The following is a 144,179-nucleotide window of genomic DNA, read 5'->3' as shown; positions in this document are numbered from 1 at the left end:
TGACTTGTTTACCTGTTACTGAAGTAGATATTGAATGCGATTTGGGTACAGTAACCACCAAAGCAGCTGTTATAGGAGACCACTTAGACCAAGGACGATATATATTAGGAAACCAGACAGCGGCTGTTCTCAGAGGAACTGAGAAAAATTATTCCTGGTATGTCGGTAATGTTAATGCGGTCGTTACTCGATCTCAAGCACGACAATGTAAGGAAGCGGAAAATTTATGTGAGACGAATCAAAATTCTGAGCAGAATGAGTTAGAATTGGAAGAGGAGGACGATGCTCATGAGAGGTCTGAAAACAGAGAGATATTACCTCCTGTCAACCTTTGTGTCCCCACAAGTCCTGCGATTCAAATAGACTCAAGTACTTTTATTGAACAACAACAAAAAAGTAAAGAACTTGCGCCTTTATTAGAACTAGTAAAAAGCGGAAGTAAAACAAGTTATGGGATTAAAAATGGGGTTTTAGTAAAAAAGAAGGTAAATAAGTTAGGAGGAGAAGAACATTTAATTGTTGTTCCAGAAAACCTCAGAGAGCAAATTAAAGCAATTTGTCATGAAGGAACTTCAGGTCACTTAGGAGTTCTGAAAACAAAAGACCGGTTACTAAGACATTTTTTCTGGCCAAATTGTTATAAACACATTGAGGAATTCGTTAAAACATGTGACTCCTGTCAACGTGTAGGAAAAGCAAGTGACAAAAAGAAAGCACCGTTGGTAATAGTACCTGTGATTTCTGAAGTCTTTAGTAAGGTTAATGTAGATGCTTGCGGGCCTATGCCTACATCTACTGAAGGTAATAAATATCTTATTACAGTTATGTGCTTAGCATCTAAATATCCTGACGCGGTCCCGGTACCGGATATAACGTCGAAATCTGTTGTAAGTGCACTCTTGCAGGTATTTAGTCGGATGGGCTTTCCAAGGGAGGTTCAAACTGATCAAGGAAAATCTTTCATGAGTCGCTTAACCGTTGAATTTTTGAAGAGGTTTGGTATAGAAATTTCCAGAAGTTCGGTTTACCACCCCCACAGCAATCCTGGAGAACGGTTCCATAGGTCAATAAACAGGGTCTTAAAGGTATTATGTATTGAAGCTGCCCCAAACTGGGAAGTACAATTACCTGCCGCTCTCTTTGCCCTGCGGACAGTAACGCATGATAGTACAGGATTTAGTCCAGCTGAGTTAGTGTACGGGACCAACCTCAGAACACCTGTCGCATTATTGTATGAGAAATGGTTAGATCCTCAGGAAAAAGAAGATACCGTGATAGAATATGTTTTCGAATTAATCAATAGGTTAAAGAAAAGTAGAGAATTAGCTAAAGAGAAAATGGAAGAGGTGAGAGATAAAAGGAAGAAATGGTATGACAAAAATGCCGTGAAAAGGGAATTCCAGCAAGGAGATTCTGTATTAGTATCAGCAGTGAACCAACCCCATAAACTCGCTCCTCAATGGAAAGGGCCGGGAAAAATAGAGAAAAGATTATCAGAAACAAACTATGTAGTTAGTTTTGAAGGGAATCAGGAAGGGAATAAAGTGTATCACATCAATATGTTAAAACCTTATCATAAGAGACCTGAACTTTTGAATATGGTGCTCTTTGACAACGAGGAGTTAGTTGAATCCTCGGAATTAGAGGATTTTCCTTATATGTTAACCGACCCCAATGTGTTTGATTTTAATGAAATAATAGCAAAAGATAATCTTAAAGAAAGACTTAGTGATGAACAAATCCTGCAGTTGGGAAAGTTGTTGATAAAGTTTTCTGCTATATTTTCGAATATTCCAGGGAAAACAAATTTAGTCGAACATGATATCGAACTAATCAGTGACAAACGCGTACAGCATAAGCCTTATAGAATGACAAATCGACAGAACGAAATTCTTAAAGTCGAGATTGAAAAAATGTTAAAATACAAGATTATTGAACCAGGACCCTCTGAGTATACTTCACCCATGATCCTTGTTGAAGCACCAGGTAGGGATCCTAGGCCGTGTATTGATTACAGAAAGTTAAACGAAATAACGCGTACTGAGTTCTATCCGATCCCCAATATAGAGCAACGTGTTGAAACTGTTGCAGCAGCCAAATTTATCACCTTGATAGACTTAACTACAGGTTATTGGCAAATTCCGCTGACCCCTAGGGCTCAGAAAATTGCTGCATTTGCTACAAATTTTGGCGTATATAGGCCTTTGCGAATGCCATTTGGGCTTAAAAATGCTCCTTATTATTTTAGTAAAATGATGAGCGAAATATTGTGCGGATGTGAGAAATATGCGACCCCTTATTTAGATGATATTGCTATTTTTTCTGAAACGTGGGAGGAACATTTACAACATTTACATGAAATTTTAGAAAGAATAAGAAAAGCCAATTTAACTATTAAACCCTCTAAGTGCAAGTTTGCATAAGAAGAAGTGCAATATCTCGGTCACATAGTAGGTCAAGGAAAACGTTCTCCAGCAGAACTAAAAATCGAGGCGGTTCAAAATTTTCCTGTTCCCACAACTAAAACTGAGATTAGAGCTTTCTTAGGGTTAGCTGGATACTACAGACAATATATACCTATGTTTTCAGCTATAGCCGCACCTTTGACAGATTTGTTAAAAGGGAATAACAAAAAGGGTAAAATTGTTTGGAATGATGAATGTAATGAATCCTTTAAATCGTTAAAAGAAAAGCTGTCTAGTAGGCCTGTGCTACATGCACCCGATTTTTCTAAACCATTTATACTACAGACAGACGCATCAGATGAAGGATATGGTGTTGTTTTAGCCCAAAAAGATGATAAAGGAGAAGAACATCCCATATTGTATATCTCAGTAAAAAATTTACTGATAGTGAGCGGAAGTATTCCACCACTGAAAAAGAGTGTGCTGCAATTCTGTATGGAATAAAAAAAATTGAAAGGGTATATAGATGGGCAGACTAAATTTTCCATTCAAACGGACCATAATCCCCTAGTATGGCTAAAAAATAATGCAGGTAGAAATGGTCGATTATTACGCTGGGCCTTAGCCTTGCAATCTTATAATTTTACGATACATCATAAAAAGGGAAGTGACAACTTAAATGTAAACTGCTTAAGTAGAAACTCTGTACATGCCAGTTAAATAGACTAGTTATCATTTCTTTTAAGTTGTCTTGTTATTTGATTATGTATATTGTATTTTTTTTTAATTTCATACTACATAGTAAATTGTTAACTTTATTCATAAAGACAAAATTTCTGTGTTGGTTTTTCATATATTGTATATGTTTTGTTATATGTATTTTTTATGATGGCCTGGTTATGAGAGTGGAGAACCTATGTAACAGTGTGGTTTAAAATTAACTGGTAAAATGTTGAACGATCTGTATTGAAACCATAAACTGTGAAGGTTTACTTCTCCTGTGTCCGGAGAAACAAAAACTGGAGGCGGAAGGTGTTTGTGTGTAGCGAACGCCAGCCTGAACTTGTATTTTATCCTGTAGTAACCTTAAAAAAACGTTTTGTTTCCTCTGTGTCCGAGGAAAACAAAATCTGGAGGCGGAAGGAGTTAGTCTGTAAAGAACGCTCCTGAACTCTACTAGAAAGACCTATGATGCTCTTGACTAGAGAGAACGTCGTTAGCAAACTCCTCACACTACGAGTACTATAATTCATTTTAACACCTTATTTAAAGAACTGTGAATGGCAACGACTTAACTGAGAATTACGCATGCGTATAGAGATGAGAGTTCTGTTGAGACGCCTGTGAGAGAAGAGTTTGAGAAGTTCCGCCAGCGAGCTGAGGTGTGGAGACTAAATTTGTCCAGTGATGACGAGTGCTATCTTCTTTAACGTCTCTGATCGTGTCACCAACTCGGATATGTACTCAAGTTTTCTAAATGTATTAATTAAATGTTGTATCTGTGGTATTTTCTGTAATTAAAGTGATGCATCACCAATACCAGTGTTGATTCCGTTTTCCCTGAAGCATCCACGACGTCCCAGCGTCTATCTAAAAGCAAAAATGAAAAAAAAAAAAATCTGATGCGTACACCACATGATTTCTGTAGTAACTAATTTCGGTTACTATCAGACAGCATTAATTCCAGAGGTAAGCGATCATTCCTTTTCGTTATTAACACACACACTTTTTTTACAATATAATACAATGGTTACAAACATTATTATTAGGCACACGCCTTCATCATTATTCGGCTTAACACCTTCATTCTTCCATCAAACTAAAGTTACAGAATATCAACAGACACAAGACGTTCAGAGCGCCACCCAACGGCGCAAACTATCAATTTATAACAACTTCCTTGCATGAAATATAAAACTATACGCCTTTTTTTCCTCCATTTCATTTAAACTTGTTGAATTGAATTAAATCTACTTTGTCGATAGCGCGTAAACCACAATAGAATAAATGCACTCTTTAAAACTCACTATTTTTATTTATCATAGCGACACTCTGGGTTTAGATTCACTTCACAGGGTTTTATCCCACTGATTTTATAACTCAGAATGCACAACAAATATATCATTTGAAGAATTATCTAATCGTTGCCACATGTTTTATTCAAATACTATAGTAAATCTAAAACGATGTATAAAAGAAATTAAACAAATAATAATAATAAAAAAGTTTTCCATAGACGATTCAGCAGCGCTTACCTAATGCGCATGCGCTACTCGAAAACATTCTCTGTCCGAGACAGACTGGTGACATTATTTGCTGCTAGTACGAAAAACTTATTTCCTCGAATTTCATTAGAGATATATTTCTCATTCAATTAATTCTGTTCTCAGTTCACGACAAGGAGAAATACATAAAACCTCAAAATATCTTCATTAAGAATTGAAAAATATAGAAAAAAAATAAAACCCCAAATACTGTTAAAACATTTTAGAAAAATACAATTAAAATTAGAGTTTCTGCGCAAAAACAAGAAATTCGGCCAGGAGGCAACAAGGCTGATTTTTTGGCGCACAAAAATGAAAGTTTAATTTTGGTCCCACTCAGCGAAAAGACACTGAATTCACTATTCTGCAAGTGTGAATTCACTATTCTGCAAGTTTCCAAATGTAAGCAAATATGGCTCTTTGCCAGATAAAAAAAAATATGATGTCTACACGACATGACTTCCTTGTACGAAATATTAAATTATACACAATTTTTTGGGGGGAGGGGGGACGTTTAAACTTATTTCCTCGAATTTCATTAGAAATGTGTAATTTGCAAATAAAACGCTGTTTGTTGTTTGACTTCTAAATTAATATAACTCTTATTCAATTAATTCAGTTCTTACTTCGCAACTACACAAGAATACATGAAGCCTCAAAATATCTTTATTAAAAATTAATAAATATAGAAAAATGTAAAACATAAATACAGTTAAAACAATTTAAGGAACAATTTTACAATTAAAATTAGAGTTTCTACGCAAAAACAAGCAATTCGGCCAGCGTACAAGAAGGCTGATATTTCGGTGCACAAAAATGAAAGTTTACTTTTGGTCTCACTCAGCAAAAAGACACCGAAGGCTTAGAAACTGACTTAATTTGTTGCGGACGCTATGGAGTCAATATAAGGGATAATTTAATAACTTGAATGATAATTCCAGAATGGATTAAGCATGATTTAATTAGCAATAATATAAGAAGACGTTATCTTTGTTGATACGAAGCTTGGTTTCTCTAGATTGGCAACCAATCCACTATTCTACTAAGTTTCCAGTATAAACAAATACGGCTGCTATGGTAAAAAAATTAGGCCTAGCCGCACTGAAACAACTTTTAAAGTGTTGATAACTCTAGTACAACTATTGCATGAAAGTTGACTAACAATAGATTAGGTTAGGTTATTTAATTACGGCAAAGCCTGGAGGACTTTTTAAGGGAAACTGGCTCGTTACACATGGGGAAAACCACGAAAACATCCATGCAGCCAGCCCGTTTGCGGAATTCAAACCTCGGACGAACTACCAGTGTTCAGCGACATTACCGCTCGGCCGCTGGTGAGCCTAACTAACAACATAAAAATCTTATCCGGAAGATGAAAACAACATAACTCAATAATTTTTAAAGCAAAAAATGCACAATGTACCACCATATAAGGATAAAAATCTGAGCTCAATGAGCCGAGTAACATAGTGAATATATATAATATATATATATATATATATATATACTTTTGGTGCGGCCGATTGCCACCAAAAAGGGAGGTGCACAACTAGATGTTATAGTAGTCCTATATACAAAATTTCAACTTTCTGAGTCTTCTCGTGTTTGAATTATGCCAGATACATACATACGTACGCACAGACGCCACGAAAAAAATCTCTTCTGAATCCACTTTAAATTTGTTTTATAATTCGTTTTAGAAAAATGAATCCTTTATTCTGTCCTTACCTACAGATGTCACGCAAAAACATCGTGCATTGGATAGCAGTCAAAATGGCTATTTTCGTTGAAATAGGGTGCCCGGAATTTTTCGTGAGTACAATACTTCCTTTATTTCGTATGAGAAAGTGAAAATGGCCGAACACCCACATTTTATGAACATTCGAACACGAGTAAATATCAAGAAAGTGAAATCTCTTATCCTGAGAGAAAATCCATCGACTCATAGATCTGTTATATCGGAAGTGGGAGTGTTTTCTGTCCCATAATTGATAAATTCATAAATATTCATAAAAATTTGAAATAAAAAACGATATTTAACCTATAAATACATTTGCTTTTTCAAAAGGAGATTGTGGAAAGAAAAACAAATTATGGGAAATTATATGTACAACGTCCAATCTGCCGATAAATGAAAATTCGCGGTAGAGGGTATATTTAATTGAGTGTAACAAAAAAGATAAATTTTCTATTGTTCAGCTGACGAAAACGGCGGCACGAAATGGCTTCTTCGATGTACAGAAAAGTTCCCAACTGGATTCATCATAGTTGATGTTTTTTTAATTGCAACGGTAAATAAAAACTCAGAAAAAAAAATCTCAAGTAAGCCTCACATTGATTCATTGTACTTTCAACAAAATATTTTTGAACTAATATTTGAAGAAGAAATTCAATTCTTATAAGGAAAGGACATCAATAAATTTAAGCTTCAGCTGGGCAAAACATCTAGTCTCCCGTCTAAGTCAACTAGCGCTTATTTAGCAAAGAAAGAATCAGAAACATGGATAAAATATACCCCATTTGATGAAATACCTATAAAATCGCCTGACGTTTTTTCTGTGGAATTTTGCACTTTGTAAAAACGAGCCTTAGGAAATCGACATCCAAGAACTTGATTGCTTTGGTTTACTTAATTATGGCAAAGCGCACGAAGACTGTCTAAGGGGAGGAGGGATGCATTCGTGGAGGACCTTTCTAAGGAAACTGGCTCGTATGCACGTTACACATGTGAAAAACTACGAAAACGCCAAACAACACAGCCCATTCACGAGATTCAATCCCCGGACTGAACTATCAATGTTCAGCGAATTTACATGGGATAAAATTAACATGATGGTGCTAATAAAATTTTTACTTTCATGGAAAATTCGAGCTAGAGCTGTAGCCAAGAATCGAAGCTGTCAGACAGAAGAAAATCTCACCAAGGAATATATATTTTTTTGCGCAAAAATTAATTATCAGTTTAATTCCTTAAAGTGCGAAGGACTTTCTGCATTTAACGGTGCTTTGATATCTCTTTATAACAACAGAGCGGTAACGGTTCTGTCATAAAAGTTCTCAAGAATGGTGATTTTCCTAATGTAACAGCAACTATTTGCCTATATAATAAACGCATAATTTTAAAAAATGTTGGGTGATTTTTTTAAAACTCGTCTTCTCGTAAATAAGATCTAAATCAACCAGAATTCCCATCGGTTTTGTAGGGATTCTTTTAAGAATCCACAGCGATGCACAACTACATTTGAAATGTTCAACTCAGCATGGAATTCGTGTGAGTCTTTGAGAAGATGACAGAAAAATTAAGCATTATTTTCAAGAAATAGAAAATCACTAACATATGTACACTCTTGCTTCCCTCTCCAATCCCTGACTCTTGACATACCACCGGGAATCATTCTTGATGTTAAATCGAGATTCTTCCATAAAGAGTGACTCCACTGCTCTGGTGTCCAACTGCGATGTTCACGGGCCCAGTTCAACCGCTTTCTGACATGTGACGGGAACAAAGGAGCACAAACCACGGGTCGTTGGACATAGACTCAACCTTCATGAAGTCAACGCGGCACAGTTTAGCGGAATCTGGACGGTTCTGCAGCAGCAGAGAAATGCGACGCCAGCTGTTGTGTTGTTAGTGATCTACGGCGTCTTGCACATAGCGACGGAAAGCGATCATCTGCCGTTATGGCAATCCTTCGGCGTCCAGACCCATACCTTCTACAGGGGTTTTGATCTCTTCAGTAACAATTACACAGCCTACTGATGCACATTCAGCTCTCTTGCAATAGCGAATTTTCTTGTACCAGCTTGCAACATCCCGACAGCCTTTCAGCGCATTTCATCGTAGAGAAAGTGCCTTAGGCTCAAGCTTTCCTCTTTCGCTATCTCAAATTACGTGAAACTATCGCTGCTTGCGAACTGATGCATAGGTCGACATGTCCCTTTTGACAATGATGACAGAAGCTACAAACATTTCACGGCATATATGTTATTATTAAGCTGATGCATAGGTCGACATGTCCCTTTTGACAATGATGACAGAAGCTACAAACATTTCACGGCATATATGTTATTATTAAGCAAAACGCTGATTGAATAGTGTTGTTGCTTTCCGTACACATGATTTCCATACGCAATTCCATTGGTTGTTACCAAATAAATCTTCCGCAACATTGTATCCCGTTATGTTCAGTGATCAAGACTCCTGGCGCAGGCGCTACAGACATGCACCTGACGGGTCGGCGATAAATTTTTCTGCGTAGACAGACTGGTTCAGACGTGGCATATGTTGAGAAATATCTGTACGGAAGATACGTCTTCCATCTACAAGAGATGTGTCTCTTATAGACCGGCTTTAAGGGAGAAGAGTTTTGCCAGTCAAATTCTTAACCAGTCTTCAAAGCCTATCAATACAATGATATTAAATTTGATTTAACAATGAATAATATTAAATTAATATAATTTCATCAACATGACCTAAATATATTCATTTTATAGAATTCATATTCTTCTTAATGCACATAGTTGTAATAACTTTTAATTCTATCGCTTATCAATTGAATGAGGACTTTTTCCTAGGATGGCAAGAAAGAATGAATTCTCTGGTATTGTAAGGATCTTAAGTTTTACTAACGTTTATTTTATTTTAAATCTTTACTATCACTTCTTATTTTCTACTTCCGGCCAGAATTAAAAGCGTTAACTTATTTATGCAAAATTTGTCTGGCGAACGCCAAGTACTTAAGTTATGGCTTTTTGCCAAGCGACAGAGAGGAAGGAGTTAGTCGAAGCAGGCCGCTTACCTTAGAAGTTTTACTCAGTTGCTGGTTGCCTTCCAGGCCAGAGGTTTAATCCTCGTGATAATTTTTAAACGTATTGTAGTGTTAACAGTTCTCTGTACTACATACGGCTTCCTGTTAATATACGGCCAATCTTCCACGTTTATTATTCCAAAGTTAAGTTAGAGTTTAGTTCAATATTTTTATATTCTTACGTTCAAACCACAAGTAGTTGGTCTCTGTATTCCGAAGTACGGAAATTATTGTAAAGAGTGAAAAATAAAGGGTTTCGTATACCCTTCCTGTGTATCTTGTCTACTTCCCACATTTATTGAACATAGCTTTAGTAAGCTTCCTGTTCCGAGTCAGGTCTGTGCATGTTCCCAAAGAAAGTAAGACGGAACATTGAACCTGATAGTATCACCTTCCCCTTTTTAACATTGTGTCTGCAAAAACATGACTTACGTCATCTCGACTAACGGCCACAGTCTTAAAACGAATTACTATTTAAGCTCTGGGTATTTCTTTTCATACGCGACCCTGATTGGTATAGTGATTAACAGTACTGGCTGCTGTATGACTGGGTCCGTGTTCGAATGTCGTAAATGTGTGGAAGTTTATGACGGTCTGTATGGCATGAAGTACTCAAAATGTTGCAGAGCCGCAAGTCCTTTTAAGAGGTTTAGTGTTAAAAGAAGAAGACTGGAAGAGCCTCGGGTCCATACTTCGGGATATTCTCAAGCAAAAGTGGGACAGAACTTCCTCTTTATTACGGGTGTAATTTTGTCATCCCCTGACAGCACCCTGAACATGGCCATTCTCGACCGAATCTATAAGTTTCAAATGTCCGGCCATCTGGAGCAGCAACAACAACTTTTTTTTATATTTTTATAGCAATAAAGTTTCAACCTTTTAGTACTCTACTTTAACAATCTTAGCTTTTTTTAACACCTTTATAAAAGCTTACATAGTTTTTTACTGTGTTTTAGCTTTTTTATACTTAGGTAATTAAACTAGTAAACTACACTTCGGTATTTGTTTACTGCTCAGAACTGTTTTTCAAAGTGTAGAAATAAAAATTGTTAAACTTTTTTGTTAAAAACTTTAGACCTTTTTCCCAATAACTAAAACTAACTCACAATTAAAAAGTTCCTACAACACCACTTCCAGAGTTTTTTTAATTACTAATTAGCAGTACAGAAATGTTGGTAGCTATCTGTGAGCCCATAAAAATTTAAAAATACAAAAATGAACAAAATACATAAAAGGTGCAAACAAAAACCTAAATGAAAGTAAAAGAACAAAAATTATGTCTCTTACAACGGCTAAAAACAACTCGACCTGATAGAGCGCGGCTGGATTTATTTAAAGATGATTGGCATTTGTAGTCATGGAGCTCATGCAAAGAAAATACAGGAAAATGTTTAACATAACACTGCTGTTCAAATGCAATGCTATCATGTCTTGTTAACTGTTCTATTTTTTAAAAAAAGCAATATATTTTGTCTTGTGCTGTAAGGAAATCAAATGATCGTTCATTTTCAATGCATTAGCGGGTTTCTCTGAATTTGGGAAGAACTAAGCGTTTTCCAAGGCTTTAGACATTACATTCCAAGGCATCCAATTCTTGGAAGGAACTAAGAACTTTCTACAAAGCCGGCCTGCAAAGCCTTAGGTTTTAGTAGCTTTCCATAACTTAAAAGAAACTAGGAGCTAGTTAGGTCTTCTTTTTCCTTTCTTTTTCTTTTCTGTTGTTTAATACATTAAAAGCATTTAATATTCTTTAATAATAAATGACGCTGATTTATTTAAGGTCTCACAACAAAAAACTGATTTTTTTATTTTAGTTCTCTTAGCAAACAACTGTAGAGTCATTAGGTATTTCGATGTAAAAGACATAAAAACTGCGCAATTCGCGCCTGGATTCGAGCACCGGATATCTGGTTTGCTAGAAAGACATGCTATTCAGTTACACCTCGAAGGTACATGGAAAAAAGGGAGGAAAACACCTTATATATGTCTATGTCCTCGTGATTTGGGATATAATGTAAAAGAATTCATTCAAAGAGTTAGGCTATTTTAGGTTATCTAAATGTGGCAAAAACACGAAGCCTATATGCGTGAGAGGAAGGATGATTCCGTATTAAATAGGCTGGATATTGAGCAGAAAGTCAGTCTGGCAAGGAATGTTATAAACTTATAAATTCTTAAGAATTCATATCTGAAATTGGAGTTTTTAAGTGCAAAATTGCTCAGATCATTATGAGTACAAATGTAATTCGATAATGTTTAGAACGTGTAAAATGAGCGCAATTTTATTCCTAATGGAGGAAAAGACAGAAAGAGTCGCAATCGCACATTGTAAGTTGAACATTTCTTAACCTCTTGATCAATAATGGCTTCAATTTTTTTAACTCATTTCTTTGCTTCAATGTGTCTGCTTAATCTAAGAAGATCTCACATATCTACTTCATCAGATTAAGAACTGTATTAAAGTTTTAAGCTGAAAAGTAGCTAATTGACTTATTAACAATTAATAAGCAGACTTTCGAAGACCTTGTGCTCTGCACTAACAAATTAAATAAGAACAGTTGTTGATATCATGGCAAGAAATTCATGCTTCAGAACACCTGCTAGAATGTAAATGAAGTAGGGTGAACAAGGAGTGTATTTAAACAGAAGTAGCGAAGAGGTTAGACTGAGCGGGTTTTCGCTATTGAGTGCGCACGCTGCTATTGCTACCAAGCTGTTTAAATTCTAACGCTCAGTTTCGCATTCTTGCCGCCGAAATTAGTATCTTACCGGTGTAGGTTTCCGAGTCAATCTGCTAGGTTAAATTAAATTGTGTATTCTTGTACTATCAGTTACCTTTAAATTTAGGTTGTTACATTAAGTTCCTCACCACAGGTGGTCGGTGACAGTGTAAGCACGTAAGTCCGTGCCATCGGTAAATAAATCTGTTCAATGAAAGGGTCTTTTACATCTTCCCCTGTTGTATTCATCTTCTAGTCTTTGCGAGAAGTCGCAACACAGACTTTCAAGTAGCTCTCGATACAATGTATAATAGCAAAGAAGACTAAATCTTACAAGTCTTTTTCCCCCTCTTGCAAAAATTAAATATGTGAACCACCCCTGAAACAAGAGCTTGCCTTTGTTTCTATGGGGACCATTGCTAAAAACGACGCAGGAAGACAAACGCTTTTGAATTTTCCGCTGATAATAAGAATCTTCACCATCTACTTTTCCGAAAGAAAAAATGGGAAATAAAAATAAAAGTTTCGAAAAAAAACTTACGCCGGAAAATGTCAACACTTAACACTTCCGATCACTCAGAAAAGAGAAAACTATTATATTATTCTGTTCTCGCAGAAAAGAGAAGCCGGTTTTCAAAAAGAAAAGACAAAATTTAATGTATGCAAAGGATCGCCTGGAACATTCATCTTTTTTATCCAAAGCTTCATTTCTGTAATCTTTTCTTATCTCTGACGTTCAAAATTTAATTCTGTATTGTAAATTTTCTTGCTAACAGCGGATTTATCAAACACAAAAATGAATCTGGACGTATTTAAGATGCAATCAAGTTTTCTGGTTTAATGTTGATTTTTAGTCCAAAGGGGCTTTGTCCCTGAAGGACTATGGTTTTCGTTTTGTGATTTTGCGTTAGTTCACTATAAATGCCTGTTTCACTTTTCAAACTGTTGCCACCAAATGTTAGAGTCCTGCATTATATTTGAAGAAATTAAATAATGAAAAATCTGCACAAATGTATGTATATTTCTCGCATTGTGATAAAACAACGGTACATAGAGCTATCGAATGTTGAATGACGTAACCTACTGCGAATATAGGAATGTGGAAGCCCAAATTTGAAATTTGGAATTTGTTTTATTATCGACTTCATATTTTGTAAAATTTTAACGAATTTTGGATTAAAGGATTTCAAAGCGAGTGTTGGCAACACTGTACGGGAAAAAAAAAAACATTTTTATCTCCAGCGCGGGAGACTCTGAATCGGAAATTCTAAAGATATGCTCAATTTAAAACTATTTTGAGATATTGCTCTTGAACTGAATTTTATCGTTTAAGTGTGAAGAACGTGATATTTAATAGATAAAGGTGTAAGGATCTTAAGTTTTACTAACGTTTATTTTATTTTAAATCTTTACTATCACTTCTTATTTTCTACTTCCGGCCAGAATTATAAGCGTGAAGGAGTTTATGCAAAGTTGTCTGGCGAACGCCAAGTATTTAAGTGTGGCCTTTTTGCCAAGCAGAAGAGAGGAAGCCGTGAGTTCGAAGCAGGCCGCTTACCTTAGAAGTTACGCAGTTGCTACTTTGCCTTCCAGGCCAGAGGTTTTAATCCTCTTGATAAATTAAACGTATTGTAGTGTTCACAGTCTCTGTGCTACATACGCTTCCTGTTATTATAAGGCCAATCTTATTCTAAAGTTAAATTAGAGTTTAGTTTTATTTTGATATCTTTTAAGTTAGACCCCAAGTGGAGGGTCATTGTATTCCGAAGTACGGAAGTCACTGTATATAAAGAAAAAATAAAGGGTTTTGTATACCCTTCGTCTGTATCCTGTCTACTTACTACAATTAGTAAACATAGCTTTAGTAAGCTCTCTGTTCTAGTCAGGTCATTGTATGTTTCCGAAGAAGGTTAGAAGAAACATTGAACTTGATAGTGGCGCCCGACGAAGAATAACCATGGCCGAGTTTCAAGAAGAACCTGTGCTGCCTGCAGAAACGGCTCAGAATCCAGAAATGCCAGCTGCCGCCCTGGAAGGATTTGGGTACATTGTCCAGACCATGCGCGCTTCGATGAAACCAGAAGCAACGTTTAATGGAAACTCACAGGTAACCAGTTTTTTGGAAAAATTGGATGACCACTTCATGCTCTACCCCGTGCACGAGTTTCAAAAAGTTACCTTAGCTACCAGCGCTTTGAGGGGCCAAGCGCTTAACTGGTTCAAATGTATCGGCAGAAGTCTCTTGGGTCAAGCAGGAAGTCCCACCTATACTTACGAAAATTTCAAGACTGCCCTACTAAAAGCCTTCCCTGTTGTAAGGGATCGTGCGAAATTAGAAACAGAACTTTTCAGTATATATCAACAAAGAATGGAAAACCTCTCGAGTTTTATTTTAAGAAAAATTCACGTTTTCAAGCTCTTGTATGGAAACCGTCCGGATCCTGAAATAATTCAAGTGATTTTGCCGAGGTTACTACCCCAAGTGCAAGACTTTATTGAATTACGAAATCCGACTACACTGGAAAAGTTATTTGAGCAAGCAATCCAGTTTGAAAGTAGAAGAACGGCGGACGTCGAAAGAAGACGCCAATATCAACAGCGAAACCAATTTGGTACGCCAAGACTACAGCAAACTCAAGCACATGGCTACGGAGAAAAAGCGAATCAGTGGGCAAGGAAACCCGAGCATTCAAAAACAGCCGGCGAACGTCGACAGTTCAATAGCAACCCAGGAAAAAAGTCTCAAGGCCAGTGGAGAAAGAAGGAAAGCACCGAAAGGAAAAATAATTTAAACTAAAACGGATTTCTGCTGACGAGAGGGTGCGGAAATCCGAAGCCACGAAAACCCCTCTTCCTACAAGTTAAATACAGTAATGGTGAAAAATTTAACTCTTCCGAAGATTGAAGTCTTGGTAAATAATATCCCGGCCACCGCACTCCTGGATACCGGCGCGCAGTGTTCCTGTGTGGCAGAAGTCTTTTTTAGAAAGTATTTTCGCAAATACCGCATATATAATGCGGATAATACAACAGTATTAGCGGCGCAAGGAGAACAATGTAAGTGCGTAGGTAAAGTACCTTTGTACATCCGTATCAAGGACGAACAAGTAAAGGTGATGTTTTTTATAGTAAAGAATTTGCAAGCACACTTAATACTAGGAATAGACTTTCTTTCAGACGCACAAGCTACACTGGATTTTAATGAAGCGTCTCTTAAGCTGACGATGAAACCAGTGCGTGTAGAAAAGGTTGAACCGCCAAGTTTAAATCTTGACCACCTGCCTAATGACGAGCAAGATAGAATCCGACAAGTGGTAAGTGAATTTGCTTCCTTATTTAGTGATATTCCAGGATTTACCCAGGTTACTAACCATAGTATTGACACCGGAGATGCATTGCCGGTTCGTCAAAAACCATACCGGTATGATAAGAATAAGAAAAAAATTATAGAATGGCATATTACCGATATGCTACGTAAAAAGATCGTAACGCCTATCTCAAGTAGTTATGCTAGCCCGGTGGTTTTATGTAAGAAAAATAATGATTATCCTTTGGAGCATCCAAAAAGGCGGAGATTCGCTATTGATTACCGTAAATTAAATTCCATAACGAAATATCCGGTATATCCGTTACCGATTATAGAAGAAATTTTAAGGAACATAAAATCAACCAAATTTATGACGACTTTAGACTTAACGACTGGTTATTTTCAAATAGGGGTTAGGCCTGAGGACGTGCCTAAGACTGCTTTTATAACCAAGTCTGGCACTTATGCATTTTTGCGTATGCCGTTTGGCCTTCAGAGGCCCCGGCAACATTTCAGCGATGCATGGACATTGTGTTAAGACCTGTTCTTGGAAAGTCCACATTTATCTATTTAGACGATATCATTATTACTAGTGATAATCTCGACCAACATGTACAGGATTTAAGACAGGTGTTTTCTTTATTAAATGAGGCCGGTCTAAAAGTTAATGTCGAAAAGTGCAAATTTGCAGCCCCTGAATTAAAATATTTAGGTTACAAGATATCTCAGAAAGGAATAGAGACAGACGAATCAAAAATAATCGCTGTACATAAGTATCCGACTCCAAACACGGCAAAGAAGCTCTCTTCTTTTCTAGGACTTTGTTCATATTATAGGTCCTTTATAAAAGGTTTTGCAGCTATCGCTGAGCCATTGTTAAAATTAAAAAGGAAAAAGGCAAGATTCTCGTGGACTGCCGAAGCCAATAGTGCTTTCGAAAAATTAAAACAAGCATTAACGCAAGCCCCTGTGTTGAAATTTCCTGAAAAGGATGAAAATTTAGAAATTTCAGCGGATGCTTCGGATTATGCGGTAGGAGCGGTACTTTCGCAAAATCAGCAGCCAGTGGCATTTTTTAGCCGAACTTTAAATCAAACACAAAGAAACTATTCCGCGACCGAGAGAGAGGCACTTGCAGTTCTGTTAGCAGTGCAAAAGTTCCGAGTCTATTTTGGAAAGGCGCCGATAACAGTATATTCTGATCATGCGGCGGTAACTAGATTGTACTCTGGGAAAAATTTATCCCCAAGGTTAATAAGATGGGCACTCAAGCTGCAAGAATATAATCTGGTAATCAAGCATACCCCCGGAAAGGAAAATATCGTAGCAGATGCCCTATCACGAATTAAATTAGACGAACAGGGTAATACCGTAAAAGTTGCAATGCTGACAGCGTGTACAATAAATTCCCGAGAAACTGTAATAACCGAACTGGGTAAGGATCCTGAGTTTGGAAGTATTTATGAGTATCTGAAGGATCCTGAAAATTTTAGCCACCAAGATATTGTGGCGATAAGAAATAGGGCGACCCATTACGAACTAATAGATGGTCTATTATTCTACACAAAAACTACGAATTCCAACAACGAATTTCGACCTGTTATCCCAGATAGTCTTAGATTAAATATCCTGCAAGAGCTCCATGACAGCCCTTTAGCTTCTCATGCTGGTATTCGAAAAACTATCCAACGCGTACGCGAGGCAGTCTACTTTCCTGAACTGCAAAAGTTAACAAGGGCGTATGTCCAGTCCTGCCCAACATGTCAAGCCGTTAATTATATTAATTTCCGCCCGGCCGGGTTTCTAAATAGTATTAAATCCGAATTTCCAAATGAAATAATCGGCATCGATTTATTGGGCCCTTTCCCCAAAAGTCAGTTAAACAAAAGTCGCTATCTCCTTGTTATAGTTGATCATTTTAGTAAATGGACCGAAATTGTTCCTTTAAAACGAGCCTCCGCGAAATTAGTTACCGATTCTATTTTAAATAAATATATTTTAAAATACGGGGCGCCCCTAAAAGTTATATCGGATAATGGTCCTCAATTTGTAAGTAATATATTTGAAGACATGTGCCAAAAACTGGGCATACGTCATTTAAAAATGGTCCCGTATCGGCCGCAATCAAATATAGCGGAACGGGTCAACAGAAATATAGTGAAAATTATCCGTAGTTATGTTAAAAATTTTCATAAAAGCTGGGATAACTATGTCAATGAATTTGCTTTCGCCCTTAGGACCGCAAAACATGATACAACGGGCAAAACTCCTGCTGAGTTATTTCTAGGCAGAAAGGTTATAACACCGTTAGATAAACTATTTTATGTGCAACAAAGAGCCCCAGAATTTAAAATGGGTGATATAGAAAAACTAATAAAAGAAGCAAAAAAGAATACGGAAGTAGCACAAAGAAAACAAAAATTGTATTATGACTTGAAACGACGGGGAGTAACTTATAAAGTAGGGGATGAAGTACTAAAAATTAAGCATTCACTTTCTTCAGCACCAGAAGATAAAACTGCCAAATTTTTTCCACGCTTTGAAGGACCATATGTTATAGAAAAAATAACTCACGCTGTTGTAGTGTTAAAGGCAAGAAATGGTGAAACCTGTTCCGCAAACATTGATCAAATCAAGCCCTACTTCGATCGTAATAAAATGCAAATCTTTTCAGATCTTTTGCAGGATCCGGTACGGCAGACACCGCAGGTACAAGTTCCAGAGGTGGGAAAACGACAGGTACAAGGGCAAGCCAATGAGAGACAGAAGCAAGTGAAAAGAAAATTGCCCCGCGGAAAAACTGAAGGTAAAAAGAAAAAGAAGCCGTTCCACCGTCCAAAAAACAGAGTTCACGAACACCCCCAGAATGAAGAAGGGAGAAGGACGACGTATGTGGAAAAGACCGGGAGAAAGGACGGCAACTATAACCCGGCTGTGAAACGGAAGATTGACTCATCCGACAGAACTCTCCGCAGCAAAAGTCGCCGAACTGCGGAAGGGCCATCAGCGGCGGAGGAAAAAGTACAAGAAAAATTTGAACGGCCAACAACGAGGTCCAAGCAGGATCACGACAGAAGTTTCCCGGTTCCACCAAGACCAGCTGCCTTCAAACGGCCAAGACCACAAGCAGAGCACAAAAGGAAGATGTTCAAGGGTGGCCGTAGTGGTGAAAAACGGAAGCTTCCAGAGGAAAGCACTGAAGGGCGAGCCCGTACAAGAAGGAGGATCAACCAAGCTACGGTCTGCAGCACCTTTAAAGACTGGGCCCAGAAAAGGATGTCTGAATATTACAAAGATAAGTAAAATTTTATGTTACTTTACAAACTTAAGTTAATCTTTCATTCTTACTGCAAGTGGCAGATTTCAAGAAGTTTTACCTCATGCGAGGTCTACCTTTATCGCCAAAAGGGCGAGAAATGAGTTGTGACCGATTTTCTTATTATGTTTTTCAATTACTCGCGCGTAAAACTAAAGTTGATGTATAATAGCGTTGTATAAAGACTTAAATATTGTAAAAAGTTATTGTATAAATTTTATTTAAAACATTCTAACAAGAAAGAAGTTTTAGTCTGAAAGACTTTTTGAAATGTAGTATTATTTCAATGTAGAAAGAATTGGCACTTGCTTTGAAAAGAATAGAAGTTAACAATGTACTACTAATGTATGTTTTCAAATGTGTAAAATTAACGGCATCTTGATATGTTCTTGTATACATGTGAACTGTTATTTTGAATGTTTAGAAATACCGTGATATGGTAAAAGTGAAAGTAATGTTAAAAATTTGTTATTCGTGTGACTGTAAAGATTAAATCATGGTGAATATGTGTTAAAGGTTGAATGATGTAGTTAGGCTCTCTGACGCTACACTTCAGAGTTAGACACTTTCAGAATAGTACCTCAGGGTCTAGAGTTGAAATTAGGGTGTGTTAAGAGGTCTCGTATGTTGAATTTTAACACGTTAGTGTTTTGATTGTAGGAGGAAGTGTTGAACACATAGACAGAAACACATTCGTGTTTGGTGTTTTTACAACACATGTCAGAGAGCACGGGGAGAGATAATTAAAATAGTCATGAATGAAATAAGAATGTTAAGAAAAGTATATTCTATATGTTATTTGCAATGTCATTCTGTAACATTTCATTAAACTAGTTTTCCTTCCAGATCTCTGGAAGGAACCAGAATTGAATAAAGCTCCTGTTTAGATGCAGTACAGATGAAAAAGAAAAAGATTGTTGTATATTCCGGGAGCTGCTATTGTAACAAATTTCTTTCTTTTAAAATTTTCTAGTTTCTAGCTAAGTTATGATTGTAAAAGGTTGGCCTCGCGTTAGTTTCTAGAGCTAAAAGTTTTCAACAAGGTCGTTTTAGACCTCAGTTTCAAACTAATTAACTCTGGCGGGAAGTATGTAAGGATCTTAAGTTTTACTAACGTTTATTTTATTTTAAATCTTTACTATCACTTCTTATTTTCTACTTCCGGCCAGAATTATAAGCGTGAAGGAGTTTATGCAAAGTTGTCTGGCGAACGCCAAGTATTTAAGTGTGGCCTTTTTGCCAAGCAGAAGAGAGGAAGCCGTGAGTTCGAAGCAGGCCGCTTACCTTAGAAGTTACGCAGTTGCTACTTTGCCTTCCAGGCCAGAGGTTTTAATCCTCTTGATAAATTAAACGTATTGTAGTGTTCACAGTCTCTGTGCTACATACGCTTCCTGTTATTATAAGGCCAATCTTATTCTAAAGTTAAATTAGAGTTTAGTTTTATTTTGATATCTTTTAAGTTAGACCCCGAGTGGAGGGTCATTGTATTCCGAAGTACGGAAGTCACTGTATATAAAGAAAAAATAAAGGGTTTTGTATACCCTTCGTCTGTATCCTGTCTACTTACTACAATTAGTGAACATAGCTTTAGTAAGCTCTCTGTTCTAGTCAGGTCATTGTATGTTTCCGAAGAAGGTTAGAAGAAACATTGAACCTGATAAAGGTAACAGGGAAAATGTTCACAAAACGCCCTTTTGAACGTAATTTAAAATCTGAAGCCTTTCAGATTTTTTTTTTTTTTTTTTTTTTTTTTTTTATTTTTTTTAGTTGTACAAATAATGTATTTAAAGTTGGTTTTTTTCTTCCGAATGTAGATTAAGTTTTCTTTTTTATTCATTTATTTACATTCTGAAATGTGAGTTACTGCATTAAAGGTATGCGTAAATGTAAAATGAAAGCCGTTGTCAAACCATGGTATGAACTATTGTTTGTTGCCTGATAATTTTTATTACTCGGATAAAATTCAAGCGCTTACCCGAGTAAAACAGTAATAAAAAGAAACATAAAAAAATTTGAAAGCTTTCATATTTTACATCACTCCCAAAAGGACTTTTTTTAACCTTTTGTGTGTTACCTTTATTTATTAAATATCATGTTCTTCGCACTTTAAACAATAAAATTCAATTCAACATCAATATCGCAAAATAATTTTAAAATGAGTTTTATCTTTAGAATTTCTGATACACAGTCATACGTACATTTATTCAGATTCTTCATTATATAATTTCTTTAAATATAACACAGGGCGATAACATTTGGTGGCAACAATTTGAAAAGTGAACCGACATTTGAAGTTTTCAACGCAAAATGCCACAACGAAATTAATAGCCCTTCTGGGCTAACGCCTTTTGGGATAATGACACAAGAGCGTGAAGAGGAAAAAAGAAAAGGACTATTCTGCACTCACGTAAAAGTAACATATACGTTAGTAACGCATTTTATTGAATACATAATGTGCATACAAATTATCAGTCAGATAAAGATTAATTATCAATCACATTAAATGTATATTAAATTGCATCGAACAGATATAATATTGTTGCGTGCGTACGGGTTCGTAGTAGATTGAATGCACATGTCCGATGATGGGTTAATAAAATTTATTTTTATCAAAAGAAATAGTTCAGTACTCTGGAATTTTTCACAGAAATATTCGTACAAGTGTTCACAATATCGCGCAGTATAATATAATCAGTAGTTACACTTCAAACTACTAAGAACGTTAAACACAACGGCATGCAAAGCGCATCCAAAGAGAAAGCTAACATGGATATCTCAGTTCACGCGGAACTAAACAATTGGCAACAACAATAACTAAGCAGTTGAGCTCAGATGATCTGACTCCGGGCTTTTATAGTTTTCAACCGGCCGCCGAGACATTTTTAATACTTTCTGCGTCTGGAATTGCTGGAAAGCAATACGAAAGTGGAATTACTATTACAATTAACATAGTTGTCAATTACATTTATTCAATTTCGATACATATTGCGGTGATACAGAGACCGGATGCGAATATCACCAAATGGTCGCCAAATTTGGTGACTATTGGCGATTTCTCACCAAATTACCGAGATACCCATTTACTCAGTATTAAGTGCAGTTGCTCCTGCATTCTTACTTTTCCGGCATAGCTTTCTCTTAAAATTTCTCTCGCGCTCTATTACACAGAAAAATACAATTTTACTTAAAATTCTACGAAAATTGCTTATTGCCTATCTAAGTAAAAAATTCGGAACAGTATTAAAAAAAATAAAATGAACTTTTAAAAAAAGATTTCGATAATGAATTAAAGAAAAGCAAACATTTTGAAATAGAAACTTCTGGCAAAAGCTTGTTATATTAAATGAGAAATATCGTATGCTACTTTTAAATTTATTTTTCTTTGAAAATGTTGCATATATAGAAGCTGTGGATTAAAGGATATATTTTTGCTCTTTCCAAAGAAAATTATTCCTATTCGTTCAGTTAAAAACATTGTGAAATGCATGATATTAAAATTTCCAATTGAAAAATAAGCAACATTATTAATCGAAAAGGTAAAAACCTTCAATCAATACTTCTATATGGAAAGAAGACTCCAAAAGAATACCCGAAAAAGGTGCGTACTGTTTCTAAAATTTAATCGTTGGTAACAAGAAAAAATCTGGCGGCACAAATATCAGTTGCAAAGACTTTAAATACATATGTAGCAATAATAAATAAAATAATAAACCGAGATTTATAACCTAAAGAAAGCTAAAATCATAATGTTCACCAGCTTTTGGCGAGGCATGCATCTCAACGCAGAATAATTTGTAAAACCCTGTGCGAAAACTGTTTAGCATGCGATAAATAGAAATACATTTTAATTCTTGAAGCAAGGGGTTATCTAAATGCCTGGAACAAAAAAAGGTGTATTTATTATCAAAAAAGACGAAGAAAATACGCACAACTCTGGTTCCGTCCGTGAAAAGATAGTTTCAATAAGGGATTTTTCATTGTCTCATTCTCTTACAGTGGAAAATTAAAATTAAGTAGAGTGGGAAAAAAATGTTAAAATCAACATACTATCAAGAGAAAGTTTTGAGTCAGATGTTTGCAGAAGAAATCCCATTTCTTTATCTTAATGAATTTCAAAGCGTGAAACTTCATCAAGATATACAACAACTCATGCTTCGAGAAGTACCATTACATTCCTTGAAAAAATGAAAACTGATACAAGTATTGCATACAGTGTACATTTTTAGTGTATTTCTGCTAAGGTCCCTGATGTTTCATCTACGGACAATTGTCACTTCGGTGTCTTGAAAAGAGCTCTTTCTAAGCGCAAGCCCTCCATGATTTATGAACTCTAGAAAGTAGTGGAATGGAAATTTTACGAATATCCCTTCTACCATGGAATTCACGATACAAACTTATAGTCCAGAAGAAAGGATATCGGATCGAAAGTTTAAGAAATACACTTTACATTTTAGACATTAATTAAACGGTCCCAAAATCATTCTAAAAGTGCGTAAACAATCTTTGTAAAACATACACCTCTTGTAAACAGGATAGGATTTCCTTCAGAGTAATTCATCTTTTGCCCTTTTTAATTGTATGTTTCTAGAATACAATTTAATTTGCCATGTATAATTTCACTATATGAGAGCTAGAATATTTTAGTTTGCTCAGCAATATTCTAATTCCCCATAAAAGCGGCCAATTTCCATTTCGTTATATCTCAGAATTAAATTTTTAAAAAAATCTCTATATCTTCTAACATTAAATCATCATCGATAAAAATCATGTGTTTAAACTTTTATTTAATATCTAACGTTTAATTAAACTGTATTTTTGCACACCGATATCCACATACAGCGGGAGAAAAAATAAATAAAGATGCTTGAAATAGTCTGAATACTTTTGCAATTAGATCTGTGATAGCTAATCCTAATTGGACATTTAACCATTGCCTGCGAAATCATTCCACAAAACTTCTTGTGGACAGCGAATTTTCGAAGCATTTTATATTCACAAAAATTTACCTTGTTTAATTATGACATTAATTACAAAACATTCCTTCCTAACGGTTTCAAAATGTTAATATCTTAGCTTCTACCTATTTCATTTCTATTTTTCTCCACAGATTGATACATGTTTGTTGTCATTTTTCTCCGCTTACTGATTTCCATATAAAATAGTTGCGGCTTTTCCCGCGTCTGCAAAAAAGAAAAAAAAGTCTGAAAGGGCTCAAATTTTCTCCCGAAAGGGTTTGTTAAGATTTTTCTGCTTTCTCACTGAGCTCGCAGTCTATCAGTCTGCTGTTGCCCTCATTCTTGCTAACCAATTTCTTTTTGTGTTTTTAGCTTTATTATTAACCCCCATTTTCTTCACACTTATGCCGTAAACAATTCAACAGCAAATTTACAAAAAAAAATTAAAGGTAGCACACAGCATATGTTTAGAACTCCCGATGCAATGTTAAGTGTTGGTATATATTTTTCCATATGTTTTCAGTCTTTTCTCAGTTCATCATATCAATGCACAGTTTTCTTTGTACGAAGGCTTGCAAAACTTTTTTCTACCTTTTTATTATTAACACTTTGTGTGTTAAACTTATTGATTATATATCTTGTTGGCTCTTACGCCACATAAAATTCAATTCATCAGCAAAATCGCAAAATATTTAAAAACAGTATATCTTAAGAGCTGCCGATCTTATCACTATATCTTAAGAATACCCGATAGACAGCCTCGCGCGCTGAGGTTGTTTATTCAGTGTTTTATTCCAATAAGTGTTACCGATGCTCTCTTTCAAATTGTTGAATCTGTAAAAAAAATCATTAAAATTTTACAAAATATGAAATACAAAACTCCAAATTCGGGGTTCCATTTGCACATATTCGAGTTGAGGACTACGTTATTCAGAACTTTATGGACCTAGATACCGTTGTTTTTTCACAATGCGAGAATCATACATACATTCATCACCTTCTTCAGTATTTAATTTCTTTAAAAGTAATACAGGGCGAAAATATTTAATGGCAACAGATTGAAAAGTAAATTAGACGTTTAAAATTATACGCAGCTACATCCCGTTTCGAGACAAAATCTTTTTATTTGCATCTAAATAAGAGAAACCTGTGTTTGATTGCCCTCGGAACTGAAGCAATTTTATTCATAATACGCTCCAATCTTTTTTATAATGATATGGCGCTTTATTTAACAGCCATTAACTTGCGCCACTACAAGAGCCGAAAGTAGTGGCTATCGTTGCCTCCTATGAAAGGACGTTCAATTACATCAATGCCTTCTCCGTGATTCGAACCCGTGTCGTAGGAGACGTGAAAAATAAGCCTTCTCCGGGATCCTACGATAGTCAGGATTACTAACCACTATACCGGCTTGGCGGCAGTATGATTGTTTTTTTTTTTTTTTTTGGCCTAAATTTTAAATTTTTTAATATTTTGTTCACATATTTCTCTTCTAATTATAATCTTTCACGCGGACGAAAAACTAGCTCAGTTTGTTTTGCCATCAAATTCACATTCCTCATCTTTTTCTGAGCAAAGTATAAGTCTCTTTAGTTTAGGTTTTAATAGTTATGGAAAGAAATCCTGAAAGTTTTTCGCGTTTCCGTTATCAGGCTAATTAAGTTTTCTTTTTACCATTTGTGTTAATTTTTTAAAATAATTAATCAGCTGGCCATTCACTGTATTCTTATCTCCTCTCTTTTGGATCAATAGTTCGATAATTCCCAGTTTTTTCAACTAGAGTAATTACTTTTTTTCTAAGTGACTGAATAAAGTTTGTGTGAGTTCTTAGGATCATCTTGTGTTTGAATTAACAGCTGAGTGCAATAAGTATTCATCTATTGAATCTGCTTTCAGTGATTTGCTGATCCCTTTAATCTTGTTGGTATTTTAATCACCTGTCAAGCAATCTGGTTTCTGCGATCTGGCAAGTGCATTAATTTTGTGAGTTAATTCTGAAGATTATTTTATTAGCGTGGTTATTGAACGAACCTCCTTATGTGCCCTAATTAAGCCATTTGCTAATTCCTTTCATTTAAGTTATTTACCATTCAATCTGATTTCAGATGATTGCCATGGAATCCGATTTGCCATGGAATCCGATATCCAGCCTGCTGATTTTCTCAGAAGACTGCCAATTTTTAATTGGCAATTTTAAATTGAATCTTCTTCTAAAGCTTGAGTTATAAATCAGTTAGTCTAATTTGATGCAACTGCCACTAAAATGAATTTGAGTCAGCTTCTGGTCTTTTGATCGACTTTATATCTGAGTCAGTTTGCTGAGTGCGCTGATTCTGAACCCATTACTGATCAACTGACTTGAATCAACTACCGACTTTTTTTATCAATATAGTACTTAATTATCAAATGTGCTGATTTTGAACAAAATGCGGATAGTTCAGTTTGAGCCAACATTGAATAAAAGCGGAAAATAGTATCATATTTAACTCAGTCTCTGTAATTACATAATAATGCATTCCAGCTCGATGTTAAGGGAAGTTTTCCTGGATGCTACAAGTAAAATCTTTTTAAATCATGAATGAAACTGAAAGAAAATAATCCTCAACTGCACACAACCAGAGGCAGTATAAACCATTGCTATACATTTAAAGATCAAAACAGAAGACTATACAAACGGGATCAATACAAAGGGATCAATCCAGTCTGAAATTCCAATTAAGTCAAAATTCTACCTGAGATTCATTTAAATAAAGACTACAGTGCAATTGTCAGTTTAGAGAATGCAGATACTGCAAATACTGAAATGCAGATACTGCAAATACTGAAGAAAATGCAGATACTGCAAATACTGAAGTATTTTAGCATTATGTTTCCCTATCAATTTGGTGTTGACTCTCTTTGTAGCCATATGGCTTTGTATACAACCAGTTCTGAGAATCGTGGCCAATGACCCACGCATATGATTGCATTGACCTTTCATTGATTAAGATGAAACTGCATAAAATGAACTGAGAATTTAAAAATTCTACAAGTAATTCTGAATAATATAATGTTTATATTAAGAATATTATAACGTTAAACCTAATTTTTACCTTAAACTGTCGTTTAGCCTAGTTACGGATGATTTTCAGCTTAACGTCTTGCACTATAAAAAATGAAGACAACAGGTAGAATTGAGCGGGACACCAAAATATAAGTGTAGTCCCACTTGGGGCACTAAAGGTAGAGCTCCGCCCCGTTTCGATGAATACTTCGGGAGACGGTTCAATGTACCAAACCACTCAAGAGGACTTTCGGATGACCAGAATCTTAAGCGCCCCTAAATCACACAGACGCTATGCACTTACAAGTATTCATGCCTTGCTTCAAACCCAGGCCCATGGTATAGCAGCCGAAGTCGCTAACTATACTGATCCATAACGGTAAAGGGATGGTGCCCACGTCCTCCGTCACTAAACTAACTATACTAATCAGGGAAGTAATACAACCAACAGCAAAACAAAACAAAAAATTTATTATTTTTACTACAGCCGTATAATTGTACCTTAATAACTCAATTATTGCTAGTTGCGACTTTCTCGGAACACGACAAAATTAAAATAGACAAGCCACGTACCGGAAATTAAACTCTGTTTAGAAATTATACTCGACTTCTAAGCCTAAATACTAATAAAAACCAGAAGGTTGTCATCGAAATCGAAGTTAATTACTGGAGAGTAGAAACAACACAGAATATGGTTGCTCTGCCAACTCTCTCTTCTATTTTCGTTCAGTGTTTAAAACAAACTAATTTACATTTCTGTTGCAGCTTTACGAAGGAAATAGAAATGATGGACAGATTTAACATAAAGTATTAATTAAAATAAAATTTTCGATGCAATGAAAAAAAGGCGTTTCTAATAATAGATGCTCTGGCGCTATGTATGCTTTCCCCCCCTTAGAATTTTTTTTTATTTTCCTTTCAAATTTCTTTTAAAATATTTTTGCTAACATATACGATTTCCCAAATTCTGTATCGTAGCAAGAAAGAAGAAAGATGTCAATAATAAATGAGAATTATTTATTTTTTGTTTATTTTTAATATTTACTTACCTCCCCTTCTAACATGTATCTCTTGAGATTTTTCGACCTATTCTGAAGAAGCTGCAAAACCAAAAATAAGTGGAAATGGTTACTAATTCATCTCAATTTGTTTCTGTTATAGCATTAATACTGAATATATATTATATCGTCAATTTTCTTCGCTTTCTCTTGAAAACTTATTGCCATAAATGAGTAACAGAAAATGCTACCTAACAGAATACTTTTTAATCAGTTCATTCTATTTTGCTTTTTATTGTGATAAAAAATTCTGCAGTATAAAAAATTACCTTAAGAAGGAAGTAATTTACGAACCTACTTATAATGAAAGCTATGATGTTGAGCGTAGTTTTAGTTGCATCAAAATGCTTTGCTTAAATATTCTCTTCAGCAATTTCCTTTTCTCGCAAGCCAATCAATAAACCATAATTTTCTTAGTCCAATGTGGGGCACTTAAGATTAATAATAAGCTTATATTGGTGCTCGCTGATGCAAGCGGCTTCTTTTAATTCTCAGATGTCCCTTTTCATCGTCTGTAATTACCTTCTAAAGTGCATTTTATACTGTACATGTGCTTCATAGTGCACATAGTTCCAAACCGAGTTATTTTTAGTAATTTGTTGAAGGACATTTATTATTTCATGTCAAGCTCTACGTAGATGGATGTTCCGGTATATTTATGTTAGAAACATTTTTAGAGAACGCCTGAAGAATGTTTACAAAAGATATTCTGTTACATTCATAAATTTACCTTCTAGTTTACTTGTCAAGTGCTGCCATTGAAAAAAGCATAAATCTTTAATTTAGCTTCTGTGTTTTATCATTCTACAATAACAAAATATCTGAAAATAGTGCAAAGTTTTAAGTTTTATACAAATTTTCAACGTTCTATGGCTAAGTGGTTTTGAGTTAGGCGAGATACATACGTACGTACGTACAGAAGTCGCCAAAAGATCCATTTGAAATCAATTTACAATCTGTTTTGGAATAAAAATTCTTTTATTTTGTCCATCCATACAGGTGTCACGCATAAAAAAAGTAGTTAGAATGGATTTGGAAGGTCAAAATGGATATTTATGTTGAAATCTAATAACCAAAATTTTTCACGATTACAATATTTTATCTTACTTGTGCAAGGAAGTGAAAAAAAACTGAAAACTTTTTAAACATATGTTACCGGCAATGTATGAAGCGCCGGCATTCTATAGAGTACCAAGACATTTTATACAATTCCTGGCATATCTAGGCAAAATATGAAATATGAGAATTGTTATACACTTTATTTAAGCATTGTAAATGATAAATTCTTAGGCAAAGTATGAAAAAAGTCATGATAAAGCTATTATTTAAAAGACGTTCATTCTTAAAAAATACAAATATATTTTGAAAAAGTAAAGACTGCTATTAAAAATATTTTATGCAAAAATACGTGAAAAAAATTAGTAAGACTATCTTGGTATAATAATGATACCATAATAAATTTGTATTTTTTTATCTGGCTTAGACTGAAAACCAATAAGATTTATCTTTCAACGAGAATTAAATTCAGAAAAAATCATTAAGTTTCGCAACAGTGCCCTTTTTAACACCTTTTTGTTCTTCCTGGCAGGGTTCATAAAGGTGGATTCATAGTTCAATAGTATTACATGTAACATTTTTTGTATTTGATTGAAAGCTCTTTCAACATTCTATCATCATTTCCGTTTTCCTATTGTCAAATGAGTTTCATGAAGTATGTGAAATAACTCAGTGTCCATGACGTGATACTGTATAATACTGACACCATCTTTAACAGGATAAATGAGCTTACGTTTGTTATCTATATACTTTGCATCAGAGCGATTCAGGAACCAACTGTTCCATGATTCCTGCTTAGTAGTCATTCTGGATTTTGTACATTATTTCTTAACTTCTGGTAAGTAGTTTCGGTTATTCGAAACGAATCGGAGACGTATTTCATATTTTGTCGGTTTGTCATTTGGTTTTCTATAGAACGCTTAGGCAGTGTGTGAAATCTTTAATCGTTTCATACATTGCCGACCAATTTGCGGCATTTTTTAATGGTGGGCACTTGCTCATTCAACACTGGCAACTCCTAAGGCCAAATATGTCAGCCATTTTATTGCGGTGGCACCTAATAGGCGACTATCGTTGCCTATTACGAAGGGATGGACAGTTATAATCATGCCTTCTCCGGGATTCGAACCCGAGCCCTTCGGTATCGCAGTCGGCTTCCCTAATCATTATACAGTCTGGGCGGCAGTTTTCTGCATTCTATAGATTGCCTGAAACAACATCTTCAGAATATCCCAAAGATATTTTTGCGCTGTGTGGGTATTGTGGCTCAGTAATTTCGAAATTAATAACTGAGGTTAAAACAAAGGTTTAAAAACAAAGGTTTTCTAGCAACATTTTGTACATTTATGCATCTATTGTGTTACTCATATTATTCTGAAGCTTAAAAACTTCAAGTTCTTTCTGCAACTACACTTTTTATGCAGTGCGACACACTTTTTTACACTTTTTATGCATAGTTAATCTTGTGCGAATTTCCGATAGTCTGTGCTCGACAAAATTTGAATTTAAAATATAATTGTAAATTAATGTCCAGAGAAGATATTATCCGCATGATCATTTTATAGTATTTACTTTTGGAGTTAGAAATATCATTGCAGAGACTTTTCAGAATTTGTGGATTGTATACGTTACGATAATATGCATTTATCACTTCGCTGTTGGTCTCATTATCCGAAATATTGCATTGTCTGCCTCTATTACTGTCATTTCAGAGATCACTAGTGACTGGCCCAGCGTGCTTCAATTTAATTTTATTATCTGAGTCTGAATTTTTTTGCGCTGCCTCACACCGGTAACCAATGATACTAAGAGGCATTGTGTCATACGGTTTAATTTTATTTAATACACTACTTAGAGGATAAAATAATGAATGGAAACAAATCAATATAAATAGATAGGTAATCAAGCTCTTAATGATTTAATTTTAAAAAATGTAGAGCGAGAAGTTACTCAGATACAGAGGACATCAGTAAGATGTTGCGGCCCCAATTTCGCTCTATATAGTCTTGAATACTTCATTGACTCGAACCAGTGAATATTCGAATCATGGCATATGGTATCCTAAACTAAGTGCTGATGATGTGACACCACATTTTATTTTTATTTCGGAGAGGATGGAAGGTATTCAATCGACATCTCATACATGTTGATTAGTGAGTTGAGGGATCAGAACGGCTAAGGAAGCATTTGACATATTGCAATGCATTCAGGGCGAGTCAAGCAAAGTTTGGTTGGATGTTATTTTGTTAAATATGCCATTAGAATGCCACTGCCTCGAAGATACGAAACATAAGGCTGCAGCAGCCTCACATAGAGGTAACCCGTTTTTGTGCTTGTAATGTGCACTAGAGGTGAACAGTTATTAGCAGGCATGGTATGCACACTATTATTTCTCGCTGAAGGTCCGCACGTCGCTTAGAAATGGTAGAGGCGTCTGTTTTTTTGATCATATCCCCTTCAGGCCCTCACACACCGATCGTGATTTATGAGGCAAAAGCGAGATTCGTTGTTGAAAACTATACAGTCCCATTCGGTACTCGAAGCAGTTTTATTGTGATACTATTGCAAATGTTCGCGATGATACGCTCATTATTACGTAAGCCTTAGTATGGTTGGATAAAAAATTTATATCAGCCAAGCGACGCGAAATATCCGCCTCGCTATTGGAGTATAGTATTGGAAATATCTTATGTATATCGCAAAATGTTTCGAATTGTAAACTGTACATCAGATGCGGCATGATATCTTCTGCTACGATTATTGTGTTATGATTTCCTATGCCGTTATTCCGTACTACGGAGTCTACCTACGCTGTTACACATTTCCTTCCTGTATCCATTGTCACTAAATACGAACAACTGATGTGGCATCTATCTGTGTTTTCTCCGCGTTACGGCGGAAGCACCAATCAGAGGTAAGGAGGCTTAACATGAAGCCTCTCGCGAATGCGTCCATTTAGTGACATTGACTACGACGAAATCTTAAAAGCCTTGTCTTCAGACTTAGAAGCAGCAGAAAACTTGCGTATTAAAGCCGTGATGATGGTAGTTTATGGATGCTGCGAATGCTAATCAACTGACTAGTTCCCAAATGCAATTCTTTGCATCACTTGAACTTAATCCACAGAAACTCTCATGAAAAAGCGTTTGCTTGTTCATTGTGCGGCTTTCCTTTCTCAGACAGTGTAATCAATTTGAGATTTTTGAGTTTTTCTATTCTGGAACGAACAAATTTTAACTTGTTGATGACTAACATCTTGACGGTCACTTTTTGGTTGGGGGACAAAATTTAGTTTAAAATACCCCAAGTAAATATGAAATAATTACATTTTAATTTCTATAATCATTTGCAACAGGATGATTCTTTTTTATTTACTCTACAACTCGTTAGAATATTTCGAATGAGGAATTTTACGAACATCTGCTAAATTATTTTAAATCATGAAAGATGTTTCTAATTTTCATTTCAGTATAAAACAGATAATTCAAAATTCTGGATAAGCAAATGAAAAAAGGTTGCTTACCTTTATGATCCGCGTTCTTCCATTCTGGTCTGCCGCTTTTTTAGTCTACCCGATTTGGTTTCATAATTCATCTAAAATTGACAGTATTTTGCACGAATTGCTTTATTTTGAGATTTTACACAAAACAGGAACAGTATCTAAACCATTACAACATCATCAAAAACACGTCTAACTATTTAGCGTCATTGTTCTAAAAAGCGTACACTCATCGTTGCCAGGTCTAAAAAAAAAAAAAAAAAACTTTCTGTCATGTATCTGGCAGCGGTGAGCCAATCAGCTGCCTGGCAGAGCCCAGCAAGTGAGAGAGACAACAGTTGCATATTAGCCTCAGAGGAGGCAGGTGGTAGATTAATTATGTTGTAGGAGCGAGGTAGTGCTCCGAGTTTACCATTATTCTTTAAATGTTAATTTTTTTCCATTATTCTTTGAAAGTTAATTTTTAATAAATGTTGGTGTCGTTTTCCTTATGGTGCCTTATTCATCCGTAAGGTCATTACAGCACGCTCTCTTTCGAGAACCAGAGCTAACGAAGCCGACTGGATTTTGGAGAAAAGGTGAGAAATTTTGTTGTAACTTTAAGGAAAATTTCTTTTAAATATGTTTAAAGGAGTAGTTAAAAGTGATTTGATTTCGGTGTTGAAGGAACTAGGTGAAGAAGCCGATTCTAGTTTAAAAGTTGTAGAATTAAAAGATAAGCTTTTAAGTTCTAAAGAATATTTGAAAGATAAAGATTTTGTTATTGAATTTCTTAATACTACGGTTGAAGAAAGAAAAAAGTCAGAAGAAATTGTGAAATTGCGTTTAATGCAAATTGAAAGTAGCAACGAATCTAGTAATAACGTAGAAAATACACTTTCATTAGATAAGCTTTTGAAAGCTGTACAGGCATTATCGATTTCTGTACCTAAAAAGGGTGAAGCATGGAACTTATTTTTTTGATTCCATAGAAAGGGCTTTTAAGCATAAGAACGTACCAAATGAGTTTAAGTCTGAAATTTTACTTAAACTGATAGGTGATAAATCTTCTAATATTCTAGTATATATTAAAGATGATGATTTGAAAGGTTATGAAAAAATTAAATCTTTAATTCTTAAGGAATATGAACCATCGCCAATTATATGTTTAGAAAATTTTCGCCAAGCTCAAAGGCTGACGGGGGAAACTCATTTGCAGTTCGCCTCTCGTTTAAGATCATGTTGGATCCATTATTGTAAAACTAGAAACGTCAATGATTTTGAGTCTTTAATTAACTTAATAATTTCTGACAAACTTTTCCAAACATTGGATATTGATTTAGCGTGCCATGTTGCAGTTCGACAAGGTGAAAGTTGGCTACTTCCAGAAGAACTAGCGAAGGAATGCGACACTTATTTCATCGCAAAAGGTAAATCTTTTGATGACATAAGAGGTGAAAAACGCGCTAATTTTCGTGATTCATACAACAAAAACTCTAAATATATTCCACCAGCGCTAAGAAAAGATTTAGTGGTAAATGAACAGAAACATTCGTTTAAACCGCGAGAATGTTATGTGTGTAGTAGCAGTTTACATTTGGCTAAGGATTGCCCGAACAGGCGAAATAAATTTGAGAGGTCCAATAAACAGAACGATAATTTCCCGGTCAAACCGAAAGTTAACACTTCAACTAAACCGAAGAACAATGCGGTTGTTACAAATGTAAATTCTAAAAATTTACAAAAACCCGAGTGTTCCGACGGAAAACTTAATTTTTATTTCTTGGAAAAGATTACTATTTACATTGCAGGGAAGCAAGTAGAAGCTATAAAAGATTCAGGTACGGAAATACCAATTTTGAACACTACATTAATTCCTGATTTAAAAATAGAAAGTAAGGGTAAAATCATTTTAAGTTCCGCATTTGGCGACGTCATAGAGGCAACGTTAGCAACTATTCCCATTTATTACAAAAAACCAAACAGTTGTCTATATTCGCGCGTAGAAGCTCTTTTCGCGTTGACAGATAAGCTAAATGTTCAATGTTTAATTACACCAGATGTATGGGATCGCATATTTGAAGACGAGAATGAATCAACAGTCTTCCCTGAAATGAAACAGGAAACTCATGAACAAAAACAACTTGAGGTTGGCGCCGTTGAACTGTCAAATGTAAATCTTTTTTATAGCTCAGTTGCGAATCAGAATGATGAAAGACTAAACAGTTATTCAGAATCGAATAAATTTAAGGTCGATCAGAGAAACTGCCAAACGTTAATAAATTCTTTTAAGGACGCAGAAGTAGGGAAGAATAATTTCTTTTTACAGGACAAATTATTATTTCATAAAGAAAAAATTTGTGGGGAAAACATACAACAGTTAGTTTTGCCCGAGAATTATCGAAATAAAGTTCTTCAATTAGCTCATGATTCCATATTCGGAAATCATTTAGGTATGAGGAAAACTAAAGAAAGAATTAAGCTTTCATTTTATTGGCCGAACATATCCAAAGATGTAGAAAATTATTGTAGAACATGCGAAAGATGTCAATTAAAAAGTCCGGAAAGACAATCGGATAAAATTCCGATTACTCCTATTGTTCGCGCGCCATATCCCTTTCATACAGTAAATATAGATATCATTGGTGAAATTTCACCTCCTTCAGGAAGGAAACATAAATATTGTTTGTGTTTGATAGATAATCATTCCAAATGGCCATAACCTTTAAAAACCTTTAAAAAGCCTCATACCTTTAAAACGTCTTTCTGTTAAAGCTACTTGTGAGGCTCTTTTAGATATTTTTATGAGAACCGGTATTCCAGAAATAATTTGTAGTGATCAAGGCACTAATTTTACCTCACAATTAACTCAAGAATTCGAAAAAAGGTTAGGAACTCATCCTCGTGTTTCGACACCTGGTTACCCAGCATCAAACGGCTCAGTGGAAAAATGGAATCGGGTATTTAAACAAATGTTACATCATGTAATTCGCATAGATCCTGTTAATTGGGACAAGCACATACCTTATTTACTTTTTGCGTATCGTGAAGTTCCAAATTGCACTACCGGTGTATCTCCATTTATGCGTATGTACGGTCGTGAAGCTAGAGGTCCCTTAGCTGTGTTAAAATCATCATGGTCCGGTGAAATACCATTACCTCTTAATCTGAGTAATTCAGCAGTTGATTATCTACAAGAATTAAAGATAAATTTAGAGAAAGCATCTGAGCTCGCTTCTTTATCTGCCGCGGAAAAACAAGAAGCTTATGCATATTATTTTAACCGTCGCAAAAGTTTGAAAGAATTTAAAAATGGTGATCTAGTATATTTACTTATACCAGACTCTAGCAACAAGCTATATGCTAGGTGGACAGGTCCAGGTGAAATTGTTGAAAGAGTAAATCCTCATTCTTACAAAGTTAAATTACCCGATGGGAGTGTGAGGCATGTTCATGTGAACAAAATAAGAAAATTTTATGTTCGAGCACAAACTGTGGGAGTGATATTTGAAGATGATTCTGAGTTTGGGGAAATTCATACCACTCCAAATAAAGGAGATTGCGCAGTAACTAGAAGGAACATCGAGGTGGATATTAGTCATTTAGAGGATAGCAAACAAAAGGAATTACACGAGCTCTTACTCAAGCACATCGCGTTATTTTATGGGGAGATCCAAATAGCCAGCGTTGGTGTACATAGAATTCGGTTGTTACCTGGAGCTAAAAGAAAAAAGCCATATATCTATAAGATCCCAGAATCTTTGAAACCTGAAGTAGATAAACAGATCGAGGAATTGGAGAGCTTGGGTCTTATTGAGCCAAGTGAAGCTGAAATAGCATACCCGGTCGTATGTGTTGCCAAGAAAGACGGAAGTATGAGGTTATGTATTGATTTCAGGTTGTTGAATCAAGTAACCAAGCCTGTTGATTTTCCAATGGAGAATGTAACTGATCTAATCAATAAAATTGGACACGCGAATGTTATCACCTGTTTAGATGTTTTGAAAGGTTACTGGGAAACCTTTAGAAGAAGAAAGTCGTGATTTAACATCATTCAAGACACATCGTTCCCAATATCGTTGGAAAGTGATGTCTTTTGGATTAAAAAATGCAGCTTCTACTTTTCAGCGAGTGATGAATGATGCCTTAAGAAAACATAGTAATTTTTGCAAAGCATATATTGATGATATTGCTATCTTTTCACCAGATTGGAATTCGCATCTCAAACATTTAGATGCTGTGCTAACTACATTAAGTGATCTCAGGTTTACGGTGAACGTGAAGAAATGTGTTTTTGCAGGTTCGGAGATAAAGTATTTAGGACATATAATAGGAGCTGGAAGACATCAACCTGATCCTGGAAAATTACAAGCCATTGAAATTATAAAAAGTCCTAAAACCAAGACTGCTCTAAAGAGTGCATTAGGCTTATTCAACTATTATCGTGATTACATAAAGAATTATGCAGAAATAGTTCGCCCATTGACGGAGCTTACGAAAAAGAAAATTCCTGAGAGAATTCCATGGACTGATGTTGAGGAATCAGCATTTCAAGAACTGAAACGTCGACTGCGTGAAGCACCAAAACTGTACACTCCAGAACCAGAAAAACCTTACACCATACAGTGTGATGCTAGTTCATATGGTGTTGGTGCTTGCTTGTCACAACGAGACAGCAAAGGCAGTTTGCATCCTATCAGCTTTGCCAGTCAAAAACTTTCGAAAACTCAGCAGAACTGGTCAACTATTGAACTCGAGGCTTATGCCGTTGTGTGGTCATTAAAAAAGTTCGAGTTTTGGGTGTTTGGATCGAATATCGAGCTGATCACAGACCATAATCCATTATTATATTTGTATAAGTCGGCACCGCATTCAGCCAAATTACAGAGGTGGGCAATGGCACTTCAGCGCTATAATATTCATATTTCTCATTGCCCTGGTGCACAATTAAAAAATGCAGATGGTCTTTCAAGACTAGTGGGTGAATGAAATAGGTGTGAACTAAGTATGAACTAATATGTTTTAAAACTTTGCCTTAGTTACTTTCTTTTGTTCCGGAATTGTTCGAGAGCTACTTTCCATCGGTTTTGAAAATCAAATTACTGGTTTCCATTTAATATTGCATTATAATAGTGTGTTTTGAAATAGTATTGCATATATGTTTTATTACAGAACTCCGGTATTGTATCAAGCCATCTGTTCATCTGTTGTGAGATGAATGTTTATTGCATTTATTTCAAAGTATGTTATTACATCATGTATACATGTTCATATATTTTGAATTAATTTGGTATTTGGAGTATACAATTTAAGTTTGTATTTGCTGGTTCAGTTTTCAGATTCTGCTTCGCTTTGGCGTAGCACAATCTTACCGGGGGGGTGTCATGTATCTGGCAGCGGTGAGCCAATCAGCTGCCTGGCAGAGCGCAGCAAGTGAGAGAGACAACAGTTGCATATTATCCTCAGAGGAGGCAGGTGGTAGATTAATTATGTTGTAGGAGCGAGGTAGTGCTCCGAGTTTGCCATTATTCTTTAAATGTTAATTTTTTTTTCCATTATTCTTTGAAAGTTAATTTTTAATAAATGTTGGTGTCGTTTTCCTTATGGTGCCTTATTCATCCGTAAGGTCATTACACTTTCTTTTTTCGAATTCTTGTCGGTCTGGAGGCTCGATCCGTTCCCCAAGAGCGGAGCATGCGTCGTTCGCGACACTAATGTCATGTATTACTTACCCCAAAAGGAACTCGTATTGTATTCTCATTATATTGCATTGACGCTTCCTTTAACTGTTTGCGTTTGTCTGATGTCCTAATCAAATGCCGCTGCACCATAGCCTACCTGAAAAGTTTGAAGTGAGTTTTTAGAATTTGCATGTGGTAGTTATAAAGATTGAAATAAAGATCAGCTTTGGTTAATTTTATATAGATAGTGAGTGGTGATTAATACAGTATGTGTAATTTTTACGTATTTATTTTTTAGCCCAAAATGGCTATTTGCCTCGAGACACGATATTGCGTTCTTTCACTTTAATGAGCTGTTTCACTTTTCAGTCAAGTCTGTTGCCATTCAAAAAAATGTAAGATACTATTCTTTCATTCTTAAACTACCTTACTCACTAACAAACTAAACTACTTAAAAGCAATAGATACAGTTCTTATATTTTTTTTTCTTTTTAATCTGACTGATTTAAATAAAAGTGCATTTAATTCTTAACAGATCTAATTAAACATGTTAAATATTTTTATAAAATTGCCTTACATATTTCTTCACTTTTACTACATAACGTCTCATAGTCTAAATGCATATTCATATAATATCCCATAAAATGTTCCGCTATTCCAAGTAAGCCATATCTATTGATAAATATTTACAGATAAACCATATTAAACTTTCAATAAGCCCTTTTGGGCTAGTGTTAAATGTGAGCTGTTTCAAGTTTTTTTTTTTTATTTTATTTTATTTTAATTAATTTTATTTATTTATTTATTTATTTATTTATTATTATTATTTTAAATTTTGTATAACTTATATATAGCTCAAAAGAGCTCGTAGTCTCGAAATGGTATTTTGCGTAAAAATTGTCACTCAAAAAATAAAATTATAAATGTGCCGTTTCACTTTTGATTCACATCTGTTGCCCCTTCTGCAAAATGTAGTATATTTGTCATTTAGACTGAATGTGCCTGCTGCGGATTAACAAACTAAAGCTATTTGAAAGCTATAGATGCAATTCTTAAGAATATTAATTTCTTACTTTTGAATCGAATTGATTTAAATAAAAAAATGCATTAAATTAATGACTATCTAACTAATATCGTTTTACATTTTTTATTATTTATTTCATATTTTGTAAAACTTTAATGAATTTTAGTTTTTATTGAGAAAATATTTAGCTTTATTTGTTTTCAATAGAAGACGTTAGCTTTATTTAAAGGGAGAAAAATATTTTTTTACATTTTAAAAACTTTTTCTTCGAAGCATTAAGCTGTACTCTGAAGTTTCCAGATTGTCTTTTCGTTTCCCAAACCGAATTTTTATTATAAACTTTTCCCATCAGATATGCGAATTGTTAGCTACAAGAGTCTCCAATGCACATAAAAAGAGAATAAACAGCTAAACCTAAGATAGCCACCAAATAATAACTTACATTCACGGCAATGCATCTAGGATTTCTTCTCTGACACAGAAGTCGTTTCAGAAAAATTGAAAGACCTGTAAAAGGTCATTACATTGCATATTCAACAGTAGAATATAACATTATATGCACATCCGCCATCACTGAATACAGCAAAAATACTCAAAGTAAAGTGTAAATAGAAAGTATTAACAACCGTCAACAAAACACTTCGTTGCCACAGCAGTTCTAAAGAGGAACCTCAGGAAAGACCGCTAAGGTAAAGTATTCTTATCGACAATGCTCTGTGGTGTCAAAAAAAACATATTTATCTTTACAGGTTCCAAATCTCTGCTTAGCAGTGAGTAGAATATGATCAAACAAAACACCATTTTGTTCTAAAAGCACATTATTTACTTATACAAAAATTCGATTAGCTGTGTTTTAATCGCTGTATATTGCTGCAGAGTAAACAGCTGAGATTAGTTTTTTGCTTTTGCAACACTCGGGTCTTCTTCATCCTCTGGGGTAAGGAGTTATTTACACTCAAAGTCGTCAGTGATGCAAGAACGCTTAAGAATCGAGTGAACTGAAAACATTTTCCGCCGTTTAGAAACCTCCTTAGCAGACTCTTTCCAATATTTTTTCACCATTACATTATGATACTTTATGTTACGCTGCTAAGCGTATAATCCATTACCTTCGCTAATGCTGCCTCTACTTGAAACGTAAGGCTTTAATTTTAGTTCTAAGAGTGCTGCAATTAGATAAAACATATAAAATTTAATTTATATCTTTCAGATTTAATCAATCTGAGACTTCTTAAAAGTCGGCACCTTAAATGCAGTAAGTGGAGCTCTTAGTAATTTAAATTTGTGTTTTGCTTTTTAATAAAGTGTATATTCGTTATCAATTAAAATCAATTTAATTTATAACTATCCTACTGATAATATTCTATGAACATTCACAGCCACCTTCTAATTAATATGAGATATTTCTACACAAATTATTATATATCTGGTACAAAATTGTTTTGTTTTATTTGTTTGTTTATTATTTTCAACACGAAATAGTAAATAAAATAAGAGTTACAAAAGCACTCGGTTTTATAATGTATTTATTTTTTCTCTTCAAAAAAGAAAATAGAAAAGTAAAATTTAACTGTTTTCCCGTTAGCGATTATGTATTCGTTTAAGCTTTGATGTACACATTTTTTTTTCTCATTTCGGACGCAAAATCTCTATTTAATTTTGAACTGTCATCGAAATAAAGAAAATTTGATTAAACGGAAATTAGGATATTTATAAAACTAATCAAGCAAAATGCAAATTATCAGTTTTCGAAAGCATAGTTTAATTGAAATGGCTAAAAACTCGCTGGATGCAGATAGTGGTATGCAAATATCGTAACGATCCAGCCAATCACGGTTAACTCGGCGAACATATGCAAATTAATTAGTCGAAAACGCTAGTATTATGAAGAGTTTGAGGAGGTTCATTTAAATGCTTATACGAAATTTCTATAACCTTTCTTAGGATAGTTTTTGACGATAACCGTGTTTCTCAAGCTAAAAAAGGACGAATGGCATACAGTAGGCGCCGGCGTACTTCCAGACGCACTGAAACAGGACAGTTTCAATACGTTCAAGTTAATAAAAAAAATGTCTTTTTTTGTCGTTGACCGTTGGTAATTGTTTTGACTTGTTTGAAGTTATTTCTACGTTCAATTTTGGAATTAACTTCAAACAAGTCAAAACAGTTATCTGGAGGTTACTAACCATTTTGAAGATCGGTATATTGCTGCAGTAGCTAAAAGGAATCGACGAGCACTCTCCATGACAGTAACATCCAAGATTGCAGCATCACTTGATACGACAATAGCTGCTTATACTGGGCACCAAAGGTATCTCATATCAAGGGAATGTACGCTCGAAACAAGCCTTTCTCTTCCACTAACTGCCCAATCCAGAGGAGCAAGATTAAAGTGATTAAACTTCAACATCTCTATTGGATTGTCTCAGATTGGCATAATGTTTCCTTTACGAACGAGGCCCAATTTGCCCTGTAACCAGATGATAATCATGTAAGGATCTGGTGAGAACGTGGCACACGGAATCAGGTCCAGAGCATCATCGAACATCACACATTCAGAGATAATAGCAACATGGTGTGGGTTTGAATTTCGATAGGATATCGCACCCAACTGCATATCTTTAAAGACTATTCTGTTACCGCAGCCTAGATGTATCGGGATGAAATTTTACACAACACTGTGACTTTCTACGGGCAGCAATTGGTCCTGATTTCCTCCCTGTGAAGCATAATACGCGTCTCCATCAAGCCAACACTGCTAACGAGTATCTTGAGAGTAAAGGCATTTTTCATATGCAATACCCGCCGTATTTCCCCGTCCTTAGTCCCACTGAAATATTTTGGGCCCTCGAGTGCGTTGTCTCTGCTCGTCTACCTCCTCCAGCTAGTCTCAGACAGTTGGAACCGCTCTAATGGAGAAATGGCCTTTACTAGCATCTGCGATGGTTTATCATCTCATTGAAAGCATGAGCTGTCACTGTAAAGGTTGTGTGAAGCTCTTGGGAATCACGTACTTTATTAATGTAAGTTTCGCTTGTTTGACTTATAGCTTTAAACCCAAATAACCCAAAGTGACGTCATTGTATAATTTACAAAATGTAAGAATTATTTTCACATTTATACAGTACCCGACATTCAAAATACAACACCAAGAATGAGTGGCCTGAAAATTATGCAATTTTCAGAGTAGAAGCACGTCGCCGAATTATGCGAATGATGTGAAATGCGCAGCTCTCCAACGCACGTTGAAAAAGATGCAAGGAAAGGAACCTGCAAAAAATTTGTTATTGTCTCAGAGGATGCGTGAATAGCAGAGAATGCCAGGCCGTTGCCAAAAAGAGGCAGTTCCAGCAGACAGATGATTTTACTAGGGGGGCATGGTGATCATACTGAGAAGGGAAGGTTGGTCCATACAACAAATCTCAGCTGACACGTACTTGGACGCGTCCACAATGCACCGGCTGTGGCGACGATGGTTGGAACAAGGAAATGTGGCAAGTTCGAATGGTGCCGGTGCAGTCAGAGTGACGTCAACACGCGTGGATTGACGCATCCGCCGACAAGCGGTGATGCACCCGCAAGGCCCAATCTATCTCCATTCTGCAGCATGTTCAAGACGCCCTGGATGTTCCCATGTCAACCAGAATCATTTTCCGTCGATTGGTGGCTAGTGGCCTGCACTCGTGGCGTCAGTTAAGAAGACTGTCATTGACCTCACATCATAAACGCCAATGTCTGCAATGGTGCCGGATTTGGCCGACTTAACGGCACAGAGCCATGACCTCAGATGAGCTACGCCTTTGTTGCTCCAATGATAGTGGCTCCGTACGACTGGGCCGTCGATGTAGAGGCAGGTCCAATTCGGCAGCAAATGTGGAAAACCCTACTGCTCGACAACGTGGCATCATGGTTTGGGGCGCTATCGCGTACGATTCCACGTTACCTCTAGTTCGTATTCACGGCACTATGACGGCCCAACGATATATGGATATAATGTGCTGCGGCCGGTGGCACTCTCCTACCTTCAGAGAGTGCCCAGTTACCTTTATTAGCAGGATAACGCTCTATCCCACATTGCTTGCATCAGCCAACGTGCTCTGTAAGGTGCGCAGATGCTTCTCTGTCCACCGTCCTCTCCTGATCTCTCAGCAATCGAACACATTTGGAATGTGCTGTTGCCGCGTTCAGAAAACAAACTGGGGCAAATGGTAGACAGGGAATAGAGAGCCATTCCTGAAGATGCCATCCGTAATCTCATTGACTGTGCACCTTGACGTGTTGCTTCGTATATCACCGTCCAAGGTGGCTTCGTGTAGCGGCCAAGGCTTCGCGTATCGCCGTCCGACGCTGTTCTCGCTCTGTATTATGCATATCATTTCGAAATGAAGATCACTTATTGTTCGTTGCTGTCTCTCTGTTTGCCGAATTTCATGAACTTTTGGCCACTCTTTCTTGGTGTTGCATTTTTAATGTCGGGTAATGTATATAATGTTTGTTTTATTTCATGCATAAAGACATTTTCTATGTTCATGTGAAATTAGGTGTTAATCAAAGCAATGTTTGTCCATTCTTGTTGATTTTACCGTCGCCTTCTCAACTTTTGGAGGTCAGTGGAGTTTAATTAATATGCTACACCTCTTTCAAAAGTCACTGAGCAAAATTTGTGCGAAAAATATTTCTTACCGAATATAATATTTGCTAAGCTTGTATTTGAACTGCGACTACTGAAAATCGGAATAATTATAAATTAATCTTTAGAATCAGAAGGGCGCATTTAAAAAAGAAACTACCCTGCAATTCAAACTAATTATTAATTTTTCATTTTAATTAAATATTTCAGCATTTAACCTTTTATACGGAAAGGTGTGAGTACGCTTTCCTTCTCTCTCCCTTTTTTCGTAAATGGCTTTATTTTTTTTTCCTCTTATTTAGCTCTGAGAAAAATGACCACAATATTGAACGATTGTCCTTGGGATTTATTCGTTGTAATGACAAAAGCTCGATTAATGGAAAACTGTCTGTTTAGAGAATGAAGGGAATGTATGTGGCTGTTAACGCATTATATATTTGAATGAAAAAAATGCTGTGGCGTTTTCATTCGTGCCAAGATGAACTTGTGCTTTCATAATTTTTTGAAACATTACTGTTTATGTACGCACTAATGTACACTATTCGAATCACGAATGCCGCTGCCTACGCATCTAACTATCTAACGACGTATCTAAATACCACATCTAAATTTCTGCAAGCGGTGGTTCAGCTATAATTCTATGATCAAATACTCAATCTAGTTTTAAAAAGATTTATTAAAATACTAAAATTAATCTAATTTAGAATCTAGAATCGAATCTAATGTTACATCTCATGAGCAGCGTTCTAGCTGCGTCATAACAAATCGAAAGTCAAGTTCTCACTGTTGCCATTCTGAGGCAGAGAAAAGTTTGTTTCTAATCAAACCGGAACATCGGCAGAGTGAAAGTTTCTAGTCAAACCGGAACATCCCGGCCCCCGTTGGATGATTGTCCAACATCATTTGGAAATGGGAGTGGACTGATATTGGAGACGGCTCGGCGAAAGATTCCATCTAAAGTTCTGACGTCTACGACTCGTACTAGTCCATCTGGACCAGGAAAGGTCTCCTCGATGCGAGCTAGTGTCCACTTCATGGGTGTCTTCTTTTTATCCTTTAACAAGACTAGTTGTCCTGCCTTGAGATTGGACCTCACTTGATTCCATTTTGAGCGGTTCTGCAAATGATTAAGATATTCCACGCTCCAACGGTTCCAGAAATTAGCTCTAAGTTTTTGAATTAAGGTCCATCTAGAAGACAAGGTCAAAGAATCTACAGAATTCTTTGACCATTCGGTTTCTGGTATCGACAAAAGTGGAGCTCCTATTAGGAAATGACCTGGAGTCAAAGGCTGAAGATCTGTTGCATCAGCCGAAATAGGTGATAGAGGTCGAGAGTTCAAGCAGGCTTCTATTTGTGTAATTAATGTATACAGCTCTTCAAAGTTTAAAATTGTCGTTTTCGCGACCTTTGTCAAAATTCTCTTCATTGCTTTTATATTAGCCTCCCATAACCCGCCAAAATGCGGCGAAGAAGGAGGAATAAATCTCCATGTTATACTTCTTCGGAACTAAAGCGCTGAATAAGATCCGATCTACAAATTCTAAAGAGTTTATCAAGAATATTCTTCATTCCCTTGAAGTTCGTAGCGTTATCACTCCAAACAATGGATGGTTTAGATCGTCTGGCAATAAACCTTCTAAGACATGCTACAAATGCTTCAGTAGACAAATCCGATACTACTTCTAGATGAATAGCCTTTGTACTAAAGCAAATAAATATCGCGATGTATGATTTTAACGTAACTCTAGATCTTTTCAAATTAGGCTTGGTGATAACTGGACCTGCAAAGTCCAGTCCTATTTTTTCAAATGGTCTAGTTATTACAACTCTATCTCTAGGTAAGTCTCCCATCATTTGGTTTATGGTTTGGTTCCTTGTTCGAAAGCACGTCATGCATTTACTTATAACGCGTCTAACTCTATCTTGTCCGGAAAGTATCCAGTATAATTGTCTAATAAGAGAAAGTGTTGTTTGAACGCCCGAATGAAGAGATTTTTTATGATAATAATCTATGAGTAATTCAGTGAAATTATGTCTTTTGGGTAAAAGAAGTTGATGTTTCTGGTCTTCTGAAAGATTGGAGAAACGTAGTCTCCCACCAACTCGTAAAAAGTTCATCTTCATCGAGAAATACATTTAAGGATAAAACCTTATTATTACTTGGAACTGATCGTTTCGACTGCAGGCAATTAATTTTAGGTTGAAATTCAGAATGTTGTACACATTTGACTAGCACCTTTGTTGCATTCTTTAGCTCAGAAGCACTCAAAAAACTTTCTTTTCTTAATGGTGGATTGGTTCTACAGTTGTTCGCAAACCTTAAACACCACGCAGTAGTTCTAATCAATTTGCTGAATGACGAATGCCTTTTAATGAATTCGTTCTCAATGGAATTTTCACCTGTGACTGTTGAGTTCACTACAGCTTCCCTTCGAAGTTCAAACTCATCATGATCCTTGAAATCTCTTACTGATTTTGCAAGTTTAGGCCACGAATCGATGTTCTGTAATAGCCACTTAGGTCCATGCCACCACATGTCACTATTTCGTAGTTCAGACAACGTTATTCCTTTCGTGGAATTTGTCTTTGTTCCTCTGGTCAGCATATCAGCTGGATTTTCATCTCCAGGGCAATAATTCCAGGACTCAGGTGATGTTTTCTCTCGTATTTCCATTACTCGATGTTGGATGAATGGCTTCCATTTATTTAAATCGCCCTTTATCCAATGTAACGTAACAGAAGAGTCTGACCAAAAATATACATTCATCTGGAGTCTTTTTCTCTAACTGTTCTTTCACATTCGGGGCTAATCTTGCTCCGATGAGCGCCCCCATCAGCTCTAATCTTGGAAGGGACAGCTTCTTCAGTGGAGCTACTCTGGTTTTGGAAATGACAAAACTACTTCCTATTTCACTGTCCGTCGTGACGTATCGCAGGTATATCACAGCTCCATATGCCTTCTGACTTGCGTCGGTAAAGCAATGCATTTGAATATCTCTCAATTCAGACTTGTTAGTCTTTCGGAAGTAATGTCGCGGAATGTTTACATCCTGAATCGCTGACAGTTCATTAACCCATTTTTTCATTCTTTTTCCATTCTGTTTTTCAAAGTCTGGTAACGGATCATCCCAATCTACTCCAAGTTGCCAAATTTCCTCCATTAGTATTTTTGCCCTAATAGTGAATGGACTTATAAATCCAATGGGATCGTAAAGCTTTCCAATGGTTTTAAGAACTTCTCTTTTTGTCATTAACTTTGTTTTCCCTTGATTAGTTAGATTTTGTGATTCTATCTTCAGAAGGTCTTCCTTGTAATTCCATTTATATCCCAATACCTTCTGTTCCAGAACTTTCTGGATTTCACCATTTTCGTATTCGTCAAAACCTTCCTGCAGATTCCCACAATTTGTTTTCCATTTTCGCATGTTGAAACCAGCAGCCTTCAAAATATATCTAATATCTTCATATATGAGTTTGGGCCCACCAGCGGCCGAGCGGTAAAATCGCTGAACACTGGTAGTTCGGTCCGAGGCTCGAATCCCGCGAACGGGATGGCTGCATGGGCGTTTTCGTGGTTTTCCCCATGTGTAACGTGTATACGAGCCAGTTTACCTTAGAAATTCCTCCACGAAGGCATCCCTCCTCTTAGGCAGATAGCCCTCGAGGCTTTGCCATAATCACACACACATATATGAGTTTGGCTTCGTTTTCGTCTTCATCCCCACCTATTAAATCGTCTACGTATAAACATTCGTTCAATAGTTTAACTGCTTTCTGATTTGTTTCTTTAAAGGTATTTATATGATGTTTGATAGTAGCGGCAAGCAAAAATGGGCTGGATGTAGCTCCAAACAAAACGCGAGTCATCCTAAGTATTTTTGTGTTAGGTTTCCCATCCTTATCTCTAAGGTTATTTGCCCACAAAAATCTTACAGCATCCCTATCTTCAGGTTACAGAGAAATCTGGAGAAAGGCTTGCTCAATGTCGGCAGTAAATGCTATGCTATGTGTACGAAATTGTATTAATATCTCTAACAACGGTGGATTTAAATTAGGACCGGAATAGAGACAATCGTTTAAAGAGTATTCATTTTTCGAATGGCTGGATGCATCAAATACAACTCTCACGGGTTTGTCAGGTCGAATAACTGGCTGGTGAGGCATGTAATAAATTCTTCCTGTTTCTTCAGAACTTGGATCAATTTCCTCAGCTATACCCATTTTTAAATGTTGTTCTATAACTGAGTGATACTGCTGATGAAGCAGTGGATCATTTCTCAACCTTTTAACCAGTTTATTAAAGCGAACTTCTGCATTTACGTAATTCGTTTTTAATTCAGACGAATGTTCATTCCAAGGGAGTTTAACCTCATATCGCTTTTCTTTAAATATGATAGTTCTGTTAAAATTCTCTAAAATGTCATTATCTATTTTACTAATTTCCTTCCCTTGTTCTATTCCCAATGTTTCCTATTCCCAAAACTGCTTTAACTGTGTTGAGACCAATTTGTCATCAATAATAATGTCCATGTTTAACAATTCACCGTTAGAATCAGTCCGGCCTTGAAGGCACCATCCAAATATTGTTTCGGAAGCTATAAGTTTATTTTTGTAACGTTTACGTCTACCAGTTATTACTTCATGATAGTAATCTGCTCCGATCAAAACAGCAATATTTTTGTCACTGAATTCACAAGAATCAGCTAATTGCAATCCTATTATCTCTTTGTTAATTTTGGAAACTGGGATATCAGGGAAAAGCAAATTAGTTGCACATATTTGGTTTAGTTTCTAAAGCTTCAATTTCTATATTTAGGGGTGGTTCACTTCTGTTTTCTGTTTTCACTTCTGTTTTCTAGTTTGACTTTAACAACATTGTAAGTTTGTTCTGTTGCCTGGTTAACCCCAAAGGCAAATACGGACAAAGTTTCCTTTCGAATAACAGGTAATTTACACTTCTCTGAAATGTCCCGAATTATAAAACTTCTCATCGATCCATTGTCTAATAGAATATGAACTGGTTCTAAATTATCCTTCTCAGAAAATGAACGTATCATCACAGTACACGTTTGTAGCAATGCACTGCGGAAAGTTTCGGTTTTTAATTGACTAATCTGAACATCTTCTTTACTGGATGGAATTGTCAACACGACCTTGTTTTTCTCCGATTTGGTTTCGAATTGGAAACAAATAGACCTATTGCGTTTTTTATTACATATTTCGCACATTTTTCTTTCCTTACACTGCTTAATTTTATGCTGAGATTTTAGGCACAAAAAACATCGGGCTTGAGATTTTAAAATATTTCTTTTCTCCTCCACGGTTTTAATTTCGCAGCGCTCCGAATCGTGTAGTTCGTCACAATATACGCATTTACTGCTAGCGACTGGAGCAACATATTCATACGTTTTAGGCGAACTTCTTTCAAACTGTTTACTGCGCTTGTTGTTTACATTATCGTGAGCGGAGTGGAGACGATCGTTTGATTTATGCCTCCAGTTATGAATCATTCATGCTCGGTGTTTTGTTTTTGTATCTCTACTTTCATTTAACTGCGTAGCTCTTTTTATTTCTATTTCTTTACGAATAAATTCCATTAATTCGTTAACGTTCCATGTTTAGTCACTGTTTCTACTGCGACTGTATTCTAATGTTATCTCTGATGGAATTAATTTTAACAATATTGGGCAAAGTAAACTACCGTAAGTTTCTGATACGACGTTCATTGACTTTAAGCATCTAATTTGAGTTTCACACTGATCATATAAATTCCTAAAATTTTCTATATCCCTTATATTTCTAACAGGAGAAAGATTTAACAGTTTATTCATGTGAGCATTTATTACCAAATCTTTTCTCTCAAACCTGTTAGTTAACAGTTCTATATCTGAATCGTAGTTCTCATTTGTAAGCGAGAGACCGGAAACGGCATTATAAGCTACCCCACTAGTAATGACTTTATGTAACTGAATTTATTTACTTTCAATAATGAGTCATTGTTATGGATAGCTGCCTCGAATTGACTCCAAAATTTCTGCCAATTGCTAGAATCACCAAAATATTTAGCGATAGTCAATTTTGGAAGGCGAATAATTTTATTATTTTCAAGTTTGAAATCTATAGCGATTTCATTAGGATCCAAATTTTCGAATTTGTATAATTCCCCCAATTTTTTTCTTGCTCTAAATTGCCACAGTTGGATTTTTTCTTCATATTCTAGAGCGCATGAAACTTCAAGTTCAAATTCATCCTCTGCGATCTTCAAATCACGTTCTATTTGAGTGTTTAAATCACTCAGAGTTTTTGCCTTTTCGTTTAATATGTCTAAAGTTTCTTCTATTACATTTATACTAACGTCATCTTTGCTTAATTCTGTCTCAATTTTCTTTAGAACCTTGGACACTGCGGTCTTTAATACTTTGCGTTTCGATTTAAGCTTAGCGACAGGATCTTCCATAATTACTTTAAAATAGAAAACTTATCCTACCTGTTTTTTGCAGGCTTCGCACACTTCACACCGTGCTAATCCATACTTATGAATCCATATTTTCGAACATTAGCCGACTTCCCGGCATAAAGCACCCAAAAATGTTTATGTACGCACTAATGTACACGATTTGAATCACGAATGTCGCTGCCTACGCATCTAACTATCTAACGACGTATCTAAATGCCACATCTAAATTTCTGCAAGTGGTGGTTCAGCTATAATTCTAATGATCAAATACTCAATCTAGTTTTAAAAGGATTTATTAAAATACTAAAATTAACCTAATCTAGAATCTAGAATCAAATCTAATGTTACATCTCATGAGCAGCGTTCTAGCTGCGTTATAACAAATCGAAAGTCAAGTTCTCACTGTTGCCATTCTGAGGCAGAGAAAAGTTTGTTTCTAATCAAACCGGAACATCGGCAGAGTGAAAGTTTCTAGTCAAACCGGAACAATTACTTTAGAATTAGGTGTGTACCATTACGCCAGCATCTCTTGGTCTTCCAATATCTTACATGAAGTATCTCTCTATTTTACAGTAAGTGATTCCTTCAAGGGAAAAAATTTAACTAGCCCTTTTAAATCCTGGATGGAATTCCGTTATTTTGAATTCAGAACTTTGAAATTTCAGAGTTTTTGTTTTCCCTTTTTCTGTTTCCTATAATGACAGCTTGCATATGGATAACTTTTCTCATTCCAGAGGACAGTAAAATCTGTTTGCTTTTGCAGTTTACTAACTCAGAACAATTAAGACGTATTGAGAAAATTACAATACAAAATTGATGGAAATTGTTAATTTACAAGAAGGCACGCTAAGGTATTGTTCAAAATTTACAGAGACTGTAATAAATAATGCGATGATTGCGTCTATAGTTATTTACTATCAAAGGTTCCAACTGTGAGATATCGCGACATCCTTATTTTTGATGCTTACCTTCCAGGAGATGCGTGGCAGTTTTCACTAGATCTATCACTTTAAATCCATTGGCACATCACTTTAAATTTATATCCATTACTGTTATTATCTACTTTGCACTGGATCCATCATTTTAAATTTACATTCATCACTGCTGTTATCTGTTTTGCATATTTTTATTATTACGCGTCAATCCTGCTATATGTTCATATATACAATTGGGTATTTCAAAACTTAAATATCTCTTGAATAAATCCATGCTTACAAATTAAGAAATAGTTAAAAGAAAATAGATTTCCAAATTATTATAAGTGTTGTCAATAGACAAAAGTAAAAGAAATTTAAAGTTTTGCATACCTATGAAGAACTATGAAGAGCATTAAAATTTGTGCATGTGTACAGGGGCGTAGCTAGAGGGGGGCAAGGGGGGCATCTGTCCCCGGGCGCAGAATCCAAGGGGCGCCAAACTGATGTTACGACATTTTAGAATTAAATGTTTTCCATCCTTGGCAAGCAGTAGGGGGCGCGAAATCTTCAGTTGTCCCTGGGCGCTGAAAACCCTAGCTACGACTCTGCATGTGTAACACTAAAACCTTTTAGATAGACAAAATTAAGCATGGTAGACTCAAAATAATCCCATTATATTTTTCTAAATACACCCCATACGATTAACACTCTTTGAAATTAACTCAAGCCATTCCTAAAAACAGGTGGGGTATAAGTGAACAAGACACCAAAACTTTATCAGTGGTCGTACGTCCCACCGCACTAACGATGCAGTTCCATCTCAGTTTTGGGAGAGAATACCCTCCCCCCCCCCAGAGAACGAATCCGAGGATATCCTACCCCACTTTCACTACCATTTATCCCATGGAGGTAAGAAAGGAAGGAGTGGCCAAATCGGCATTAGAAGTGAAACACTGCTCCGAAGCTTCGGTCACCAAATGGGGTGTTTTTTGTTTACATTCAGAAGCTCGCTTGACAGCGCTTTGATAGTATTTCGACACACGACAGTTCCATACAAAGCGAAAAACTGGACACTTTCGTATAAAAGAAACATTCCTTAATATGATAGATAACAGCAATTTGTATAGTTTAGCGACATTTACGCAAAAATCACATCTTGTTTATTTTTCGATAACTAACAGTAGCGATTTTGATTATGAATTTGTTTCATAAAATTCTAAGCTGTTGAACTATAAAAATATAGATTTTAGCAAAAACGTTATGCTTAAAGAATGAAAAATACCTCACCATACCTTTTATATATATACATATATAAAATTGTATATAATTTTCGATACCCTTAATACAGTATTCGCTACTTTTATTTTATGTTCCATACGTCAAAATGTTTTAAATAAAATAAATTTTTTTCACATCCCCATATTATTGTAACATGTACTTTTTAAAATTAGTGTAATTACTTTACTTGAAAAATATAGTGAATGCCCAGAAATTAAAGATTTCCACATGCCGGAAATGAAGAATATGAAATATGTATGGGTATTTATGCATGTGCTTTCAAAAAGCATGTATCTGCCTTTAACAAAATACGTAAATATTTATTAAATTATTTATAAATGTATTTGAAATGAAGGATTTATTCATTCATAAATAACTGTGAAAGTTACTGTGAAGAAATCTAATTATTAAATGTATCTAAATTTATAATGATTATAAATATTATCTAAATAGATTGACATCGTGTTGACAAATACATTATAAAACTGTTTAAGCAAGAATTGTTCGTACTGGAAAGCAATCTGTTAAAAGGTTAAATTGTAAAGCAATTTCTATGAGATGCGTATTTAAGAAAGTAATAAAGAAGAGTTTTGGAATATGTATTGTTGAAATTAAGGGAAAAAATATAATAATTAAAAGAATTATTCCCCTTACATTTTATAATAAGTCAGTTACAAGTTTTAAATAATATTTAAAAAATAATCCTTACTTTATTCCCTTTCAAAAATATTCAGAGAAAGTTAAGTACTATTTAAAGTATTTCGCTATTAAATTAAAAGGTGCTCTAATTTGAAATGGACCGAATAGAACATTATTTATAAACTGACTTATAGTTTTCGATTTAAAAGATACCTTAGAAGCTAAAAAATCATGTCATAGAGAAAGTATTTTACGAAGAAGCTCTATAAATAGAAAAGAAATAATGCATAATTTTAATAATACAATAAACTTTGATCTTAATTTTTGTAATCCTTAACCGAATCAAATCGACTTACCTTAAATTTTTTTTCTAATATAATTAACGAAAACTTGTAAAAAATATTTCAAATGAAACCATTCTGAGCAAACAGTTCTGTGAAAAGTATAGCATTTTTCCGTTCAGAATGAAATGTTGTTTAAAAATGTATTTTTTTCATATACTTAGGACTCTGAAGTATTGTAGAAAAAGAAAATATGTACATTTATATGCATATTTACGCCGTAATTACAAAATATTTACATCCGATCGTGTCAAAGCCCATTGAACTTAATGGTAAATTATCCAATGTTTTGGTCACCAAACAAAGGATCGCCAGTTCTACAAAGCAGGGTATGGGGAAACCGGTTTAAGGCCACTCCATCTAACTTCCTATCTCCATGATTTATCCGTTCAAGAAAACTTTCAGCTTACCAGTATTTTCTGCCACCTCGCACAAACATTATACATTTATAAACTTCCATGCGTTCTCCTGGATTCGAACCTGGACCCACCGACACGGCAGCCAGCATCGCTAACTACTATACCGATTAAAGTGACATTCCTTAAATAAGTATTCCCACGTAGTGGGAAGCCCATACTCAATGCACCGGATAAAGGCAGTAGCTCTTGCATCGGAGACAGGAAATCACGTTCTGTGCAACGGTTCCTTGATTTTTAAAAACAGTCACATGGCACAAAGTCTAGGTGGTGATACCTTGAGCCACTTATTTGATGGAGCAATGGAAAATTTTCACTGGTTTCATAGCTTTGCTTTTTACCCAGAATCTGTTGCACGACCACCGACAAATAAGCAATCGTATACCATTTGCCTGCTTTGGTACGATGCTGTGGTAATGATATTATGATAGCATGATTTGTCCGATTGAAGAAGATGATAACCATTTGTTTTTCAGCACTGAGTCTCTGCTTCACTTTTATTGATTTGCTTTCCCGAAAGACCCATTGCGCCGACGGGGCACATAATAGTATACAGATGTTTTCGTCCCCTAAGATGATATATATTGAATAGGATTGCCTTTGATAACTCCTTCAAACATTTCCGCGCATCAGTTGACCTTGTGCTTGCTTTTGCCGAGTTTCTGTTCAAGAAAGATTCATAAGCAAAAAAAGCTTTTAAATAGTCCTGCAAATGTCTCATGCCAGCGTCTAGGAATAAAGGAATTCCCGAGTACAAAACCTTGTCGTTCTTTTCAGTCGTACGTCTTGCTCTGCCAACGTTTTTCTTTGTCGTCGCAGTCACAGAACGATCGTCATATTGTTTGCCATCCAGGTTTTGTCATTCACGACAGAACTCACCAAAACCATTTAAAAACAATTTGTATCACATGGGGCCTCAATCTAAACTGCAGGTCATGTCATCATCACCGAAAGAACAGGTGATGGTGGTCATGTTCATTGGAGGGTTTTTTTTATGGCAATGAATCTAATAAATTCATAATTCGGAGATATTTTCACGATCTTTCTATTTTTCTTCTGACATACGAACGCAGTTTGCCTTTTTCTGGAGACAAAACAATCCCACAGTTCAGTTTTGTTGTACTGCCACACGCCACAGGCTCTTGCTTAAAACATAACGGCGTAACGTAATCATGTTTCCTTCTGTAATGCCAAATCTAAAGCATTCTTTAAAAGTTATTACTTATCCTTATTAAGGATCTTTTAGAACAAAACTGAAAACCAACATGTTATATACCAAAAACAAGTTAAAAAATTTCAAAACTTTACAGGATCTTACTTTTTAAACTATCATTCAAAGATACTATCTTAGTAATAAGCCAGGGACTTCTCGCCCAGGCGTGAAGAACTAGAACACAGTGAAAGGGTTTAAAATGGCCCTTCTATTTGATTTAAACTCTTTAAGAAAAAATGCACGTACTCCGTGCTCATAATAACACCGACTATTTGCGGTTTGAACTTAGAGTATAATTTAACAATAAATGCAAAGAGTAGTTGGCTACTTAAAACTAGCTGGACTACTTAGAACTAACAGGCTGACTCAACAACCTACACCGGCGACAACCTACAATGACCAAAAGAAGTAACTAAGATTAACAGCAGGAAGAACAAAATAGCAACATGCACTATACTATCGCGCTCTGTCTAACTTTCTTCGCTTCGTCCGTTTAAATACTCTTTCTTCTTCACTTAATTTGAATCCTGGGTAGGAAATGTGTTTTGAGTTTAAGAAAGGTAACAAAAATTAGAATAATTGGTTGTTCAAACTAACCCTACAGACTTATGTGACTTAATAAACTCTTTCAAATAATGAAAAGAGAAATAAGAAAAAAAAACTGTTTTAAGAAAACATTCAAAAATTAAATTTTATTAGATACGATTAATTGCAAAGTTTGGATTTTAGCGTTGCACAAATACTGATCTGAAGCTTATATTTCCGTTTTAATGTATTAGACTGACGCAAAAGTTATCCTTTAGAAATTTAAATTCGAAAATTTAACTTGCGTAGTTAATCAACAATTTTTAAATAATTATATGTATGTGGTCCAGAAAAATCTCGATAATTTTCTTAAGTAATTCCGATCAAAGGACGAGATGTTTTTCCTAGTAATTTGGACTATGAAAGATACTTTTTTTATCAGCATCCTTTTTTCTTCCTCCTATGGAGTATGTATAAAATTTTAAGTTTTTATCATTTCATTAAAAGACATCATACAATCAAAGTTATCGCAGTTTTAAATGCTAGCTTATTTGACAGATTTTTTTAAACGAAACCATGTACTTGAGAGAAGCTCATCCTAGACGTGAAATTTGGTGTATTTACACATGTTGCAAATACGTTGGGTATGCGTAGACACTGTTACGTGCTACGGATTTGTAGACTTCTTAATAATTACATATTACGTTAGATGAGCCGAAAAAAATTATCATTTTCTATCATCATACTTTATTACATATATAACCACATGTTTATTGTATTTATATAACCACATGTTTATGTCTTTACTGACTAAGCTCTTTTTAAGAATAAAGAAAAAAGAGAATAATTAGTACAACATAATTACTTTAAAGCAATAAGTACTATTATATTTTCCGTTCTTTAAATTATTTCTCTACACAGTCGCCCCCCTCCTGTACTATTACTAAGGCAGTTGTTGTAACATGGCAGTAACCTATGCATTCCTCTTTCACTGGAATTTCCCATCTCATCATTTCAGGCAAGCTTTCACTTCCCTCACCGAATCGTTGTCTGTAGAGACATTAGGAATTTTTTTGGAAGAGGAGAATTTAAAAATTAGCAACCGCCTTCGCCGGGCATCGAACCACGGACCTCTGGAATACCGGCCCAGCGTGCAGAACCGCTACACCACGAAGGCACGCTAGGAAAAAGGGAGAAATACCTTATATGTCTACCACGCATTTTCAGATGCAAAAAGGAGTGGAAGTCATTTGGTAAGAGATGAGGTGTAGGTACAGCGATCCCTTTCCTTTGAGCCAAATAACTGCATGATCACTTGAGTTTGAGCATGCAGTTATTAAATACTTTTTAGTACTTTCTTTATGTCAATAGATTCGAAAACTCCATGTCGGTCCAACAGCCCTGTGCACACGATCTTCTTGGTTAAATCGTTTACTTGAATTTCGCAATTCTCGAGGACTGGTCCTCAAGTACCCGAATTTGATATCAAAATGTTGAAGATTTAGATCAAATGTTGCACTATATTCCCTAGTGGTATGCGTGGAATATAAGGCATGCATTTTGTCAATTATATAATTTTTATGATTTTTAAAAATGTAATCATCTCCTGCCGGAATTCTCACCTACTTTATGTTTTTGTGTCTGCTTAAGAAGTGCAACATATCATCTATACTCTACGACTGTAATAACTGGTGAAATTATTAGCTAAGAAAAGGTAAACATGCTAAAATCTTTTTTTAGTGGTCAGTTGTTACAATTACAAGGTTTATCCAAACATTTCAGAGGTTAAACACAAAGTTAATTCTGAATTATAATGTTCGATACCATTACTGTTGCAAAAACGAAACTTCTTCATCATAGTGTTACAAAAACCTCATTCTGGTGGAAAAAATACTTCCATATTTTAGCTTACCAGAAAATTATTTGAGTGAAGATTTGTAAAAAGTGGTTCATAAAAATATAAAGATATTGCTTTACACGTAGTTTTAAACCATTTTATCATAAGTCATTGATCTTACTTAAGAGCTTAATCATATGAGATATACAGTATAGTATAATTTTTAGAAATGACATGAATACTGTAATTAAAAACTATCTTATGAATTAGTAAAAACAAAGGAGGGAGATAATTTTATCGTGAATACACATGTAACAAATTCTGCTTCGATGAAATATGAAATTCAATGTACTTCTTACCTCATCAGAAGTAAATGAGCCTGCACGAAATAGCAATAAGCCTTCGTCATTACGGTTCTTACAATTTCAGTTTTCAGTAGACTAATTTTGCTGCTGTTGAAAAAAGACAAAGCAAATCTCTTCAATTGCATTTAGCCCTCTTTTCTGAAATTAATTCTTATTGTTAAGGGTAAAACATTTTACTTTTTATCAATGATTTTTTCCTAACACATTTTATGTCTGCAATAAGATAAGTTATATTTTTTAATATTTAGTATAAATTTATGAGCATTCGGATTATATTCATTCTTTATTTTACATTTAAACGTGTTTCCATGAAAATATTTACACGTTTTCGTGGAAATATTTATACTGTGGGCAAGACAGTATTTTAAAGCCATTGAAAACAAGAAGAATCGAGCTATATTATCATAGGTGACACAGAAAGCCGAAATCTTGATACAAAGAAAAGAAGATCTAAATTAATTTTTAAACTTATTTTTACTTTAGCTTCACGACGGAAAACGAACGCTCTATTCATTTCTTAATATTGCTACTAGATGGCAGCACCAGTTTAAATGTGGCTGTTTCGTAAAATTGCAGTAGACTGTTAAACGAATAACGTTCTGATTCTTTTTTCTATCTTAATTTTTATTTATTCCTTGCTTTTTTAAAAAGGCTTCTAAATATCGAATAGCACATCACCATTGGCCATTTGTACTAAACAGTTCCCAGAAATTATAGTTAAATTGCAGAACCTGATTACCGCCTTGTGAGAAATGTTTTTCTGGAGCGGCTTATTTTAACATATTTAATAGCAGCTAATTATTATATGATTGTTGTTGTTTATAATTCTCTATATCTTGGATCTCCAGATCAGATTCATAAATTTTATCGCAGCCAAATGAGTGAGGATCGCGCCTGACGTTGGCCAAATTATTGGGAACCCTATAGGTGATGGTTTGAGTTTATCCACCTTCACAGCATCCAAGCAAGTCCAGCGCTAAGGGTTCTGTCGCCATCCCGGTGCAATCTCCATAGGCCTTATAAGTTCTGTCGGGCGTCTCTATAAATTCCAAAAATTTTATTGCCACTAGATTCTGTTACCCACTGCCTTCTGTAAATCCTAAAAATTTTGCCATCCCTAAGTTTTGCTTGCTGCACGTTACTTCTCCAAATTTTAAAAATGTTTTTCGCCCTTATGTTTTCGCCACCCGATGCGAGCGCACCGGCTCTGAGTCCAGGACTATCTTACGACCAGGCTCAGAAGGGAACGTAGGATTAACTCAAACCCAAGCCCAACAGTACGTTAACAAGCATCGCTAACCAACATACCTATCAGGAGGACTACTCGCCAGCGGGATGACTTCCGTCCTAAAGCAATCAATCGCCAATCGGAATATCCGATGAGGAGAACTATAATTATTATTAATTTTAGTATAGCACAAATGCTTTAAGTAATATAATAACGCAATTCAGGCTTAACTCGTCACATGGCAGGCATAGAATTTATTTAAGGAAAATAAAATATTATTTCTGTTGTAATTATTTATGCGTAGTGGCGCTTATAGCATTTTTAAATGCACTTGACCAAATTCATCCTAGTTGTCCACCAAACAATCAACATACCCATATTCGTATATGGAGGCTTACTCGAATAGGTGAATTCTCTTAAAACAGGGTTTCTCAAACAGAAAGGAATTTCATAGTTTCGGGGGGGGGGCGGGAGAGAATGCAGTCAGCCTTCTGTTTAGCAGTCAAGTATTAGTTTTAGTTTATGAATTTGAAAAACTACTTTTATCCAAATTTTGATATTTGCAAACATTTTCTATACATTTTGTTGTTTAATTTATAAAACACGTTGGAAAATATCCTAAATCTAAATAAATGTATATATGTATTTTTCAAGATTTGGAAAGGGGAGGGGGATGATCTTCTAGCAGTGGTAAAAGTGGTGAAGGAGGAAAAAAGGTTGAGAACCACTGTCTTAAAACTAATGAACTCTGTCCTGTTACATCGCAACTTGCTATCAGGGATAATTAAAGAGACTTCAGCCCTGTGAACGCGCTATGTTCAAAGCACCTTTATTCTTTAATATTTTATTCATGTCGTCAAGTTCTATTTTCTGTTGCCTGTTCAGAATATTAATACTTTTCCACCATCAATCATTTCATTTCGGAAACGAAAATTATTACTAAGTAACATTTTTTCTATATTAGAAATTTTCAAATGTCTTAGTTTTTTCTGTTAAGTTGCAAATGTACTGCAAGTTCTAATGCAACACTTGTGCAATACTAATGAAAGAGCATAATAGTTTCAACTGAATAAGTCTAAAATATCTAACAAATTACTTCAGTAAAAATTAAAATGCATTTACTAATTTCGGTATGCAATAAAAATTTTTAAATTGAATAAATAGATAAACAAATAAATAAAAAAATGAAAGGTTTCAGATTTTAAAGATAGCCTAAAAAGACTATTTGAAAGTTTAATATGGTTTATCAGCAGAAATTATCGATAGAATTGGTCCAGTGTAATAGCGAAACATTTTATAAGGTATTAGGTGAATATCTATTTAGACTAACATGGGAGCATTATATATTGTCTTCTTAGTTAAAAGGTGAAAAATATGTAACTGAATTCCATAAAAATTTCGAATATTTTTAATTAGTTATATTGTAAATTAAATGCATTTTTGTTTAAATCAATCAGATTAAAACGTAAAAAAAAAAGTTCTTAAGAAACAGATTCGAATGAAAAGTGAAAAAACGCAAAATCGTGTTTCGACATTAATAGCCATTTCGGGCTAAAAACGAGCTCTCATCTGAATTCATTGCATTTGCAGCGCAGTTTGTTCGGTCTTGATTTTGCACTATTATATATAAATCTTGAATTAAAAATATAAAGACTGATTTCTTTTTAAAAATACTTTTGATCTGTTTCCATAAATTGTGTCTGTTTGCACAATTGTGTTACATGGATTTGAAAATTTCTGATGATATACAGCAATTCAGGCTTAGATTTTGAAGAAGGAAACAAGAAAACGCAGTAATGACTTCGATGGGATTCGAACTCAGGATTTTCTGATTGCTTGGCGGGTTTGCTTCCAATTAATCCTGAAGGTATTTGGGAGCAAGGAGAAAACTCCTTACAGTATCAAACACTTAGGACGCGGCTAGGAAGGAAGGGACCTGCTCACCAAATCCAGGTGATAACGGAGTATCGTTCCATCAATACTTCATGTTTAGAATAGATTTTTTCGTTAAACATTTTTTGTAACGGCTAACTACTTTTTCTCTATTTTTTCTATTATTGTCATTATTGTAAATATTTTTATGGGGGGGAAGGAGGAAAAAGCGCTGAAAAATGACCGATAAATTGGTTTTAATTGGCAATTTTATCTAATTACCAGTAACTGAAAATATCAATAAATTTTCTGTACCTAGTATAAACCAGAAATATAACAATGTGAGACTCGATTTTAACATTTTTATCAAATTGTGATCAGTGTATAATGATTGAATGGAATTTCTGAATCTAAAAGGCTTAAAAATTTCAAATTAAAAGTTATTTTTCGAGAGAAATTCAACAAGGTTTTTGATAATATTTTTGTATGGTGGGTCCTCGGAACTTTAGGCGGCCTAAATCAGCCCTGCTTGCTATTAATAAATACTCTTACCTCGACGTACTGTGACATGAAGACGTTTTCAGGATTTCGTCACGAATTGGCGGGAGGAGTGTTTAGTCGCCAAAGCATGACTTTTTTCCAGTTTCTTTTCGTATATTCTTAAGGATATTACATTCTGTATATTATTTTGCGTGTGCGTGTAATAAATACAGTAGAACCTCGGATCACGAATAATTCGGTTTACAAACAGATTGTCTGGGCAAAAAATGCCTCGAATGATGAACAACAATGTTTCAAGTTACGAGCATTTAATCCTGGCACCAAAGCCTAGCAGCCAGTGACTTACAGGACTATTTAATTATTTCTATTTTTATTTACAACATTTTTCATTAAATTCTTTATGTTTGGTTATGATTTGAGGTTATGAACTTGTGCACAAATTATTGTTTAAAGTTTAAATAAACAACCACTTGTGGTCAAGGAACGAATTAATTCATTTTACTTTAATTCATATGCAAAAGCTTGTTTCGGTTTACGAACGGCCTTTAGGAAAAAGTTAAACTCACGAACCGAAGTTTCACTCTTAATAATGCATCATTTAATCGTATTTCGCTTTCTTACAGTATTGGATATCATGGATGTTATACTCATTACGGCCGAATTACCATAAGACTTACGAAAATCCATCTCTGTATCCCTTGCACTATCCCTACTCTTGGGTTATCTCCTTCCTGTACTGTCCATGCCTTTTAGACCGGATTTTCATCCCGGAGAAGGCATTGGTGTTTGTAAATGTATAATGGCTGTGCAGCATGGAAGTATATAAATAGTCTTTAGCTGATATTTAGAAAGGGTACAGCTTCTTCTCTAGTGTAAGCTATTCTAGGCAGTGTTAAAAGAGTACTTACCTTGCCTTAAGAAACAATGCACACGTATTGCTTGCATTAGAGTAATCCATCGCTTAACACATAAGAATACTTGGGTGAAGATTGGTGAAAGTGAAGATTGAAGTGAAAGTGAAGGTGAAAGATTTCTACAGAGGCTGTTCGCACACTTTTTAGACAATTTGACATTGCCATAAAAAAATATCGTCTCCTTAGAAAAAAAAATTTAACTGCAACTGAATTTTTGAAAGCGTAAATTACCATCTATTACTTGTTAGTTTTGTTTTCATGCAAAATGGCGCTTTTAATGAAGCAATGGACGAAAGAAGATGTGTTCTTTCCGAAGAAAATTATTCCTATCTAGTTATTAAAAAATGCTGTGAAAGTCCTGATTTTTCGGTATATAAAACAACGATAGATAATATTGCCAAAAAGAAAGAAACGGAACGTCAAAGTTTGGCTTCAAGGAGAAAAATTGTTTAAAATGCATATCCAAGGAAAAATCGGTATGTTCCGAATGTTGCAAAGGTAAGAAATTTAATGTTAAAAGAAAATCTGCCGCATCAAGGGAGAGTGGCATAATCATTAAAATACTCAGTGTCAACTGCAAAGTGATTTATGCTGATTTGAATCTTAAAAAGGCGAAAATATATTATGTGCATCGTCTTTCTCTCCGACATATTGCTGAAAGCAGAACACTCTGCAGAATTCTCTATGAGAAACAATATTTTGGACAAAAATGGAAAAATGTTGTCTCAATAGATGACTCTTGGGTATATTTAAAAGACCACAATAAATACAGATCCATTTATTGTCATCAAAGAGAAGAAAAGAGTCTTAGAACATGATTCAAAGAATATAAAGAAAGTTTTTCAAAGAGATTTATAATTGTTGCTGGTTTTTGATATAACGGTCAATAAAAATTAAAGATAGTGCAGAAAACTGTTAAGGTCAACTCCACATATTATCAGGAACATATTTTATACCCCAATTTTCAAATATCAAATACCTTCTCTTTACCCACTGTGCCATCAATAAGTAGAATTACATTAAGACAAAAAGAGCAGCTTCACGTCAAAATCTAGTGTTAATTTTCTGGGAAGAAATGGAACAAGAAACAGGTATCAAGGGCATACCCTCCACTCATATCCTAAATCTCCTAATATATCATCCAAGGATGTTTGAGCTTTTAGACTTTTAAAAAGCGAATTGTCCAAACGTCGACCAACAACTCTCCTTGGACTCTAGAAAGCTCTTCAAAACGAATGGGATAAAATACCTCTTTCGATACTAAAAGAGGCTATATTGTCTTGGAAATTACAGTGTAGAAAGATAGTGAAGATTAGGGGTTATCAAATGGAACATTTAAAACACAAAAATTTAGGTAAAATATTTCTGTAAATAGAATGAAAATCGTCTAACAAATGTGCGAACAGCCTCTGTCTATCCAAAAATGGAATCCCAAGTGGCCGTCGAGATATCTCAACCCTCGCTGGAGACATCCTAGTTTTCTCTAGTGTCAGTTACTAGTTACTAGAACTCCTTCTTCTAGTTACTAGAACTCCTTCTTCTAAGCCTAAATTCGTATCTTATTATGGTAATTAGGGTGAGTTGTACCTAACTTAAAGATTGTACTGTTCAGGAAGGAAAGTCCTTAAGGGGGTTCTAAATTTCTGAAAATATTCGAGTCCATTTAATTACATCGCTATTTTTTTCGTATTGTAATATTATATATTATTTTATTTATTCGTTTGTTTAATTTTTGTATGTAGGTGATAATTTTAAGATTTATTTTTGTGTTTTTGTCTAAAATTGAATCTATGGCCACAAATGTATGTATATAGGTGCATATTTCTTGCAAAAACCTGTAGATTTTGCGATTCTGAATCCAGTAATACTTAAACTCTGAAAATAGCTGAGCAAATATCTAGAATATGAGCAGAAACCCTCTGGACACGTTTTCGGGACAAACATTATCATCAGTTTCGTGACATTTTTTTTCCCCCCTTTGAGAACATACAGACTACCCGTGCACCACATATGTACAACACGGGGCTTACAGAAGTAAGTTAACTAGAACATTAAAGGTTACATGTATAAATAAACATTAAAAATTACATGCATAAATAAAGCGAACAAAAGCAGAGAACAGCAGTCTGGACTTCACGAAAACAGATAAGTTCACTGGCCAAGTCACTCCGAACATTTTCAAATCGTTCTGTAAGCATAATCTAGGGCCATCAAATGTAGGGCACGAGAAAATCAAATGTTCCACATCCTGAGGAACTCTTTTTGAACATTCACATAAATTGTTTGATCGTAGATTAAAACGAAACAGATAACTTGCAAATTTACCGTGACCAGATAAAAACTGAGACACTTTAAAATTTAACGAGAGGAAAGACTCGGAATTCAGTCTATGGTAAAGAGAAGGAAGGAACTTTTTGGTGACTTCAGCATTACGAGATGAAATGTATTCCTCATTCCACATAACTAAAAGCTTTTTATAATGAAAGGACTTCCAATAACTCTTTGGAATGCTAATGTTGATATCAATGGGTAAATTTAAGGCATCTTTAGCTAAGAAATCAGCTCTTTCATTTCCGTAGAAACCATGATGAGCGCGCACATAAGCAAAGCGCCAGACTAGAGAATTCCTAAAATTTTCGGGAAAATGCATTTTCGAAGCTCTAGGAGCGATTTTTCTCCAAACATCCAAAAGACCAAGCAACGCTATACAATGATGGCTCAAAAAGCCATCAGTCGGTCACTTGCTAATTAAGTTTTATATGATTTCAAACAGAAAGTACTTCAAGGAGTTCACTGACTTGTGTTATGGAGCAATATTCGTAATCTACGGCAATAGTCTCAAACACGTTTTTGCGGCTCGCGAATACATTTCACGAAAATTAATTAATTTCTTTATGACATTAATTATTATTGACCAGAACAGGAAGAAAAATTTATAATTTTTCATGATCTGCAGTTCAATTTTATACTATTATTATTATCATTAAAAAAATCTACAAACAGAGCTAATTAATTTGCACTGTTCGGTTTAATCATGGACCTTATAAGAAATCATGGATCTTATAAGGTCCATGGGTTTAATATAGCGCCTTCCAAGATCAGCGCCCTCTTGTGAGAGCTAAATTTATTTTAGTTAGTTGCTGAAGCGGTTACGCAGCGGATCTATGATGCATTCGCTTGTCCCACCTTGTCTGTGCTAATAGAGCACCTAACTTGTAACTTTGTATATTATGTAGATAATTAAATATTTTTGTGGCCTAACTTAGTTTTATTTCGAACCATCGCCATCATCTCTCGTATTTATACCAAGCATCCACTTTTATACAAATCTTATTCATTGATTCGAAGTCACAGATTTAATTAACTTTTATTTTCATACTTGTCAAAAGATAAATACCCTCAACTACCAATCGATGAGCATCTAGGATTCTTGATAATAGTTTCTAGTAATTTTTCTCAAAGGCTATACAAACTTTATCAGAAACCCAATAATGGGTTGCAGCTGAAAGTTGAAATAAGAGATTAAGAAGTTAATAATTATTTACATGCAAATATATATATTATTTTCCTGTATGTGTCAAAGAAATTTCTGTATGTGTTTATTCGCAAATTTTGTTCCACTTAATCAGTTTCTTATTTTATTTACTTTTAGTTACTTAAGTTATTTAGTAGTTGAATCAACATATTTATTTAAAATAAATGTGAGTCTGAAAATTTCATATTTAGTAGTTACCAACATGTTTGAGCTACAAAGCGTGAACAACGGCTATTTCTCGCAAATACCGACCTTCATATCTCAAACAAAAAATAAATATAAATTTCAATTTTCACTTTTGCGCCATTATTATTACTGTTTATCTATGTTTTTGACAAAAATTTAGCAAGTAAAATTTGAAATTTGGATAAAAAAAGTTTTGTTAAAAAAATTTTCAAAAACTTTTTTTTTAAAATTCTGTCTTTTTTTTAAATGTGGCCTTCAGATACTTTCATATTTGGCTAGCATATAATTTGAGTATCAGATTACTCATCTGTTTAAGGATCCGTTATTACTGATCATATGTGAAGGAAGATTTCCCTTAATAATTTAGTAGTAATAAAATATAATTAGTAAACAATGTAAGTAGCATGCCTTTACTACTTTGTGAGGGGATAATAAAAATGTTGAAAAACTGTCATTTGTGAAAATTTCATCATGCACTTTAAATTATCACAAAAGGGTACAATTAACAGAATTGCTAATCATTGGCTCAAAAAATGTTGGAGGTTATAATTTTTGAAATACAATATGTTTGTAAACTATTTTCCATTTAGTAGTAGAGATTTGTGTCTTAATATTGACGTATAAAATGTTTGCGTAAACTCTAGTTTCATGTTGCAGAAACACAGTTTACACAGTGAGTTTAGGTCTAAAACTAAACTTTTGCGCCTGCGAGGTGAGCAGAAAATACTAAAATGCTTGATTTTGATAGGTGGATGTGGATCATTCTCAGTCAATTCAAAGACGAACTTCACGTGTCCGCATATTTCTTCTATTTCACCATTTTTCAGTTTTTTTCCAAATGATTTCAGCTCAGATTTACTGCGACTTCCCTGTCTTATAAAATATTCAAAATTAAGACATAAAACGTTTTCTCCACATACGTGTTTCTGATGATAGTTTTTTAAACTTAAGCTTTAGAAAAGAAGCCCTTTCTAAAACTGTAGGAAACGTTACATTCCACTCCATAAAAACCACTATTCCACTTTCGTCATATATTTCGTTCATATTCTTACCATACCAGCAATTTGGGCTTAAGGTAAAACTTAACACTACACAACAGTTCTTCAGTATCGTGAAGGTTTCAATAGCCACTTGCTTACAGGCACAGTCTTTCTTGATGCAACAAAAATATTTGACTGATTTTGTCACTATGGCCTTTTTAATCTATAAATTAAACTTAATTTCCTTGGTAATCGAGTTTGAAGTATTGCTTCTTTTCTCCAAAAGAGATTATTCAGCGTCCGAAATCGAAATGCATACTTGTCACGGAGACCGATTAAAGCAGGTGTCCCTTAAATCTCAGTTCGAAGTCAGTTTATTATATAATATCTCGCACTTATGATATGTCGCAACACTTTACAATTCAATTAGTACTCTTCGCTGACAATACAATTATTCTGACAGAGGCCAAAAAGCCTGAAAATATAAATAGTCAACTTTAGAAATATCTTGATTTACTAGAGATATGACTTACAGACTGGAGAATTTCAATTAATGTGAGCAAATCAAAAGTGGTTCTATGTTGCAAAGGTCAGCCACTCAATTTACCATCTTCAGCCACGTTATTTGAAGAAACAATAGGCTGAAAGTAAGACGTAACATACCTTGCATCATACTTGCCAACTAACTCGCTTTTAGACATCCCGTTGTAAAACTCAAACATAAATTTAATATTCCCATAGCTAATCTCAGAAAGCCTCTTCCCATAATTCTTTTCAGAAAACATAGCAGTTTTTCTCTTCTTTATAAAATGGTATAATTTTTTTAAAAAATAATTCGTCCGACCTTACTTTACGCCTTCCCCGTACGAGAACATGCTGCAAAAACAAATCTCAGTAAAATTCAAATTCTGCAAAATAAAGCCCTTGTAAATTGTTGATGCTACTTGTTTTGTTTTATATGGAATAGCACATCACATACCGGTTTAAAAATCAAAACCATCAAAAGGTACATTTCTGAAACTCTTCACAGTTTCAGCTGCAGTATTAAATGTCACGAGGAGATCAAAATTCCAAATCAAAATCAGGAATCACGATATCAAAAAAAAGAATGCGTACCCAGTTACTACGATTTATCTGTCCCATTCTGATGTTCCTTGCACCTCCTTGCCTTTTTTCGATCAGCAGATGTTAATGGTATACCACGTACAAGTCGTCATGCAAACAGACCACCATTGTGCATCCTCCTGGCCACGGTAAAACACGATATCGGTTGCCCTATGTGTCGAGCTAAATCGCACTGTCACCTGTAAGGTGCTCAAGGCTTGCCAACGACAGGCGTATCTTGAGCTCCTTGCCACAAGGAATTTCGTGGGCTTGGGCTGACTGTAGGTCAGATTGTAAGTCAGCATTAGTCAACAACAACAACATGTTATACAAAAGTAACACTGCAAGCGAAGCGAAATAATATACTAAACGCATTGGATACCAAATATATTGCTGAACACTATAACTGAATTTTTATATTACCTTAAAACGAAAAACAAATTAATTTACATATCTAATAAGTTTGCTCTGAATAAATTGTTGTTCGCAGCTTAGTTTACGACAAGGTTCAACCTGTGATTACAACAGAACATAAAAGATTCTCAAGGGCTAGTATCTAGGGATATATCCAAAATTCTTTTCTGCACACCGTTATATTTTTGACAACGCAACGACGTAGCTTAGAGTTTCAACCGGCGATGCTACATTTCTTTCAAAAGTGCTCAAAAACTGCAGTTCATGCATAGGATCTATACTATTTATATCGGTTTGATTTTATCAGTTAATGCTTTTTGTAGTTTCTGACATAAGTTGAGCTGATCTTGTAAATATATGCGAACGAAATTACGCAATGCCGATGCGTATGCAAGGGTAGAGGCCAGCGCCGTAGACGCGTGCGAAAAATTGCTTAATCCTTATTTTGTGCCTACTGTTGCAACAAAGTAATTTGTGAACCAGTTATCTTTCTTCTGATTCTTTTGGGGGGTGAGGGCCCACCAGCGGCCGAACGGTAAAGTCGCTGAACACTGGTAGTTCGGTCCGAGGTTCGAATCCCGCGAACGGGCTGGCTGCATGGGTGTTTTCATGGTTTTCCCCATGTGTAACGTGTATACGAGCCAGTTTCCCTTAGAAAGTTCTCCACGAAAGGCATCCCTCCTCTTAGGCAGATAGCCCTAGTGTGCTTTGCCATAATTAAATACACCACACCACTTTTGGGGGGTGATTACTTGTTGTTATTCTACACAGAAAAGGGTAAGTGCAGTTACATATGATGTTAAATTTAGGTTAAATTTTAATTCAGAAAAGAGACGATTTTAACATAATTATTCGAAAAAAAAATTTTACATGAACTATTTGTTTATTAAACTAAAAATTATTATCTTTCGAGAAGAAAGGATTGACATATTTATGGAGTACCACTGAATTTAAAATATACCTATTTGAGATTAAAAGTGAAGTAAAAACATACAAGGTATTCTAAAACCAAAAACTGGCCAATTTCCGATTTTTAGGGATAAGGAAAAAACCGAAGCAAAATGTTTCGTTATTTCACTACGTCTAAATAGATACTTTAAATTTGATTTATTTACTTTAACAAATAAAAGATTATCGCACTTTAAATTTGATTTATTTACTTTAACAAATAAAAGATTATCGCCATCTCCTTGAATTATTTGGTATTGATCAAATAGTTAATATATTTTCCAAGCAATGGTTTAAGATATACTCAGTTTTTCAGAAGTAAGGTACAATATTTCAAAAAGTGACTTTCCGAGTGTTTCGAAGAAGTGTTTTACGCAATAGTTCTTATAATAGTTATTTTCTACTTTTATTTTTTCTTGCACTTCTTCTGTTTTCATTTTTCCCAGATGTCGAAAGAAAAACAGAAAAACCTGTCTGGGTATCAGAATTTAGTGAACAAAAAGAAAGTGGGAGGAAGTTTTAATAAACCAGAACTTTAAAATTACTTATTTTTTACAAAACCCAGAGAATACCCAAGCTGACGCTTCTAGCGCTAGTTGTCCATCAAAATCTCAGCTACCATTGAAATTACCAAAGGAACCTAATAATCAGAAAGAATTAGAAAGTGTTTTCACCCGTGAATTGCCTTTAACTTTAATGCAGCTGGTCGAAAAAACAGAAGAAATCCTAGTAAAATCTACAATTTCTGCAGTAGATACGCATTTGCTTATGCCTGATGATTCCCATTATTGAAAAACCATTATTGAAATTCCAAGTTCAAGCCTTAATAGAAAATGGTCCTGGTTATTATGAAAACCTGGTTTTTCAGTTTCAGTTTCTCAAACGACAAAAATGGACGTAAATTTCTTTTTAGATGTACTTTTGTCGAATCTTGCTTAACAACGGAAGAGTTAAAAGGGATTGGTTGCTAAATTTTGCTGAAAGAATTCTGTTTATTGTTTTTGTTGCAAAATTTTTAATAGTTTCAGCAACGTAAAATTTAATAGTTCTGAATTTAATGAGTGGAACCACTTAAATGAGCACTTAAAACTTCATAAAAAGTAAAATGTATTTCCGGAATCTGCATCTTTGGTCTGATTTCTTAGAACGATTAAGAAAGAATAAGCCTGTTGATTCGGAATTTCAAAATTTATTGAAAAAAGAGACTAAAAGAGACAAGTATTGGCACGACGTTATTGAAAGAATTACATATGCTATTCAGTTTTTTAGCCAAACAAAACTTAGCCTCCTTTGGTTCCAGTAACAAATTATTCGAAAGAAATAGTAATTTTTAAAGTGTATGGAAATGATCACAAAGTCTGACCTATTATGTCTGTATATATTAATAAAATTCAAACTAAAAAAAATATGCCTCATTATCTTGGAGATAAAATTCAAAATGAAACAATAAGCTTATCAGGGGATAATATAAAGCAAATTATTTTAAATAAGGTCAATCAGGCAAAGTTTTTTTCTATTTCACTTGATTGTACTCCTGATGCCAGCCATCAGGAGCACATGTAAATATGTATGAGGTATCTTAATTTAGAAAGTACAGGCATGAGTATTGAAGAAAGGTTTTTAGTATTTTGTGTTACAAGAGATACGACCGGTAAAGAACAAACAACATTCTTATTAAAGACTTTAGAGGAAAATGGTTTAGATATTAGTAATTTAAGCGGCCAAGAATACGACAATGGGTCGAACATATGGGAGGTAAACAGTTTTCGAGTAATTATGCTCAAATCGGGCCTTTTCCGAATAAAAAGTTAAAATAAGTTTATAAGGTATTTCTCCCGCCTTCTTAGCATGCCTTCGTGGTGTAGTGGTCAGCACGCTCGACGCGTATTCGAGAGGTTTGTGGTTCGAGTCCCGGGGAGGGCATTGCTCATTTTTCATAACTCCTGCTTCGAAAATAACCTAATGTCTCTACAAGTTTAACATAATATGTAACCACGCTTACCTTTTTTTCATGTAGAATAACAAGCAATCACGGAAAAGATAAATGTTGCACAAATTACTACGGTTGCAACAGTAGAAACAAAACAAGGATTAAACAATTTGTCAAATGCGTCTACACTTACATACGTATTGCCATCACGTATTTTCACGTTCAAAGAAGATAGAATAGAACACCAAAGACGAACTTCTGCTCTGGACTCAAATATTCGGTCAAACAAGATAGTGTGCTAGGAGAAAAGAACACTCAGAGGCTGCCTTAACACAGTAAAATGCCTCAACCCCTAGAGGCGATCCTATGAGGCCGCTAACCTATCGGTCGAGCCGACGAGCTAAGCCGAGTATACAGGAATACTCAGCAACTGACATTACACTTCCCCGTCCTGAAGCGATGGTAAAAACATCTGCTATCAACAGGGGCGGCCCCAACCCCGGACAGCAGAACGAAGTCACTTAAACACTGTCAGACAAACCGGGCCACCAATCCGGTCTGCTAACACTACGTTATGGTATACAGACGTCGGCTTTAGGCGCCTCTAGGGAGAAACCAGGGAAGGACATGAATATGCAGTTTTGAGGTTCCGGGCGCCCACTGGAAACCTCAAGCAGTTTCAAGGCTCGCTGAATTCGCCAACTCCACCGACGGGGGTGTTTCGCTCCGGACAACCATCAATATAAGACTATATAGCTCCAACCACAACCAACGGAACGAACAAAACAGTACCATATAGTACCGAGCTTGAAACAGCCATCGCCAGCGATGACACCAGTCCGCTGGAGACAGATTTCAAACACCCGTGGCCGATACTACCTAGGTACAGATCTTAATCAGTAGCTTCCCATGTTTTATCTGAGTCGACCCCCGGAAGGGCATTCAAATAAGACAAGAGGCGGGGAACCACTGGGTGAGCAGCTGTGCCGCCATGGAGACTTTCAGCTTTATTGCTCACTCAGTGGGGCCATGTTTATTTAAATTTTATAATCTATACAATATATGAAATTTGGATATACATAAATATATACATTAAATAAAGCTACGAGAAAAAAATTGATATATCTACATAATTAATTCATTCTAATTTGAAACTTTAGTAATAGCTGCGGAGATGAATTTAGTATTTTTATGAGTTCATAAGCGTTTATGAACAGTTCATAGGAATTTTAGTTCATAAAGATATTAAGTGCATAAATTCAATTAGTACATTGGAATTAGAGTTTATAGAATTATTTAAAAGGGTTAAAAATTCATAGGTTCCTTTTTGATGTCTTGAATATCAATAAGACAAGACAAAAACACGTTTAAATAAGACAAGAATTTTCTTGCTCAGACAGCGAGACGGATTGCTTGTTTTAATGATTGCCTAGCGCCTTTTTGACTCGGCGCCGTCGTGCGCCGCGCGACTCTGCATCTATTGTCGGGGCGGGCCTGGCCGTGGTTGCTCGTAGACGACCACTGCTGAACCGTCCTGCTGTTTCTGTAGTTTGAAATGCTCTTCAAAGTCGTGAAATGAAGCTGTGTGCAATCCCAAAATCCGCAGTCACACTTGTCACCTTTAGATCTTTCTGTCTTCCCAATGATTGGACCTCGGGTAAAATTATCCAAATATCATCTAACAGATTAATTGTTCAGCATTTCACACTGAGGCGGCAATTCAAAGTCGTTTAAACTGATATATGCGGTGCAATAGCTTCTCCAAAATGCTAACTCACACCGCCAGGGATCTTTATACCCCTCCACTCCTCAATTATGTTTAGCTGCATATATGCGCATGTGCTATAACCTAATCCGTACCTAATCCTAGGCAATCTCCTGATTAGTCTTTCAGTCTGTTCTGCCTCTTCGTTCCGTTGAACTAATTTTTCAACTTCCTCCTTAATTTTTGCACACTAGTGTATATATATAATTATTAATTTTGCACTTATGATTATCTTCTAGGAAACTTATCCTATCTCCAATGGTTATCTCCTAGGATATAGGTTTAGATAGATAGATAAATAGATTGATATATACACACACAGCTACACCCTTACCCAACATAAAAGTCCTTACTTGGCCTTTTATTTTCAGAGTCGTTTCTTAGTTCGTATACAGATACGTCCAATTAGAAAAGTGTTTCAAATGAAAAAAAAATTGACGACATTTTCAACTTGTCTTGAAGGATCGGTTAATTCAGTCAAAATAATGATAGGAAATAAGTCAATGAAGTGTAGCAAAAAGTCTGTATAATTTAATAGGCGTACAAGGAACTCATCAGATTTTTTGTTTTCCTTTTGGAAGCAAGAATTTCGTCTATTTTAACGACTCGACTAAGGTCTCTAGTTTATTTATTTATTTATTTATTTTTTGCAGAAGTTTGAACCTGTGACTATCGAACTTCCTTCACATATATCATTATTCTATAACAGTAGATTGTAGTTTTATCATCTGTGTCTAATTGTTGTTCAAATCGTTTAACAGCCGTCAGTTTTGTTGTTGGACAGTAAAAAAAAACCTGCATGGCTTTAGGAAGGGTATACAAAAAACCTTTAAATGGAGTCTCAACTCGAAGTCCTGCTTACTGAACTGCAGACGTTGGCTTCTTGAAAGGCAGACGTTGCATTCAGGGCCCGATTTACAAAACCAGAGGCCCAATTCAAAATATGATAAGGACCCCTCGAATATCAAAATATGATAAGAACCCGCCCCACTTTCTAGCTTAAATTTCTGGCGAAGCAAATGTCATTGATTTAAACTTCATGTAAAGTACGTTTCATATAAAATATTTCTTGAAATAATCTTTTAATTCATTAATTTTCATTTAAAGTAATATAAAGAAAAAAGTATATTTTATCTTTCTGTGCAATTCGTTTACCTTATTTCAGTTCAGTTAGTTTACCGTCACGTACAATGAAAAAATTTAAACATTTTAAATCAAGATATAACTTTTTCAAAAAAAAAAGAAAAATAAATAAAAAATAAAAACTGAAAAAAGTTATAAAATGAAAGGGGGAGAAAGAAAAGAAAAGGAAACGGAGGGAAGAGCCCAAAGAATTTTTATGGATTTTACTACAAATCTTAATTTAATCACTGAAATAGAACCCGTTTAACGCAATGAATTTCAATAAATGATTATATGAATGAAATGTACAATTACAAAATACTCTTTTATTCAAACTTTGCAAAATACTTTCTTTTAATTAGTTAGAACGTGCCTAACTAAACAAAAATCAACCATAATAAATTTATTTTTTGCTAAATCTTTAAAATAAGCTCATTCTTTGTTACGATCATTACCGCTATACTACTAGAACTGTCGTTAAAGAATTTCAAAAAATCAGATAACAGAAATAAAGACATTAAAATTAGTGGACATTTCTACTCATAGCTTTTTAGTATACAGAATCTGTGAACTTGAGGAAAAAATGTTTTAAAATTTGCGGTGCCAGAAGTTTTTTCAAAAAGCTGATGGTAGGCGAAGAGGAATGCAAGACTTCGATTCTATCCCAGGACTGTTTTTTATCTAAACTGGTATGGCAGCCAGTCCTCGTGTGATTTGGATAAATTAAAAAAAAAGTCCATGAACAAACAGTTTCTTTCATATATGCATTCATTTCCATACTTTGAATAGAATGTTTGCCAAAGAGAACTAAATCCAAGGCAAACATTTGAAAATAAACTTCACTTAAATCTTTCTCTGTTGCCATTCCTATTTGTTATGCTTTAAAAAAAGGGTGAAAAAGGAACGCATTTTAAATTCCGATAAAGTGCTATTTTCCGAACATTAACCCTCAGTTATAGAATCATCTGACGCACAAGACAGCTATCTAAGACTAGGGAAAACGTAACCCCAAACGACAAATATCGCACATGGCGCTTTAAACGAAATATTTACCCCCTTTTGCGGAAAACTTCTTTTTCACTCTCTCTCCCTCTTTCTTCATATCACTCTTTCTGTAATGGCAAATTTATCAACGTTGCTGCACTTAGTTGCCTCGGCGCCAAAGTTGTTTCACCCACGATTCATCTTTTTTTAATTATTTTTGGTTTGTTTTTTGTCATTCCCAAACCATCCTTCTCCCCCTGCGTTTTTCGTCCTTCCCTCTTTATTCTCAAACTGCGTTTTCGCGTGGGCGTGTTGCAAAGATTTCTCGGCCTACATATAAGTCGACACTCGACCTTACAAGGCTCTGTCCCGAACGATCGCTGCTCCAACAAATTAAATCGTTTGGAACAACAAAAAGCGCGGGAACATAATAATGAGTCATTGGTGAGCAAATCATAGAAGACTTCGAAAGGCTTTGAGAATACCAACGGGCTGTCGAACGCAATTATTGGTGAGTACCATCTAACCCACTTCACAATTGCTAAAAATAAATTAAAATTTTTAAAAAATTTAATTTTCTTATTGGCATCACGATTAAATACAGGAATGTATTTAATTTTCAATCTGCACTGCTATAAAAATATAATTTTGTGCAATTTACTTGGCTGCATTGGTAATTTTGAAATGTTTTTGATTGCTTTGCTCTGTCGCTAGAATTTTAATTATAGAGCAAAGAAGTTATTTTATTTCATTATTTGCATATTTTATTAAGCATATAGTTTATGAAATTAAACGTTAAATAGCTGAACTTTAGTTCGCGCATTCTATTTCAACTAAATTTCTTCAAATCAATGAAATCTATATATTATTTTACCTAAATATTTATCCTTGTACATCATTATTCTCATTACTGTTTATGCTTTTCTGGGAATGTAATTTTTCCCTGTGAATTGTAATTTGTTTCCAAAAAATTCTTAAAATCAGAACGGTTTAAGATAACTTTTGAAATATATTAATCATTTTCGCTGTTTTGTTGTATAACAAAACAATGCCCATAAAAATTTATTGCATTATGGAATAACTTGTTTTATTATTTTATTTGGATAAAACAGAATAATTTTATGTGCTTTTCTATATTGTACATAATGCATTATGCTGCATAAAATTTATTGAAAGTTTACAAAAATTTCTGTTTAATTATTTTAAAAAAATTGCAGTTTCAAAATTTCAGATTACAGTGTAACAGTTTAAAGAAGTTTATCTTTAAAAGTTTAAAAATTTATAAAAATGCGAAAATTTACACAAATATTTTTCTCCTGCTGTTAAATAAAAGTAAAATCTAATGCTTCCAGCTCATGAAATTATATCTCTACTGTTTACTTAAATTCAAATAGAAGTCAAAGAGAATTTCAATTTTTAATGTTATTTGTGTAATTTTTAACGCAAAATTATATTACACAAAAATATCAAAATATAAAAAACATTATAAAGTTAATATAAATATTAAAAAGCCATTTACATAAAATAAAAAATAGAAATGTATATAGAGTGACTTGCAAACTATATGCTATCGCAACGTTTCATTATAACAATATTACATTTTTATTCAATATGCACAAAATAACATTCAACAAAAGCAGAATTAGAAAAGTTTCCAAATTACCGATTATAGGCCGTTAAAGTAACCTATTTTATTAATGACATTCATCATAATACAAAATATCATTCGATGCAAAATATTGTTAAGAAATACAGGTAAAGTGACTTTTTAAATGATTAGATATGATTGGATTATTTAATTATGGCAAAGCACACGAGGGCTATCTGCCTAAAGGGAAGGATGCCTTCGTGGAGGAATTTCTAAGGTAAACTGGCTCGTATACACGTTACACATGGGGAAAACCACGAAAACGCCCATGCAGCCATCCCGTTCGCGGGATTCGAGCCTCGGACCGAACTACCAGTGTTCAGCGTCTCTACCGTTCGGCCGCTGGTGGGCCCTTTTAAATGATTAATGAAGCTTTTTTGTAATATTGAAAATAATTATACATGGTCGTTTGGCAACAGTATTAATTTTATTGCATACATAATTAAATCTCGTGCTGAAAACAATAATCTGAACGGGTTTTTTAGAATGGTATACATTTATTAAATATATATTATTATTTTAAATCTAACTGTTTTATTGGTTATTTCCGCTTAACATCTCAGCGTATTTGTTTAAGTTATTAAGATTTTACTAATTTAACATTCATTTTAATGAATTTATCTATAGCCATAAAAAATTTTCACTATTAGGAGAAGTCTAAAATTTTCAATCTCAATTGAAGCTTTTTTTTTTTTTTTCCCCTTTCTAATTTTATTTTTTACTTATTTGTTATGATGAAAGATATTATTTCCTAAGAGATAATATTTGAATAAGTACGCATAAAATGGAACAAATACCTAGTAAAAATAATCCGAATATAGTAATAGGACAGCTTTTTCATCATACAACCACAACTGCATTTAAGTTGTAAATAACAGCGAAATTAGTTGCAGAGAAGCCGCTCGTATTTCAAGTATTTTATTAACAGTCTTTTTTATGATTGGGAAATATCAAAATACATTGAACCTATATTCCAAATTATTTTGATCTTTTGCAATGGTGATTATTTTAGGGACGTAATATTCAATACCGATTCTTTATATGATTTCAGAAATCAGTTAATCAGAAGTTAGTTACAGGTCAGTCAATAAAAATACAATTGCACATTAAATTTCTTAATTAAAGACAGAAATGTCCGGTTTCTGTATATATGGTGACTAATTTCAGAAAATTACTGAAACTAAGGGCCGCACAATAGGTTTTGCTTAGCCAGTGTTTAGGAATGCATCTTGAAATAATAAATGTGGACATTTCAAAAGCCTTCATGCATTGGCGGTAATGATTTCAAAGTAGAAGTTTATGAAATTATAATTAAACTGTGAATAAATTTAGTTACTAATAAATTGGCTAATACTAACTTGTTGTTGTTTCAAATGTCCGGATACTTGAACTTAATGCATTGCCAGGAATGGTCAAAACACATCAGTCATTTAGCCGTCTCATCACCGAGAACGTTGCCCAAAGAGAACATTCCTCTTTCCCTGATCTGTATCCTCCCGACCAAATTTCAGCTCGACATTATTTAAGTGCCCTCATATTACTTATAAATATTAATTCTAATCAGTATCCTTCAACGGAACTCGAAAGTGAGATGGAGAAGTTGTGTATATTTCTAAATTACTTTGTAAACAGCTTTGCAGATAAAATAAAATAAAATGTGTCTGTATAGATAACAAACACATAAAAAAATTCAAAATTCAGTTTTGAATATATTTTTCAACATAATCTTAAATCTAAAGCTCTAATGAAAATACTGCAAACTACAACTTGTAACAATAAACTTGTAGCAATTTCACACAAAAACTAAGAAATAGCTCAACCGATCTCTGGTTGAATTTAATGTCTGAATATAATATACTGCCTCAAGGGAAGATAGAAATAAAGACTATTCTTTTTCCAAGACAGCAATGAAAAACATTAAAATGGCTAAAGCGTCACTAATAAAACTGGAGTGAATGCTTTAAACAGTAACAGAACATAGAGAAAATATTAACGGATGATGTGTAGGTATGGAAAACAAAGAGACAACCATGTGTCTTCTGTGAGGAGAATATGACAGGGGGCAAATTTTCTGCGAATCCGAGGGCTGGCTGAGAAAAATGTAATTAGAGACAACTTTTCGTCCCATCCATCGTCTTTGATTACATCGTTCCAAAACGCCTGCAGGTGTTCTCTTCCGCGAGAAGATACTAGCGTTGGAACGAAAAATTTACTCGCTGTCAAAAATTCATTCTACTTTCTGGAGAACAAGCTCTTGACATTACGGGAGGGGTGTGGGGTTCTTTCCTTAATATTCTCGACCTACAACCAGTTTGTTTCCCAAGGAAAGAGAAGCATGCATTAAGAAGTTCTTTCCTTAATATTCTCGACCTACAACCAGTTTGTTTCCCAAGGAAAGAGAAGCATGCATTAAGAAGTTAGAATCGATTTTTAATATAATTTTATTATTAAACATTTTCGAGATAAAATTTTTGGTGAAAGTTTTGCTCACTTACATAAAAGAAGTGCTAGAGCTTATTTAGAACTCCGGCGGGCTCAGGCACGAATACACGGAAAAATCCTTTTCTAGAAAGATACACTGTATGCCGACTTCATATTTCCAGCGAGAAAACATGCTTTCGTAATCAGCTCATTCCAGCTGCGGCGAAAGTTTTCTTAACATGAGAAGTATATTTATATTTCTTACGTTAGTTATTTCTATAAGCAGAACGTGCAACAGAATGTCTCTTCATTCTGTTCCACACTGTTGTACTTCATTCTGTTCAAAACATGTATTGATCAAGATTGAAAAAGATGTATTGATCAAGATTGAGAAATCAAGATTGCTGTTGTAAGAAATAGGAATAACACGTTTAATTGAGCGGCAACTAGCAGGCAACGTTAATGCATTTCTCCGTGAATAGAAAATTATTCAGTACGTTTTGTCCTATTACTGAAATAAAGTGATTCAAAAATTTTGAATTACTATAGTTTGAATCATAGTTGCTAATTCTGTGAGGTTTCTTTAATTTGAATAGCCAGTTATATTATTTTTTTGAATCTGTACTATCACTTCTGTCTCTCTGTTTTCCTGCTAGAATGTAAATGAGCTCGCGTGTATTTAAAGGAAGGTTTTTGAGATTGTTAAGTTCGAGCGTATTCTACCTTTTGAAGAACACGTCACTAGGTTTATTTTTCTAGATCAAAGTTCGTATCTTCGGCCTGGCATTACATTGCCGATAGTTGAGTTCCCGCCGGTGAAGTTTTAAGCCAACTTCGCTTTAAATTACTGTGGATAATAATTATTTAAATTTATCTTTACATTTGAATTTTTACTTTGAGTTTCTCGCCATAATTGTTAGCATCGGGAGTGCCTTCTGTTCAACCATCTAGTTTAAAATGAAAGGGACTTTTACACACTTCCTAAGTTTCTGTTATACTTTTAGACTTAGCTGCAAGTCGCTTAACGACTACCAAAAGGTTAGTCACAGTTTCTGTTAGTGAAAAACTTTAAAAACTGGAACTTTAAACCAGAACTTTAGAAAGCGGAAGATTTATATTTATAAATCTTTCGGTTTTATATAACATCTCACGGTCCCTTTGCAGATTAATGAATCTCCTGGGTTTTGGTTTTTGCCTTCACTGAGGCATATATACTTCCTGGAAATTAATCAAATTTATTGAAATAGTGAAACTTCAATAGAGCGAATTTCATTTCCTTGGTTTTAGTGATTTTCAGCATAATAATTCTTACTAAATTTTATTTGATTTGAATCATAGGTAGAAGCTTTATTTCCCTGATCAGGATTGTCTCGGTATAAAATTGTCAGAAACTTTCAAAACGAAGTTAGCTAAAAACGTAAAATTTAGAATATCGAATTAAATATTTTTATATCAAACTTATGATAGTTTAATAACTCATTCATTATAAAGTCAATTTTTCTCAATATGGAGTTCTTTTGAAATTACAAAAACTACCCGTAAACTCTAGATTTTTTGCACGAAAATCTCTATCTTTTTTTATACTTCAAAGTTGGCAGCTAAGGTGTGTACCGAATAACTTTATGCTTTATTTTATGGTAAACGATAGACACGACGTGGTAGAAAATTGCTTTAAATTCACTGCAAAGATGAAGCTCGTAGAGAATAGAACCATAATGATCCTGCAGAATTGAGCCTGAGCCAAAATCGACTGTTAAATCTGAGTCATGACGCTCGAATACAATGCAGGAAAATCATACTTGCGCCACAAAGCGTTTTTTCCTTGAGAATCACTTTACACCGTGGCGCTGATTTTCTAAAATTCTGCCAGCGTTACTCAAACCGCATTGTGTCATTAAAAATCGTTATCCCTGTGGTAAATCGGTCCCAACTTTCATTCAGGAGTTCGCGGCGTTTTGATATACGTAGACAAATGTAGTACTTCGCATCAAAGATGTAGAGTTAAAGAGGGTTGAGAATGCGATCCCGGAGTGTTTTCGAAATGTTGTTTAATTCTGTTTACAAACGGATCCCATGACCTTGTCAACATCGATTGTGGTGTTCTACACTTAGAAGCAGTACATTCACAAAATACTTTTCCCGAGGTAAATGAGATCTTAAATCAGGAAAAAACGAAAAAACGTGAGGATAGAGTAGATAACACAAAAGCTCTTCTATTTTAAAGTATCATTTGAGTTCGTCATTGAATGGCTGCTGAATCTTCTTCTCATCTCTCTGAACTATTTTTGGATCAGTTTAACATTTTGATTTGATTAGTTGTACTTTTTGAAAAATTTATTCAAGATTGTAGAAGCCTATTTAGATTCTCAGAAACAAAGAGCGTGTTAATTATGTTCTAACCGGGATTGGAAACGCGGATCTTCAGATTGCTAACCAATTACATCACAAAAGTACACATGGAGAGTGTAATTATTCTTTATAAGCTTGATAAAATATTGTTTATATCGAAAGAAAGTATTCAAACACAAAATATTTCGACAACAAATAAATTGTTCTTCCTTACAAGTACTTTTCTCCCTCTTTCCCTTTTTTTTTTTTTTTTAATCTTTATCCGCCCAATAACTCCATCTTTAGCTAACACTGATGCCAAGAAAGCCCATTTCAGTATATCTCAAGAAAAGCACTCAGTTGACTCAAGCTGTTGATATATAAAAACATGAGTTTTCATGATGTTCTCCCAATGCACATAAAAGTTATATTACCCTACAAGTACTGTACAAGTTTTTCTTGCTTTTCGAAAATTCAGAAGAGATGTGATAACCTTTTAGCAATAAATAAACACTGTTGCCTAAGATCTTTTATATATCTTCAATTTATGTTGCACGTTGTTTAAAACAGGTTTACGTTGATCACTTAACAAATCCTTTTAAAACTTCCTAACAACATTTTGTAGCAAGTATTTTTCTATAACAACAGTATCATAAATAAGTTATGTATCTATAATAAAAGTATCATAAATAAGTGATGTATCCACCAATTTATAGTAGATCGATTCCAAAATTTTTAACTCTGTTCCTAATGAACAGTAACATCTGCATCCAAAATAAATGCAATGTTTATGATGAAATTTACCGTAACATATGCTTTCTAAATATCTACAGGTATTTCTGCATTTAATATTTATAAACGGGCATATAAATATACGTATATCTGTACATACCAACTCCCTTACAAGTCCTTACCCGACCTTTATTTTCACAATCTTCGTTGTATTCATACATTTCCAATTACAAAAAAAAAGTTTTAAATGACGAAAATGTTCATTATTTGGCAATGTACAATTAAAAAACTAATAATTTTGGACAAATAACGAAATCTAACATTTAATGCAGTGTGCAGTCTACCGGTTCCTATAACTATATTTGGCAAAGTTTTATACTCGTAATTACAAGAACTAATTTCAGTACGACAAAAATTGACGGGAATACTTAATTTCAAAATTTGCAATTTTTGATGTCATTTTCAACTTGCCTTGAGAGATCGGTTAAGTAAGTTAGAATAACTCTGTGAAATAACTTTAAACGAAGTGCAGCAAAAAATGTGTATAATTTAATAGGAGTACAAAGAATAGGAGTCATCAGATTTTCCTAATTTAATTTTAGGTTTCATTTTTTTAACTTTTATGTCATTAATATAATAAATAAAACAGGTTTCTAACAACTTGTGATAAATTGACTGCGTAATTATAACTAATTCTTACGTTTACTATCGTCTGAATTGAAATTAATAATTTATAATAATAATTAAATTATGTTGTAACATAACGATTGCCTTAATTAAAAATGAGTTCAGACTAAATTTTTCTTCCTTTTTTTTTTCTTCAATTGCAGTCAAAAATAAAATATTTTTAACTGATATTTACCTATCATATTTTACTAAAAACAGGAATGCAAACAAATGCTGCCATTTTCGAATTTTAATTCTTGCTTTGATTTGAATTTTAGTTTTATATGGCAATAGGTACTTGATTTTATAAGCTGGCGAATTATTTTTATTTATTTTAATGGTAAAACTCCGCTTGAAGTTTTAGACTGTTATGTGAAGTTTTCCGGTTGCAAGATTTAATATTCGAAATATCTCTATTGGAGATTTCCTAAAGTTTTCGTTACTTACATTACATTTATTTTATTTTATATACTTAAAATTTTGATGTTGTCATCTACGTCATGTCGTAAATGTTGTCTTTGCATGAACGATGAAATTTTCAATTTGCCTAGCATGCAGTCCAACCAAGAAGGTTAGAACCTCCTTGAGTCTCACAAATATCTAGTTTTCAGATTGTTGTCATTTGAGAAACAATAAATTCTATAATTAGTAATCCATTGAGTTTAAGCAGTCTGATGAATGTTTATAAAACTGAGTTACTTAACAGCAATAATATCTGCTTAGTAGTAGTTTAAATCTTTATTTTATTTTTGTTAGTATATTAAATTATTTATAGCAAAACTATTAAGTTTTACTAATAAAAACAAAATAATACAAATAAAAAAAAAATCTGAAGGCTCTCAGATTCTATATTACGCCCAAAGGGACGCTTTTTTAATTTTTTCTGCGTTACCTTTATTTATTAAATATCATGTTTTTCGCACTGAACCACATAAAATTCAATTCAGTAGCAATACCACAAAATATTTAAAAACAGCGTATTTTTAGAATTTCTGAAAGCCAGTCTCGCACGCTGGAGATAAAAATGTTTTTTTCCGTACAGTGTTGACATTGCTCGCTTTGCAGTCGTTAAGTTTGTTAATCAGAAATTCATTAAAGTTTTACAAAATATGAAATAGATAATAAAACAAATTCTGAATTCAAAGTTCGAGCTTCCAAGTCCCCCGTGTTCGGATGGAGGATTACGTTACTCAAAATTTGATGTCTTAAGGTACCGTCGTTTTTCAGAATGCAAGAAACATATATACGTTCATGCAGATTCTTCATTATTCAGTTACTTTGAATATAACACAGAGCGATAATATTTGGTGGCAACAGTTTAAAAAGGGGCTTCTCCGTTTATAGTGATACACCACAAAATGGTGTTTTGAGACTGATAGCCTTTCTGGGCTACCGTCCCTTTCGGTTAAAAAATACCATGTATTTCGTTCCTCGACAAAGCATGATTTGATTCGCAGTTGCTGTTTTATTATTTATTTATTTATTTATTTAGTTTTCTCATTTAATTTTCCATTTTACTTTTATTAGTTACTTATTTTTTTTTATTATTATTTAATCTTTTAAAACTTCCTTAGAGTAATCCCATTATTAGAAATTTAAAGTCAGAATCAATGAATGCTCAGAAAAATGTATGCCAAATTTTAAAGGAAATGCGAAAAACATTCTTTGTTGAAAAGAAGGCGTTAATTTTATTGTAAAACTAAAGGAAGAAAATGTAAGGTAGAGTCTTCATTCTAACAAAATTTACTGAGTTGGTACTCTAAAGTTACGCGATCGTATACGCTTGCTTCTACGCGCATTCTAGTAGCTTAAAAAATAAATGTAAGCGAAAAGATAATGAACAAAAGGAATTTTATCGAACGTTATTTTTTCTTGAGATATAACAAATATATAAAACATCATTTTTTTGTACGATGCATTTATTCTCAAACTATAAATAAATTAAGAAGTAAGTGAATTAAAAATGCATGCGTTGCTTTGAAATCCTACGTCGTGGACAGTGAAAAAAAGAGAAACATGAGCCTTCTTAAATAATTTATTCGTTTCTTCTACTAAGAAATTAAAAGCAAAGAAATCTAAAAACATATCTTGTTCCTGAATGATCAATCACTCACGCAACTTAATGGTATGTAATCTTTTTATCATTATCTCGAGAGCGAATTTACGATCAGGAAACTGATAAAGTTCTCTGTTGCTGTCGCCATATGCTATGTATTTAAATTTTGAATAAATTTAATGTCACATATCTTATCTGCGGGAATTTTTTGCTAACTACTGAAGCTTCTTAAGTGTTGTAATACAATTCTTTATGTACTGTGCTAAATCTTTTTTAACCGAAATTTTAATATTCTATAACTTATGAGAACGTGGGTTTTTATCTCGATTCGTGATTGTAGAAACGTTTCTTTTAGTTTTATAAATTTTGCTTTTCTAAGCTTATTTGACACTTTCGCTTTAAAATACTGTTTATCTTTTTAAATTCATTTTTTCTTCAGTTTCATTATTCTCGAAGTAAACAGTAACTAGAAATGCAGATGTAAATACTACCTTCTTTATTTTCAGAATTGTTAAAACAGTTTAATTCAAATCTGTTTACGCGTTTTAATATACCATAAAGAAAGAAGGCTTTAAAAAGGTGTTTGGATATATACTTCCTATCTAAATTGCATAAGCAGCAGTAAAATATGTTAACGAATTAAAAGAACAATAATTGAATATACGTTTTAGGAAATGCCGAATGATTATTCTGCACAGAAACGTGTTATATAAGACTAAAAGCAATTTTACAATTTGCAATAAATACTACCAGTTAATAGTATATATTATATATGATACAAATTATATTTATCATGCGTTTATTGCTTTTAAATCAGCCCAGGCAATGAGATACATTCCGATGACTTCAGAAATCAAGTGACTTATGTATAGCTAATTTAAACAAAAAAGGTACATGATCTCAGAGATCACGTGACTTGTATACAGCTAAGGTAAACAGATAAGGCCACTCTTCATCTTCTTCTCTTACGGAACGTATCTCACTGCAGTTATAATTTTATGTTAGATAATTTTATGTTAAATAAATATAATTTGTATCATATATAATATATACTATTATGTTAGGTGGAATGGCAGTACTCTGTAAACTCTTCGCCAGGCAGCGTAGAAAATAATTTAAAGGTCTTACGCCTTGCACATTCACGTTATAAGGGATTATTGAATTCGGCTTGGGTGCTGTGGTGATGAAAATAGTATCACATTCAGCCAGTAAATTGGTACAGCCAGATCCATAGTTCTAACAAAGAGCTAAGTTCTTTGGTTCAGATTGATCACTGCCAGGTCATTTATCCTCTATAGCAGGGGTTCCCAACCTTTTTGACCCTAAGAGCACATACTAAAATATCTGTTTGACGGCAGGCACCATTTACTTTCTTAAGGTGAATTTATAGTTAGATAGAATTAACAATACATGCACATAAAAAAAGAAATTGGTCGCATTTCGCTTTGTGCTGGTATCTGTGTTGAACGCAATTTGTATTTTACTAAAAATGAGAAATCTTTCACATAGAATTTTATTGAAAACTAAAACATTTTTATTGTGATCGCGCAGCGGCGGACACACGGTAAGAGATTGGCGAGCGCCATCGGGCCTGCGAGCATAGGGTTGGGAACCCCTGCTCTATACAGTCACGGGTTCTCTATGTTTAAATTTCCGCAATAAAGCGCTAGACAGATAAAAGCATGACACACGAATGGCATTTTGGAAGCAATTCAACATCAGACATTACAGAAAAATGATTAAATGGAACATGTGAATTTATCTATAATGGACGTTTGCTGGCATCATCTCTGGACAGGAGTTGTCAACAATTTTAAACGATTTTCGTCGATTGAAAATGAAGCCAAGGAAATATGAGCAAACTGCAAAAGCAACAGGCGGCGAAGGATTTTCAGATATATAAGAAGGAGAAATCAAAGAATTGGTACTGAGAATAACATGGTGAAATGACAAATAAAGAGGTTACAACACCAACAGAAAATGAAAGTGGCGATAGTGAAAAAGATAAGGAGCCTTTAATGTACAAGAAGCTAAACGTATTGTTAAAAATGGCACAGAGACTGTCTGATTTTCTAATGGGGATTAACCCAAATGGAGAAAGAATAGGATACTTTATAAGAGGTACTCGAAACCTTTGCACTGCTTACCGCGAAATGTTTAATGAATTGCATCAAACATTCTCCCAGCTGTTTAAAAATTAATTGTATTATGCGCTTACTTATTAAGCAGTAACAGAAAACCTCTAAATTAACATTTATTTAATTTTCCTCTTTTAATTACAATAGTATTTAGTTTTGTATAAATTATACAAACGTTTTTAATCTGAACTACACCTGATCCGGCTTTTTCATAGAAAGTCAACTTTGCGGAACGCGATTTTGCCGTACGCAAGGTGTTAATCAAATAACCCGCGCGTTCGACAAGGGTTTACTGTAAATAAAAACCAGATCCCATAAAGAAGTTTCAACAAATCCTGAAAAAGTCACCAACATGTGCGGTTGCTCTGTACCTACCTATGCCATTTTCCCAAAAGTGATCGTATAAACTATCAAATTTTATAAAGAAATTCCTACTGGAGATTATCTTTTTTCACAGATATATGGCAGATTATTCAGAAATTCAGAACACATGCGTCAAGAAGCTTAAAAGGAATATACAGAAATACTACATTAGTGGGAATGAACAGAGGAAAAGACTCGTACGAACATTAATTCTTTCAACTTCATGAATTAGCTTTTGCGTAACTTGTGTTAGAATTAGATCATTTTACACTTGAAATCAAAACTGTTTGTTTCGAAAAGAACAAATAATTGATCATGTAAATCGCAGTATATGTCAGAGTGTTCTCTTCAGGAGCTCTTCTTCAATAAATGATCGAACATAACCCATTGTAAAAGAAATTGAAGCCACCGATATCGTGAATCACTCAGAACCATGATTAAGCGATTCTGAGTTGTCTACATGTTAGTTATTCATCATTGAACGTTTATAAGTCTCCCGTTCTAATTTTAATACTTAACATAAAAGATTTTCTAGCTAATATATAGAAAAATCAAAAGGACTACTTATAACTGCTTCAGATTTAATAAAATCAAGGTACATGAAAATGTATAAAGGCTAACTATAAAACAAATGTATACGTGGTAAAACCTGGAAGATCAGTGGAAGTTTCAATGGTGTTTTATGCAAATTATACCTAAAGACACTTTTCTTATCCTGAGGACGTTGACATTTGATTACAAAGTCAGTGTAATTTTATTTGACAGTATATTTCCTAGTCTTATCCGTACGCTGTATAGCGGTCATGATGAGTCGTGAAATCACATTGCTAACATGTCTATGGATTCACTTCTGCGACGTCAGGCTTAACCTATTCTAACCTTGTTTCCGACAGATAGTTTCGCGACGATGCAGATAAAAATGTTTTATTCCTTATAGTGTTGCCACTGCTCGATTTTAAATCTTTGAGTTTTTTAATTTAAAATTCGTTAACGTTTTACAAAATAAGAGATAGATAATAAAACAAATTCAAAATTCAGGCTTTCAAGTGCTCATGTTCGGACGGAGGACTACATTATTCAAAATTTGATAGCTCTAGGTACCGTTGTTTTTCCACAATGCGAGAAACATACATGCATTTATGCAGATTTTTAATTATTTAATTTCTTTAAATATAATACAGGGCGATAATATTTGGTGGCAACAATTTAAAAAGTGATAAGTTGTTTACACTAATTCAACGCAAAATGCCATTTCGAGACTAATATCCCATTCGGGACTAAGGTCCCTTTTGGACTAAAAAAAGAAGAAGAATCTGAAAAGTTTAAATTTTAACTGTCGCCCAAAATAACGTTTATTTTTACGCTCTTCCTGATCTCGCAGTCTACCAGTCTGCTGTTGCAGTCATTGTTGTTAGCCATTTCTTTTCGTCTTTTTAGCTTTATTATTAACAATTATTTCCTTATTCTTAATATTGGTTTACTTCAAAAATCTCTCCGTTCCTTTTGCCATTATGAAACTATTCCAGCATAAACTGACTCCACAAGGAAATTTTTTCATTAATTTCATGAAGAAAAAATGTAACTTAATCGAGACTTCGCTGTACACATTTTTCACGGGATCATTCGCGAAACATGATTTGCAGGACATATTTCCTGCAATCGACAATAAGTTTCATTTTGCCGATAAAGGCTGTAAAATGTCATTTTCAAAATATTAAATATAAATTTGAAATACATGATTCTTTTCTCTTTTCCTATTTGCTTAACCTTTCCATGAATCATATTTCGCAGTCGGTGCAGACTAATGAAAAACTACAGATGAGATTATAAAAAAACATTTAAGATTTCAACGAATCAGAGAAAACTCTGTAATATGCTACAATATTATTATTTCTTTGCTTCTTTCTCAAGAAATCCACGAAGAAGTTTGGAAATGTTATTGCTTTCCAAGAAATGTGCTTTTAATAGTACATTAAACCCGATACCCAAAATTTGATTACTTCGAATTCAGTCGAAGATTTTGGCGATCTCGAATTTTCCGGGAAATAATTAAAAGAGAAAGATATTCTATACCTGGACACTTATTCCTATTTAACTGGGATTTTCGGGAAATTTCTAATATTTTTTTAAGTTTTTCCAGTTATGACTTGAATTCTGTCTGTTAAAAATAGAAGGTCTAGCCAATTCACGATGCACAAGATCTTTCATTTATCTTCGATATTACAGAAATTTATTAGCCATCAATGCGATTAAGTTAAGTATTTAAAAAGTTATTTTATCAGAACTCACTAACAACGTTTTGCAAGAATAGTTACTTTATACCATGAATGTTATAAATACCATAGGCTCTTAACAACACACAAATAATAATCCTATTTCTATACACTTTCGTCTACATGCGAAAGAAAACTGAAATTTTGTAATAACACAGCTTGCAAGTTTCTTTAAATACTTTTTATTTTTTTAAATTTTACTCATACTATCATATACCATGTTTTTAATATATTTCGCTTCATATCATTTTGCGTTCAAAGACAATGCATAGGTATAAATATCAGATCTTTCAAAATTGAAATTTCTTTTCATAATTTTAATGTTGTTTAATACTAACGATTTAGTTATACATTTTGGAAACAGTAGATGTAATTAAAAGCCTCGACGGAATCTTCTTCAAGGAGTTTATAGTGAATTTTGTTTCCTAGCAAAATATAAAATATTCCTACATAAAGGAAATATTTGTTACAGATCTCAACAAACAAACCAGTAGTAAACAGACCAGAAGAAAACAAACCAGTGAAATAAATGTACAATTGTATCTTTAATTAAATCGTTTTTAATTAAATTAATACCTTTATTTAATTAAATAAGTAAGCTAAATATTATTTTATTGTAATTAAAAGACGGAAATTAAGCAAATGTTAATTGGAATGATTTCTATTAATGCTTAATAAGTAGGTACATGGTACAATTTTACTTTTAAAAAGCTAGTGATTTTTACTTGAGACAATATCTGACGCAGCTCGTTAAACGTTTCGCGGTAATGAATGCAAAGTTTTTCAATATCTAAGCGTAAAGCGTATCTACGTAATCTAAGCATATCTAAGCGTATCTACGTAAAGCATCTTCATCTTTCTTCATTTGATTTAATCTCCTTCTACCATCCTTCGCCGTCTATTGCTTTTGCAGTTTCCATGATTTCTTTGGCTTCATTTTGAATCGATGGAAATCCGTTAAAATTATTGACAATTTCTGGCCAGCGCTGATGCTAGTAAGCATTTATTGTTCATGAATCCACTTGTATCCATGCGAGTTTAATCATTTCTATGAAGTGTCTTATATTGAATTGCTTCGAAAATGCTGTTAGTGTATCGTGTTTTCCTTCGTCTAGTGCTTTTATTTGCCGAGATGCAAACATGCTTTGAATGTTTTTATGATTCCTTGATCCATTGGTTGGATTAAAGAAGTGGTGCTAAGTGTAAAGAATAAAACCGCTACGTTTTGATGCAATGTTGTGAGAGCTTCAGTACCGTGTTCTTATCGAGAATTAAGAGAATTTTAAAGTTCAAATTTTGCTCTTCTAAGCAAGTTTGACTTCGTTGATGAATTAATTTTTCAAACCAGTCCTTAAAGAAGAGTACCGCCAAAGAAGTACTGCAATACGGCTGACGCTCTGCAGCGTACCGTGCATAACCGAAATTCTCGCGTTGGACAAATTAAATAAGAGACAGTTGAGATTAGGCGTATGCGCAAAACCGCGTTCGGCAAAGGTTTACTGTTTAGCTTAAAAATCGTTAAAACCGTTACTCAAATCATCATTGTAGGAGACAACCTACGCTAACCGTGTTGAAACTAACGTTTAATTGTAAAACTGAGTTCACTTTGACAACAAATCTTCTCGTAGTGAATTCTTTGTTTGCCTTTTAATTTACCTGTTTAATTGATACATCTTATTGAAGAATTATCTTTTTTTACTCTTTATTGCGATGTCGGTAACAAGTTATTTTTATGCATACTCCAGACAGTTGAAGCCTCATTTTTCAAATATCTGTAAAACTGATCATCTAGAAGACAAATTATATTTTCTGTGCAGATAAATAATCATTTAAAAAAATGTAAACACGATTAGCGAAAATTCATTGCAGTTTTTCCTTCTCTATTTATTTTTTCATTATTAGCTTATGTATTGTTAAGAGGAAAATATTAAATAAATTTACATGGGTAGAAACCGACACTGTCGACACTTTCCCCTTTTCGTTTAATGCGAATCCGGTTTTTCCTTGCGTGATTTCTCGACTGACAAGTTTCAAGGTTTCCTAATAAGATAATTTCAAGCAGCGAAATTGCCTTGTTAAATCGAAGGACTTTTGTAATCAAGAAGCTACCGTTTCTGTTTGTGGGGAACGTATAAAAGAAGCGTTTCCAGCCCCCGACGCGAAACTTTTCAAAAGGTACAGAAAAGGTTTAAATAATAACTCTTTTTGTAAAACGGCGTGATTCTTCATACAACTTGATACTCAATTATTTTGCAAAAACTTGATGTTTGGACAAAGTTGTCGTGGGAGCGTCAATTAAAAAAAGTCGAAATACCAAAATTGAATGACTTGATAGAATTTTTAAAGAATTACGCTAGAACATTACAGAACAGTAAACCTTTAATTAGTAAAACGCATAAATCAGACAAACCAGTGTATAATAGGGTTACTTCTCTGATTACTAATTCTACTTGCTTATTTTGTAAGGAAGATCATTTTTTATACAGGTGTTCTAATTTTTTTAATTTACCAGTGCAAAAACGAATAGAGTTTGTTATGACTAATAAACTTTGTTTTAATTGCTTGTCTAATATCCATAAAGTTAAAATGTGTAAGAGTGCAAATACCTGCAAGCATTGTTTTAAGCATCATCATAGCATTTTGCATTTAGAAAATAATTTCAAACGAAAAACTAGCTCTAGATTCCCTTCACCGGAAGCACAAGTGTTTGTTCTGAAATCGCAAATTAAACCAGAAAACAGCTTGAGTGAGGTTTCTCCAAGTGTTTGTGCAAATAACTATGAAAATCAACATTTTGGAGCTCATGATAATGGTAAACGTAGTCATGTACTTTTGTGTACTGCTTTAATTAAGGTTCAAAACTCAAAAAATGAATTCATAAATTGTAGATGTTTACTAGATTCAGGTAGTAAAAAATCATTCATTCGTTGGAAAACAGCTATCAATTTAGGATTGAGCGTAAAGGATTCGAAGATATTAGTGTCATGCTTAGGTACTTTCAATACAACTACTACTGGAGAAGTTGAGTTGTTGTTTACACCTCATTTTAATACTAATTACAGAATTTCAACGTCCGCTTACATAATAGACAAAATTACAGGAAACATTCCAAGTGTAACATTAGCTTTGAATTTATATGAAAGTTCCCAAGATTTAACTTTAGCAGATCCTACATTTCATGAATCGGGAGAAATTGATATTTTGCTTGGAGTTAATGTATTCCTTACTTTAATCAATGGCGAGGTAATTAAAAGGGGCAAAAATCTTCCATTTGCATGTTGTTCTAAGTTAGGATGGGTAACTGCTGGAACTACACATTTTGAATTCCCAAACCGTAAGCAGGTTTTAGTCAATACGCTAAACGTAAACACCTAGGAATTAATTAAATCATTTTGGGATTTGGAACAAATTCCCACATCGAAACCTTTAACTAAAGAGGAAAGATTGTGTGAAAACCATTTCGTGGAAAATCACGTCCGTAGTGAAAATGGTCGTTACTCAGTAAAATTGCCATTCAAGCTTGATAAGCAATAAATAATCATTTTAAATAAAAAATAAATCGATTAAACGTCTTAGAAGAACTTAGCAAGAACCGACCATTTTGAAATTAAATATTTTGTCTGCTATAGTTTGGGCATCGTCTGCTTTAAAGCTGCACATGGCTATTTCTGGTTCGAAGATCATTTTTTCTTTCCGGGAAGGAATAATCTGTTGCGTGCGTACGGGTTCGAAATAGATTGAATGCACACATCTCCAAGGATAGGTCGATAAAATTTATTTTATCAAAAGAAACTTTTCAGAGTTGTACAATTTTCTGCAGATATATTTGCACAGATGGTCACAGTATCACAAAATACAATCATTAGTTACACTTAAAACTGCTGAGAACATTATACACAACGCAATGCAAAGCGTATCTGAAAAGAAAGCGAACCCACGGATATCTCAGTATTCCGGACTCGTGCTGAACTTAGAACTCACAACAATAACAACTGAAAGCACATGCTTTCTCCGGCCTTATATAGTTTCCATCCGGCCGCCGAGATATTTTTAGTACTTTCTGCTTCTCGAGATTAGCGGGAGGCAGTATGAGGGCCGACCACTTAAGAGGTCGCTCGAGAGCGGGAGAGACGATGCTAAAAAAATGAGGACGGTAACGAGGACCGTAACCTTAGAAATGAAATATATATATGATAAAAATGACCTATTACGGTAATATACGAGTAGAGACCAAGTCGCGAAATGGTTGCCAAGTTTGGCGACCATAAGCACGTACACTGGTTATCATAAATTAAGGAAAAATCACAAAAATAGCGATAACTTCCTCAAAATAAGCCAATCCGTGTAAAATTTGAATATGTTTCCAAGTAAGAGTAGCTGAGTAAAACTGCGATATGCAAATTAGTGTCGCTGCTTTCGGAATGCGTCATCTGCGAGGAGCATAAAAGTCCATGTTTGAGAGCAAGCCCACATATTTCACTGTGACAGTGACATCAGAAATCTGAGATAGCCAATTCGTAACAATGACCTCCAGGCATCATTTGCCTGCAGAACTGAAATGGAGAGCCATTGGGAGACTAGAGGCAGGACAAATTCAAACAGAAGTGGCCAGACGGCTAAATGCTGAACTCACAACAATAACAACTAAATAACACTGTCCTTGTGTGGTTCATAGACTTTGGAGGCAATTTCAAACCACAGATTCGGCATGTAGGAGGTTCAGCCAAGGATGGCCAACTGCTACGACGAGCGCCGATGACCGATATTTGACATTATGTGCACTCAGGGATAGAACCGCTACTCCGACTCTTCTTAGATCCTCCCTTGCTGCAGCCACCGGAAGGTTCGTGTCAACATCAACTGTGTGTAGAAAGCTTCACGAAGGTGGTCTGTATGCGAGGCGACCAGCCATTTGTGTGCCGCTCACGTCACGCCATAGGAGAGACCGTTTTCAGTGGGCACGACAACATGTCCACTGGACGCCTGATCAATGGAGGGCGGTTCTCTTTACGGATGAGTCCAGGTTTAGTCTAGAAAGCGATAGTAGGCGTTATTTGATATGGAGAGAACCTAGAACCCGTTATCATTCGTCAAACATCCGTGAAAGAGACGCATACGGAAGGGGCAGTGTCTGTGTTTGGGGTGGCATCACTTTGGGTGGACGCACAGACCTCCATGTCTTTCCAAGGGGAACCGTGAATGCTCAGATTTATAGAGATGACATCCTTGATGTTTATGTGCGGCCATATGCCTGGGCAATAGGTGATGCTTTCCTGTTACAGGACAACAACGCAAGACTACACAGGGCTGTCGCATTGTAGATGATTATCTTCAACAGGAAACAATTATGCGCAGGGATTGGCCAGCTCGATCCCCGGACTTGAATCCTATCGAGCACGTTTGGGATGCTTTAGGGAGACGTCTAGCTACTCTCAATCCGCCCCCTCCAACCCTTGTCGCGCTTGCAACTGCTTTGCAAGAGCAATGGCTCTCGCTTCCTACGGAACTGATAGACCACATCATTGAAAGCATTACACATCGCTGTATGTACTGTATTGCTTCTGGAGGCGATCATATTCCATATTGAAAGTCCTTTTCTTATAGCAAACTGACACCTTCGATTTCTTCATTTTATACATGTGCTAATTTCTATACTACCATATTTGTCTGGTAATTTCTTTTTATGTTATTTGATACATTACTATTTGTTGTATATTGTGGGTAAGTTTCATTAAATTCTACATGAAACTTTTTCAGTAATCGCGATTTTTGTGATTTTTCCTTAATTTATGATAACCAGTGTATTTTGATGGTAGATGGTAGGATCTCATAACTTCGAAAATAATCTGCTACTTACAACCCATAGAAGGTAGGTCCAAATTTTAATCATTTTTACTTCCTTGTACGAAGTAAAAAGGAAGTATTGTAATCGCGAAAAGTTTCAGGCAGCATATTTCAACAAAAATATCCATTTTGACCGCTATCGAATGCAATTTAACGATGTTTTTGCGTGATATCTGTACGTAAGGACAGAATAAAATACTCTTTTCCTTCAAAAAAATTATAAAACTGCTTTAAAATTAATTCTGAAGAGAATTTTTCGTGGCGTCTGTACGAACGTATGTACGTACGTGCGTACGTATGTATCTCGCATAACTCAAAAACGAGTAGCCTAAGAACGTTGAAATTTTGTATATAGGACTGCTATAACATGTAGATGTGCACCTCGTATTTTGGTTGCAATCGGCCGCACCAAACGTATATAAATATGTTTATATGTATATCCACTCTGTTACCCGGCTCAGTGATCTAAGTTTCTTTACTCTTATATGTTGGTAAATTGTACATTTTTTGCTTTAAAAATGATTGAATTATGTTGTTTTTATCTTCCGGTTAAGGATTTTATGCCTTTAGTAAATCTGTGTGCAATATTTTTAGAATTATCAGCAACTTTAAAGTTGTTTAATTGCCGCTAAGCCTTTTTTAATGGCGGCCATTGATGTTTACATTTGAAACAGGAGACTAGTGGATTTGTTGCCAATCTAGAGAAACTTAGCTTCGCAACAACAAAGATAACGCCTTCATTTATTATTTAAATCATGCTTAATCCTTTCTGGAATTTTTTCGAGGAAATAAGCGTTTAAGATTTACTTCGTAATTTTTAATATAGATATTTTGAGTTTTTATGTATTTTTGCCTTCTCGCGAAGTGAGAACTGAATTAATTAAATGAGAAATACTGAATCGTCTGTGAAAAACTGTTTCTTTTTTGTTTTGTTTGCTTAATTCCTTTTATACATCATTCTAGCTTTAGTATTTGAATAGAACATGTGGCAACGATTAGATAATTCTATTCTTTAAATGATATAAATTTTGTGCATTATGAGTTATAATATGAACGAAATATATAAGTTAACTGTTATATAATTATTAATACTGTTAAGTGAATCTAGCGCCAGAGTGTCGCTATGGTAAACAAATACTAGAGTGAATTTTAAAGAATGCATTTATTCTATTGTGGTTTATGCGCTGTCGGCGAAGTAGATTTAATTCAATCCAATAAGTTTAAATGAAATGCAAGAAAAAATGCGTATAATTTAATATTTCAATTTAATATTCCAATGCAAGGAAGTCATGTGGTGTACACATCAGATTTCTTTAAATGCTAGAAAAAATACTGCGATAGAAGTTAACATTTATACCATTATTCATAAATACAGAAGGTGGCTGATGGAAAATCAGTGGAGGTTACATCAAACGAAAGCATAAATGTCATGAATGTGTTGTTACGTCACGCTTATCTATAACTGGCGCTAAATAGTGCCGTTTGGCTATAGTTTCACGGTTGACGGGTTAATATGTAAATACCTTACTTTCTTTCCCTGTTGTTTAGCTACAGTAATTCCCTCATAATCTACCTGACAACTAAATAATGGTGTGGTGTATTTAATTATGGCAAAGCACACTAGGTCTATCTGCCTAAGGGAAGGGATGCCTTCGTGGAGGACTTTCTAAGGGAAACTGACTCGTATACACGTTACACATGGGGAAAAACACGAAAACGCCCATGCAGCCAGCCCGTTCGCGGACAACTAAATAATGCAAAATGTTAATAAAAAGGTTTGGTTTTGTTAAGTTAATTATGGTAAAACACACAAGGGCTATTTACCTAAGGGGAGGGAGGCCTTTGAGGAGGACTTTCTAAGAGAAACTGACTTAGCATCCACATTACACACGAGGAAAACCACGAAAGCGCACATGCAGCCTACCTATTGGGGAGATTGGAATGTTGGTCGAACTACCAGTATTTAGCAACTTTATCGCTCGGCCATTGGAGGGCCGTTAATAAAAAAGGAATGGTAGGAAATAAGTCATTTTGCGGGAAATGGACGTCCCACTAATGGCTGGATGGTTAAAACCGCTAATTCTAGTCAGTCAAACCTCCTTCGAATACCCATAAACTTGTAGTTCAACTAAATTTCTTTTTCAGGAAGGAGTCCTTTTTGCGAGCTTTTTTTTTTTTTTTTTTGTTGTTATTTTTTCTTAGAAAGTCATTTACGAAGGCTTACTTTCCTGTTAGGAACTTAGCCCACTAGTGTTTTGTTACATTTAACCCCCCCCCCCAAAAAAAAAAAAAAAAAAAATGTTGCACAAAATAAAAGGGTATGTCTAAAAATCAAAACACAAACATTTAATTTTATATAAAAAAATCATTAACTAATATTTTATCTTGCATTCAAGGTCACCAAGCAATTTTCGCTTTTTCCTTATTAATTAAAGTTTTAACTGAAATAATCCTAATTAATTCAGACCTAATTGCTAGCAAATAAATATTAGAAGCCATTTTACTATGAAATATTTTCGTCTTATTCTCGTACAAGAAATCTAGAAATTATGAACAGTTAATGATTTAACTGTTAATATTCTGTGATGGAAGCATTCATTGAAAATTGTTTCCATTACATTTTCACATTTAACACTTTCTTTATTCCAGTTACTATGTTCGTTGGTGTGTGTTGGTGTATTTAATTATGGCAAAGCACACTAGGGCTATCTGCCTAATGGGAGGGATGCCTTCGTGGAGGACTTTCTAAGGGAAACTGGCTCGTATACACGTTACACATGGGGAAAACCACGAAATAGTTACTATGTTCGAAAGAACTGATTTCAACAGAACTGTCGCATAAAAAAATTCATTTTTGAATCGCAAAGTTTTCGGAATGAATAATACCGTACGAATTAATTTTTCTGTATTATTTCAAAAATTGTATTAATAAACATAAATCAATTAAAAAAATCAGTGAACACTCTCTAAGATGACCATCTATGTTTCTAGATGTTTTTTGTCTTATGTTGAGTGAGTTGGGCGTCTTAGAGAGGTTCAATACCAAATCTTTTTTCATGCTCTTAAAATTATTAATCATTCTCAAAGAGGATCTTTTTAAGGAAATAGTCACCTCAAGAAGATTGTTAGCGTTTTATTTAACTTCTTAGGAACAAAAGTTTTGACTTCTGTTTGTGCTGAAATCAAAGGCATCTTAGAGGCGAAGAAACGTGGTATTTATAGTAAATAAACTTTTAGAAGTTCTACGAATAAGTTGAAATTTCATTCTTGGATAATAACTTTATTTTTGTAAGACATTTTATACCTCATAATTTTTAAAATTATTTGACCTGGAAGTCAAAGAAATTAAAATTAACAGAACTAAAAATTCAAAATAGCTACTTGGCAGCAATCTGAGGTTTAATATATGTAATGAAGAATAAGCACCAGTTTTAAGCAGAGATATTTCCAAAGTGTAGTTAAAAATACAGCATAATTTTTTTATTCCTAGTAATGTTCATATTTTCTCTGTAATTAGAACGTAATGTAGAAAATAATACTCCCCCCCCCCACACACACAAAAAAAAATTCTAATCCCTTGCGGAAATGTAAATATTTAAAGTTCATTAGGTCTTTTTAAATGCGCTTTCAAAGCTGCATTTAAAAGGTGCCAAATGCTGCTACCAGAGTTTGATTCAAGGTCAACATTAAAAAGCTTTCATAACATTCAAAATGTACTAGAAAAAAAAGTATCTTGCTCGAAATAATAAATTATAAATGTCTTAATTTTAGAACGACTTGCTTCTGTTGACAAATGTTTTATCTACGACGAAGAGACAAGAATTTCTAGCTTTCCACTACTTTGTCACATCTAGCAGATGTTGAAATTCTATACTTTCTCTTCAAGTTCATGGCTTAACATTCCATTGGTATTTTAAAAATATCTCTCAAATTATGTCATGTGAATGTGATTGTAAAAACCAGGTGAATCTAGAAATTATGAACAGTTAATTTACGTGTTTATTACGTGACTCATCTTGTAACGGCATTTCTTTTTTGCTTATTTTCAGGTGTTTGGACGAAAGGAAGGTGATATACACGAAGATCACTTCCAAGCAAAATGGCTAGCAGCCAAAGCTATCTAGGTACGAAGATTTCAGAATACTTTTTTTAACAGGTAGAAAAAGACACAGACGATAATTTTTAGAATATTACCGACTTTATCGCAGTGAGCTTTGTGTTTACTTTTGTTTCCTTCTTGTAAACAGAATATGAAAACTCACAAGACTTTTTTATTCTTTGCATAAAACTAGAAATTAATAAAGGTGCAGTCGCTGTTAATTTCTTAATATTTTATATCTCTAAAAAGCATATAATTTGCTTTGAAATTTGTTCTTATTCGTGTTTATCAGACAACTAATAAATTTAATACTAATTAATTACTAAAGCCGATAAATAAAAGTTTCAAAACTGTATTCTACCTATGCATTAAATTCTATCTAGTATATATCTGTATCTACGACTCGTGAAACAAAATTAAAGGAAAAAAATTGAAAGCTATCAGATTTAAATTACGACCGAAAGGGCGTTTTTTAGGGTTTTATGTGTTACCTTTATGTATAAAATATTATGTTCTTCGCATTTAAACCATAAAATTCAATTCAACAGCAATATCAGAAAAAAAGAAACCTCGCGCATAAAATATCCGTGCTTGGAAGATGAACGCGATGTTAATGTTAATGGAACGTTTTGAAATCGTTGAGTTCGTTAAAGTTTTACAAAATATGAAATACATAATAAAACAAATTCCAAATTTGATCTTCCAGATGCCTCTATTAGAGTGGAAGACATTATTCAAAATTTGTTGTTGTTGTTGTATTTAATTATGGCAAAGCACACTAGGGCTATTTGCCTAAGGGGAGGGATGCCTTCGTGGAGGACTTTCTAAGGGAAACTGGCTCGTATACACGTATTCAAAATTTGAAGTATCTATGTACCGTTCATTTTTCATAGTAGGAGAAACATGCATACATTCATACAGATTCTTCATTATTTAGTTTCTTTAATTATAATGTAGGACACTAATATTTGGTGGGAACAATTCGAAAAGTGATTCAGACTTTTATAACGAACCAACGCAAAATGCTAAAACGAAATTTATAGACCTTCTGTGTAAATTGCCCCTTTGTGTTAATAAAAAAATTGATTCGAAATTTCGTTGTAGCACTTATTCAATGAAAATTATATCTATAATTGCAGCTTAAAAATTATAGTAGTTTTTTTTTAGATCAAATAATGTCAAATACTTTTTTTGTAAAGTAGTCTCCTTCGTTGATAGACTGATTTAGAATTAGTTTATATGGAGGAGTATGAATGACATTAAAAATTCAATAAAATTTTAGAGCTCAAAGGAATAACAGGACATTGTTTTCAAACTACTGACGTTAAGTTGCTGGAAGGGAAAAACAACTATTCCTGTATTTGAAACTTCTTTTGAAAGGGAAATTAATGCTTCAAAACGCGTATTACCTACGCAATACGAATGTTATCCATTCAGTAGATGGCACTCTAAACTGAACGTCGTGATAAAGAAAATGAAGAAGGAAGACATTGAGCTGGACTCTGTTTACGCCGCTCTGGTAGATGCAAAATGTCATATATATAAATATTCTAGAATATAAATGGCCAAACTTCATGTCATTAAAGTCGTGCATTATAGTTCATAAATATTTAAAGACAGCAACTAGACATCTGAATCATTTTATTATAGTAAAAACAGTTTCTGAATGAAAAGAGAAACGTTTCATGCAAATAAATAAGGATTTTACACTTTTTAGCTAATGTGGTTATTTATAAACAAACAGTTCATGTTGCTTTATTTCGAAACTTAGGAGTGTATGTTTATTTAATACAAACATTTAGAAATTTTTCTTACAGTGTTCTAAATATGATGCACCCTTTTAGATTTTCCCGCTGCGCAATCAGGCCTTTTATTTCATTGTGGATGAGAATATCAAAAGCCGTTTCATCTCAGAATTACTTTTATATCACGGAAGAATTCTATTTTTTTAACTAATTAACTAAAAGGTCAAAGCACAACATAGCTTAAAATTGTGCATACGAGACTGACTTCAATGACTCCACAATAAATCTGCTCGGTTTCTTGGCAACTGAATCCAGTTAGCGAGAAATACTCTTTCACTGTTTACTTACTGTAGAAGCAGAAATTCAAAAAATGAAATTCTCATATTTTAAATGTTTAAAAAAAGAATTTGCTTGAAACAAGAAAAAATGAAAAGGAGGACTTTTTGAGGTGAACAGAAAACGTCAATGAGAAGAAAGAATGCAAATCCTATATTTGAATACTATACAGTAACTAAATTCGGAAAATTATCATAAAAAATTCATTTCTGTACACATGGCTCAACATTCTCGTTCGACATGAAATGCACATTTTTCAAAAACTAGTCAATAAAATAATGAATCTATTTTATTGTAAACTGTGATAGCATATTAGATCACTTACGGTTTCACGAGCGTCTTTGATGCCCTGTATTTTTAAATTAAAATTAATGCTCCTAGCGCTCTCGCATTCTCATCGTTCGTTTCCACTTCAAATTCAGAAAACTCCAAATATTTTAGTTGTGATTATTCTTTAGAAACCAGCGTTGCCAGATCTCAAAATAACGACACTGACTTGTAATCAAATCAAACTTTTTCTGTTTACTGTATTAGATATCATTACGAGTAATATAAATAGTGTAGCTACACATTGCTAAACATGAAGTTTAAGGGACGAAACGTTATAATGACTATAGTTTCACGCATATTCGTACAGTTACGTGATACCGTATCACATTCTTAGGTTTAGCATTCTTGAATGAAAAGACTACAATGGGAACTTCTTTTACCTAGCCCATATAAAAAAACGCTGAAAGAGGACGATTTAAAAAAAGTTTAATTTGAAAAAAAAAATGAAATGGGACATGACCACCCTGTCAACTGTTTTTAACAGAAATAAATTTAAACGAAAGAAGAAATTATATTCTTTATAAAAATATAAAAAGTTGTCCATTCGAGTAAAACATAATATAGTGATTTGAAAAAAAGAACTAGCAGTTTTTTTCTTAATTTACATACGCTTCTTTTGAGGACAAATAAAATCAAATGTAACGGGCAGAGCATGCAGCCGAGATATTTCAGTCAAGACACGAAAATCATTTTAATTTGTCAGCATTTCAGAGTTTTTACATTGAAAACATAAATCTGATATATTAACAACATATGATTTCCTTTTCGATCTATTAAATTATGCACTTTGTTTTAATGCACTTCAGTTAAACTTATTTCTTGGAATTATTCTAACGTAATTAACTGATCCCTCAAGGCAAACTGAAAATGACATCAAAAATTGCAAATTTTTGAAGTTGAATATCCCAATCAATTTTTCTCGTACGGGTGTTAAACTTCCTATAATTTTATGTTTTCATTACGAGTATAAAATTTTCCCAAATATAAATACCGGAATACCGCATTAAAGTTAGATTTCGTATTTATCCAAAGTTTGTTTTTTTTTTTTTTTTTTTTTGAACCAACATCACCGAAACATGAATATTTTCGTCACTTAAAACACTTCTGTAACTGGAAGTATATAAGGCATTTTAAGGTGAGGACTTTTAAGGGGGGAAGTGGGAAACTACAAGATATGAAACTCAAAATTGCTCATTTTAATTTGGGTACTTCCTCTCTCTATTCTAAAATTAATAATAACTTTTTCTAAATTTTGCCACTGAAACGTTAACCTGCATTATGTCATCTGTATTGCGTTAAGCTCTTGACGAATCACCGTTCAATCTTCAAGCAAAGGATTTTAGTCTTATATATCATATTAACATGCCGAAAATATGGTAAATCTTATATATAAGCCTTGGTGAAATGCGCACTCGTTTTTTTTTTTTTTTGCTAGTTTTTACCTGACGTCTCGTCGCTTCTATTGTTTAAAAAATGAGATAAGTATGTATTGAATTGTTGAGTGCTTGTTTTGCACCCATAGTGATGTGAAAAAGGGAAAATGTGTCATAAGAAATTATTAATCAAGGAATAAAATTATGTGTTTTGTTATCTACGAAGTAATCAATGTCTGTAAGTTTCTTCTAGTACGCAATTACGCCAGCCCCATCTATAACCATCGACTATGATTATAATTATTTGTGGTACTGCCTATTGCAATAAAAAAAGGGTGGTGCACAACTGAATGTCATAGCAGTTCCATATACACTGGTGTGCAAAACTTAAGCAACAGATGTTCTTTTTGGCATAACTCCACGAGAAAACATCTGAGAGACATGAAATTCAGAATTAAGAGATAGCATTTTGTATTTAAACGATGACGAAAGCATGATTGCTCTAAAAATGAATACAATGCAATGCATACAGTATGGAATCAAACAAAAACAGGATTTATTGAACTCATAGTATCGTTACACATGATTGTCTGTACAAGAGGAAGAACAACAAGCAGGTGTTCCTTAGTATGGGATATGCCCTCCCCTTACTGCAATGGTTGCTTCGAACGGTCTCTCCATATTCAGCACCAGATTTTCCAACAGATCTTGAGGAAAGAGTGCCCATTCCTCAATCAGCATCTGTTTCAGTTATTGGGTGTTCCCCGGAGGATGTAATCGTGTCACAAGCGTCTCCCCAAAGCATCCCACACATGTTCTATGGGGTTTAAATCAAGGGAGCACGCTGGCCAGAACTCCTTTTCTACAATTTCATGGCTATCTGATTAAAATTTACTTTGTTGCTTAAGTTTTGCACACCAGTGTACAAAATTTCAACGCCTAATCATGTTTTGAGTTATGCGAGATAGATGCGTACCCATGTAAAGACGTCACGACAAAAATCCAATTTGAATATATTTTATGATTCGTTTGGGAATAAAGAATTCTTTATTCTGTCTGTGCGTATTCAGATGCCACGCAAAAAGTAGTCAAAATAGATTCGAGGTCATTCAAAATGGATATTTCCGTTGAAATCTGATAGCCGAAATTTTCGCGTAATTATAATACTTCTTTTGCTGCCTACAAGAAAATAAAAATGCTCTTTAGTTTTTCATGTGCGACCAATTCGAACCAACTCGATTCGAAATGTACTTTTTTTCCACATTATAGAGTTCCTCACTTTATTCTGCTCAATGAAATGTCGAGGAACCTAGTGAAATATTAAGCGAATTATCGCTTGGTTCAAAGAACAGAAAGCGTAAACTCAAAAAGGGTTAATTACCCTTTATTCACTCCGAATAAAATTAACAGTGGGCTCCTTTCTTCGGGCTTACAGCAAAGCCTCCACTTGGACTTAAAATGTAAGAAACAAGAACTAACTATGATTAACTACAAGATTTAAGCAAAGCTAACACAATTCTAATGTAGCTGGTCCGTAGTCTTAAACTAGCCGGCGAACTATCAAAAGACACGTAATTATACGGCCGAGCGTAGCAGCAGCTTAGAGAAACGTAGCCCAAAGGCAAATGCGCGCTATTCAGGATTCCTAACTTTCTCTCTCTCGAAATTAGTTGAACTTTCCTTTAGTGCTATCTCTTCCTCATTTGCGTTCAACGCGATTCTAAAAACTTATTTCCGTAGGGAGTTGTAAGTTGATACGAGGTAAGGTAGGAAAGGTTCACTAAATTAAACTAACTCTTATAAAATTAAAATACACCTTACAACATAAAAGTTACAACAATGCATATTTGATAAGTCGATCGATATAATTCCAGGTGTATCAGTAACGCAAACGTAAAGTCCGATTTATATCATGAACTCTTGTGTCGTTTCTGCTACCGCAATTGTCGTTACCAGTACTAAATATAGATCCTTTGGGAGAAATGGATTTCTTTGCATTTTATTTATTACTTAGATGATTAGCACATTTTGAACAGTAAGACCTCTTTAAAATGACTTGTTATGATTCCAGATCTTTCGTTCAGCTGTGGAATTTGTCGAGCTGCAGCGGCGACGCTCCATAAGCTGGTTTATTTATGTTCTAGTCACGTTGAAACGTTGTCTTCTTACGGAAGTTGTGGCTGCAAAAAGGTTCACTATACTTTGAACTCATTCCCTATACGAGTTTAATAAGCCAAAGACCTGCATGCGGCTCACCAACTTCCATTTGTCCATGTCTTCTCTAGAATACAGTTTTGCTACAATCGTCTCGCTTCCTATGAAACTCCATTTTAAAAACTGATTGCATTCATTATGATTTAATGACTGCAGTTTCTGTGCTTTTCCAAGTGGATGTAGTTTTTAAATTCGAAATCCACATTCATAATCTCGAAGCGAATACAGGACCCACTGGAAGACAATCCTATAAATCTGCCAAAAGCATCTTTCCTAATGAAAGATGTTAAGTGATTTTGCTCACGCAGCACTGCTTTTGCGCAATAATTTATTTTCATAAGCTCTCCCTACAGGCATAAGATAACGTCAGACAAACAACCAATGTCCTCGAGAACGATACTTCTTTAAAAGTGCAAGTCCACGGCCTACGCCTGTATCGTATTCTCCTGTCCTCCAGTTAAAAATATCTTTCAAAATTGAACGCTTTTCAAGTTATTAGATCGCCGCGACAAATCGGTGAACAGTGATTTGATTGTTAAAATACTTAAATCATCGTTTTTATTTGTGTATATTTATATAAAAATTTCTTATATCTTTTGTGATTAAGAAATTTTTTCATAGCGTTCAGCTACTTCATCAGTGTTATGCAAGTCATATGATACGGACTGATCTAGAAACGCCGCAGTCCAGAAACAGGTATAGCTATTTTTTTAAAAAAAGAGAGGAAATACCCAAATTCAAAAATGAGTAATTAAGGGGGCTATTGCTAATTTAAATTATAATTCTGATTTTCATATTTTTTATATTACATAGATATATATATGTAATGGAAAGCAGAAAAAAAGAAAGAATGAATATTGTAGAGCTAGTTGACGACGTAGGTGTAGAAATATGGCATTTCATCATTGTAATGAAAAAGACGTAGCAAAAATGGCGTATATCGTAGTAGACTTAGCAGGCGAGGCAGATTAAATACTCATCTTTATTTAAATTGTAGTTAAACACTTTGCGCTCATTCACTGGACACATTAATCTTGCCTGTTTCGGAGTAGTTGCATTTTAGAAATTCTTGTGACAGGAAGAAAAGCGTCAAGCAACGCTTTACCGAGAGCAAAGGTAAAAGCAAAAGTGCGCAGTTACCCAATGTGGAAGCCCACGAAGAGAACGTTTCGGTTTAAGTTCCGTCATTAGAGTATTCAAGTCATACGTACGGAAGGATTTAAAAATGACGCAGGCGAGAGAAATTTTGATGCATTGCAGCCTGTACATTTCGTAACAATATTAAAATCACGCATTATTTCTTTTCTATTTTCGAGAGTTTCTTTCTGAAATATTTTCTCAAATATGAGATGATTTTCAGCTTTTCAAGAAATCAAAAATCATAGTCACTCAATAATTAATGCTGTGTTTGATTAATTTCAAATTAGGACACCTTTTACTTTAATACTTAAATACGTTAAATATTATTGCTGATTGATGATATCCATGTGTTTAACTTTCTGTAAGCATTTCTGAGAAAGAAGGGGGTTTGTTAATATTATTTAAAACTTGTAACTGAGTTATTATAAAATGTTGTAGAGTTATTAGGTTTTTTTGAGACGTGAAAAATGTGCAATGCCCTGCCTGGGATTCGAACCCTGGACCTCTCGAATGCGCGTTGAGTATGCTTCCAATTACACCACGAAGGCATCTGTAAAGGAGGGAGAAAATACCTTATAATATAAGGAAGTAATTCTTTAAATATTTATAATTCTTTTTAACTCTCTATTTCAACAATATACGTTCTACAAATTCTACTTTGCTACTGCCTTAAGTACGTATCTCATCGACAGTGTTTTACAACTCATATTAATAGATTATTTCCCATTACGAACAATTCTGGTTTACTTTTATAAATATATTTGTCAACAGAATTTCAATTTATGCTTACAGTTAAATCTTAAAGTTATTATACTATATTTAGGTAATATTTATAATCATTATAAATTTAGATATAAACTAAATTTCTTCACAGTAACGTTCACGGGAGTTTATGAATGAATAAATCCTTTATTTCCAAATACATTTATGAATAATTTAATAAATATTTACGTATATTGTTAAAGGCATATGCATGCTTTTTACAAGGATATGCATAAATATTTATATATATTTAATATCGTCGCGTGCGTACGTGTTCGTAATAAATTGAATGCACATAGAATTGATGAGAGCTTAATAAAATTTATTTTATCAAAAGAAATACTTCACAGTTCTGGAATTTTCCGCAAAAATAGTCGTACAGCTCTTTACAATATCGCAGAGTACAACTGTTAATTACACTTCAAACTATTAAGAATGTTAAACAAAACGCAGTGCGTAGCGCATCTATAGAGCGAAACTAATGCGGAGATATCTCAGTACTCCGAATTCACGCTGAACTAATAACTAAGAATAGATGTTTTCAGTGTTATCTCCGTGTTATATAGTTTTCAGTCGGCTGCCGAGATATTTGCAGTATTTTCTGCTTCTCGAAATGACTGGAAGTTGTACGAGGGCTGAACGACGGTTGCCGCTACATAGAGATTCAATTATTCCGTTACAATATCCATTACAGTTATACAGGAAGTGGACCAAAACGTCGCCAAGTTTGGCAACTTTTGACGATTTCTCACCAAATTTGGCGACAGCTGCCGGATTGGCGATATCTCGTTAAATTAATATGCTCTGGATTTCGAGGTTTAGCCCCTTGGCTAAACCTCGAAGAAGGACGTCTTTTATTTCAACCTCCTTGCTTTGTCCAGTGAGACCGAATGTTAACTTGAAATTTTGATACATAGAAAATTTCGCCTTTTCACCCGTGACCTGAATTACTTGTTTTTGCTTAGAAACTCTAATTTTAATGGCAAAACTTGTTTTCTGAACTTTTTAAACTGTATTCGGTGTTTTAGGCTTCTTCGTATTTTATAAATTTTAATGCAGATGTTTTGAATTTTTATGCATTTTTGCCTTGTCGCGAAGTGAAAACTGAATTGATTAATTTGAAATTTTCGAATTCGAGGAAATGAGTTTCTAAACGATGTGCAGCAAAAACATGTGCATAATTTAATAGTGCGTACAAGGAAGTCATGTGGTGTCCACATCAGATTTTCTATATACTGTAAAAAAGTAATTTAATATTATGTCCTTGAAAAATAATTCTATTCGGGTTTATGTTTACACTGATGCTATTGTTGTTTTATAACAATTGTAGTAATATAGTTGTTTTTGTTATATAACTTTTGTTTCAAAACAATTTTATCAATGTTATTTTTTTTTTCGTTTATTGCTTTTGCATGGAATTTTTTAATGTTATTTTTGTCTGTTTCTTTCTCTCTTTTTTTGAACACACCCTTTTTTCGATATCAGCTGCGTTTCCACTCGCATTAACAAAAATAATAGTCAAGCCATTACGTAATCGATTTTATCACACCTAGCGCCACTTCACTTATCTATTTCTTGATGATACAATATGAAAAGAATCCTTTTCGGTTTTCGAGCTAGAAATGTTGTCATTTTTCGCCATTTCAGATAACGCATCTCATTCTAACAAATGTTTAGATATTGTTACGTGCATGTGGGTTCGCAATGAATTGCATGCACACAAAGCGATGATAGCTTGATGAAATTTATTTTTCCAAAAACGCTTAACAGTTTTCACATTAAATTAATCGTGCAGCTCTTCTCAGTATAACAAAGCACAATCAGTAGTTACCACTTCAAACTACTGATAACTTTGAACACAAGGCAATCCAAAAAGAAACTTCAAATACATAAGCTCGCACAGTGACTCTTAATACTGTGACCTCTTAATACTCTTAATACTCTCTCCGCTCATATATAGTTTCGCCCGTCCGCGCAGAAAGTTCCGGTATCTTCAATTTCTCGAAATTGGTGGAAGCCTTACAATTACAGTTACGGACGCTCGGGGACAGTTACAGTTACATAGGGATCGGACCAGTTGCAGTTACACAGGAATAGGGGGAAAAAAAGGGCCCCGAATGTTGACCAAGTTTGGTAATTTCTCGCCAAATCTGCGATAGAAATAAGTCGCCAAAACCTTCGCCAGCTTGGCGCTAACTATTTATCTAAATGTTAAATGGACTTACCCCTGTAACCCTATTTTTCCGGCGAAGCTTGGCACTCTGAGGCGTTTCATGTTACATTATACAAGATATATTACAATTTATGTATAGTTTCACTAAAATTATATACGTATACAAAATTCCTAACAATATATTAGAAATGAAGAATACTGAAAATTACACTTTTTTTTTTACATTTCTTCGCAAAGAATTTATTTTAAGCATTCACAAGCGTATTTTATAAACTTCATTTTTCCGCATAAATCATTATTTGAATGCTTAAGAATCTGTACGATTGTATATATGTATGGTTCTCGCATTGTGAAAAATGACAATTTTGGAAACACATAGCCCCCTGCCCGAACTTATACACCTCGAAGCCCAATTTTTCAACTTTGAATTTGCTTATTTGTTTCAAATTTAATATAAAAACTATAAGTAATATAAGAGATGTATAGGAAGTGTGTTGCCCATAGGCAAAATATAAAATATTTGTCTTTCAAATTTAATAAAAGAACTCAGCGATTTAAAAGAAATGTGTGGAAAGAAGATGTTTTTATTTTTCACTCGGCATTTTCTTACCATTTGACGAAACGTAAGATATTTAACTTTACTTTCGAATTTTATTCTGTTATTAATTAACAGACTAAACGATTTAAGCGCAATAAATGCGAATTCGTTTCAGTTATTATTAATTATTAGTTTGACCTGTGAAATTGTATTAGCAAAATCATCCTATATTTTTTTTTTTTTCTTTTTATAATAAACTAGCCCCGATTCTCTAAAGAATCGAGTATTTCTTTAAATTAAAATTACCAGCTAATAAACCTGAGTCCTGTACAACGTTCAATCCTTGTTTTCAATTTCCAATAATCTGCCTCGAATCATTTTTTGATGTGTTAATATTAATGTTAATTCTTTTCGACCACACGGAGAAAACCTTTTTGTCTGCTCGATGTTGACTTTATTTCGTTGAATGCAAAGAGAAAACTAAATTTCTTTGACTGCTCAATTATTTCTTTCAGTTTGTTTTTAATTACTGTAATTTTCAAAAACATTACTTGTAAACGTAAACGTTGATCAGCTGAGTACGTCAGTAGTGATTTAAAATCTAAATTCAATTAATTTTCATTCTCTTGCATACATATGCATATTTTTGAATATGATTTTTATGCTTGTAATTTATTTTTGTATGTGTGTTAATAAGTCGTATAAACTTTGTGAATAAACATGCGAGAAGAACAAAAAAATTAAGCAAAAATTTGGAATCCTTTTTAAAAGTCCGAGAAGTAACAATTTTTACAGATGAAGATATTCGAAGCAAATCAGTCCGATACTTTGATCAGTTTACATCCCAAATATAAAAATTTTGACACACTTTACACTCTGTAAACGTAAACACTGATTAGCTGACTGTGTTCGCAGCACACATATTCGCCTTTTTTAACACAAAATGTTTAGCTAACTGTGTGAAAAATGCAACTTCATAATTTATCAATTCCGATTACTATTGAGAAACCGAAGTTAATTAAAAAAATTTGTAGAATAATATGAGAACATTTATGTATGTTTAGAATGAACAGAATGTGTGTTTTAAAACTGTGCTGAATAATCCTGTATTAAAATAAAGAAAATTGGAAGAACATTTTAGTATTGTATATACTAGCGGGAAATGTTCTGTTAAAAAGTAGGAAATTTCAGTTTTCAAATATGTGCTTTACGTTAGTGGAGCTGGAGAGAAATACTCGAAAACATATTTAAAAAATAATCTAAACTATGTAAAATAAAATAATGTGTGAAAGTAAATTTTAACAAATTTTATTTTAGAAAAAAATGGCTGTGATTGTTGTGTCACTAAAACTGATGCGACTTCTGTGTCGCTGAAAACTCACGTGACTGTTGTGTTGTTGTTGACGTTTAGAATTCTAAATCGCAAATTTAAGAACGGGAGACTTCTTTTCTGAACGCAACAGACTGAAAAACTCCCCATATTGTCCAGCGGATTTGATTTCGTATCTCACCCATAAAAAACAGGATTAATTTAACTAACGGATACTAAAAACTCTGCTTTAGGACTAGATACTCTTATACCCATGACAACTTTCGGTACAGCTCCTAAAAAGAAAGCACGTCAAATTATTTTTAAGGTACGCTTTGTTACCTGATGAGCATCTCATCTTTAAAGTATTGAATATATTTAAAAGATCTTACACATTTCCGACTTCTAAAAACTTTTGTTCACGACGGACAGGATTTCAAAGGTGTAAAGAATAACACCTCATCAAGGTATTAAAGTACGAAATTTAAGTGAAATGCCGTTACCAAAACCGTTACTGATTCTTCCTTTTCTCAAAACCTGGCTAAAATTCCAGAAGGTAATGTTCTGTGATTTCTGGCAGCTTAATTTGGCACCCACACCTCTTGGGCTAAAGATATGAGAGTTAAATATCTTTATCTTATCTCGGAAAACATTTTCTCCTGCACTTCCTGCATCTGGAGTCAACAAAAAGTAAAAGATAACGAATTAATACAATACAGAAATGCTTTCCCCGACCTTGGCACACACACCTTCTTTTGAGCTTACTTAACAAAATTTCAGTCCAGGAATTGGCAACCCTTCTTCATCAGGTGAAAGCCGAGAGTGGCAGAGAATGGCGAAAAAACATATTTCCCTTTGCTGTGACACGCATAACTTAACATTTGGCAAAGCATCGAAAAACTGAAATAAACCACCACATTCTCGGTGATTGGTAAAAAGTCTCCGAAATGTTTTCATAAATAGAAACTCTTGCTACAGAGATTTATGATTACTCAGATAGTAGGTCTGCTGTGATACACGGCGTGCAGGATAAATCCTTTCATTTCTGAAGCGGATGTTTATATAAATTAAAAGACGTTACAATTATTTTTATTGCATATTTTAGCTTAAATTTGCCAAAATGTAATATTCTCTATCTTTTTCCGCTCTATATAGATTTGTGACCTTTATTTATTCACCTCATATCAGAACAATTTATGAGTCCAAATGCGCGTTACCACAGAAAGGCTATTAGTCTGAAAACGGCATTTTGCATTGATTCACTAAAAACGCTGAATCACTTTTCAAATTGTTGCCACCAAATATTATAGCCCTGCATTATATTTAAAGAAATTAAATAATGAAAATTGTGCATGAATGTATGTATGTTTTTCACATCGTAAAACACCAACACTACCTAAAGCCATCCAATTTTGAACAACGTAGTCCTCCACCCGAAAATGAGCACCTGGAAGCCCAAATTTGGAACTTGGAATTTGTTTTACTGTAAATTTCATAATTTGTAAAACTTAAACGAATTTTTGATTACTCAACGATTTCAGAGCGAGCAATGGCAACAATGTACGAAAAAAAAAATTATCTCTCTCACGAGAGACTGTTAGGGAACTTCTAAAAGATATGCTGTTTTTAAATATTTTTAGTTCAAAGGGAAATTATCCTAAATTCTTTCAAAACGTATATGTGTGTGTAAATTTTAAAAAAATGCCCCTTTCGGCGTAATATAAAATCTGAATTTTTTTTTTTTTTTTTAAAGCGTCCGAAATGTTTTTAACAGAATCTTTCAAAACTTTTTGCACCGCTATGCTGTTACGGGCGGGTCCTCAACTAGACAGGGGACTAGACTGGTAAGCTTTTTATTTAGCTGTTAGGCATTTAGTTTTAGTTTATGAATCTAAAAAACTACTTTTTTCCAAGTTTTGGTATTATCATCATTTTCTATATTTGTTTTTGTTGTTGTTCTTTAATTTATAGAACGTTTGAAAACAATCTAAATATAAATAAATTTATTCTTGTGTGCTTACGGTGTAGTAATAGATTAAATGCACACGAAACTGATGATAGTTTGATAAAAATTATTTTACCAAAATTTAATTTACTTCACAATTCTGGAACTGTCCACAAAAATACGCGTACAACTCTTTACAGCAGCACAGAGTACAATCATCAATTACATTTCAAAATACTAAAAACTTTAAACACAAAGCAATGCAAATTGCATCTAAAGCCCGAAGCTCTCTCGGATATTTCAATACTCCGACTTCAACACTGAACTAACAACTGACAACAAATGAGAAACGAATGTCTCCAGTCTTGCCGTTTATAAAGGACGAAGCAAATTTCCATTTCAGGACTAATAACCCAACGGTGCTAAAGCCGCCCTTTGGGGCTAATAATATAAAAGTTATAAACTTCGAAAAAACGGTGATCAGTTCTTCGTTTACTAATTCCATTTTAACACACAGAACATATCCAAGTTAAATAGTTATGACTATCTTATTACAGTGGTACTTCAGTATACGATATTAATTCATTCCAAACCCTTGGACATATACCAAACAAACGTTTTCCGATAAGAAACAAAGGGAAAATAATTAATCCGTTCTTATAAAAAAACACTATTTTTATTATAACAGTGCTTAATACAAAGATACAAATGCAATGAGTGAAAATATGTAGTGCACATAAATGAAGCACCGCACAATGATATTGTGCGTAAATGTTTTTCTAGTACTATATAGATCAAAAGCAGTTTTCAAACATGCTCTAATGTCGTTGATTTTTTGATTGGTAATCGATTTCATCCCCTTAGCAACGTAGCCGAGAGTCTTCTCTTTTCGCGATCCTGGACACAGTCGTACTCGGCATACAGTATACACTATGCGTACTCGGCATACAGTAGGCAATAACCAAATCCCGGACACGCATGCCATCTTCATCCTTTTCAACCATCTCTTTTTTCACATCCACGTTGATCCTAGTAATTCTTGTCATTTACTTTCCTAAAACTAATTGTTAATGAATTTACAAAAATTTTAACCAACAAAGCAAAAAATCACTTGAAATTTCAGAGTTATATCGCTGTTTGTTTACTGAATAGTAACAACAGGCGTATTGACGCTCGTGGGAAGCCGTAGCACAGTCTTGAGAAATCTAAACGTGTGTAGTGGACGCAGTCTTGACTTATCAAACTCGATTGGTATATTCCATACCAATGCCATATACGAAACAAAACATTTTCGCGTCCAAACAGGAGGTAAACCATATGGGATATATCGAGGTACCACTATAATTTAAGAATTAGTCCCCTAGAAATTAAAGATACAGAACATGAAATCTTATATTTAAAATAATCTGTTGAAAATGGCAAAACCAAATGATAGAAAGAAAACTTGCTGTGATGCTATTTCATCGTAAATCACGCCATGTGGAGACTTACGGACTTATTTATTAAAAGAAAAGACTTATCCTAGACGTCGCTGTGTATGTATTTCACTGGATCTTTTGATCCCGAGGCGGCGCCCTAGCGGCCGAGCGGTAAAGTCGCTGACTAGTGGTAGTTCGGTTCGAGGTTCGAATCCCGCGAACGGTCTGGCTGCAGAGGCATTTTCGAGGTTTTCCCCATGTCTGACGTGTATACGAGCCAGTTTCCTTAGAAAGTCCAGGCCCACCAGCGGCCGAGCGGTAAAGTCGCTGAACACTGGTAGTTCGGTCCGAGGTTCGAATCCCGCGAACGGGCACGGGCGTTTTCGTGGTTTTCCCCATGTGTAACGTGTATACGAGTCAGTTTCCCTTAGAAAGTCCTCCACGAAAGGCATTCCTCCCTTTAGGCAGATAGCCCTCGAGGCTTTGCCATAATCACATACACACACCTTAGAAAGTCCTCCACGAAGGCATTCCTTCCCTTAGGCAGATAGCTCTCGAGGCTTTGCGATAATCACCTAAAACCAAACCAAACCTTGGCTCCGAAGCTTGCAACAAATATTTCTCTCAAGCTGTGTAATATTTTTTATTTTTTCCGGACACAATTTGCATAGTGAAAACAATACGTTTCTCTTAGCGGTGTTTCGATTGCAGCGTTTATTTGTTTGCATATCAGACACGCATGTAAGTAAAAATTCTTCATTATTATCAATAAAAATTATTACCTTTTTAAGCACTCGAGCATTGCCTAATGCAATCATTTCATTTAGGCTTTCTGAATTGTTAAACTAGAATCAGGAAGCTGGATTTTCTAGTTTTACTTTCAGTTTACTTTTAAGCTTATATGCATGTTAGCCTAAGAAGAAAGTTAAAAAACAAAACAAAGGAAAATAGCAACATCCTGTGGCGTAAACTTAGAGATTAAGTGGCACCCGATGACTGGAATTGTTTCATTACTTCCTCAAACCTTATCAACTTAAGAACGAAATGTTGCTAGTAGTAGCTGTCTGAAAATGAAATAAATAGCAGGGATTGCAACATAAACTCTGTTTGGATGTTTAATTTTGCAAAAATCTAATTCATATCTCTATATATTAATTAATATCTGTATTATTCGACTTAGTAATCATTTATGTAAACTATATACGTGTGTGAGCGAAAAAAAAACGATTATAACTCTCTACATTATGTTATCACACACAAACACATATAGACGTCTTTCGCATAGAACTAAAATTCTTTTTTCCCGTGCGAAAAAGATTCCACATTATTTTCTTTCAATATGACTTCACAGGTTTTAACAAACGGCATGCCAAGCCCTGCAAATGGTTGAAATAAATTTCACTGGAAAAACTGTGTAATTCGACTTACATTGCAGAAATTGTTAATTGATACTGAAACCACCAATGTTAAATAAATTTGTTTATGAATTTTTATCAATTTTTAACAGTCTTTTTACCTTTTAATGCGAGTACTTGAAATTATATCTCTCACTATGTTTTAAAAGACTATAATTTTAGCAGTATTTATAATCATCATTACAAATAACTTTTCCCAAATTCTTTGAAGATTATCTAAACTTCAAGTAAAAAGAGTCTTTCTGTGCATAAACTTGCAGTGTTAAAGATCATGCCAAAGCCACGAGTCTTCACCTTTTGCTGGTTTCATTTTCATTTATGTTCTGCATCATTTTTAAGTGTTTGACCCTACATTCTAATGAAAATGTAGGGTCAAACACTTCTGTGGGATGAAAATGTTACATTTATTTTGCAGTCGTAAATAAATCAAGCATTGCCATGAAATATGAGTTTTAAAAAGCTTGATGTTATGTTTTCCTTTATGAAGAATTCTTCATTTACGATATGCGAAACTGTTTTCATCAAACCTTGCATCAACATTAAGCTTTTAACGCTTCTGCAGGCATTAGCACTGAGATTATCTGCGTTATTGCGGGCTACAAGTTCGTACAGGGCTTCTTAAATAACCATGCCAGATGAATAGCAAGATGTGAAACACTGCTGAGAAAAACAAAAGTTTTTGTAGGTGATAATCTCTGTTTCCAAGTGCGTTACTTTTATAATTTAAACATCGACGTTTCGAAATTAAATTATTTGTAGCATAAATCATGAAGTAAGCCTACACAAATGTAAAAGCGCACTTCCACAATGTTCCAATGTCACACTTGCAAAATTATTAAAATTACATAAAAAATAAACATAAAATACTTATAAAAATTGCACTAATTTAAAAATCAAGTTAAAGCAAATTCATAACAATACAAAAATACTTTCAAATGTAAATAAATAAATGTAAATATTCGTAAAAATGTACAACAGTACTAATATGCCAGACTTCCCTACTGCAGTGCAATTTCCAAAGAAAGAATATGCTTGCTTTGTCATATTTCAGCCTCTCCCCTTTCCACCGATATTCGAGAGATAATTCGCGAAACAAATAATCCGCACCACAGCCATATTTTGATATGTATTTTTACAAATTTATTGTTATTTTGAGAAAGTTCGCGAAAGTATAAGCCCCATAGCACATTTATAACATCAGGTGCTAAGACGGCACTTCCACGTATTAATAAATCGACCTAAGCTGCACAATCGATAACCCCCTTAAATGTTCCTTCGATGTGTAAATCCTTCTAACGCGAACAGGTAAATTTCCTAAGCTATTACCCACAGCTGCCCATTGCTTTTAAGTTATATAGAACATGCAAGAAATGGAAGCTTATAATAATAAATTAGGAAATTTACTCTTGCGCATTTAGAAGCAACAAGGGTTTAGTCAGTAGGGTAGCTAGAACTTTAATAATTTAAAAATAAATTTAAAAATGGGAAAATGGCACGTAGAGAAACAAATTCGAACTATTTATTCAATTTTGAAGGAAAAATTTTAATTCCAACATTAAAAAAATAAAAATAAAAACTGAAAGGCTTTCAGATTTTATATTACGCCCAAAAAGACTTTTTCATTCACACAAACATACACGTTTCGGGAGCATTTGAACTAACGCCTCTTTGGGCTAAAAATATTTAAAAACAGCATATCTTTAGAATTTCCGATAGACAGTCTTGCATGCTGGAGATAAAAATACTTTATTACATACAGTGTGTTGCCACTGCTCGCTTTGAAATCGTTGAGTTTGTTAATCAAAAATTCGTTGAAGTTTAAAAAATGGGAAATAGATAATAAAGCAAATTCGAAATTCAAAATTCGGGCTTTCAGGGGCCCGTACTTGGGTGGAGGACTATGTTATTCAGAATTTGATCACTCTAGGTTTTGTTGTTTTCCTAAAATGCGAGAAACATACATACATTCATGCAGTTCTTCGTCGTTTAATTTCTTTAAATTGTAACAGACCTATTTAAGTGTAATTGAACTATTTTATTCATGCCATGAACTCATGAACTGTAACCGAACTATTTTATTTAAACGCCATCTCGTGGCGATATGAAAAAACGTCAGTCGACCTCCAGCCGCCATGACGAAAGCTTACTATGTTATGTTATTCTCAATGTTTGATGTTCCATTTGATATATGTTTCATTTTTATGTATATTTCTTTTGTTTGTAACCGTTCCTGTGTGCTCTGTTAATAAATCCGTTTAAAGCTAGCCGGCATTAGTGTCTATTGAGGAACGGCTACATCACATTGGCGCCCAACGTGAACGGCCCAATGTGATGTAGCCGTTCCTCAATAGACACTAATGCCGGCTAGCTTTAAACGGATTTATTAACAGAGCACACAGGAACGGTTACAAACAAAAGAAATATACATAAAAATGAAACATATATCAAATGGAACATCAAACATTGAGAATAACATAACATAGTAAGCTTTCGTCATGGCGGCTGGAGGTCGACTGACGTTTTTTCATATCGCCACGAGATGGCGTTTAAATAAAATAGTTCGGTTACAGTTCATGAGTTCATGGCGTGAATAAAATAGTTCAATTACACTTAAATAGGTCTGTTACAAAATATAATACAGGGTGATAATATTTGGTGACTATAGATTGAAAACTGATACAGCCGTTTATTGTGATTCGACGCGAAATGCCGTTTGAAGACTAATAGCTCTTTAGTGCTGACGCTCCTTTGGGTTTAAAAAAAATTAGAAGAAAAAAATTGAACCAAATTGTTTGCAAAACCGTCTATAACATCGTACAGATCTATTTGATTGCTCAGTTGCTTTTGTCTATACAATATAGAAAGATTTCTTAAAAGAAAAATAAACATTTATATTTCTTAAATGATTGTTATTTAGAAAACTCTTTTCACAGCCAACAAACTAACAACAGTTACAGCCGTTGGGATGGAATTTCCCATTAGTACTATTACAACATTTGGCCGAGCGGTAGAGTCGCTGAACACTGGTAGTTCGGTCCGAGGTTCGAATCCCGCGAACGGGCTGGCTGCATGGGTGTTTTCGTGGTTTTCCCCATGTGTAACGTGTATACGAGCCAGTTTCCCTTAAGTCCTCCACGAAGGCATCCCTTCCCTTAGGCAGATAGCCCTAATGTGCTTTGCCATAATAAAATACAACAACATACAACAACAACTATTACAACATTTTGAACTTTGTTCTGGAGATCGTATTTTAGAATAAACTGCAAAAAATCACTCTTCCTCGATTGTGTTTCTTTTTCTACAGAAGTAACGGAAATAACTCTAATATATTTCTTTCTTAACGAGAAATTCTTTCTTGTGAATGTCACCATGATGTAGTTGATATTAATTTTCTTTTCAAATGTTTCGACGAAATAAAAATGTTATAGCAAGATTATGAAGCTGTTGAAATCTGGTGGTGGGTGATTTCTTTCAATACTTTATCTAGAGTAAAAAATTATTTTTCTTCTCAATTTAATTCTCTGTGACAATTTAGAATCTCGCTATTTTCACAGGCATCGAAGAACCACACGACGAACCCCTTTCAAATAATGTTTCATGCGGAAAATGTCGCCTCTAAGCATGTGCCGCCCGGGACAGACCACCCCGTATGCTTCCCTCTAGATACTCCACTGAGTGATATAGTGTAATAACTTAGCGGTTTTAACCATGTATTTATTCTTAGAATTTACCCAGTTCTATTTACCAGTTCAAAACTACTGTAATTTCTTGCCCAGTTGCATTCAAGGAATACTGGAGGTTCAAGTACAGAATTTCAAGAGTACACCAAGCATGATTTTTACATCTTTTATTTTATTATTATTATTATTATTATTATTATTATTTTCAAAACCTTGTCCTCTATTGACTGACTGCGTTAAGGATAATCCAGGAGAATGAAAAAGAAGTAATTCTGGAGTAAATACGAAGGCACGCATGCCTTGGTTATTAATAGCACTTCTTTCATTCGCTACGGCACTTTTGTTTACAAATGCATGCATGTCAGAATTACTTTTCTTACTCCAAAGAAAGCTATAAATAGTAGATGAGATCCGTTTTGTTCAAGACAGGGAAAGGTCGCGAAAAAGAATATTTTTTTTAAACGAAACGACTATTTTTTTTAATTGGTAAATCAAAAGATTTGATTTATTAGCCCGGCTGCCTTTTAATCAGTCTGTACTTGAGATAAAAACTTAATAGTCTCACGGAGGATCAATCACAAATTCCTCCAATTTGGGATTTCTTGTAATTCCGAAGACTGAATATTTTTTTTTTTTAATTGCAATGATATTTTACCCTAATCACGAATCCTTCTATTGCAGGTACCTGTGCAAAATGCTTGGGTGTAATTTCAGAGAAAGCCTGCACAGCAGAAAAATTGAATTATCATCAGCGATGCTTCGTTTGTTCGCTTTGTTGTAAGTGATTACTTTGTTACGCGGTCTTTTCATACATCTATAACTTTACTAACGTAATTGAAGTGTATGAGACATTAACATTCTTTTGAATTTTTGTTAGACAAAGAATTGTATGGAAATCCGTATTATACCATGAATGGAAAGCCTTATTGTGAAGAGGATTATTTGGTACGTCATTTGATACATTTCAAAGAATTTGCATACTTTGGCTCTCTTGTGTACTCCGGACTATTAAGTTTAGGTGATAATAAACTGTGAGTGTTTGTTCGTTTTGAAAAAATTTTAGAGGAAATGTATTGATCTGGAGCAAATCCAGCTATTGTTATATGACTTTAAAGCACCGTAAAATTCTTCCTAAAAACTCCTAAAAAATTAATATATAGGCCCTTTTTTAAATTTTAAATATTATTGTATTAAAATTTGAGGCTTGATTTATTAGACAGTCATATGCGTGATTCCATTACAAAACTATCCTTTAAAATAAGTCTATTAAAAGCTATAAGTACTTTAGACTGTATCGAAATTTTGAGTCGTTGCAAGAAGGCTGGATCATACGCAAAAAGATTTTTGTTTGTTTAACAAGCTTTATATATATATAAGAAGTGACTCATGTTATTTTAAACTTCTCTTCCAGAGTAAGCTCGACAAATGCGCCACTTGTAATCGTCCGATACTGGAAAAGGTAAGATATTTTCATGCCATAACTTAGCATACCATTCTTAGCTGCTTAGCATACCATTCTTAACTGAATAACTTAACAGGCATTCTTACTTGTTGTACACGTAAAATTATCTAAGTTCTTCCAGTGAGTTCTCTGACCTTTACTCGCTATTAATACGGGTATAACCGCACAACTCATTTGCATTTTGAAATGGCATTTGGCAGCTCTGCGGGGAGCATACAGAAGGTCACGGCAAGCTTCCTTACCTATTAACTGCCCTAAAAAAGTAAAAGCTGAATTTCAAGTTTTATAATCAGTGATTTATTTTGAATGTCTTCCTTATTTCACATTTTTGGATTAGAACATTAGTAGTGCTCTTCAAAGCGATGGAACCAAAGTTCTTCCTTGAAAAAATATCAGCTTAGCCTTTACATTCAGATTCCAGTTGAACACTTGAAACAATTTGAAGATAAAAAGTTATGACATGCCAACTATTTTACGAATGAATTCTCGAAAATTCAAAATACGGAACTTAAAATCGTATATTACTCAAACGAGTTACTCAAAATAGTAGTGCCAAATGGTAAGAAAAGGGGACCTCATTGTTTCAATTATAACCTCCAAAATAAGACTTTCACACTCATTCAATAAAGAAAAGAATTAATTACTCAGAATGTAGCTGCGTGCTTTTTTCACTGGATCGTTCGGGTCTGAGGCTTGCAACAAGTATTTCTCTCAGAAGTTTCTCAGAAAGGGTTAACATATTTTGCTAGGACACAAAATTAGTTTTGTGAAAATTTAGTATCACGGTCAGAGAAATAAATTTCAAAAAAGAATAGACAATATGTCATCAAAAGTGAAAAGAAAAAAATTATTTCATTACAGTTTTACTCGTGGAAATAGATTTATTTCATATTATTTCTGATAACGAAATTAATGGAAATAAAAGAATATTGTTTAATTAGTTATTTTAGAGATTAGTTTAGAGGCACAACTAGTATTCAGTTAATTAAGACACAATAACACGCCGAACAAATACCAATTCAGAAGTCAAACAACAAAAATCAGCGTTATACCTACAAAATTTTCACAGGACTAGTTTCGATGGTTTTACCGAACCATCATCTTCAGCTGCAAAACCGCAAATTTTATACCTACAAAATTTTCACAGGACTAGTTTCGATGGTTTTACCGAACCATCATCTTCAGCTGCAAAACCGCAAATTTTTGCGGTAAAACCATCGAAACTAGTCCTGTGAAAATTTTGTAGGTATAACGCTGATTTTTGTTGTTTGACTTCTGAATTAGTATTCGGTTTTTTTTTTTTTTTTTTTTTTTTTTTTTCAAATGTTGCTTTTTGACTTCAAAATAAAGATAGTTGAAAGATTTGCTTTTCACTAAAGAAGTTGCAAGGAAATTTAAGGTTTCGTGAAATATAGTTTGAAGAGATGCAAGAGATGATATAAATCATCTCTTGCAAATGTATGCATACTTTTCAATCTCTGTATAAAATTTACTTAATATTATCTTTCAAAATTGGAGTGAGTATTTGAAATCAATAGAATTATATATAATATCTCCGCCAGTCTAAGGCATTTTTAAACACCTCAAAGAGATACTCTTTAAGGTGTTTATAGTTGACATTTTGTGAATGCCTTGATACTATAGAAAGGATTTGCTATTTGAGGGAAATATTTGTTGTATGCCTTGTGCGCTAGCGATGAGATGAAATAATTGCAGAACTTTTACATCTTGAGTGCTCAATAATTTCTTTATCAAATAAGTGAACAATTCTCCATGTAACGTTAACTTACAATGAAATACGTTTTGCTTATCATATGACACTGCTATTTTAATAACTCGTTTTTTATGTATGATTTTTATATTTGTGTGATTTTATCTATGTTTAGAATTCCTTGCGGGGTGAGTTAATTCCTCAACTAAAGCTAATCGTAATTGTTTAGCTTAAAATAGTTTTAGGAATTAAACTGGAATCAACATTTGAAGATCAAATTGTAATTTTTTAAAGGTGAAAGATTTTTTTTTTATTATTATTTTAAAAAAGAATATTAACTTTTTGAAGCCCTAATGCTAAACTTTTCAAAAACAAATAGTCAGATGTTTTCATTTTGTGATTTATTATTATATTTTATTATTTATTTCTACTTGCCTAATTTAATATTTTACTTTGATGTCTGTGTCTTTTTCATATACCGTATAACGTTTGTAAATAACTGTTTTCATTTGCGTGATCTTTCAGTATCTACACTTGCTCGCCATAAAATTTCTATTCTGCTCAAATTTTCTCAGTCTAGACACCAAAGTTGCTTAATGTTTATTCCATTGCTACTCACAGCTATGAGAATAGTTAAACTTTTTCAGAACATTGTGTGAATACATATGAGCTCTTTAAGAAGAGCAGCTGTAATGTAAATATCAGTTCACCAATGAATTCATCTGTACGCTTATAAAGCAGTAACTGCATTGCATTTTACTTACTTAGAAATACTTTTATTCTTTAAACGTCAATGTGATACTGCTACAGGTGAACTCGCAAATGTGTCTTGGAAGAAGATTTTGTATCTAGTCTTGTTCCACATGTCCGTCATCATTTTCACTTTCAATACGCATGTCCACATCCATCTCCAAAACCAAGTGCTTAAAGCCACAGTGAGAAAAACAGTTCTGAATTGTCTCACTGCTCACTTTTCGCCAGCTGTCAGCCACAAATGTAACTGCTTGTAAGATGTTTACCTTTGCACTGACTTCGCTGGCTTTTGACGATGAGGTTAGAAAACTTTCTTCAATTGTTTCAAGGATGTAATTAACCAACCTTGCACGATAAAGGGTCTTCACATTTTTTATGATGCCCATGTCCATTAACATATCCAAAGCTGTGGTCCTGGGAGGTAGAAATTCCAGTTGGATATTCTTCAAGCAATCTAAATGAGGATGTGCTGCACAATTTTAAAGAATAAGTAGCACTTTTCTCAACTGGCGTTGTAGCTCTCTGTCCCAATCCTTCAGCCATTCTTTAAAAAGTTCAGAGGTCATCCACGCATTTCTGTTCGCACGATACACAACTGGTAAACTGTCCATCCTAAGTCCTTTAAAGCAGCGAGTTCCTATAACCAACAGCTTCCTCTTGTCCGTTCCTGATATGTTTGAGCAGCATAAGACAGTTACGCGATCCATCGCTCTTTTGGAGCCAGAGAGTGCAACATGTTTGTAACTTCACGAGCCGTCCGGTGTAGTGCGATAATACAGCCCAGTTTCATCAGTATTGCAGATGTTATCTGCTGAAAAATTTTCAAGAAGCTCGGGCAGTTTTGTTGATTTCCATTCTTCAGCATCTGCACTATCAGCACTTTCTTTCTCGTCATGTGCTTCCTTGAATTTTATGTCATGTCTAGATTTCCATTGAGACAACCAACCGTCGTAGCTTTAAAGTCATCGTGGCCCAGTTTTATAGCGAGTTCTGCTTTGTATTTTAACATTGGGCCGCTTACTCGCACAGCTCGTCCAGTAACAATGGCAAACCATTCATTCTTCATCGGCGTCTGGATCCTTGCCTTCACTCTTCCGTTTTTTGGAAGTTCTACCTCCTCCTTCACAATCTTCTCGCAGCTCTTTTTCTTGTTTTATCAAGCGCGAAATTGTAGTCTTTGCCAATCCGGTAATTTCCACCAACCGACGCTGACTGGTGTTTCGTGGTTGTTGCTTGATCTTATCCAGGATCCCAATTTTTTTAGCTAACGTCAAGTCTCGTCGTGGCATTTTGGCAAGGGAGACAAGACACGCGCACAGGTCATTGACTAAAGTGGTCTGAAGAAACTTTGGTGTTTCGGGGTCAAGATGTTGAGGTCAAGAGCGAGATAAAATGCTCGCCATTCAAAGCTTTGGCACTAAACTCATCCCAAAAGGGTGGTGAAATGAGAGCTTTCTCGTGTAAACTTGATGTAATGTAATCATGATTGACAGGCGGGAATTCCTTTCAGGTGGAGCCGGACACTCATTTCCTCGAAAATTGGAGACGCAGTGGGACCAATAACCTCGCTGGCGGATACTGGTGGCTCTGTTTTAAGAAAGGTCAAAGAAAATGGTGCGCGTGTTCACCTCCCACTAGTTTTGCTCTTATCATGCACTTTAAGGTATTCATGACCTTTGATAAAGCCTTCTCCTGGAGATCGCAGCTACAGATCTCCCATATATCACGAACCACCTGTACATCCGCTGTACGCGGCCGACTTGTGGCTTCTGTTTCTTATTCGCTCTCACGTTTTTTGGTCCGATTAAACGAAATTTTGGTCCAAATAAGCGAATATATTAGGTTTATGTACATAGGATTTGTTTCGGTTCTTTAGGATTCGGTCCGAAAAAGCGGCTGGTCCGATTATCCGGTGGTCCAATTAACCGGATTCGACTGTATATATTTTAGTAGAATTCAATTATACGGAGTTCCACATCGAGGATAATCTACATGTGAAAATTCGCCGTTCTCTGTGTAATTTATAAAAGAATGCTACAAGGTCTCCCATAATCATTGATACATTTTATTTTTTTAAGTAGCGTTAAGCATTATAGTTGCACAATTGTACTGTTTTAACGGAAAGTATTAAAGTTTTATTATAGCTGTTCATTGTGAACTTCTCTTACGACGGCACTAACATCTAGTCTGCACTCTTAGATATCCTAAGCTTTTACCAATATGCTTTTGTCAGTCGTTTATGTTATTACGATCTTCAATTTCAGATCATGAAAATTCATTGCAACGGATTGAATAAACACTTTTATATTTTTCACGCAGCACCATAGCAGGCCCTGCTTTCCTCAATTATTTAACCTTGAACTCCAGATCGTCTAATCTTGGTAGATCACCATTAAGGAATTCCCAAAACCAGAAATAGAAATGAAGATACGCTTTATATTGTTGAAAGATGAATGCATTCGTTTGCTATTTAAGTTGAAACATTAACCAAATATCAAGCATATTACATGCGACTGACCAAACCTTTTTTTTCCATTCCTGCTACTCAAAGATGCCAAAAGTGTGAAACCATCTATGAGTATTAGCTCAAAAATTCGGTTCGTGAGAAATTGCGTCCTAAAAGCATGTTGAGTTATGGTGAATCTATTTTAACATGAGGAAAAATCCAAAAGTTTTTTTAGGCGAAGATCTTTGTGGAAATTAGCAACTTGGCTATAACTTAATAATTCCTCCAAAATAGATAGCTTTATCATTTTCTACGTAAAGAGATTATACAATCAATTCGACTCTCGTTATATTGACCATTCGAATCCTGAAGAAAAATAACATTACAATGGGTGATAGCCGTAATGAAAATGTATTTAATATGCTCTCATTATTTGAAACTTTTACACGTCGTTACAACGAACGTCGAGTGCCCGTGTATATGTCTGGCTGCTCAGTCGTTTTAATCTCTGAAAGTATATGAGTTATATAGGGTCACCAAATACATCCTGTGCAGTGAAAATCAACTTATATTTCTTGCTCATAACCTAAATGCTGTCGAACCTTGGCACTCTGAAATGCAGGAATATTCTGCATTTGCCTGCATTAAAATATCAAAGTAGCTGTCGAAAATTACGATAAAGAAGCAAGGAAACCACCATAAAACAAGTTATACAGGACAGTTTAAACAAAATCTAAAACGATTAAATGCATTATAAAGTTACCTGTTTTGTCGCCATTTATCATTTTATTCTTAATTTCACAGTAGAATAAATTATTTACTTCAAAATGTAACTGTACTGCTGATTATTTCTCTTAAAATTTTCAACATCTGTCAGCTACGGAATATATTATAGACCATAAAAATAAATTTGAACTTGCATTTTTACTTATTTTTAACATGTAAAAAATGATTCTGTACTTTATATTGACAAAGAAATAGCTGCAAATTTCAGTTTTTATCTAAGCCAACGTCTGCCCTCGTCACGTCGAATAGCTGAGTTTCTATAATAAAGAGATGTATCGCACACAGGAAATTTCTTATTATTAATCTTATGACTATGTTATGTAATGCATTTTTTTTCACTCGGTAGGTTCTGAAAGCGGAAGGTCACAAGTTTCATCCAGAATGCTTCCGGTGTGCAGTTTGTAAAAAATGCTTGGACGGCGTTCCCTTCAGCGTCGATGATCAGAAAAATGTCCTGTGCATGGACGATTACAAAAAGTATGACTTATCAACTTCATTTGCAATTCTGTTGTTCTCTTTATCTCTTTTATTTCAGGAAATGTAAATTTGATACTAAGAAAGGATTCACGATTCTTTCATTAATTCTAAAATCAAAATGATAACCTAGGCATAAACCAGCCAGAAAATTGAATAAGTTCTAATCAGAAAATAGAATAATGTTATTAAATCTGAATATAATTTGGTAAGTATTCCAGATAATATATGTGCCAATAATGACATTGTTTACATGAAACTTCAAATTGTTACTTGTATAGAAATGAATATGTCACTGACCAGAGACTTTGCGCACCATTTATAAGAGTATGACTTTGCCCAAATCTAGAAACATTTTAACGAGGCATCCAGACGGAAGAAATAGAAAAGCATTGCATGGAAGACGTTATGAACCAGCAGATTTCAATGCTCTATATCTAATATTTGTTTTTATCTTCAGAACACTTCGTTTTATTTGTTGCACGTTTACTTTCGTATAAACGAAAAATAAAATAAATATCTCTACATTAAAACATTATTTGCTTAAAATGTAACTTTAACGTTAATAATTTTCTAAAGCATTAAAATTTGAAAATATTACAACTAAACTTTTCTCTTTTTTATAATTTGTTATTTTGAAGTATTAATATCGAATATGCATTGCATGTCTGTGTTTTCTTTATGCATATTTTCTGACTAAAATTCAGCAGCAATCAAATCACATGGTTCTTCACCATCTTTCTTATAATTTCTATCTATTTCCCGATATCTTAGTGAAATCTTTCATTTCATTCTGTTCTCTTATTCCTCTCTCATACAAACCGTTACCATATTTATTACTTAATTACTTAGACTATTCAATTAGTTCTATTACAACGAAATCACTAATTGGATGAACAGTCATCACTGTCGAATCACTACTTGGATGGACAATCATGGGAAAGATAAATGATTACATTTCAGAAAGAAGTTCCTTGTCCATGTCATTAACAATAAGGTACATGTTGACTCATAGCAATGACAGAGAAAACTTGTGGAAATTAAAAGCGCTGGGAATTGTAAATTCTAAAGAAAATAAAACTGAATCAGAGTTAGAAGAAGTTACTTTCACAAGACTCTAAAGAGGGTGGACGATCGATATGAAGTCAGTTTGTTTTAGATCAACGATAAAGAAGCTTTACCAAGTAACAGAGAAGTTGCTGTAAAATTATTGATTTCTACGACAAAGAAGCTCATGTTGAAAGATAAATTTGAAACATGCAATGCAGTGATGGAAGAGTGGCTCGAATCTGGAGTAATAGAAGAAGTACCAGGAGAAGAGGAACGAGTTAACAATTATTGTCTTCCCCACAGACCGGTCTTCAAAGATATCTGTACAGTAGCAGTACGACCTGTATTTGTCACTTAACGACTGTCTAGCAAAAGGTCAAAATTTAATTGAATTGATACCTAGAGTGCTTCTTGATTTTAGACAAGGAAAAAAAGGGATTATCTCAGATATTAAAAGAATTTTTCTTCAAATATCTGTTCAAAGAAGTGATCGTGATTTCCTAAGATTTCTATGGTGGAAAATCTCGGAACAAAGAGAAATAAGGAAATTTCGCCAATGCAAAGTAGTCTTCGGACTAAAATGTGGTCCTTTTCTTTTAGGAGCAGTGATCAACTCTGATTTAGTCCATTGTGAACCTTCTCTGAAGGAAGTGCCTATAAAATTGAAAAATTCCTTCTATGTTGACGACTGTGTCACTCCAGTGAACTCGAATGAAGAAGCAGAATACTTTATTACAAAATCAACTCAATTAATGGCAAGTGCTAACTTTGGCTTAAGAGGATGGGAGCAAACTGAACAGTGAAACATCTATAATGGGCGAACCATTGAAAGTACTTGGTCTCCTGTGGAATAAATATGAAGATTTATTGTTTTGTGACATCCCTAGTGTCGACTTGATTGAGCTTTCAGTGACAAGACGAAATCTACTATCAATTGCACAGAGAGTTTAAAACTCAATAGATTTTACCTACACTTTTACACTCCTCCCGCAGTCATACTTGCAAAAGAGCTGGAAAACTAAACCGAGCTGGGATGCAGAGCTACCTGAAGATATCGGAAGAAAATTCTTGAAGTGGGTCAAAGAACTGCTCTTGTTATCATCCATGAAGACTCGCAGGCTAGTCACACTGACAGGAGGAAAATCTTTTAGTTTGCATATGTTTACCGACGCTTCACAGAGATCGTATGCATGTGCAATATATATGAAAAGTCAAAATAAAGAAGAAATCAAAGTGACTGTATTACAAGCCAAAGCGCAAGTAGCTTCCTTGAAAAAAAAGCAAGTATTCTACGACTTGAATTGCTTGCTTGTCTTATTGGAGTGCGATCAGCCTCATTTGTAAACTTAAAGTCGAAATTTCAAAGGAATATTACTGGACAGATTCTTCGACAGCAGACTTCTGGATAAAAAATATATAAGTTTGGAACAGTTTTCTAAATAACAGAGTTTAAGAAATTCGAATCCTATCGGACCATGAAAATTAGTACCGTGTATCGGGTGCAGAAAACCCAGCCGGTGTGACATCAAGAGGATGTTCTGTGAAGAAACTTATTGAATGAAGATGACGGGCGGGTTCACCTTGGTTAGCATTGCCGAAAGACAGAGTACAAGAAATGCTAATAATGATCGGGTGGATACACGTATTCATAGAGATAAATTCATAGACGATAGAGGACAAAAGAAAGAGAAGCCGGAGAGTTAAAAGTTTATGAATTGATAAGAGCTGAGAAATGTATTGTGAAGATTATTTAGCAATGATTCCTTTTCATCTGATGATAATAAGATGAAGGTATTGTACGTGTCAAGTCTAGGTTGAGTGAAAGGAAAGAAATTTTATTTATCCGATGTTACTTCCGAAGAATCATAAAACTCGAGAGAAATTGATAATTAATACACATCTGTCTATGTCTCATGCAGGAATTCACGTACAGATTTCAACATTTAGAGAGACGTTTTGGATCCTGAAAAGCAGAGCTACAATTCTAAAAGCCATATATGTATGTATCAGGTGCAGGAGACATGGAAATAAACGACTACATACTGTGCCTGCTACTTTACCACAAAAGAGATTTAGAGATGCTCATGTTTTCGAAATTGTTGGAGTTGATTTTAGCTGGCCCATTAATTTTGAAGGATAAAAGGTAGCTTGGATTTTTACCTTTCAACTGTGCTAAATAATAGATTTTACCTTTCAAATGGCAGTTCATTTGGAATTGATTTTGTCCCTTTCAACTCAAGGATATTTACTTGGGCTTAGAAGATTTATTATCCGTAGGGTAGGCCATCGATAATTTATTGCGACAAGGGAGGAAATTTTTTCGGATCCAATCATTTCTTGAGATCAATTGATTGGAATACCACTGAGATAGAAGCCGCCACAAACAAGATTGACTGGAAGTTCACACCACCCGCAGCACTATGGTGGGGTGGCTTTGGTGAACGACTTGTTCAAATGATTAAGAAGCTTTTGCGTCGAGGCCTAGGCAAGTCGTGTTTGAATTATGAAGAACTGAGGAATGTGCTATGCGTCTGCGAAGCAACTGTGAATGACAGACCACTTACTTATGTGTCAGAAGATCCTGATGATCTCATGCCTTTGACACCGTTCTTTGTTTATTAAGTGAAGTTCCAGTTTTTGGAGTTCCTGACTTGGATCACCTTGATAAAGTTGATTTCAACAAGAAACTGAGACATCTACAGAATTTAGGATAGCTCTCGAGAAAGAGATTTATGAATGAATATCTCGGCGTGCTTTTGCAAAGTGAAATGCCGATTTCTCAACAGATAAATATAAGAGACATATTTTTCATCGATTGTAATGACAAACGCAAGGTGCTGTGGCCGCTAGAAAAAGTGATTGAGTTATACCCAGGAAAAGGCGGCAACATTCGAATAGTTTGTGTCAAAACCATGTCTGGAGAATTAGTTGTACCAATCCAGAGAATATTCCCTCTCGAAATACCTTCATCTTTGGAGTCAGATGAGAAAAATGAAACTGAGACGCAGGGGGAAAATAATTTAGTTTCAAAATCACCAAAGAATAATTTAGCTGCTATCAAAGGGCATTAAGACTGTCGTGAATAGAAGTGGACGACAAATTAAAATCACACGTAGATTTCTTACCTGAACACTATTTGAGTCATTTTAGTCTAGAAATTTTAATTTTCCTTTTATTTACTATTTTATTTAGCCTTGATATTTGTGAGGACAGTATTTTTTATATTTGTTTCGATTGATTAAATGAAGGTCATCAATTAAAAGGTGGGACTATTATTAGAACCCAGCCTCAGTTGTTATTTTTCATTCATAGTTTGAAATTGTGAGTGGCAACCTTATGATATGGGTGCGAGTTTAATGTTGTGCTACGGATTTTGAAAATAAACAAGACGCTTTGGAATACGTACATTTCTAATCCTCATGCAGGATAAAATCTTTTCTATTACAATTTTAAAGCTATAAGGCATTTATTTGACTTCCTTATTTTGCATAACGACTGAGATTCTATTACAGTTGCTCATTTTATATTTGATGATTTAGTTTTCTTTGAAGCAAAAGAAAGAAATTCTAATAGAAATTTTACATTTGTTTTTCGAACTAACCGTGAAACATAATATAGGCTATTGTGAAATAATAAATCTGAAGGTATGCGGTATTCACAATTCTGTTGCAGTTGTGCTGGCTGACGTTGGTGATGTTCAAACGAACCGCTTCTTTGGCATACACTGTTTTTATATGAAATAAATTATCGTAACTCTTCATACAAACAGTATAATGTTTACCTTAGATTCTCAGAATCTTTAAAAGGCAGCTAAAGAGACTGTCATTGGTTTTGAGTCCTTTTAGAATTACACGCCAATATGAAATCATACACGTTCAAATAACATTCTTTGTATTAATTCTTTTGATATTTTATGTGCTAGGAAGTTGAGTTTTGATTGTACCGATCATTTCCACTATAAAACAATAAATCTGAATTCGTCTGTTTCGGGAAATCATTAGATTACTGTGTATATCAATGACCTTTATCTAATATAGCTCATTAACTAAATCAGGAAACCAGTAGCCTGATAGCTGTTTTCTTAATGGAATCGGTTAATTTAGAAATGATAGGGACTTAAATGCAGCTAATTAATTTCTAATAGCATTTGTATTAAGTATAACGTAGTAAATGTGGTTAGCTGTAAAATGCATAAAATGTATGGTATAAACACATTCTGTTAAAGTACGAGACCAAATCTTAAAAAATCAAATAAAAGATTATTTTAACGTAGCGAATGTGGCGTGATTTATGTTCTTCAAACTTACGAAAATAAAATGTAAAATTATAATTGCGAATAGTGTACTTGAAATTTTACTTTGATTTTTAAAGCTTGTTACCAGAAAACTTCAATAATCTTTAATAAATTTTGGATGCCATAACTTCTTATCAGAAAGAAAAGGGTCCTAAATTTAAATTAAAAAAACATAGTAGATATCTATTACTACAAACAACTGTCTTACATTTGTAGTTTAGTATTTGCCTCACATTATCAATCCCATTTGTGTCAAAATTATCAAAAAGTTATAAAACCATTTATAGGTCATAAATATTAGAAAAATTAAAACTGTAAAATTAAAATTAAACTGAAAAACTAAAACTGTTTTTTAAGAATTATGAATTTGTATTTTTTCAGAAGGAAAGCTTTTAGCAAATCTGTACAATAATAAAGACTCCGTTTATTAGTAGTAAAAGTAAGAGATAAAATAATGTAGTATGTCATTAATAATAATGTAAATTTATTATTACTTAATTTGAAAATATAAAAATTAAAACACAACTTTGCGGTCCATAACAACAATTTTGCACGAGGTTTCTAAATTTATTTCGAGGTTCCAAACGTACTGAAATAAGAAAAATTAACAGTATGCTGTAGACTAATATAGTAAGTTTCTCATTTTATGAGAAGTTCATGTTTTTAAATTTGCTGAACTTCTTTCGTTTTTAACTAAATGTTAAATTTTACATATTTTTAAAGTATCTAACAGAAATAAAAATTACCTTGTAGCAACATTACATCACATTCCGTTAAACTATGCTAATATTGTAAAATGATATGTATAAAATGTAAATGCAGTGTTCATAACCTTCTTTCGGAAGGATGTATGTAATAATAGCACTTATAAACAGATTAATTCTATGTATTACAAGGCATTAAAATATAAAATTACATTTGCGAATTAATTAAATTAAATTAAGTTTAGTCAATTAATTTTAGTTTGCAAATTTAAAAGAAATGTTAATTTTCTTGCAAAGGTTTAAATTTAAATCAGGTAGTGCGTTGCGTAAAATATTAATCTGATTTTGAAAAATTCTGTTTTAAAAACTGTGCACCCCCCTCCACGATTCAAGGCTGGCTACGACCGTGTGCATGATTTGTTATCGCATACAGCAATAGTTGGTTGCATCAGAAGTCGTCTACGACCTAAATTATCTGTTTTAAATATTTTCTTGTATAATTCATTATTCATATCCAATGGCTTAAAATACAACGGGATAACGAAATTCGTATATCGAATAACATAAAAAGCATTAGGAAATAGATCTTTCCGCTATCAAATATTTAAAAATTATATATCAGTAAAATGAGATTAATACCGGACATAATTCAACACTCGACAGTAGATCCCTACTGGTTCCGGAAGGAACCAACTATGATTGAATCCTTATGAAACTCCTGCCTTTACCTTCTTCTTAAGTAACCAGGCTGAATTCTAACATTGAAGTTCTGTTTTATATATAGTACTAGAATATATAATTTTTGACTCTGCTTACAGGAAAGTGGCACCTCAATGCGCACGATGTAAGAAGCCCATCGCTCCTCCTTCTTACACAAATGAAGTAACTCGTGTGTTAGCAATGGGAAATAGCTACCATACCACTTGCTATCGCTGTGAGGTAAGTATGCTCAGCCGCCACATATTATTTTCAGTTGCTATAAATTATATACTTATATGAATAAACTCATTAACTACGGTATCTGTAACATGAAACTGGACCTTATTAAATTACTCGATCATATCGAATATGTGTTCTTTAATGGCATCCAGTGACGGATACAATTAATGCTTGAGTGATGGATACAATTACTACTCCAAATTTTCCTTCTCTCTCCTTTCGGTTGTAATTGAAGTTAATAGTTCTTTAACTACTTCTTCTACGTAGTTCTTACTTCTCAGAATGACATTTTTGAGCTCAATCATTTTTAAGTCGTTTGTGACATCTTCTTCTAATTAAGATTGGCATTTTCTCCTTTCATTAAATACTCCACACAGAAATACCAAAGAGTAATATATAAAGCAATAGAACTGAAGTCCTTAGCTTTAATTATTATAACAAAAATATACCAATGTAACCAGTTATACTTAAAAATCATTATCCATTTGCACTTAATGGATACTGCGGATACTGCTTGACTGAACTGAATAAATGTATAAAGATATGTCTTCTATTATATTTTACACAATTAAAAAAAAAAATCTGATGTGACCACCACATGAATAACTTGTACAGTCTGTAATGCCTGTAACTCCATGAAACAGAAAAAAAGGTCTTTAACTTGCGATATAGAAAAAATGGCAATTCATAATTATCCTGTTACATCAGATCATGAACTCGTAAAGAGAAAGCTTGAAAAACTGAAAGAAGTAGATCATCTAAGAGAATTGAAGAAAAGTCGTGCTATTTTCCTTTTCTTCACCAGAGTTGTAGCTAGGGTTTTTAGCGCCCAGGAACAACTGAAGATTTCGCGCCCCCTACTGCTTGCCAAGGATGGAAAACATTTAATTCTAAAATGTCGTAACATCAGTTTGGCGCCCCTTGGATTCTGCGCCCGGGGACAGATGCCCCCCTTGCCCCCCTCTAGCTACGCCCCTGTTCTTCACTATCTTCAACGTTTTGGTTATCCCGTAGCTAAGGGTGCAGAAATGTCCTTTTACAAAACGCCTTCTTTTGTAAGATTCCGACAGAATATGTTTATCCTATGAGATGATTCAAACCAAGGAAGGAAACCTCTCGTTAGTTTAGTCATTTGTATTCAGCATCACTCTTGGACACAAAACCAAGAAGTTTCTGAAAGGGACCTATGCAAAATTGTTGTAATTCATAGCTATTGAAGAGAATAAAACACGTTTCTTTTTCTTGATTATATTAATATGATTCTGACGTGGTAGCAGCAAAAAGAAATAAAGAATCATCACATTGGTTGAGTACTATATTTTTCGGTCCTCTATCGTTCAAATGCAGGGATATTTGTGTCTGTAGTGGTAAAAGGTTCCAAGATTAAAGCAAATGGTAGAAAAATACGTTAAATTACTTGTTATTAAATGTAAAGTTATTCTGTGAATTTAAAAATACTAAAAGATTTTAAGGTAGTTATAACACTTGGTTGATAAAGGTTCTTTTTGTTTTGGGCTTTGAAAATGTGCAAAATGCTCAAATAATTTATTTAAGTGTTGTATTTACAGTTTTGATATGTAAACGAATTTTTAAGAATAACTGGTTACATTGGCATATTTTTGTTATAATAACTAACGCTAAGGATTTCGGTTCTATTGCTTTATATATTACTCTTTGGTATTTCTCTGTGGAGTATTTAATGAAAGGAGAAAAGTGTGTGTGTGATTATGGAAAAGCCTCGAGGGCTGTCTGCCTAAGGGGAGGGATGCCTTCGTGGAGGACTTTCTAAGGGAAACTGGCTCGTATACACGTTACACATGGGGAAAACCACGAAAACGCCCATGCAGCCAGCCCGTTCGCGGGATTCGAACCTCGGACCGAACTACCAGTGTTCAATGACTTTTAACGCTCGGCCGCTGGTGGGCCGAAAGGAGAAAATCCGATCTTGTACTTTTAACCGATGAATTAGAAGAAGATGTCACAAACGACTTAAAAATGATTGAGCTCAAAAATGTTATTCTGGGAAGTAAGAAATATGAAGAAGAAGTAGTTAAAGAACTATTAACTTCAATTATAACCGAAAGGAGAGAGAAGGAAAATTTGGAGTTAACCCAGAGAAGGTTACTGGGAGAACACGAACGGATAGAATTAGAAGGATTAAAGCTTGAGACGGAGAACCGTAATTTAAATTCTGAAGGTTCAGTTGATTTAAGAACGAGTCCCAAAATAAAAAATTTAGGCCATACTGTTAAACGATAAAATAAAACGATAAATTAAAACGATAAAAATGCTAACCGTCAAAGTTTCGGCAAAACCAAAGGGTTGGAATTATTTTTTGAACAGTTTAGAAAAGGTTTCCGCTAGTGAAAAAGGTAGCGGATAATATAATATATGGAGTGCTAATGTGTTTATTAGGAGACAAGGCTGCATATGTTTTAACCTATTTAGAGGAAGAATAATACGAGGATTATGAAGCACTAAAAACTATAGTACTTCGGGAATATGAACCATCACCTAAGGCTTCTCTGGAAAATTTTAAATAAGCTAAGAGGAACCCGAAGGAAAATTTTACTCAGTTTGCTACTAGATTAAATTCTATGTGGAGTTATTACTATAAATTGAGGGAAGCGACTGATCTGGAAATTATCAACCAGTTATTAGTTGCTGATAGATTAATGGAAATGCTCGATATGGAAACTGCTGCTCATATGCGTATTAAGCAGGGAAAAGGTTGAAGGAAACCAAAGGATTTAGCGAGAGAGTGGAACATTTTTTTTCTCCGCGACAGGGAAATACGAGTATTACACCAAATGTTGTAGGAAAGAGAACGATATCAAGCAGGGATTATCACCAGATAGGATTAAAGTAAAGCCAAAAGAAAGCTACAAACATAGCTCAGATAAGCGGGTTTCAACATGATCCAAAGGAGGCAAATTGGATTTCGTTCCGAAAAAGTCTGCTTGTTACAAGTGGAACATTTTAAAGGTAATCGCATTCAAGATAAAAAATACGAAGGGAAAATTTGCGAAAGTATGTACAGTAGGTGCGATAGGTAACGACAAATTAAAAAAAACTGAGAAAGACGAGGAAAAGTGGGAAGAAGTAATGGACAAAGAAAAAAGAGACCGCCGGTTCCCTATTGAAAAAAAAAAAAAAAAAATCAATCAAAACGACCAGGAGCAGAGAATCCGGCACAAACAAGAATTCTCGTCAAAATATAAACAATAGTTTTCATTCACCTCCTTGCCAACATACAAGAGCACCTACTAACAGTCGCATATATGTGGAAAATATTCCTTGCGACTTTAGGTGGACAACTGTGCAAGATTTTATTTTGTGAGAAAATTGTTGATGTTCCATATGTTGAACTTTTGGAGGATGAGAATGGAAAGTTTAGAAGATGTGGTATAGTGGAATCAAGGGAGCTTCATCTGTGAAAAAAAAACCAGTTGATTATTACATAGATTTGAATTCGGAGGTCGTCAGCTTGTTGTGAAAGAGGATTTTGATGTTGATAGAGGCAAAACAGGAAAATTACTTACGCGGAGCCGAGGAGGTGGTAATGGTATAAATTTGGAAAGGGAACGAGATGATTATGGTGGACTTCGAATTAACACTGCTCTAATATAATACATATGGCTTACTTTCACAGTTTTTAGATGCTTTAGGGATTACAGGCCCATTAACTTGTAGAGTCTTTGTGGCTAATTTAGATTGTGAAGTTACACCCCAGAAATTAGAATAGGTTTTCAAGCTTGCTGGCCATGTTGTGAAAATTGATTTAAAGCGAGATGAAAAGTAAAGGACATGCACAACTGAGATGGGTCTTCCGGCAGAAGGAGCGCAGGCTATATCTATGTTTAATGGTCAAAAGTTTTAATCTCCAATCGGAGAACTGTGAAATCCTGCTTAGGGACGACATGCAATGGTGAACTCCATGGACTCTTGGAAGGACGGATTATCCCTAGATCCAGGAGGAATTCGAACTCAGATTTCACTGCTTCTTGCAGCTTGGGATGGAGTCGTCTCGGTTTTGAGGACACAGGTGGTCTACGGGTCAAGATATGGTGCACTGTGCTATGAGGAACAGTCTGCTTAATTAGAGTAGGATTTGTTATATCTGGAAACTCAAAAAGCAAGGAGTCATAATCTGAATTAAACCGAAACAGTGACAGTAGAAGGTTGCTTTTGTGAGTAACAATGCCATAATTGCGTGCCTTATCACCAAAACAGTTGTGATAGAAACACGCATTACTGGAAGTATTACCATTCCTGGAACGAGAGGTTGAGCGACTCCAGAACCTACTCGTCGTCCGTGCACGAGAAAGTTCAGAAACTTGGCGTGTAATTTCTTCGATTTGCCTAGCTAGGGTTTCAGTTGTGATGCTATTGGTATCCAAGGACGTTCCAGCTCCAGAAGTAACACAGATTGCCCTAGGTTGAACAACCTCAGCGACTTTATCAGCTATAATTGCTATCTGATCAAGAGTTTCAGAAAAAGCTGACAAAACTGTTTGGATATAGGTTGGCATCCGTTGCATCCATAAATTTTGCAGAAAGTCATCATTTAGCTGTTTCCCAGATAGCTCTTTCATTTTCCGGAGGAGATGACTAGGCCGTTCATTCCCCAGCTGAAATTCAGAGAGGAGCTTTTTAATTTTCTGGTGCTCAGAATCTTCAAAGTCACTGATGAGCCTCTCAGACAGTTTTTTATATTCGTCACAATCCGGAGGATTTAAGCACGATATCTGAGACGTGTGATAGAGTTTCCGCATCTATGTTCGCTATAAGAGCAGAAAATTTCGTTTCATCACATAATTCCATTATAAATGAAGGCATTGTCACACTGTGCGATTCACAACCGCACGTTAGCCTTCCAGAAAGGTGGAATGCGAAGTGCAACTTTCGCGACTTGGCCCTTCTGATCGAGAGGAGGCATCGCAAGTATGTAGAAACAGTTCCGGAGAGCAGAAAGAAAATAATTGTAATTATCAAGAAAGCGAAGTCACCACAGTTGGATAGACTTAATACAGCAGGCGTGCAGTAGGCTAAGCAAAGCACTTGACCAATTAACTTATTTATCGTCCATAGGCCACCAAAGAGATTACGGCAGATTGGTTCTGCGTGTTCATAAATAACCTAAACTTATTCAATTAATCACATTTATTCACAATTACATAGAGAAAGAAAGATCATGTTGGCAAAACATTTCACCCCGCGTTTCTGCACGCTAGCGATAACCGCATAGCGACGAGGAAGACAGGGGAAAAAAAAAAAAAAATCTGTTCACTTCACTTTGAAAAAGCGTCCATAGTTTAGTTGTATACATGAAAAAGAAAAATAGTTTACATTTAATTTAAAAGTTCGTTGCTGCAAAATGAACAATGTACCTTATCGCTGTCTAATTGGTTCACTAGTGTATCTTTCCGTGTTTACTAGGCCGGATATCACATATGCTATCAGTCACCTGAGCCAATTTTAATAACAATCTTGGAAATTAAAATGGTTGGCTACAAGGCATGTTGTTGTTGTGAGTGATCTCGCTTGTCTGAAATCAGAATAAACCTACGAAATTCATTGTGGCAAGGAGTCAAGATTGCGCCTGTCGTTGGTAACAATCTTGCTCACCATACAGGTGACAGTAAGAGTTTGCTCAGTTCCGCCCCCAATTTCTAAGGAGAGCACCCCATGGAGGACGGGTCCAAGGCCCTCTTGCCCTAGCATGAACCCTTCAAGAAGACTTTCGACTCACCGTATATTTAGAGTGCCTCCATGTCGCACAGGCACTATACATTTACAAACATCCATGCCTTCTCCGCAATTCGAACTCGGGCCTTTCGGTACGGTAATCAGAATCACTAACCAGTCTCGGTTGGGCAGCGCACAGCATGTTCTTAGATACTTGAAAGGAACTAAAAATTTAAATTTCAAAAGACTGGAAAAACACTTTTTATGGATATACCGATGCCGATTGGACGTCCAAAGTTAATACTATAAATTCCTATACAGGTTATCTATTCAAACTTGCTAGAAATCCCATAACACAGGAATAACGAAAGCAACAAACAGTTGCATTATCAACTACTAAAGCAAAGTACATCAGTAAAGTTCCGGAGTTCCAAAGTTCCGGAGAGTACTAAAGAAGTAGTTTATGTAAAAATGTTTGTTTATTAACAGAGAAAATGCCTGTCGAATACTGACAAAAACACTGACTGCTCCGAAATATTCTAAATGCTGTAAATTAATTGGAATGACTGTAAACGATTCATTTTTATTTTTAGCCGCCCAAACGTGGAAAGGGCGAATTGTTGGATTTATAATATCCATCTTAGAGCTTGCCTTCTCTTGACGCATGCGTAGTTCACCCTTATCGAGGCGCGCCGTGATGACGCAGTCTCTCTCCTCTGCTGCATGTATATAATGTGTGCGCATAAGATAAAAAATATGTAAATCAAAATTATAATGTAAACTAGCGGTAACCCGTAATCTCCCCCTTCAAAGAGCAGTGTGATAAAAAAAAAAAGAGAGAGAAAGACGTAGCAAATTTTGATCACTTAGCATGTACATAACTTAGAACGTAGATCCCTACTGAAGAGGAAGTATTCCGATTGCGTAGACTGCTAAAATGCTGAATCCATAATGAACAGCAAACTTAACTCTCGAGGCAGATTAAATCTTCATTTTTATTTCAGTTGACATTTGTGGCCACAATTTGGCACTCTGATTGTGCCTATTTCTAGAATATTTACATTTTTGATACTATTGTGATAGGACGAGAGCAAAGCAAAATAGCGTCTAAGCAGCAACAGAGGCAGAAGCAAAGTGCACAAATATACAGTATGGAAGTTCCAAGACTCAACCAAGAGAAGGTTTCGATTTAACTTAGAGAGGTTTCATTTTTCAAAATTTTGAGTTAAGTTCTGAATTAGCTACGTCATTAGCTTAACGCAAGCTCTGTGGCATAGATTAATCTAGAAAAAGCGCACTCAAGAAAAGTTATTATTATTTTTAGAATAGAGAGAGAGGAAATGACCCACATTAAAAAATGAGGAATTAAGAGACTATTACTAAATTAAACTATAAAGCTGATTTACATATGTTTTATCTTACACACACACACACACACACATATATATATATATATACTCTTAATTACTATATATATGCCTCGCTTTCTCTCCAGTGTCAATGTCCATGTACCTAATTAAAATGTTGATTAACGTTATAATCTACCTGGGCTCATTTTTCTTCAAGTATATTTAAAAAGCATAGTTTTTCTACACAGTATCGGAGTTAAAGCTTCCTCTCACGCTGCGATTTCATTTGTAAAAATAGGTGTTTATAAGCCCTCCGATTTTAATACAAAACAGAAAAGAAAAGAAAAGTTTTCTATTCAACATACACTTTTTAAACACTTACAAGAGCAAATATACAATTACTTATGATGACTACATGAGACATAAAACTACGAGAATCTAAGTTATTTTCTATTTAAAAATTCTACAGAAAAAATTGAGACGTCACTTCCATGGTTTGACGATAATACCTGATTTTACTTTATTAAGAAAGATATTTTAAAAAAATATTCCACTTATTGAATACATTTCAAATTAAATAAATTCGACTAATTGAGAAAAGTTAATATTAGTAACAGTTTGTCGGCAGGAAATACTCAGTTCAACTTGCTGGTAATTTCAAGTATTAAAGTTCTGTTTAATGGGCTAGCTGTTCATGAAGATGATACTCATTAGGAGTACTTAAATTACATAGCATTCTAAGAGGAGAAATGCTGTAATAGAGGGCTTTTGAGTGAAAAGAAGATATATAGATTTTTCACACATTTACATCATGTTTATCTAACAGCATAGCATATACAGAACATACTACAGATATTAGCATTCAGCCTGTTTTCATGGATTCCAATGATGATGAGATATACTTTGGTGGAAGGAACGAAACCTCTTTCTTCCATCTTCTTCAACACAAACCCAATGTTTGTTAGTTTCCCAGTTTTGGGTCAAGAAAAAGAATTGGGAAGATAAATTACTTTTGCCTCATATGAACTGTATATTTCTTTTCTACGCTTTATTATTGTATTGCACAAACTACAAAACAATTTATGTGTACTTTGCCAGATAAAAGAAGTCTCACTAGCATTTCTCTTAGAACATTTGCCATAAAATGAATAATTTTTTTTCTAGGACTGTGGACTTCCCTTATCTTCTAACAGTGACGGCAGAGGTTGTTATCCCCTGAATGACCGCCTTTACTGTTTTGACTGTCACAAACGAAGAGCTCCCAATGTGGCAAAGATGCAAAGTGGGAAGAAGAAATAAAGATTATTCCCTGCTGATGATATTTAGATGAGCGCAGCTTCAATTTTAAAGAATTTCATACCATTGATATCTGCATATATGCTATGAATAATGTAATGCAGCTAATAATCGATATATTGTTTTTATATCAACTTAATGATGATTTAGTACCTCAGATCCAGAAAAAAGGCACTAGAGTAAAGCTGAAACGACATATTTTTAGTATATTACCAGAGCAGTTGTTTTTGCTGGATCTCAAAAAGCTTCAACTGAATTAATGAGAAAATATCATATGTTTTACAAATTTTTTTTCATGCAATTAACAAACAATACAAAGTTGATAAATATTTAATACTACATTGCATAACAAAATGCATTTAGAAACTTCTAATTTATCAAAAATGATGTGATATTTCTATCTGATGACTACTTGCCTTTTAGTTTATCAACAAAAAACAATTTTGTAAAAAAAATATGTATATATTGTAATGATATGTGTGATTAAATTTGTTACTGTATCAAAATATATCAAGATTTTAAAATTTTATTAAAATGCATTGTTTTATTCCAACTATAATAACAATTAATATATGGTAAAATGCTCAAAATAAAAACAGTTTCCTCTTAATATTTTGAGTCTGTTGTTCTTTTTAGTATGTGAATACCAGTTCATTTTATATGACAATATGAATACTACTACATGAGACCAGCCATTATATTTTTCAGTTTTTATCCAAGAATTTTCATCTTTCGTCCTCCCATGTACTACCCCTGAACAAGTTCCTTAAAAAAAAAATAATAAATTTATAGAAATACCTTTCAAGTGCTCTTCTTTTAAATTTTTTAATTTATCTGAATAAATTATCACATAAAATTTAATTTATCACATAAAACGAAGCAACTTAAACAACTTACATTGAAAGAAATGTTTAATAAAGTAAACAAATAAATATTAAGCTTTTTTCTTTTTTCTTTCTTTTTTTTTTTTTTTTTTTTTTTTTTTGTAAATTTTGATACCCTTTAGATCATAATTGTTCTTTATTTCATAAATTACGGTTTCATATTTCTAATTTTAGAATT

The 144,179-nt window shown here is 34.3% G+C and overlaps 1 protein-coding gene across 1 annotated transcript; it reads left to right on the top strand.

Moving 5' to 3' along the window:
* The first annotated feature begins 75,501 nt into the window (after positions 1-75,501).
* Positions 75,502-143,727, top strand: LOC118193915 (LIM domain-containing protein 1-like). The gene is made up of 8 exons (XM_035365076.2): positions 75,502-75,730; positions 99,738-99,812; positions 120,847-120,942; positions 121,043-121,110; positions 121,577-121,624; positions 127,670-127,800; positions 134,664-134,784; positions 142,986-143,727. The coding sequence occupies exons 2-8, from the start codon at positions 99,788-99,790 to the stop codon at positions 143,118-143,120; spliced, it is 624 nt and encodes a 207-aa protein (XP_035220967.1). The 5' UTR covers positions 75,502-75,730; positions 99,738-99,787; the 3' UTR covers positions 143,121-143,727.
* Positions 143,728-144,179: the final 452 nt, after the last annotated feature.

Source organism: Stegodyphus dumicola, chromosome 4, assembly GCF_044657685.1.
Source record: "Stegodyphus dumicola isolate Sdum_Otavi_A_Nest chromosome 4, ASM4465768v1".
NCBI lineage: Eukaryota > Metazoa > Arthropoda > Arachnida > Araneae > Eresidae > Stegodyphus > Stegodyphus dumicola.
Note: the sequence above shows the minus strand (reverse complement) of the source record. Positions and strands in the feature narration are given on the sequence as shown.

Excerpts from the sequence above, each read along its gene's own strand:
- LOC118193915 (XM_035365076.2), top strand. The coding sequence starts at position 99,788 with ATGGCTAGCAGCCAAAGCTATCTAG. Across the intron at positions 120,943-121,042 it reads CTTCGTTTGTTCGCTTTGTT|ACAAAGAATTGTATGGAAAT; the intron begins GTAAGTGATTAC and ends AATTTTTGTTAG. Across the intron at positions 134,785-142,985 it reads CCACTTGCTATCGCTGTGAG|GACTGTGGACTTCCCTTATC; the intron begins GTAAGTATGCTC and ends TTTTTTTTCTAG.